Below are 139840 nucleotides of genomic sequence, written 5' to 3'. Positions count from 1 at the left end.
GTTTTATCCTCGGCAGTTGGCTCGGTGGCTGGACAAACGAGAGACGAGCAGTAAATCTCTAGTACTTGGAACCCTCGAGCAGTGGAGCATCGACGCTTGAAATTTCCAAGACCTGCAGGTTCGTCGCGTCGAGAGACTTCTTCCCGAAGGAGCGCAGCGCGAGGAAAACAGAGCGGCGACCCCTTTCGCTCGCGACTCGGTTTAACGAGACAACTTTGCACCGGTTTACATGACCGTAATTAATGCGAGCCTCCTCTCATCCACGTCAAACAATACCCACCCAAACTCGGCCAAAATCACCGGCCGCAATTCATCGCTCCAACTTCCAAAGCCAGCACAGAACCAGCCTCGAAAACGAGACGGCCACGGCCCGCAGTCCTAAATACACTTAATTCCTTCGGTCTAGGCTGGTTTCCCGGCTTCTTTGTTCCCGCGAGAACAGAGCCGTCTGTCGGTATGAACGTCCGATCGATTACCCGAGTCGAGAAAAATTCATTTCAATCAACTCCGCGGTCGGGAATCATTGTACGGATTTAATTTCAAGCGATGGCTTTCTACGGCGCGAAATATTGCAAACTTATTGCCCATATCGCGTGATCGCGAAAGACGATCGAATCGTCTGAAAAATATCCGCCGAGACGTTTCTCCATTTTCCATCATACTTCGTTCCTTCCTCTATTTGAGAGGGAAAACTCGTCTCTGTCACGATAGCTTAATGCTTTCTTCGACCGTTAGAATGTCTCCATCACCTCCTTGTCAAATGTGTAAGCTAAAGATTTTCCCGAATCACGCGACGTAAATGCGCACGGCCGATGATCGAATGCTATCACGTTATGATAAGAAAAACTTGATTCCATTTATGCAAAGAATTCCATCCTGAACTTGAACCAAAATCAAATATACGTTGAATAATTAATTAAATTCTGTCGATTAAATAACTCTGATAAAGGGTAAATCTTGGGTCAGAATTTCAAACGAAGGGATCCGTTTCATTCCGTAATGCACTAAAGTCAGTTTGTAAATAAAATCCTCCTGTATTCAAGATGATTTTACGCATTTTCCTATAACTTCCTTTCGAACTCGTCTATATTTCATTGTTCAGAAATACGCTGCGCAACAATTATGTACCGGTTGCGTTGAAGTCTGAGTTAAGTTTGCGCGGTGGCAGCGAAACCTAATTAACGATAAGAGTACTGGAATCATCAAATGTACACACGGAGTCAAACTTATTCAGAAAACTGTGGTCATAAGACAACTTTCTCGTTGGTTGTCACATATACACGCACACACAAAACGTCGAATATCGAGATGAAATAAGGAGTCATCTCCCCGGGGGTAAAAGTTAGACAGAGGATAAGTGATCTTTTGTCAATAACAAGAGAAGCGTCGCGGCCCGAGACAACAACAATATAAAACATGTACGTATTGTTTGCGGTACAGGATTATTTGCGGCAAAAAAATTTGTAAATGCGGTGGTACAAAATGTTGATAATAATCCAAGCTGGTCAGGAATTTTTCCCAACCATTCTGTTACATCTCCTTTTATCATTTTCCCACTTCCCTAACACAGCGGCACGATTCCAACGATGAAAATTTAACCGTCAAACTAACAGCTATGGATCGCGTAAAACGAACGAAAGCTCATTCAAGTCCCCGGCGAGTAACCGGCTCATTGTGTTTTACAATGGGTTGGCGGATAAGAAGAAGAAAAAAAAGGACACAGGGATCAGTCTTTTACGACAAGCGGAGGCCCATCGTCACGGATTTGAAGGGGAAAAATGGCAAGCAATGCCAACAAGACAATTTTGAAAAAGGATGAGGCGTACGTGCCGAGTTCATCGGTGAGAACGCACGTGGGATGATCAGGTCTTGCCAGGGAACCAGGGCGAGTGTAGTTGGACTGCTAGGGGTGGATATTGATTCCGCCAACTCCGGCGGCCCGCATGAAGAGAGCCGGTCCGGGGTGTAGTGCCCATGCCAAGTCAGCCTGGTATTACACCTATATACAGCCGTACCAATGCTGCCAGAGTTGTGTGTCGGCCGGCAGAAGTATACGGGAGTTCGTATCCACGGGCTCCTTTACGCACTCCAGGTCACGGGGTCAAACCTCAGGGGCGCTCGCCTTTTCTAACCGACAGTCCTCGGCTCTGCGCCCCTGCTTCGCCTCGTCCACCTCTCTCTTATTTCGCGGCGAAAACACCGGCGATGGTAGTCCGAAAATAGGCGTCGGAATGAAAGTTCCACTTCCGGATGTGAGGAGCTTCCAGTGGGAGGCTTCCAAGCCCAGCTTTGCACTCAAAGTTGAGTTGCTTATGCTTGGACACAGACGTCCGGTCAGATTGATTCGACTTAACGCTCTCCGTGCTCTTCTCTGCTGCTCCTCCAGCTGCTGCTGCTGCTGCTGCTGCTGCTGCTGCGCAGTCACCGCACAAAGCAGGCATTGTAACGCGCGTCTACATAATTGAGCGACTCTCATACCAGGGCTACATGACAAAAGTTCAACAGTTCCTGTCCTCGTGCCGTTCTTCCATGCGCTACATGTCGGTCCTCACACTCTCATCGCTCGACGCTGCCTAGCCAGCCACCCTGTTCCTGGTCCTTGCATGGCATCCGGATCGCCGTCTTCTCGGAAGAACATGAGAAGGGTTTCTGATGTGCGCGGTACTTGATTAAAGAAACATCAGAATCAACCACCGACGGCGAAGTAGGAGATTATTAGGAAGACCCGCGAAGTTGCCCACGGTTGGTGATTTCATTGTCTCCGCGTCTCTCCGGTATGACGAAAAGGTCGGGTTCGTTTTGCCAATTCATCGACCGAACCATCGCTCATGTCCTTTCTCATTGTTACTCGTCAGACGCAATGAAAATGAAAATGAAATATTCCACGAAACAATGCCAACTGGTATCGTTACGCACACTGACAATCGCTGCCCGCTGTGGCGTGTGATTTGAATTAGTCCGAAACCAATAAAGGCCTTGCGTCAAGATCACCGCTCTTTCTCTATACAACCAATTAAGTCTTGTTGTCCGTTAATTCGAATCGCTCGGAATTAACTGTCCCTTCTTCTAATTTCACTTGATCTCCACGACGTCTGTATTACCGTACGATTTTTTACTTCGTCTGATGGGTAAACGTATGAAAAGTTATCACCATACCGTGCAAGGCGTGCTCCAGATTTGTCACAGCTGGAACATTTCGTCGATTTATCCGGCTATAAATTCACTTCCTATCCTTGAGAGTCTTGGCGAGCTTTGGCACCGTTGTCTTGGCTCCTTGTTCTCCGGAAATTTTCAAGCCAGTACTTCGGATGTTCATAATTTAAAAAATTTCCTGGCAATCGAATTCTGACTCTTCTTTCATACGATCCTTTATCTCGACAGTAGCACAGCGACTTCGCCATCTCCGGTCATATAGCGAATGCTTTGCGTAAGTTGGAGGGATACGTCACCGGATATTCAAGCACCGCAATGACGACCCATTAGGATGAAGGTTGCTTCAGGCGACACGTGCCAAATTGATATTGTCCCTGAAATACAGGTCTTTCGTGACAGAAACCAGCTCGTGGCTGGTCGATTACACAATATTTAGGATTGCGCTGAAGTTTGTTGGTAATAGGACAATGCGGGCTAAGGGATGTATACAAATTGCGTTACACTGATGGAAATGGGAGGCGAGGGAGATCCTGACAAAGAGACGACATGCGGTAGGGGAAATGGGTCAGAGAGCAAGGGTCGTGCGATTGTTTTTCTGTTTTTTATCATAAAATACTTTCACGCAGTGTTCGAATGAATTTTCCTGTGGCAAAGTTTGGCAAAATAATTTGATCGCTCAGAAACGTCGATCTGTTTTCAACGAAATGAATGATTTTCTAATGAATGAAAACAGCACGGCCATCGACCTGGCCGCAGTTATCCGAATAGAGGGTAAATTGACTAGATCATACGAAACGGGGATGAAATCCAATAATAAGGTAAGCACAAGGCGAATTGTTTATAACGATCTTCCGATTCCTGCAGGTCTGGGAAGGTTTCACTTGAAATTTGGGGTGCGATACGGAGGCATGCTTTCCGTGCATGGTGACTGACCTCACGGGTTCAAAATACGTGTTGCCAGCGATAAAGAGCAAGTTTCAATGATCTGTCGTTAGTCAGGGATTACATTCCGCAGCAACGTACCGGGATAATTATGACCCAACTTAGATCTCATAATGCACTGAAACATCAATCAGGTGCTGTTTGGTTGATCCTCCCGCTCGAATGGAGTTGGGATCTGGGTTTTGTGACAGTTAGATCTTGGAAACTCTTTAGTCCGGCGAATGGATTCTGCACGGTTCCAAACCTATTGGTAATAATGGGGCTGCCGTAGAGTCCAAGGTATTTGGTTTCCATTGGCGAACACAAAGAGGCCGCAAGCGTCCTCGAGGGAGTCTTCGCAGTAAATACAAGCCACCCCCGGCACGAGTATCCGGTAAATTAGTCATTAGTCGCCTGCTCAGAGGCACCCTTATAATTAGTGATCATCTAACAATTTCCGAGTCGGTAGGCAAGCGATATCAGGATCGCGATAGAGGATGACAGGACAGTGAGAGCTTGTCAGCGGAATGGTCGATTCTATTTTGTGTCGCTTTTAAAAGCCCCGAAGAATCAAGTGGAAAAATCACCCGTCAGTCTCCTGCATGATCTCGCCCTAATCATCGTGAACCTCCATGTGTTCAGCACTGGTAGTCGGAATCCGCACTAAGATACTCAGAATCAGTTGCACAACTTGTCAATTGAATATTCTTTTCTTCAAATGAGTCCAAAAGGAGGAAAGAAATATCTCCGTTCCCGACAGAAACTAATCGTTATTTTATAATTTGCTAATTAAAATGTGATAATTGTTGGACTGGCGAGGAATATCACACCGTTTTCAATGCGATGAAGAATTTTCTAGCCATTGAAAACAGCGAGGTCATGGACTTGGACACAGCCATCTCGAATGTAGGTGAATTGACTAAGCAAAATAGGTGAAATTCATTATGAAATGGCAGAACTCGTTCCACCGAATCAAAGAATCAGATGCATGTCCCGATGCTGGATGATTTTTGGATTTCTACCTTCTGCTGTCAGATAACCGTTACAGCCGGGGACTTTGTTTTGCGTGATAAATTGCGGTGTTCAAAGTTGTCAAAAAACATCGATCAGCTGCCGCTTCGTTAATCCTCCCACTCGAATGGAGTTTCGACCTTGGTTTTGTCGTATTCGGATCTTGGAGGTTCAACTTGAGCCGAAGGACAACGGACAGAAGGTTGTTCGGAATGGATTCTAGACGTTTCTCAACCTAACGGGGATGCTGGGACTCCCAGAGAGTCCAAGGCATTTGGTTTCCATTGGCAAATGGAATAGAACACAAAGAGCGTTACGGGCGTCTTCGAGGTAATATTCACAGTAAATATACAGCCCGCCTTGGCAAGAGTATCCAATAATTTAGTAATTAGTCGCGGACTCAGAGGAACGCTTCTAATTAACGATCATTTGACACTTCCGCGCCAGCAGGTACGCGACATCAGAACCACGATGGAGAATGACAGGACAGTGACGGTTGAACCGAAATGAAAATTTTCATTGCTGTCGCTGCACCCCGCAAACTTGGTTCGAAAGCCAAAACTATAAATAAGCTTATACTACGTAATGTGCGAACGTTTTCGTAGTCATAAGCATACTGCAGTTGTGATTACATAAAATTATGCGGGAATTTTGAAAATAAAGATGAAATTTGAAACAACGCTGGCAACGACTTACCCTGCCGATCTCAAAAAATACATAGACTTCTGGAAAAATTACCTGAAACAGAGAAATGAGAAAGAAAAATGAACGACGCGATATTTAATATGCAGATCTACAAAAATACACAAGGTATGTGAATATCTCGTGAGAACACCGAGGCGATTATTCTCATCGGTATTATCAAAAAGCGGATGAGTAATTTCCTCTAGTGTATTAGGTGGTTGGCCGATGAAAGTGAAAATCCGAATGAGAAATGACGTGGGATAAAGCCACGGTAGGTATACAATTAAAGCTGTTAGTTGACATTTGTTTGAGTACGTACACAAGGGTCGCACGCTAGCCAACGATGGAATGAAATCAACGCAATTCTCGGTAATTAAGTAAGTCCCGCAGGCCGAGGGGTCTGCATTTGAGGGCGTTTATCGCGCCGCCAGGTAAGTAAAAGCTCGCTTGTACGAAGCACCTCGCGAATGGCGAACCACGGTTAGCACACGCACGTCGTGCGGATTTCGGAATTCAGCGTAGCAGTTTAAACAGCGTGCGGTCAACCGCGCGTAGTCGTACGGCTGAGCGGCAATGTCGGCTTTGGTGGTATGTATTTCGCCTCTCCTGCGAGGATCGGTATCGCCGTGTTCGTTACATGTAACGCGTGTGGGTTCAACTCGCGTGGTCACGCATCCGAGTGATTTTGGAATTGCCTATTTTTCATTCGCATTCCGCACGACGAGTGCTCGTAATTAATCCAAATAAGTGTGTAATTTGAATACCGGCTGCAGCTCGAGAGGACGTTGACGTCGGAAAATAAGCGGCGCAATGTCAACGATGTCGTAATACAGTTAACCTGTTCGAGTACATCCAATAAGGCCGATCTCGAGGGAGTCCCTCACGAATCGAAGGGCTGGAACGGACGCTGGTTGGTAGTAGGTATATATATTGGCCCGTAGACGGGAGTTTAAAGTCGTAAACTTTCCCCATACAAAACTTGTGATTGATATTGAAATCGTTCGGGCGTAAATTTTTATCCCGCAATATACTTGCCGCGGTGTGTGTCTGTTGCGACCTTCAATATCCACGCGACGGAGAAAAAGGGAAGGAAAAGCGAATACCCCCCGTGAGTAAATTTAGTCATCCCGTACGTTATTACAGCGCGTCACTATTGCGGTGAAAACGTCCGACCGTAAACACACTTACAAGTGGCACTGAGAGGCAGCGAGTAATCCAAAAGGGTCGAATACCTATCAAAACGAAGGACCTCAAAGAGGTTCGATCCTACGAATCAACTGGCTATCCACGTTGACGACTGTATGCGCAGAGAAGGAAATCGTTCTGAAATGACTCGTAGCGTGAACGGTTTGATATTTAAGGAAGCGATCACTCGTCTTCGTGTCTGCGGTTTTCAGGCATCGCCAAACATTCGAGGAAGTTTTAATTTCAAGTTGAGAACTTCAATGAGTCCTTAGATATACCAAGATGTTGAGATCCAATGACAGAATATCAATAGTTCCAAGCTGAACAGTGCCGTACTTGTTTGGTGATTCAATTTTCAGATGATAAATCGGCTCTCACCTCGTGATATTCACGAGTTAAACTCATCTGGAGATTATATTATTTAGAATCTGTACGAAGTTTAAACCGTCAATTTCACATTCTAGAATTTCGACTTTATCGTTCTTCCGCCAAACAAGCACAGCATGTATTCAAGCACGACAGAAACCAGATAGTATTATACATTCGTGGTACAATGGAGTAAAATCTTATTCAGACGGGTCTCGAGGGGAAGGAAATAAGACAGTTGATTCGGTCCCCCCAGGATGAAATTGTCTTAACTCGATGGAACGATCGATGGAGACGGACAGTAGAAAGAGAATGTTCCCGTCAACATCTAAGGACAGGATGTACGTAGATACCGTAAATAAGTGCGATGCCCTTATCTTTCGAGTGGCTCGATTATTCCACATCAAACAACGAAGCAACGCAAGACTTCGGGGTATTTCAATATCCATAGGTGACAAGGTACCGTCTTTCAAAATCATCATTTCAATATCCCGAAGAAGCTTCACGGCATGGATTCGATTGCGTAGGTCCTCGGAAATGAAATTGGCGTCAAGTTTGTCGATTCGTCTGTACCGAAACGAGTTACCGTAACTGCCGCCTCCTCGGGGCAGCTGCAGGTTATCTATAAGCTGCGGAGAGTCAACGCGGTTCAGGACCGGTACTCGTCGTCATCCTCGTCGGTCGTGAATATCCACGGACCGAGGAGGCTCCACCGCCAGAGAATCCGAGTAGGCCTCTGACGTAACTGGAATACATGAATAACAAAACACTAACGCTTTCCACTCGACGAGCTTTTTCCTCCACCGCCGCCACCCGGTCTGCCATCTCCGGCCTTTATCTCTCTCTCTCTCTCTCTCCTTTTCTCTTTCTCTCCCCGCAGCGGCGGACGTCTATCGAACGGCACACTCGCCGCCGACGCGGCGGCACCCTGAGGTCTGTGAGGTGTGCGAGGTGCTTCCGCGGACCAGCATCCCTTGCGCACCTGTAAACCCTCCGCCACTGCGGGGCCGTGCAGGTATTTACCTACGCAGGGATAACGCGGTAGGTAAACATTGAAATCTAGCTCCCGGTGTCGCGTTGCAAGTGAAATTTCAGTGTCACCCACCATGTGGCAGACATTAACAACACTCTGCAAATACTACTGCACCCCCTGATCGTATCGCTGCGCTCTTACACCCGCGAAGGGGTTACTACAGAGCACAAGGGCCGGCTGTTCTCTCCAGTATCATGAATTTTCTCAGCACTGTTTTGCTACCCTGGTTTTCAATGGTCATTTTAATCCTCCCGATTTTCGCTTAGAACACAATTGTTCGCGGAGTCCAATATTCAGGACCCCGGACTTGACTCGGAATTTCATTTCTGTAGCCCGAATTGGTTAAAAAAAAAAAAATGGCCCCAGCTCTGTGTGGAAGTTACTCGAAAACCGATGCGCGTTTCTCACTCAGGGGCGGTGAGAAGCTACCGCGTTTAATCGTCTTCTCGGTATGTTGTACAACCACTTGTAGCAACGCTGAGACCACCGAAGTGATGTATACATATTTGTCGAGAAGGTCAATTCTCGGCAACATTTCACGACACCCTCGTCAAAGGTTGGTTCTAAGGGAACACGTCAGTGAAACTCTAGACTTTTTCGATTTGCTTAAAATTTGAACTCATAATGAAGCTCCGTAAAACAAGTGGTTTTCAGTCAGTTCCAATCAGTTACGTTGTATATGTGTTCAGGTATTATTTAAAATAACGTCAAAAACTGTCGTTTTCGAAAAAAGCTCATTGCGTTACGATTCTCATAGTAAAAATCTAAAAAATTCCGCATCTATTGGAGAAGCGTACGGAACAAAAGTTACCATGGAAATTGCGATCTGACAAATTACCACCTAATTGTCCCAATAATTGGTATTTGACAATTTTCGTGAAAATTCCATCATTCTTTCCTTCCAAATAACACCACTTTTGATGTTATTTTAAATAATTGGATCCGAGTGAGAACCACTTGTGTTTTATGGAGTTTTGTTACGTGTTCAAATTTTATGCAAATCGAAAAAGCTTAGAATTTCACTGACGTGTCGAATTTCACCTCCGCGTACAGGTTTGGAATTATTCTTTCCGGACCCTTAGATGGCGAAATTGATCTGCCGCAAGTGGGTGAGCTTTTTTGCTCGTTTATTTCATACAACCACCACCATTAATCCGGTTTTTGAAAATCATTTCCCTTTCTTTCCCCGCCGAGATCTTCGGCACGATTCTGTGAATTACGACACAATATTGTACATCTTAGCGCGATTCCTTACCGCCTTGGAATGCTACTAACGATAAATTCTTTCGAGAATAACAAAAGATACCTCTCTCAACAATGCGTCTGAACGACAATACGTCCTTGAATGAAAGTCCCCCCCCCCCTCTCCTCTCGCCCTCTCCCTCTCGTACTGGACGACTGCCAAACGGAGGACAAATTCTATTAATCTCGGTAATAACGTCTCGTTTGATATTCAATGACGCCTTAGCTAATCCCCTCGAGTACTCACAGATTAAACCGGTCAACACGAATTTTGAGTCTGGTTTTCAGATGTCAAATTTTGATTTCTTTCACGTGACTAATAAATGAAAAAATAGTTTGATGAAATAAAGTTTGTTTTCATTTCAACGCGATGTTACCTGCTGCTTATACTATCAACCAAAATCTTCAAGACTTATTTATTATCGTAAAAAAGACAGAAGTAAACTTTATAAGTAATAAATGAAAATATTGGTTATCATTCGACGCATAGAATCAAAATTTATTCATTTCAATATATCCCAAAAGAAAAAAAAAATAAACGAATTTTCTTGTTGTCCTGTGTTATCGTAGTATAACTGTATCGGTCAAAAACAAAGTGAGATGGATGCCTACGGATAGAGTTTCTGCCATAAGCACGCCCATAAATTCCTCCAGAAAAATTTGGCCCGGACCGGAACTTGAGTTCGACTAAACTCTGTGCTACTGACGGATACAAATTACCAGGTTTAAAAATAACAGCTTACCAAAACTCTTCGCAGCATATCGTACACCATATTTCCCTCTCCGGTCCCTAATTCCTGCATCGATCAGTAAAGAAATTTTAAAACATAAAGGCGAGTGACCGGAATTTTTAACAAGCGTATTTTTTCGCCTCGTAAACCTAAAAAATTATTTCTCACTGAAAGCTCGCTAAACGTTGTTAGGTATATCTTTTATACAGCGACTGCAGAGCTTGCGGGCATAATTTGTATAATAATAAAAAGAAAAAAAAAAAAACAACTCAGCAGCTTATACACGAACTTTGGTTGAATTTCTACCACCTTTCTTCCTTTTTTTCCTTCTTCTTCTGCTTATTACGCAATAATAAAGTTCTCGCGATTCTTTGAGGTATGATAAGCTTTATTCCAAGCAGATGCGAAGGTAGGCATCGCGGTTATTCTTTGCTCGTTTTGCGATTGTTACAACACCGTGAATTACGAAGGCGAATAAGATTTGGAAATCGATTCCGAGACGAAGACCGCGATTCGGTTCACGTAATTCAATAACATCGTGATTTCACACCTTCAAGCTCTGAATATTCCCATGCTGAAAAGCCCCCAGGGTAAACAATGCCGGGTGTCGATATCGCCGGCTGGAATTTCTGGACGACAATGCCACGGCGCCGATATTCCCAGAGTACGCGACGCATTTACACCTCCGAGTTCCACACCCCGCTTGGTTACTTCACGTATAGTTCAACGAGAGATTTCATATCCGCGTTTGCAGCCGCAGGCATAAACTTTGAAGCTGGTAAACGCGCTGGGGGGACAAAGGTGAAAAAATGATGAAAAAATACGCTGCCTGAAGAATTTACCGAACATTCGGAAAGACGAATTATTGAAGCGCGACGTGTGACGCTGAGTAGGTACGTTGCGTATTTCGAGAGCCGACCTGGGCAGCCATGCGTATTTGATAAGGGTGAAGAGTGACGGGGACAGAGTGAAGAGGGATGAAGAATTTCGGGACAACGAGGCAAGCGAGGCCTTAAAAAGTAATACAAATCGTGAAAAGTTAAGGACCCGCAACAAGGCGGCTTGCGCAGCTGCTCGCTGTTGGTGGAGAAGGGCTTAAGGGACTCGGCATTCCCAATTCACGTGTAATTGCGAACACGTTACACGCTCGCGAAACGTCCAAAGGGGTCCCCGCGATCCCCAAGCGAATACATTTATCACTGCAAAGAAAATCCTGGATGACGATCAAATTAGAAACCCCGAGATCCCCGCGGTCTGCAGAAACACCGAGCTAACCAGAATATCCCGAGAGACAAACTCCCCCTCCATCGGTCGTTTGTATCCATGACTGTCCGTCAATTTGGCTATTTCTCATTTCTGAACCGCCCTTCTCTTTCTTTTCGTCCGAAAACGCCGGTGTAATCACCACTTGTCTTCGTTCCGAGGATTACTCTCGACTCCGTCAGCATCTCGACCTGCGGAGACACCGAACGTCATCAATTTTAAAAATTGACGCTATTTCCGTTATTCGCGAAAGTGAAAACGTAGCACCGCAGGTCGGGAAAGGCGGGAAGTTATAGAAAGAAAATGATATTTACAGAGGCGAAGGTTCGGTGAGTAAAAATTATAATCAACGTGAGAATTCACCGTCTGTAGACGACTGTTATCACATAAGTCAACCGTACGAATTGTGGCGGTAATGTGTACTCGATATTTACGACGCTCATTAATTTCCTAAGGCAAAAGCGGCGCTCCACTTGATCGATCGTTCGTAGTATTCTTCGCTTCGATACGTATGTTATTTTACGAAAGTATGATATTTTTCGTTAAAGAAAAAGGAAGGGAATAAAAAACAAAAAGAATAATAAAGTAAATTAAACATTTATCTCTTTATACAAAACACAACAAATTTCTACACATTCATCGCAAAAGTTTGGCTGACGCGAGGAAAAAGCGAGAGCTTTCGGTTCATCACCGTAAAAATAACGGTATTATAACGCGATAGATTTTCACATAAATCGTTAAACCGTGAATGGATTTAGCTCATCGATATCTGGAGACGAGGAGAAGGGAAAATTCAAGAATCCCGGATGAAACTCCGTTCGCTTGTCTGAATGCGAGTGCCTAGGCATTATACCTATACGTACAAAGTACGTTATACCCATAATAATTCCCGTGCGAAACAGCAAAGTTGGCGACACTTTGGTTCCAGGACAGAGAGCAAAGTGGAGCTTGCGGTCGTCGGCAACGCCCGGGAACTTTCAGCCCCCACTTTTTGTCCCTTCCCTCACCTTCCCTTCTATACTTCTTTGGTTCAATTTCTGCGCCCCGAGTAAAGGCAAAATGTACACCACGTGCCCACAGGATGTACCTAACGTACATCAGAGGGTTTTGGAAACTATGACGCGCGGGGTTTCAGCCTTGCGTTTTCGTCTTCGGAGGAATGAGAAAAAAAATTTTTACTCGTACAGGAAAATGGCGAGAAATTCTATAATACGACAAGTTCTCCGTTTCGTTATCGCGAGGATAAAACAGCGGTAAAGACTGACGAAAATTAACGATCAGCGTCAGCCAACGAGACGGTCCCTTCTTTTCTTTCCTTATCTTTTCTCTTCTACGCGTTCCTGTTTCTCTGCAATCCTTAACTGACTCCTCGTCCTCCAGTTTAGAAAAAAAATCGGCTGTTTCTGCTCCGTGATTCCGGCCCTTTACCTTCTGCATGGCTATCGCGGTTCTGCCAGGCAAGTTCGATTTCTTGTACGCCAGCAAAAAATTTCTGGGGAGATATTCGAAAAAAATTCATCGTCTTTTCTCCCCAAGATGTGTGTATAGCTGAATCGATATATTCTATCTTAGTCCATGCCAAAAGCAGATAATCCATCAACATTTAAAAGTTTTATGCTGTAAAGTGCAGGTTTACTCAGAAACGTTGAAACGCTATCAAGTTTTTATTAATTTTCTGTCATCCGACGGAGACGAATTTATAGTTTTACAAAAACAAACAGTGATTTATTCAAACTTGATAAACAGAAAATTTCATATCATGTCGGCTATTAATTTGAATCTGTTCATTTTTCGAAAAAAGAACTTTTTCAGCAGAAATAGAATCGATCATATCTGTTTGAATAAAAAATCACAGGATCACCGCATGCAAAAATAGTTTTTTACCGCAGCTTGAAATACGTTTTTTTCCATTACAGGACGAATGAGAATCGTTCAATTTTTTTCTACCGTGACTGAAAATATCTAGCTCAACTGTAATGAAAAACCCATATTGAAAACAGTGGGTATTTAAAAATTTAAACAAAATCCCGGTAAGATTTATTTTCCGGATAATTTACTGCGTTCGAAAATACGAAAAAATATACGACGACGATGATGGTTTATTTCGAGTTATTATTAGCTCAAAGTAAAAGTCAAGAAGAAGTATTTCGCGTAGGTATGAGCGAAAGACGCAACATGACGAGTTTTTGGTTTCTAAAAATTGGCGAGTTACGCCACCTAAGTAAAAATAAAATAAAAAAAAAAAAAAACAAAGAAAAACGAAGAACGGTGTGAAAATTTTTGCTTCTTTCGCAGCTAAGGTTAGGTATTGCATATACGTATATACGATCGTCGAAGAAAAGTTCGGTCTGTCGTATTTCCGCCTAACGGCAATCTTCGGGAAACCCAACTGAAGTTGAAGAGTGTAAAACGAGCGAGAATGCGAATTCGCAACCTGGTTTTATTATCCGTTACGCGCATTTCAGTATTACTCTTCAGGGGCAGAATTCCCTCTCGCTCTTCCTCTCCGTACTCATCGCAGCAAGCATCCGCCCATCCCTTTCCATTCTACTCTGCAGGCAAACCCGTTAATCCTCTTAGACGGCTGCTGGGATCTGCGAGTGACTAGAACGCCCGCGTAAACAACCAATAAAACGTTTCTTCGTAGTTTTATTATAAGCCGAGCCAAGTTAAAGACGAGAATTTCACCGAGTTTGCGCGCTCTTTCTCTTCTCCCTTTCACATTTTATTTTTCTTCTAATTTTTTACATTCTTTGTCTCACCAGCTGTTATATTGCAGATTTTCTCGTGCCCGGGCCACGTCGACCGACCGACCACTTTATCGTCTCAATTTCAAGAACAAGATATAAAAAGTCTTCAAAAACGGACTGTGAATGTATAATTAAACGAATTACTTTAACGGCCCTTGATTAATTCCGACAGAAAATGGAGTGGAGAAATACTGTTACTGAAACAAAAGCAATTCGATGACAAGAAAAACGACGACTCGATATTGCAGTGGCATCAATTTATGTACTTTTATTTCCTCTCTGTTACCTTATACCGCGATCGTCTCTTTCTTCTTTTGAGTTTCTGTGTTGCTTTTTATGTTGCTCGTCTAATCATCGGTGGATCCCAATCTGCTTTCCTTTCCATAAAATCTCACATCGCTTCGACCAATCCACTTTCAATTATATTTCGCAAATATAAATTCCCGTTCTGTTTCAGACAACGTAGCAAGAAAACAATTTTGCGCTGTTCTAAATCAGATCGGAAAGTGTGCAATCGAATAACGTATGAATTTGGTTTACACTTCATTAAATATAATACGTACGTTTATCTTTGCCGTGGGGGGAGAAAAAAACAAGAAGATGGCGAAGAAGAAAAGAAATTCGAATTCTTAATTCGTTGTTTTCTCCTCTCTGCGACAATTTCAATGTCTGTTGAAAACGATATAAAAGAGTCGATTACATATTTTATCTCCGATGACCCGCGTCCTACGCGGATAAACAGCATCCGGAAACAAATGACCGATTCTATGTCGCGTTTCCGGTGCTTTTACTGCCGGGGTAGGGAAAACGGCGTTCGCTCGTCACCGCGAGACCCACTAGAGTCTATTAAATCGCGGAGAAGGATCGGGAGGATCTGAGAAATCACCGGTTAAGATGGGAGACGAATGCGAAGAGGTGCTTCTGTTAGAAAATACCGCGAGTTCAGAATTTTTCAGCTCTTTATCCTTATTCCACGTTGTTACAGGTACGCAAAATTGAATGGTAATAAGATTTTCGTCTGTTTTCTCGCGCCTCGCGAAGATCACAATATGGCAGGTGGGATACCTTGAACAGTGAAAGTGAGAGTGGATGTTAATAAAATTTAACAAGAAAAGCGAGCTTTTTTCTCTTTCTCTCTCCTTCTTTCGTTCAAAATTCAGGGGAAACGACGCGACAGGTGAACAACGCAGGCACTGTACATAAAAGAGTCGAAATTTCCCCCCGGCACAGCGAGTTGAACGTTAAGAAACGAGGTTTACTTGTGATTTACGCGAGCAATTCCTGCAGGCGTCGCGACGCCTCTCGCGTCTAGCCGAACTCGTTCTCCGACGAAATTTACCTTCCACAATACGAGAATCATTGCCTCCGTTTCTTTTTTTTTTTTTTTTTCTTTCTTCTGTTGTTTTTCTTTCCTTTTTTCCCTTATTTGCCCTGTTTCATAGGAGGCAAGATCGCGGTTATATTTTAATAAAAACTCCCGCAGTGAAAACACCTGTCGCCCCTCACCCACGACGAGACAACAGCGTGCCGGAGGATAAGTAGGACGTAAGGTATAACTGATTGTAAGTTTTGGGGAGTCGCTGCGAGATTTACGATCGCCGAACAAATTTAGAAAAGATTCATACCCATAAAATATTCGGTCGGAGAGTTGCGCACGGATTGTTTCCCTGCGGTGTATAACTGGGACATTTTATCTATATTACGCGACGATACAACGATCGCGCAAAATACCATTGGCAATTAATCAGCCTGGCCTCCACTTAGAAGCGAATTATAAATGAATGAGGATTTTAACGAGGGAAGAACAATGTCGCACCGCTATATAATTTCGAAAAGGGTTCGCCTCGGTAATTGGCTGGCTGCCTCCTCCCCGAAAACGGTTGAGTGAATCGCCTCTTGCTCTGCGGGGTTCTGGGAAATAAGATTTCCCGCTAATCTCTGCCCTCGAACAACATTCGGGTTCGTAATTATGAAGTTAACGCCGAAAAGGGCACCAAACCGACACGAATTCTAACGGAAGGGACTCGACGCCGTCCTGATAGTTTCAGGCGAGAATTTATCGTCGCAAGAAGCTTATCCTGTGGCAACTACATAAGGGCGTAGAAGTCGGAGAGAAAGATCGAGAGAGAGAGAGAGAGAGAAAGAGAGAGAGAGGATACGCAGCTGGAATAGCTCCGAGATAATTGGGCTGCAGCAATATTGTTTCGGCAGTGATAATCCGTTCACTTTTTATACACCTGAGATTGAAAAAGTTTATCAAATCTTAGCCAGAGATTGCAAGACTGGCAACATCTGCAGGCTTGCTGCGTTTCTTCTCGATACTTTTGGTCCACCTACTTTTTTTTCTGTTTCTTCTCACACGTTCGTTGCAAGCGCTCGGATTTAGTCCGCATTGTAAGGTCTAAAGGAGGTTGGTTGACCTAAAATCAATACTTTTTACTAATTTTATTGCAAAGTTTAGCTGGATAAGGTACCTGTCAAATTATTATACTCGCAAAATCTCTACAAAAGTACAAAAATTGTAAATACTGGAGTTATAAACAAAAACTTGAATATCAATGTTTCGTTTCAAGCCGCTTGAAAACGGTTAAAAATTCTGTGGATTGGTTCGATTTCACTCTCCGGTGCCTCATTTTTTTCGCAACACTGTTTCCTGACAATTCACTGAAACACTCTTTTTCATTCATACGGGCACCGGTGAATATTCAATTTTCGTAGCTCACGAATAAAACAATTTCAAAATACTTAAAAGTACTTAAAAATTGGCATCGATTTTCGGCTAACGAACCTCCTCGAACAATACAAATCACCGAGTGATTAATAGCCAAGATATGAAGTTGCCAGAAATGTTCTTTACGTTGCAATCCGATCCATGAATCAGGATTGAAATCAAGCTTCGTGGTTAGAATTTGAAAAAAAAAAAACTCGAAAGAGGGTCGAACCTGGCATGCAGACCAAGCTGTGCGTGACGAGTTGATGAAGCAAAGCGAGTGCAGGGAGGAGGAAGAAAAGAATAATGGTTAAGTGGAGCAGGGAATAATTGTGTGGAAAAACGAGTGATTCGTAAAAGTCCTGCTTGCAGAATGACGAAGAAAGTGATTTATGGAGGTTTGGCAACGGAGCGAGACGCAGGTGGCCGACGATGCAGAAATCATTTTTCAGAAAGCTACAAGGGTCTCGAAAAACCGAGCTAACTCTTTTCCAAGGTTTGCCTCTCTCTCTCTCTCTCTCTCTTTCGCTATCACTGATTTGTTTTTTCTCCTTCCGAGCTTGCGATAAATCAATATCCGGTACTCGAATCGTGATATAAACCAAAGTGCCGTCGATATGGAGATAGCGAAGCATCGAACCAAGCGCGGAATCCTTTGAGGATGAGCAGTCAGTGAAACGCGAGGTGAACAACGCAATTGGGGGTGCGAAGTGCGGATCACGTCCCAGTGACTGTCGTCAAACCGCCCGCTGTCTGAACCGTTCAATTTATAACCTGAACGCGTTTTGAGACTGAGCGGAAAACCACCCGCGGATCGTAAACTCGCGGGGTAATTGTCGTAAACCAAGTCACGCAAAGTGGTTCGTAATTCATGCGATAACAGCGAGACGATCGAATCGTTGGGGCCTCGTCTTGGATGAAAAATAAAAACCACATCACTCGCCTTTCCTCGCGTTTCAATGAAGAATTTTCGATGACTGAGCTTGCGGTAGTTTATGCTATGAAAAAACACTTTACACTTACGACACACGGATTGATTTGCAAATGTGTAGCTTTTCATCGATCGTGCGAAAATTTCTAAAATCTGTCGATTGTCAGAAAGCGGTTCTATGATCACTCTGTTTATATAATTCGCTGCACTCTTCATGATTAAACACTACTAATCATAAATAATCTCGCACGTTTCCGACTGGAAGGATAATACTGACGAAGGATTAGTCGGCCGGTCACTTTCACTCAAGTTAAAATCCAAAACTGTGCCAAAAGGCAAACAATGAGAAATAGAAATTGAAAATTATGTATCTCCTAATGGCGAAGAAGCTTCACGTTAGCCACGAGAACCCAAACGGAAGTATAAAAATAACCTGTTCAACCTCGTCGTCAGGTTTCATCCAATTAAAATAGGTAGCGTGACGTATTAAGAACATCATTAAAAAAATAAAGGTTTTCTTTCACGTTGTAAAACGTTTATCATCTAGGTTTAGTATTTTTAAATTTTGTTTCTTAATTAGATTGAGCGTAATAATTGGTTTCAGTTGCACTTGACAAACCTAAATTTTGTCACGTTTTTGATTCCAAGAATTTCAAACCTGACTGTACCAGATCGTAGGTTCCTAAAACATCTGGCAAATGATGTAGTCGTTAACGACGCCGATACCTGTGCCAGTTCAATTTCGCAGAAAGCGCTTGGGCAGGTGAGTCGGAAAACTCGTTAAAATTTATTTACGAGAAACTGCAATCATCCGCGCAACTCAAACACCGCCGTGTCTACGAGGTATTAACGTTGACTCTCCTTTCTCTACCTTAATTTGGTTTTCTAATTTTCGCCGGAGCGTTCCAACGATTCTCTTCAACGTTCCAATGCTCTGAGCTTGCGGAAACAAATCCGCCTACCGGTTCTCGTAACATTTTGAAACCAGCGTACACCAGTGAGCAGTATAATCGGATAAATATTGTCAAACCTGAGGAAATCTCCAAGCTCGGTTTTGATCCTTTCAAAGACTAGTAATCCTGAAATCTCTCAGCATGTTGTCGACCAAAATTGAGGTACGATTAACCCCGTGATTCCACTTGTCTGATTGCCGAAATCGCCGAAATGTTCATCGCATTTTCTCTCCCAGTCCGCGGAACTAGTTCGTGAATCTTTTCTTCGATCTTCGAACTTTGAACCGTCGTTCGCCGCTTGTTAAGCCTTCCTGGCGCACACATACAAACGACATAAAGAAACCAGAGCCTGTATTTTCTGGAGTTTCCGGTTCGATGAAGGCGCGCCAGGAAGTCCAGCCACCCCGGCTTCTTTCCTGCACGGGACGTCCGACGCCGAGAAAATCGGAGGGCGCCGCGTCGCGGCGTCTGGAATGTCAACAAAGTGGAAAGGGGCCGAGACGGAGCCGGAAGTTTTACTCTTCGGACGGGCGTCCCTGAATCCGAAATCAGGATTAGGGCTCCCTTTGAGTCCCACGCGTTCCGCAATCCTCCGATCGATCCCATCACCCCCGTAGCCAATTTTTCCACCCCTCACGCGAAGCGCACGCCGTTGAGAGATTCGCGAGCTTTCGGGGACGTAATCTCGTGTTTCCGAGATTATAGCTACGACGCTTTTTCGCCCCTGGTTAAAATCCGGAAAAATCCTTCACGCACCCCGCCCCGCCCCTCCACCGCATCGTGCGAAAGTTCAATCGTGCTGCAGACTAAAAAAACACCAAGAATTCGAAAGGACCGTGGATTACTCGAAAGGGATTTCAACCGAGTTCTGGCACTCGGGACACGAGTGGCCGACCAAGAAGTTCGCGACATCTTGAAACCGGCGTTATACAACCTTGATGAGGGCCAGCCAGGCTAGCCAGGGCGAAAGATTAATCACGTACTCGCGATTAAATAATGCTTGAGCTAAGAACGACGAGACGCTGTTAGGTAATGCTTTGGACGTGAATGTACACCCGGCAAAACCACTAAGCAATCCGTAAGAGCTGTGCCGAAGGGCCGAATTTGATGGGCATGGAAGTCGTTGAAGTGAAAACCACGAAATGACCATCGTTCTACAATGCGAATACTATTTTTTGTTCCTTTTTTGTTTGAAGAATATATTATAACCAAAGTTGTCAGGAATTTATAATCCTGGCAGGAAAAAAGAGAATCACGAATATCGTACAGCCGCAAGGTGTTTCATTGGAAAGAGAATCCTCAAGTGTACCGATCGAAACATTGACGTCATATCTTGAAGGACAATCGTCGCGGATTCGTTAACTCATTGTCAGCTTCAATCGCGCTTCTCCCGCAATCAGCCCGGCTGCCTTTCTCCAAGTTGAAGCACCAGTTTATTTTTATTCATTGATTTTCCACCACCCCCAGTCACTCAATCCACTTGTCGTACCAAGCTGATTCCTCGATTTCAAATTCAGGAAACGTTGACCGTTCAAGGGACCAGAGTAGGTCAACTTTAATAAACTCCAAAAACTATCGATTCGATTGTCTTCTAAGAGTTAACTATAAAAGAAAAAGGTACACAATTTTTCAACCGACCTTGAAAAGTCATTGACATTAACCAACAATCAAGATGAAAAGTTCCAATTTCTCCAAGTATTTCCAAGTGATGACTTGCTAACGATCGACAAACGAAAATAAAACTTCCACATAAAGCCCGACATGAGCTTCGATTAAGATCATCGTTACCGACCGGTTATCCCGAGTTTAAAGTATCAAGACAGCAGAGACAGCGAACCAGTATTTTTTTCCGGTTAGTCAAAGTTAACACAAATGCCAAGTCCCAACCATGGTTGTGGAGCGTTACTCCTTCGCTCCAACTTCAGAGACCTTCTACTTCCAAGAAGACTGAAAACAAACACTGCATCTCTGACGCGGCTGCTTTATAATTAGTACCCACCTAGTCGAATACCAACTACGTATAGCGGTATACCTGTATAATCTATTTCGAAACAGTCCGTCATGCGGCGATGGTGACGATCAGCGTCGCGTTTAACCATCACCAGTGGTGCAGTTTCGTCTACAAATGTACCATGGTGTTGTAACAGGTCTACCACAGCGGCGCGATTACACTCCACCATTAATTTAAGTGAGACGCGAAACGATCCGCCTCCCAGTCCAACACTGCTCGGCCAGCTGAGCATTGTCCGACCAAACACTCTGTTTGACTACTGCTCGAGCACTCGGATCCCGATGGCTCCTGAACCAATATTCAACTCCTGCCGCTTCGACGTCGAGCAACAGTCACGCTTTTTGCACTCCCCGCGTACAAATTAACACCCTGTTTTGCTCCCTTCGATGCTTAATCCTTGCTCGAAATGTATGCAAAGTTTATTCAGGATGTGGGAACTGAACGTTGCGATGATGAACGCAAGTCGTTAAGTGGTGTTGTGAAATTTTCGAATGATACCGAAATATTAAAAACCGTTCTCTCTTTCATCTCTCGCATTTTGGATTTCGACCGTTTGATTTTACGCGAAGTTCTATGCTTCAACCCGAACTTCCCTGCCGTACGACACTGAACATGACGAAGGATCGTCCCTTTCCGCAGTTTTCTAGAACATCGAACCACCCTGTGGAGCAAATTTTACCGAGCACATTGAGGAATTTGACAAATGAAAGAGGGAGGTGGACCCTCCCGCAGCTGTGTCGCGTCGCTGTTATTAGCTGATATTATGGTAAACTGGTGGAGTAGCGTAAGCGGCAGGTCGAAGAAGGGTCTGCGGGGGTCAGCGGGGCGGTTGACGGGGATGTTCCGAACGGAACTGCTCGTGAAGTAGGCCTCTCGAGTGCCGCTCCGCGTGTCATTTAGCGTGGCGCCAAGGGTTGGTCAATATATCAACGCCGATGAGGCTGCGGCACGTCAACTCGTAGCAATATATACACACGCCCGCCGAGGGTCTCGACCGTCAGATAACGCTGCTTAGATTCTATCAAAGCCAATTCTGAAAGGTGGTACAAACACTCCGGAGGTCAGGTTATGCGTGACTCCGCATGCATTCTGCAGGAACAGGTCAAGTCGAATACCGGGTTCCGGGTTAATGATAACCTTTACAACCAGGGGTCGTTTTTTCCCAAATGGAAATCGAGACTACACTGGCTCCGGCCCATTTCTCAAACGCTGGAATTAAGAGTGTGCCGAACCATTGTCACACCCGTTATAACCGCGCGTTGGATCAGCTGGGAACGAAAATCCAAACGACACGGTATAATGACCTGAAGCTCTTCAGGATAGGATTTCCATCAACGACATAGTCGTCAGAGCTTCAACATCGTAGGTACGTGACCTACCTACTGATATCAGAAATCCGGTTGTTCCCGGTATGTAGCGAATGGTTGAAACGATTTGGAAATTGGTAAATGTAGGTAAATGTAGATAGCGTCCTACGGGCTGCTCCCGCATGGAGCATAACGTCACTTCGAATCGGTCTACAAGGTGGGAGTATTTTCATACGGTTCAAGGAGTGTTCGTCGAGAGTTCAAGGTACAGGTGTGAGTAATTTATACCGGTGGTATTCTTCTTCCGTCGTCCCTCAGTGCCATGACGTACTGTTTCTGGGCTCGAGTAAAGACGAGGCGATGAGACGAGGTGGTAAACTGTGATACGGGCGAACGCGTTGTACTATACTTTGTTTGTTTTTCTTCCGGCAAACTCCAAGTGCCCCGTTTAATTAATACCCTTTAACGCCGAGGTAGAAAATAAAGAGCTCGAGTTGACGAGGCCTGCCCCTCGATCCTCCCTCTGCCCGTGGTTCTATTTTTCTCCCCCCTCACCCAGGCCTAGTCAAACTTATAAACGAAGCTCGGGTACCCTGCAGGGTCTTTTGTTCCTAGGCTGTGAATCAACCCTTCCACCTCTCTCTCCCACTGTTCTCCTGAAAATTCCAAGGCACCTGGAACAGCTCGACAGTCGTGCAGACGTGCCGTATCTCGAGGGGTTCATGGACCGTCCTTTTTCACCCATCTTATCGCGGCCTCCCTCCACCCCATCCTCGGCTTCGGTGGGCAATAAGTACCGCTCGCATCGAACCTCGTCTGGTCCGGGTTTTCCATGTATGTAATATTCTTTCGATTCTACCGCACGTATGTACATAAACGCGTCTAGACGCTATGTAGGCAATCCCGAATCGCGGTTTATCCCTCTTTTCAAACACAGACGAACACTCGTGTGGAGGGTCATCGTCGAAGCCATGCCGTGCTCTTCCAGCGTCGGTGCAATGGTCGACATATCGGAGGACACGTACTTGCCGTTACTCAACACGACACGTTCCTGGTCTTCCTGTTGGGTATTTACAGCCGTGCCGATGACTGCGTGATCCAGTTTTCGACGCTGCAGCTCCATTTTCAACGACAAGCTTCGTAGCGAGAATGCAGCGGTTGTTCCGTCGATTTTTAACGACGAAAAATCCTCCAGTATTATCTGTCAGAAATAAGGTCACTCGCGTCAGTCGTGCGGTTGCTTCGACTGTTTTCACGCGTATCGAATGGCGAATTTTTGCACCAGCAACTCTGGCAAAACATGAGTTGAATTAAATTTTCCTTGTACGCCCATCGCCACTTCGAGTACCGTTAATTTGCGAAAAGCACCGCCACGAGTACTTACTGAAATTAGAAAATAAGGCGGAAAGTAAACACCGCCTTTGCCATCCCTTGTCGTCGACTGATGGATGGGTGGATAAGCTTCGATCGTTTCGCATGCTCTTCGCGCATATTATACTTTTGTTACATCCATTCTCGAATGTCAAAAATTGATAATCACGAGACAGAACGACGGCTCGAAGCACTATCGAAAATTGTTGGAAGTGCTTTCCGTTCGGCGCAATTCAAAGAGTAGCACTTTAACCCTCGAAACTCTTATTTTCAAAGTTCAACATCAAGTTGGAATAAATTGCCTCGGAATCGCGATGAAGTTTAACGTTTAAACTTGGAGTCTGCGGGTTCCAAACCTTTGAAGAAAAATCGTCGGACTACTGCAAGCTCAAAAAGCGTGTTGATAAAAAAAAAAAAAAGCGGAGAAAAAGAAATTAATTCTCCTATTGTTGCTTTTTCTCCGAGTCTCTGTTTCGCGACAAAAGCTTTGGTGCGAAGGGATGGATGAAAAAAGACGAACGACTAAACGATAAATCGCGTTATGAGCGGGGAAAAGATGGAAAAAAAAAAACACGGAGTCAAAGTTCAACCCCAGCTTTTTCCTGGCGGGGATTTTTCCGCTTGAACATACAAACGCATCGCTGGGCAGCCAACTTCTCACAGGGCGACTAACCCGGGGCTTGGCGCTGCTACTTCCTACTGTATAACCGCAAAACGGTTTGGCAACTTGAGCGCGATCCCAAAGCCAGCTGGTTCAGCTGGTTTGTAGACCTTGAAAAGTTTAAATACGGTTAAAAATTGGAAAATATCTTCGGGACTCGTATAATTCACGCAAAAAACTATTATTACGTATCATGAAATTGTAGTCATAGTTTTTTTTTCCCCTCTCAAGTTTTATTCGCTATGATACAAACTCTAACGGAGAAAGTATCGCTTCGAATCCGTGATCACTGATCCTCTGCAGCCGGGTTCATTTAATTCCTGATTGTGATAATGAAAATATACGAAATTGGGTTCTGTAAGACAATCCCCACGGGGTGGTTTAGCGGGGCTGTCAAAAAGCTCCTCGAGCTCCCCTCGAATTAGCGAATTTTTATATCTTTTGTTATCTTTTTCATCCCAGCGATCCGACCTTTCAAATTGAAGAAGAAAAAACAAGCCTCGGAGACAGAAAATCCATTTCTCATTAAAGTTTCATCCAGTTCACCCTTCAAGATGGAATTTGGAAGCAGCGAGATGATACGGTGCTCTTCAAATAAAAGGGACGACTCTCCTCTTCTCGCGTTGATATACGAACGAGAAAGCAACGCGTCTCTCGACTTTCCCGTACCTGCGTACACCTTCGTTACATAATCTGCATCTCGTTTTAATAACCTTGAGTGCTGGATAAAAGTCATTCGAAGAAATTGCACACAAGGTGAAAAATTCGAGAAAAATATGTACACACATATATATATATAAAATATGCAACGTATAATGAAATGATAAAATTGACTGCAGGAATTGATCGATACGTCAACCGATTTCCCTCAATTTTTCAATTTCCAAAACATTTGATATTAACTTAGAGACGTACGGATGGTTCTAAACGTGTATAATATGAACAGAGAACGAAGGTGCGTGCTTGATGACAGATGTTTTCAATCATTTAGAACTTCAGACTAGCAGCTTATTAAATTCTCCTGCTTATATAAACACGCGGGCAAATGTATCCCGCTCCTGCAGGAATCGACCCGGTGAGGGGAATAACATATTACCGTGGTATAACAATTTCTAAAGCAACGTCAAATAATTAGGTCGGCTGTGATATACGATATCGGAATATAATGTGCATTAGGGAATCGATTTATGATTGCTCGTAGAACGAGTAGAGCAAGGAGCAGGGATCAATCCATTCATTAAATCAGAAAAGTTTGTTTTTCCATATAAAAATAAACGTCAATACTTTCATAGAATATTGCGACTTTTGGCCCACTTCGCACCACTCAATGTCTCGTATGAAAGAATAATAAATTCAACTTTATATCGAAGAGCTAGGCTGCGTCGACCAATTCTCGCATAACACGTGCTTCGCCTATGTATAATAATATGATACTATAGTAGAGTGAAATGAGAATAGGGAAAATGAAAAATAAAAAAAACAAAAATAGAGATTCTTCTTCATCAAGGTGAATGAAAACGAAAATAGCGATCCGCGCCTCGGCGATCGACGCAATTTTCTTTTTTGCACAATATATTCCGCGGGTTGCGTAATTATTGAAAGGCGGTGTAGTTATAACAGCGGCTCCCAGTAACTCTGTTTACAAATGCGTGGCCAAATCTTAACAAGCTTGTATATATGTATATCAGCAACATTGCCCAGAGACGATCGTATAATAATTTACAGCAAAGGCCTGCCTGCACGTATAGCGACTTCGCGGTCTCGACGCGACGCCGCGACGCCTCCTGTAAATAAGTCTAATCGCAATAAAGGCGTTTACATATCACAAATAATGCAAAAATAATATTTATCTGTGTAAGATTTTCTCCAAAAAAAAATTATCTCGATGGTGAAAATCTGTACTGCAATTAGAATTCTCTCGCATTAAGATTCAGAATTGAATGATTGGATAATTTCACAAAGCAATTGCATAGCGTTTCAATTTCGAAGAGACGCGTCAGAGATTCTCTAAAAATTCTACAGAGTTTGAATCCATCCGAAGGCCGAATAAAAAATAAAGTTTAGAACCTGAACTGAACGCGAAATTCCAATTTGACACTAATGAAGTTCTCGGATACATTTATTCGCGGCTACCACCGCCGTTCGGTGATTGAAAAATATTTATTTTCAAGTCGTTACGTATCGTTCGGTGCCATTCAGCCGTCGTTCATTTCCGAGGCCGGATGAAGAAGGCTGCTAACGAAGATATCAAAATACCCATTCAAATCGCCTGTACAACCCGAAGACAACCGGAAGGTATAAAACGACGTCTGAGTCCACGGCATCCGGTGATGCGATCCCAAGAATCGGTTGGATCTTTGATCGTTATTCTGCCTCGATTTCGAGAATAGCGGCAACATCCGCATCATCTGCGGATAAATTCGCACGACGCCCGTTCATCTCCGATAGCTATTATTAGTAGTGACCGGTTGGAGGTTCTATTTTACAATTTTCCGCCTCGTTTCTCGTAGGAGGTGAAAAGCCGACCTCGTCAATCAACCAGCTCGTTCCTGTCATCGAGGATATTACATACCGACTGTCCGATCCTCCGATTCGCAAATCCAAACGCGAAGAAGAGAAGAAATCGGGAATGAAAATCGGGGGAATAGAAATTAAAAAACACGCTCCCCGATCATGCGGGGACCGCATTCGCAATTCCCTAAAATTCGGTGTTTTACGATTCGCTCGCGCTTATCGAGCCGTCCGTAGAAATAAGTTCAAAGTTCTTCGCGCGAATTTCGCATGGTATAATAATTTTTTCACCCGCATTATTTTCCTGCACCGTAACAATTATTGCATTGTGTGAAATCGGAAAGATGGGTCACGTTCGTCTATTTTTCGCCGTGGGATTAAACAGGTTGAAAGACATCCATCCAGGAACGAAACATCCTCCCTTTTATTACCGCGATTCGATGGGTATTGTTGTGTTTGACAAAACCCCAATTTTTGATGATCGAAATGATTGAAACTCGATAAAGTATTACTTATTTCGATGCATAAAATGATTATTTTACGTGAAAAAAGTTCCAAGTCAAATTTTATCCTTCTTCGCAATATTGGTGCGAGAGAAGAAATAGAACAAAATTAAAAAAAAAAAAAAAAACTGGCTCACCCGTATTGATTTTAGCGTTGAAATACAAGCCTCGAGGTCCTGTGCAGACTTCGTATTTGACTTTATGCATTATTTCGCGACTGAGAGAAGCGAGGCGAAATAAACATACTACAGCCGTCATCTCGACTACGTAACTGCTACGTAATACAATACTTGTGAAATATACCTAAGCTATACGTATAGTTATACGCACGTATGCGTAGAAGATCCCTCCGACAGCAAAACGAGCTACAACGTATAGACAAGGAACGACGGACCGTTTTCACCGAAAAGTTACCCTGTTATTTTTCGCTGAAACCGAAAGGATATAAGACGAAACGTCTTGAGATATAATAATATTTAGCTAACGTCGCAAAATAAATTCTAACCGTATAAACAGTTCACACATATATCTATATATCTATATGTATATATATATATAATATATTATATATGTATTTATCTGACAAGCAATACAAAGTTTTGCTACTCCTTGCCCCGTCATTCTTTAATATTCTATATCATATTTGCGCGTAAGCGGCGGCGCGTTGTTCGAAACATTTTTGCTAACGAACAAATATCGGCGTTGATGCGAATTCGATAGCGAAGCAGGTGCGTGTAAAATGTTTTTTTTTTTTTTTTATTTATTTGTTTTTTTTCATTGTGCAATTTTCACGCGATATCGAAGGTACGCAACACGTTTTTGGCTATAAAAATTATACACCCGAGACCGCGTGCATAGTAATCACGCGGCTTTTAGGTATGCGAAACTCGTTAATCTCCGACATCGACGATTTCAATGAACCGAATTCCAATAATAAAATTACCTGGGGAAATCCTGCGTCGGGTTATGGGAATCCGTGAACAAAGAAAGAAAAAACAAAAAACAAAAAAAAGAAAAAAAACGAAAAGGAAAAAATACACCCTGCGGATATGCAATATCGAGATTCGTCCAATTAGAGGATAATCACTATTTGATCCAGAGCAATATTGAATCGGAAATAGCGGGGCGGGTCCCGCATTTTGACGTGTTTGTATAAAAATTGCAAATTCACATTCATAATTGCGCGTAAAGTTCTTTTTCAAACCGTCAAATTTCAACCGCGCAAAAAAAGATGAGATATTTTGTTATTCGGTTGTGTTCTCGTTCAACTTAACAATATTACGTACTGTATATACCAGGGATGGGAAATCGATTTGAAAATTGAATCCTGAATGGTGAGTATCAAGGCGCTGAAACGCTTTATGAAAATTAATTGACCGTCGGAGAGTCAAGCGTCCGTGACTATCGATCAAAGACAAAGTGACCCAAACAAGGATCTCGAGTGAGGTAAGAATGGGGAACGGATGGTGGATTAAAGGAGGAAAAAAATTAATGGTTGAAGAAAACAGGAGGAGAAGAGCAGCGGAGAAGAGTCGGGAGAGGAGAGGGCTCGATTTGTTTGGAGTTTAGATCGCTGCCTCGCGCGGAGAGAGAGATCCAAGCCTATGGCTCTCAGAGTTTGGGCGACTTTCTTATTGTTAGTCGCTGATTTATGACGCAACTTTTTCCTCGAGACTTTGACGTATCTCCTCCTGAACTAGAAAATTCTCTCTTCCTCTCTCGAGCTCGAGGAGAGAATTTTTTTTATTCTTATTTTTAAACAGATGGAAGGCCCAGAAATGGTTCTTGCAAAGTAACGAGCACGATGCGCGCCTCCTCAAATTTCACCCGGACACATTTTCGAGCTAGCTGTTTATACGTACTCTTTCGCCTTTCGGAGCTCGCGAAGGTTTACGAGTCCCATAAGATTTCGAGGTCTTTGTAGCTCAGAGAACCGCGAAATCCAGCCAGCTTGAAGTCAGTAACGTTAGTAACGTACAACGATGCATGTTTCGAAAAAATCGTTACTTCGCACCTTTGGGATTGTCTGGAATTTCAATCAGCGATAATAAATAAAACATATTGATATTTTGGTTACCAACTTCAGCATCGCGAAGTCCACTATTTTCCAACGCAAGATTGAATCGTGATCCATAAGTTGCGTAACCTGCACTGAATACTAATTTCTGTCATTCTACGAGAGAAAATTATAAGAATGATAAGAAAACTAATCGCGCGGTTTAAAAGTAATTACGTCAAGTCGAAACTCCCGATCTGGATCTGGAAACGCGAACCGTTGGTACATAATTTCGGTAATTCAGGGAGGCTGCTCAGCGACTCAAGGAAAAAGTTTCTTACCCTCATCAGCTTAGGAGAGCGACGGTGTTGCACTGTCAAACGAAATTGCGAATTTCGTATGACGGATGTAAATCGAGCTGCGGTGAAGAGTTTTCGACTATCCAAATTTCGGCCGTTTCACGTTTCGCAATTAAGCGTTTTCAACGATCGTCATCGCCGACTGACTATCCGCACGTTCAATGTCGCTGTTAAAGAATGCACTAATTAACTACTAATTTTGACTCGTCGATGCTCAAAATTGCAGTGGCTTTATATTTCATTGAATAGCCTTGCGGCAAAAAGTCATCGTCAACGAACAGTATTACAAACAGTTCCCGAACCTCGAGTTAAGTACTCGAATTTGTGTTGTTCGCGGGTTGTTGGCCGGAGTAGTCCTGGCTAATTCTATTGTCACAGAACGTGTTGACGCGGGTCAGAGAGAGAGAGAGAGAGAGAGAGAGAGTGAAAAAAAGAGCGAGACGAGCGGGGGAAGCGTGGAAAACAGACGATCCCAGTCTGGCTGGTATTTGGAATTTAACGTCCCCGCGATTCGCGCCTGCACTCGTTGAATAGGCGGTGTTGAATCCCGATTGAAAGCGCTCTCGCCCCATGCCTTGATTACACATTGTACAGAGAGCTCAAGTCGCGAATCGCATCCCTAATTGACACTGGACCGGGGATAGGAGGGAGGGGTTGACGCGTTTTCACTGATTTTCAGTCGGAGAGAGGCGAGTCGATCGAAATATGTAGCAGCGTGTGGTCGGAATAGGAAAAATATGAGAGAGGAACGTGTCAAAAATAACATTGGTGTGAATTCGGCGTTCGTGCGGGGTTTTCTTTGACCGGTTTTAAAAGCGATATAGCGTCCGCTACGTAAATATAACGCAATCGCTGGGAACCGTTCGCCTGGAAAATGAAAGAAGAGACGGAGAAAGAAAAGAAAGAAAATAAAGGAGGAGATGAGAGAGAATAAAGAAGAGGAACGGCGTGTGTTACGAGAAAAGCTCCGCGTCCGGAGACGTTTCTCTAATTTGGACCGCAGAACGGGGGCGGGAAAAGAGAATGCGGAAAATTTAGCCCCATCGTAGATGACGATTAGAATCGAAAGCGAAGACGGGAAATCCGGTCGACCCTCGTCAAGCAGTGTGAGGACCGACTGTAAACCCGTGGAAGACTCGCTGAGAATCTAAAATGATTTTTTTTTTTTTTTTATTCGCGATCAATTGAGAGTGACACGGGCCTGAGAAAAAATCGGTGGACGTGTGCCGATCGGACCGGTAATTGAAAAGCTGAAGAAGTCTGTCAGCGATTCGGCGCAGCCGGGCCAGAGAAAGAGACGAAATAAAGTGCCGCGGAGGATTGAAATTAAAAATTAAGTTTGAAGTTGGGGAGGCACCTCGGAGCCCGCGAAACGTGTTTAAAATGAAAAAAACAATTTCCGGGGGCACGGGTTTTATCCCATTTTCGTTATACACACACACATATGTATATGTATACACGTCGTAGGTATACGTATACGAATAATATACATCGTCACAATATTTTCATTTTTATATTCTTCTCCGGTTTAACCGGCGGCTGTAGTCGTGGCGACTTATTTTTCGTTACTCGACGAGTTTATTTAATTAAAATTCCGTTATTCCGTAACCCCCTCTCACCTTCACCGCTTAAACGATGAACCGAATTCGTATACATATTGCAATGCATGGATGATCCGTATAACTGCGAAAACGAACGAGTAGCGAGTCGTTTAAAAAATTTTTACCACTTGGGAATGTATAATAGACAGTTTGTTATCTACTTTCGTTCCTTAAGTATCGAGTAATATTCTCAGTTTACACAAGCAGATTGAAATTACGACTTAACGTGTACGGTTCGATTGCAGAAAAAATCGAAGATGATGAATTTCGTTCTCAACCTTATCTCTCGCAGTTTGTATATTATAGGTATAATCCAGTGGCGAAATATCGGCATTTATTCTCGTCACGAAACACACGAAAGATTTTGATTCAGTTTCGAATAGCACATGGCCAATGAATATACATACATAATATATATAGTCTAGTTTTAAGTCGGATGTACGGAATTGCCTTATTATTATTAGTAATCTGCAATGTGTGCGGCATCAACTGCGCATCAGCTTCCGAAATTATTCAACGGTTTGTGCAGAGCGAATGTATACTAAATATATCGAAAAATTAAAGGAACCCCCTCGAATTAACCAACCTCAATTAATATCGTCAGGCTTCACGGGATAATAACTTCGGTCGTTACCTCGACGCGGTAGGGTCGATGATTACACATCATCGCGGACTGATTTTGTCAAATTAGAAGAGCGATTAGTTCGAGGCGCGTATTATCTGGTTTGGCCAATGTCAAACCGCGAGTAACCTCATAATCCGTCAGAAAAAAAACGTCGCGTTCTCACAGCTGCCCGATGCTTCAATTCATAACACTTGACAATGATCACTGATCGAGATAATCGCAAAGTTAAGTCTGCCCGCGGATTCGATACATTGCAGATCAGGTTCGATAAATACGTGCTGATAAAAGTTTTAACTAATTAATAAATTAAAACAGTAAGCGATTTGCCTGTGTAATATTATTTTGTTTTGCTGTTGTTTTTTTTTTTCATACAAGAAAATAAACAATGATAATTATAATTTACAGACAGCCTTTTTATAGCAGCTGAAAAAACAGGGAGCCTACGTGTATACGTATACATGGGCGCATATTCATCCAACGAGTGAGTGAAAATAAGGTGCGAGAAGGTGCCTTGTAGTGGGTCAAGTGTACAGACACTAATTACACGGGGGTGGTGCAGCTCTTGTCTGTCGTGAACACAGCCGGTGCCGCAACTCTAAAGTAAATTTAAAACTATCCTGCGTCGAAACAGCAGCGTCGTGCTTAAGAGACTCCGTCTGCATTCCGCGTGCAAAGATCTCTGTGAAGGAAACTGTGTTTTTCCTTAGACCGTTTTTAATCTTAAAAAGCTGCAGCGAAGTGGGAAGTCAATTCTGCGATTAAAAAAATATCGAAAATTTAACTTTTTCATTCAATCGTTTGACAATTACTCGCGTTTTGTTTATTTTTCGCACAGAGACACGGAGGGAATTGTCATTCGGAAATGATTCTGTGCGCTGACTCTGTACCATCTAAGGTGAGAAATAATGCGAGTAGAATACGAAAATCAAATCCTGGGATATAAAAGCGGATATTCGTACGTGCGTTCGCGTATTAGGCTGGTTAAGAAAACAATAATTTGCGATTTTCGAATATCGCACCCACTAAAAAGTTTTTACAGGGTAAAAGAAAAGTTCTGACGAAAGATGAGCGTTCTACGTTACGTGGAAGATCACGTTTAGTTGATTTTTCACTTGTTTAAGTTTTTTTAAATTCATCAAGAATCATAAATTAAAGTTCTTTTATTGCTTACATCGATCGTAATATCAATTTACGACACAAACAAAATCCACACTTGTATTATTAAGTATCCAACTGATTTTTAAGAATTGTATGTAATGATTTTTTCATTGTTAATTCAATCTCATAAAACAGTTATAATTCAACATAAACTTTTAATTTAGGAGAATAAGATTCCCGGATGATACATCGTTGGGTTGTGGATCGTGATCATTGGCTTGAATATAAATGTCAGGAAAGAAACAATGATAGAAGTGCTACAACGTGTTTCTTCACAAATTCAAAAAAAATGTGAAAAAAAAATGACAAACGAAATGAGCGCGATCTTCCACATAGCGTAGAACGTTCGACTTTTCACAGAATTTTTCTTTCAACCTAAACAAACTTTTTAGGGGGTGCCATAATGGAAAATCCTACCCTAGTTATACATATATAAGGCACGAGCTTCCGATCCGGCGATGAGAAAATAACGAGAATCTCCGCGACTGGAGCGAGAAAAACAGATCCCTCAAAGGTTCATCAATCAAACGAGCTTCGCGGCCAGATGGTCGAGATTACTATCTTGTCTTTCCGAACCCGGGTTAAAGAGTCTCTGGATGAAAATAGTGAGAGTTGGAAAAATGAAAAGAGGAAAAAGATTGAATTAAGAGGGAACCGTTGCACTTTCCGATCTCTTCAGGCCGAGCTAGCCGAGCGGTATTTGGAATCTGAACGCATCTGCGCAACTGCCGGCTGCTGCGTCTGCTTCAAGCGAAACCAACAACTGGAACCACTCGGAGAAAACTTCACGCAGCGTTTTATTCCGACCGGTGTTAAACGTACCGGGATTTTAAATCTCATCTAAGATTGAACACAATCTCTTTTCAAACGATTGAAAAGACTCAGGGTAATCCGAATGGAAATCATTGTATCATTTCGCTGTCCGATGATCGAAAACTGCCGCAAATCTTGGGAAAGGAATTTCTATAAATTGATCAATTTAGTTTACGTATGAATAAACTGAACCGTCGTTCAAGTCACTGATTTTTTCAATGATTCTGCATAATTCGGCATATCGAAAAGGGCTGAAACTCTCACACAATTCCCGTACGTTGTACAGTTGTGGCTGTTGTTAATGCCTTTCACATTCAGGCACGAATAAGTAACTTCTTAAGCCATTCTCACTCCGTATCTTCGGAATAATAGACAGTTTAATTGCGTCTGAAAGTGTCGACCCAGTTCTTGAAAATTTCTCACATCTGCAATATCGACTATGTCAGAGCTCCTGCATGTTGTTCGTCGTCCGCAACAGTGACGCGCTGAGAGTTTGAGCGTTGAAACGCGTATGCACATATTATATATATATATAGAACAAGGCGAAGTTTGACGCCTCATAGACCACGAAGACAGGGATGTTTTCCCCTGCCAAAAAGCCTGGGGCGTAATCTGGTACCCGGTGAAAGCTCGAGGCTCGAGGCTCGAGATCTCGATGCCTTGCGCACAATGGCTATCAAGTTCCTCCCTCCCTTCTTAGTCCGCCTCTTTAGCCGGGCTCCTCGACGTCGCCGATCTTATAGGTAGGTAGTTTCGCACTGTTTTTCACGGTGGAAAATAATTGACGAACGTCGCCGCATGTTAAATTCGCGAATCGAGCGGAGACGCCGTTTTTTCCGGTATTAAATTTGCGACGCGGTGAGGAAGAGGAGGATGGAAGTTGGGAAGAGAGGAGGAAGGTGAAGGAGAAGGGAACGGGAACGGATGGACGTGAATCGCGAGCTTAAACTCTGGTACTAATCCTGGCTTTGTCTTTCCGAGCGACTGAATAGCTCCGTCGTATACCTCGGTTGGCTTCAACAAGTGCCGACGCTTACTGTCGTCTTTAATTTTCAAATTTCACCCCACAGCAGACGCCACCGCGACGACTTAGAAAGTCGTGTTTTCTTCCGACGAATAAAGGGTTCCCCTTAATTTCGGCCTGCAGAGAACACAAAGCGAACCGTTGGAAAACCCTTAAATCCGACTCGAGATTCCCTTCTGAAAACGGGTCAGACCGCGTTTCGATCGGCGCCAAGTTGGGCGAATAAAATTGGAGAAATCGAGTTGTATAAGTCAGCGAAAGTACGGCGGCTCTAATTATTCACGCCGGTGCAGAATGAACGCGGATTTTCTTCTTCAACGGCAGTTTGGCAGTTGTTCACAGGAATCGCGCAATTTATAAACAGCTGGTAAAAAGCGGAGATAATCAAGGCGCGGAATTTCCGATTTACAAAATTTGTTAAGCAAATCTACGGTTAATTTCTCGTCCGACGAGATGATTCTTGCAGGCACGTGTCATCGCTTATCCGTCAAGAGCTGCTGGGAAGCCAGGAGGGAAATCACAACGGCGAAATTTTCCCCGACGCGTCACGCGACAATCAAGAAATAGGTTGGCACTCGCTCCGACAAACCACTCGAGGCTTCCTCTCGAGCAGCAAACGGAAACGACATCGGACATTTCACATTCGACTTTCCTCGCCGAACGAATAACCGTGATTTATTGCGATTTAGCTGTAGGAACGAAAGCCGAGGCGATACCACGAAGAAACCGCGGAGATTCTTTGGCTCGTGTCCAGTAGCTGTGATAATAAATTGTTACGCGTTCGGTTCGTGTCCAGTTTCATTTCTGCCCTCGAGACTCTGCTGTTCGGTTATTATTTTAGGCGTACGCTGGGTTAGAAATTTTACGTTAAAATTCTATCGATCCTGCGCAATGAGAAGGAAAATGAAGGGAAAAAAGTGCGTACTTCACTTCACGCTTCTCTCTCGATCATCAATTCGCCATTCGATTATTAGGAAAGAAATTTCGAATCTGTTCTTGATCGAGTGCTTGGCTTTTACTACGCTGAAGCTCCCCGTTCGTTTAATCCAAAGACCATTTTGTCCCCCGTGCGTGATTCCCGTCACCCGGGGGGGAGTAAAAACAGCCCAACGATACAGCTGGCTGCACGCTGGTATTCCCGAATGAAAAGAAGAAAAGTAAGAGGAAAAAAAGTCGAAGGCATTTATTCAAGCACTACCTACCGTAATAGGGAGAATGAAGATAAAGGTAACGAGTGAGAAGAAAAAAAATTCTGGGTTGAACGAAAAAATTGCGGGGCGTCTCTTCTGACACGCGGTTTCGGGATAAAGAAAAGAGAAAAAGGAAAAAAAGAGAAGGATGGGAAACGGGAGAGTTAACGAGAAGCGTACATCATTAATTTATCTTAACGGAAAGAAATTACCTACATAACGCGTTGGAGAGAATTACGAGAGTGCTGAAATAATTTTTGCCAATTCACCCGCCGCGCGATTTTCCTTTCTACATCATCCGTCGGCATCCCGTGTGCATAAATATAAGGTAAGACGCTCTTAGGCTCTTCGATTCCCGTTTACCACGTTCAATTCGATCGATTCGCCAATTCGCGAAAAGGACGGGATGATCGCCGCCTACGTCGCGGCCAATTACCAAGTGCGAAATTACCGTCAAATTCGATCACGTCTTGCCGGCAAATTCGAAAAGCCATTCCGAACCGGGCCGCCTAGCGGTGTTCCTTCGATTTCATCGACGTAGAGGTTACGCCGTAGGTTAGAGGAAAATCTCGTTTCAACCCGAGAAAATGAGTTTCATTCTTCTCACCTCGAAGCTAACCTTCCGACTGCTTACTTACACACAAGGCAACCGCCGTTCAAATAAAGAGTTTTAAACTTAAATTGCCGGCACTTACCAAGGGATCGGCGTTATTTTTTCCCTTAGATAAATCTTATTTTTCATCTGACGACAAATGGTTTCAACATTGTCTTCAACGTTTCATACTAGGACATGACAGCACGACATGATTTTTCAAAACATCAATTCATTTTAATACTATCTGTTTCGAAGCACGAATTTCCTTCACCTGAGCCGAACAACAGACGGAAAAAATTGACGGTTAGATGATTTATCGAAATCAGAACCGAAGACCGAATCGATCATTTCTTGCACGGAGATCGGAGATAAGGTCGATGAAATGATAGATTAGCAGTGAGATTGCGGGCCAGTTCGTTTTCAACTTCCTCCAAAATGTCCCATCTCGATAATCCCTCACTTTTTATCTGATTACCACCGACAATACGCGAAGTTACGAGTATAAAAGGCATGCCCGATTCGCCTCTGCACGCCTTCGTAGTTCCGCCAACGCCATGTACCGTTTCGCAGTTTTGGTCTTGGCCCTTGTCGCCTCCGCTTACGGTACAAAGACAACGAGTGTCCTAAGTGTTCTTCCACCTTCGACCGATCCATCTCGTTTTCTGATAATTTTACCGATTTTTCAGGTGCAAGTATCGCCGACCGTATCGTCGGCGGCACAAACGCCGCAGACGGAGCGTATCCTTACCAAGTTTCGCTGAGGATAAGCAACAGCCACTTCTGTGGTGGTTCCATCATCAACCATCGATGGATCCTGACCGCCGCTCACTGCGTAACTTCGTAAGTACGCGTGACAGGAGGAAAAAGTTGTCACGCAGCATTTGCTCTCGATTATCGAGTTCGATTCAAACCCATCGCCTGGTTCGTCTCGGACACGACACCTCAGCTGTGACATTGGACTCATTCCGGTGGTCCTACAGGTACCAATCGAACCCGTCGAGGATCCAAGTTGTCGTCGGAACCAACAAGCTGAACGAAGGTGGCGACGTCTACCAAGCCAGCAGAGCGATACCCCATCCAAGCTACATCTCCCTCTTGATCCGTAACGACGTAGCGCTGATCGAGGTCACGGAAGACATCGTCTACGGAAGTAAAGTCCAGCCGATTCCGTTGCCCGAGGAAGACTTCACGAAGGCCGATTACCCAGCAACGCTTACCGGCTGGGGAAGCACCAGTGTGAGTGTTCAAACGCGTAGAGAACCGAAGTATTCGATTTGACAAGATGGTGATCGTGAAATTTACCTGTCGAAAATTACCTGTCTCTTTATCATCACGCAGTTCCCAAGCACCGGGGCTCCGAATGACCTTCAAGAAATCTCCCTGAACATCATCAGCCAGGAAGCCTGCTTGGCCAGAAGCATCCTCACCTCCAGCAGTAACATCTGTACCTTCACCGTCGCCGGGGAAGGTGCCTGCCACGTAAGTCGACCACTCCTATCTCTCATTGTCCTAACAATGCGTCAGGCTTTGAACTTTCCTGTGACCTCGACTTGGCACCTAGATAATTCGTGATCAAATTTCAGGGTGACTCCGGAGGCCCTCTGGTCGCCGATGGAATTCAAGTCGGTATCGTATCCTGGGGAACTCCCTGCGCCGTTGGCGATCCCGACGTCTTTGCTCGCGTCTGGAGCTTCATTGACTGGATAAACGGATACGTGAACTAACGAGACTAATATCCCATGGATAAATTTGACGCACATACACACTCTGCACTTGTCTAATAAAGAATACGTGTCTCTGAAGGAACAAGAAAAAAAGGCAATATAATTATTACACCCAATGAACCTGAAGAGGAATTACTTGTCGAATCGAACAACGCTCACGTCATTCGGCAAATTTTACTGTTATTGTGTTTCTTCGAAATAGGTCGTACGATATAAAAGCACGGAATGTCGAGCGTTGGAGCGTCGAATGAAAGTAGCACATTCATTATGTTTCAAGCTCTAGTTTGTCGGTGGTTTACCACTGAAAAATCCGGTCGTCACGAGTGTCAGTCAGCTAGGAGATTCGCATGTACCATCTAGCCCCAAACTCTCAACTACGCATCGTTTAATAAGGTGTATATATAGCAGGAAAGCTGAGAATTTAATCACACGAGGAAAATTGTTGCGCATCCATGACAGAAAAAAAAGGCGAAGAATTACAAAAAAGAAAGAACGAAAAATCTCCAGCAGCTCGATGACTGTAAAAATATTTTTCTCGCGGTAATTCTGGCACGATATTTTCACATTTCACCAATACAAGGTGAAAATTGAAAACGCATAATTTTACGTAATGTATTCTCCTTGAAAGATGACGCCAATAACGCGTATATAAGCTTTATTATTCCAACTCATAACTTCGTGACATGCTAATACTTTACGAGTCTATTCCTGCAGAGGTATAACGGAAACTCGTTATTCCAAAGCACCCCTTAAGAGATCCGAATAATCGGCTTTAAGGTGGAGATAATAAATCAAAAAGTTACAACATCAAATCCAGCGCGAATACACGGGGGAAAAATAACGGTCAGAAAGATTTTAACGCAGGGCTCCCCGACGGGCGGCACTTAATATAACCGCTAATTTAGGAAGAGCTGATCCGCCAAAGTTTCGAGAATCAGCTGGTGCAAACAGTCGGTGTGAGACGGTCGGTTAAGCGACGAGACTTCCTCGATCCTGCGACGATTATAAATTCCGCCAAGCTGAGACGAGGAGAGTGTGTAACGACGACTTGATCGATATCGGAAGCAAAACAGAGCGTAAAATATGTTGTTTTTTCTCTCGGAAATGGCAATTTCGCGTTACTCGTGCATCGGCTGTACGTATTGGGAAGAGAAAAGTGAAAGAGAGAATTTTTCTGGCTGGTATCCAAAAGGTTACATACATTATCGTCGGTGATAAATTGTTGCGTGTGTTTGCTCTGTTCCTTTCCCGTTATTCCCAGGGTGGTTTTCGGTTATTTCCGCCCCATTCTCGGCGTGGCGTATGAAGAATACCGTCATTACAGTCCCGTCGGAAGATTTTCAGTCAGCCTAGCGGAAATTCTCCCTTCGGGGCAAATCCTTCCATCAGAATATATAAAGATCGAAAATTCGTGTCCCGCGTTATGCTTATAAATATTTTTCACGCTGAGAAATAAAGCGGAATGCCAGCGTCACACTCCCTTGTTTTCAATGGAAATTCTAGCCCTCGGTAACACGAAAAAAGACCCAAACTTGGTCTCATCTCACACTCGGTGTATCACTTCCAGCAGAAACGTTTCGCCGACTCTTTTTCCTACCACATTTGACGATGTCAGTCGGTAGTAAAGACGAACGAGAGTCACTCGATCACTTGATTTGATCACTGATCCTCTCCTCTCTTCTCCCCGAGTCGTGTGGGTAACGTGAATTAGATCCACTTCGCGACTACAGACGACTTAAAAAGACGAGAGGCTTAACTGCGCGGCCGAAGAAATAAGGGAAAGGGGTAAATCTCTATCTATTCAACTAGATTCAACGATTAGGCCAAAAGCTCGAGGATCAGAGGAAAGAGAAAAGAAGGTTTGCTCAGATCGAATTCGATATCGAGATCCCCGATATCCTCCTGGATTTCTATTACCTACCACTTATGGCTCCTCGCCACCGTTCGAAAGGGTCCGACGAAAACAGAGCCGCCGCTTATCTTCTCTTTATTTATCTGTGCAGCTTTTTTCGAACGGCGGTAAACGACGGGTATGGGAAACTCATTTCCGGAGAATAAAGTAGTATCCGCCTTCTTCTAAGCTCTGGCCGGTCGGGCGTTTATCGGTAAACTGATCAGCCTGCTATATCCCGAAACTGTGATTCCGTCATCGCGAAAGCTTCAAGCTCAAATTACCGGTCCCGACAACAATTTGACGGGCCGTTGAAGAACGCGTATTTGCAATCGATCGATACCCCACGTGATTCGACATAATTTCTGTTTACCATTTTTGTCTCGTGAAAGCGTTTGCGATTCTAGTAAAAATTACTTTGCACATCGTTATATCTCCGCGTAATGATTGCTAATTATAAATCACCGAGCAGACGATCGAATCCCGATCGACAAGTCTTCAAGAAGATAGATTAAATATGTATAAACGACAGGTGGATGGGATCGCGATCAAAATTCGCGTTCGATACCATCAAAGATTGATAAAAGCCACTTGATTTCAGTCTATCGCAAAAGCGCTCCTATATCTGATCATTTTCGGAAGAATGACACTATAAAAGTTGGATTCGATGACCGTATCTGGTAATTAATTCCTTGCATCATGCACCGCTTCGTTCTTATAATCTTGGCCCTGGCAGCCTCGACGGCTTACGGTAAGAAACGAATGAATCTTCAACGTCCGCTAATTCCAACACCGAAATGCTAGAAAATTTGTTTGATCTCTCGTAAACAGACCGAATAAATTCGCGGCAATAATTATTCGAATTCTGCACAGGCGGCAGTATCGGAGGCCGCATCGTGGGCGGATCAAACGCGGTGGACGGTGCCTATCCCTACCAAGTATCTCTGAGGAATGTTAGAACCGGACAACACTTCTGCGGCGGTTCAATCATCAACCGAAAATGGATCTTGACCGCCGCTCACTGCGTCACGACGTGAGTTTCACTCGAATTTCGAATCGTTACAGGATAAACCCACACTTGCTATCCGCGATCGATGTACGATTTCCGCCAATTTCGCGACTAAAATCCGGCAATCGGCAAGTTTCTAACAGAAGTTTCCAGAACACTTGATATACTTCGTCGATTAAAAGCTAGTCATCGCGTATATCAAAGCACTTCTGCACCACTTGCGGACGTGACCTTCGATCGCGAGTATCGAAGATGGCCACAAGTGGTAGCTAGACCAAGGTGACCAGGATCTTGTGCAGGATTACTGACCAGCAATTAACTTTTTTCGCAATCCAGCTACCAGTACATCCCAGTGCTGATGTCAGCTGTGGTTGGAACGAACACCCTTGACCAGGGCGGCCTCTCGTACCTAGCCAGAAGCGTGATCGTCCACCCGGAATACAATGCGCTCCTGATCCGCAACGACATCGCGCTGGTCGAACTAGGTCTCAGTCTCATCTACACGGCGAAAATTCGTCCGATTTTACTGCCCACGGAGGACTTCACCAAGGCCAACTACCCCGCGGTACTGACCGGATGGGGAACCGACGGAGTAAGTAGTCTTGAGCCGAGCCAGTCTCTCCCTGGTTCGATCCACTTTCTCCCCACCGTCCTTCCAATGCAGAAGCAAATGGTACCTCGTGTGCTTCATTCACCGCGGACTCACATGCTGGACCATTGCCAACCGTGGGAATTGATCGTCGAAACATGCACGAATCATGTGTCGCATTATAATCGCCTTTCAACTGGTGGCGGTTGTACCGTGGAAACGGTACCGAGGCCCCCGAGGTGCTTAACGGAGAAGAAGGAAAAATGATTACCTATCGATTGATCGCGGAAGTTATATGTTACATGTACCTACTCGGCTTTACGGAGCGCGAAACGTGGACTGATGTCTCGATATATGACCCGTATTTTCTTTGTCTTTACCACAGTACCCTGGGACCGTTCCCAACGAACTTCAGCAGATCGTTCTGAACGTTATCGACCAGCGTTGGTGTTTGTCCAGAAGCTTCAGAACCACGGACGCGAATATCTGCACGCTCACCGACGTTGGAGAAGGAGCTTGCCACGTTTGTCTTTTCCACCTTATTTATTCGTTGCAATTTCTTACTACTCGTGCCTTCGACTGTTATTTCTGATTTGCAATTGCTTTCAGGGTGACTCTGGTGGTCCCCTCGTCGCTGATGGTGTACAAATCGGAGTTGTCTCATGGGGAACACCCTGCGCCCTCGGTGAACCTGACGTCTTCACTCGCGTATGGAGTTTCATTGACTGGATCACTGAAAATATCAGCGAATAAGAACTGCCACGCTTGTTCGATGGAAAAGATGTTGTTTTTGTTTTTAAAAAACCAGGCCAAAACAAATCCTCTGGCTTCTAATAAACAATTTCAAAAACATTGTTCCGTTTTGTCTCTTATTGTCCCGAGTTCACAATGAAAAATCTCGATCAATGTCCTGGAGAAAATATCACACCAGTACCACGAACTTAAACCGATTTTCGCAACATCGACAAAAATATTAGTAAACGTGACTTTTCCTCTGAATGTAACCGATCTTCTTAGTTACTCGACTTTGTAGTGTGAAATCGTAAGTAACGAAAAAGGAGCATAAAAGTTTTGATCCTCAGCAGACGTTTGGAGGAATTGAACGTTTATCACGATTTAGCTCATCATGAATTCCGATACGATTTTAACCAGACGAAGAAAACGGAAATTCGAAAGTATGTACGAAATCATTAATGTGTATAATGTAATACGCACAGTATGCTCTTAAGTCATGCTGTACAAGTGGGCATGAATAATAGTTCAAAGAATTAGTTAATGATAGAACAACGCCGTAGATATAAACGCCGTGGCACAGCTGTGTTCACAATGACCTGCAAAATTGTCATTTAGGGATGAAAATATACAGAATAAACGTGATATTGGAGGCACGTTTAAATAATTCATTACTTTTATAATTATATTGAAGCCTCCACCATGCCGGGACGTTCAGAATTACCCTAGTAATGAAGAATTGCAAAGGCTGTTGCTCCCCTTGAGTGAATTTTCATTTACTTAAGGGAACTTTCGAGTTAACTCATTTCGCTCCTCCCCAAATATGGGTTCTAAGAGAGTCGAATGAGATGAGAGACTCGAACTGGTAAACGTGACCGTTACTCGAATATTTATTCCGCAATTAACGAAACAAGATTTGATGTGAAAGGCCAATTTTGATGTTCGAAATTCGATTTAAGGTAAATGGGTTCAAAAGTTTCAACGAGTTTTTTAGTCAGATATCCCTCTTTCAGAATAGGTCGTTACTTTATCAGAAATTTTGTTCTTCGTTCGGATCAATACTATTGAATATCAGGATATATGGATCCAATTGCTCCGACAACATAGACATGAATAAGAACAATGCCAGAAAAGATACTTATCAAAAGTATAAATCGTTTATATACAAGATACAGCTGCAACAAGGTATCTAGATGCAGATACTAAAAACGTATCTATTAGAAACTGTTTAAATACTTGACCTTTTCAAATTTCTTAAGGTCAAACAATTTTGAATGGACACTTACAAAATAGGCGATAATCGACCTAACTTCAGGTATCTACACACGTATTTGATGATACATGGTGCGGAAAATATATGGAAAAACTGAATCTCGGATACTTTTATTTAGATACTTCTCAACGCTGAACAAAAACACGTGTATAAACCTATTACGGCTAAAATTGGTTACATTCGCACTTTCATTTCTGCAGCGATATGCTTAGCAAAAGTCCGAGATGTCTTTCCAAAGTCCAATTAAATCCCAATCGATCCCACTTGAATGACTAAACGAAATTAGATAGGAAGAGATGCGTTATTCGATCCACGTAACAGTACGTGAGAGATAAAGCAGGAACGTGATAAAATACACGATTTTAGTCCCCTTGACTTCATCTACCTCCATCAACGATAAATTGCTATCAGATTGCCCTTTAAAAATTATACTATAAAAGTGGCAGTCCGAATCAAATCCTGTTAATTCGCAACGCCATGTTTCGTTTCGTCGTTTTGGTATTGGCCCTCGCAGCCTCCGCACACGGTAAGAGAATTGATTCAAAACCTTTCAGCGTTAAGTATCACATGCGCAAAAGCTTTTCCTGAACACAAATTCCATTCGCCAATTCTCAGGCGCCGGTCTGACCGATCGTATCATCGCCGGACTTCCAGCGGATGAAGGAGAATATCCTTACACCGTTTCGCTCAGAAGTTACAACAGACACTTCTGCGGAGGTTCGATCGTCAGCAATCGGTGGATAATGACCGCTGCCCACTGCTTATCCGGGTAAGTACCTAAACTGTCTCTGTGAATTGACATTGAACTTGTATCACCGGTATTTCCGTTACATTCCTTCAGGATCCAGCCGTCCCAGATCACCGTGGTCGCTGGTACGAACAGACTTGACTCCGGCGGTGAATTCTACCAGGCCATTAGAACCGTAATCAATCCCAACTGGAACTCTGTACTCACCCGTAACGATATCGCATTAATCGAAGTCAGCCGAGACATAGTTTTCGGAGATAAAGTTCAGCCGATCGCTCTGCCCACCGAAGATTTCAACGAGGTCGGTTACTGGGCCGAGTTGACCGGATGGGGAAGCGTTAGAGTAAGTCAAGTTGTGTCAATCTCGACGGCCGGTCTAACAGAAGAATGACAATTGAGTTGAAAATTCGTGAGATCTTTCTGATGTAAATCGGTAATAATTTTCAGCTGATTCCGCCAGTAGCGAAGAACGAGCTCCAATACGTTTTCCTGCCAATCATGGACCAGGCAGAGTGTTTGAGTAGAAGCATCAAGATAACGAATTCCAACATCTGCACGTCCACACGGACTGGACAAGGCGCTTGCTACGTATGTTAATCTTTAGCGTTATAGATTTGCTTTCAGTTTTTAGTAAGTCTTCTTTTCCTCCGCTGGGTGTCTAAACTAGAGCAAAAATTTACAGGGAGACTCCGGCAACCCTCTCGTCGCCGAAGGCGTTCAAATCGGCATCGTTTCCTGGGGAAGTCCTCTTTGCGCCATTGGTCAACCTGACGTCCATACTCGCGTCTGGAGCTTCGTGGACTGGATCAACGAAACCATAAACTAATAAAACTTGGGGGAATCCGAATACCGAGTGGTGTAAAAGCACCAAGAGCTGCTGGCTAACTGTCACGTTGCACTAAAGAAATCTTCAAAATAATTAACGCAATTGTGAATTCATTTCATCCCGACACCTCAACAATTAACAAGCTCGCTTTCTTCAAGTGAAACTAACAGACCACACACTGGATTCTTCTGACGTATTGCAGGCTTCGTGCACAATACATTTGTTCGGATCGATCAACATAACCCAAATACACTCGGGGACTTGACCTTTCTCACTCATTTATCGTAAAATATTCCATCACTTAGAGTTACTCCACTTTCCATGCCCCAGTGAACAACAGACTCCGGCTTTAACTATTCGTCATTGATTCGATCACCTGGAAATAACCACGATGAAAATTCGAGAAAATGGAGAGGATGGCTAATGAAGATGAGGTATCGATCATTTATCTCCGCAAAAGGGGATGCCTACGTTATTGTTTAGGGCGGAGGATGATTAAGCACTCGCTGAGCAATTCACTTTGCATCATTCACGGATAACAAACGCGGCTTATGTCATCGCCTAGAGTTTGAAGAGTATTTAAAATATTCCTTTCATCTGTTCTTTCACTTGCCTTCTAACTTTGATTCATCAAAATTTTACGTGATAAAATATCATATGTATACAATTCAACCATAAACGATATAGAAACAAAGAGTCCACCAATGAATCCGGCTGTAACCAGAAACATTTCCATGGATCGAAAGATCTCCGGAGATGATCGATAACTATCAGTCGACATATTTCGAAAGATTAATTAATCATGCACGCGATACGAAGAAAGTCAATCATATTTACAGACATTTGTCAGACAGGCATAACTTGAAAAGTAGATAAAGTGTTCAACTTACGCCACGCGGTCCGCATTTGTATTAAATCTGTTACCAATCAAGTTTTATCTGATCAATAAGCGCTAATGAAGCAAAGTTTAAAAGCCGAAATTTGCATCAGTCTTTACTACACTGGACACGATGTACCGTTCCCTAGTCCTACTCTTGGCTGTGGCCGCTTCCGCTTACGGTAGGAAAAGAACCTTTGTATACTTTTAATCAAACGCTTCTCGCAGACGGTGTATAATATTTACTTTAAAATACTTGGCCTCGACGCCTTGGCGATAACATCAACAATCGAATTCCAGGCGGTAGTGTTGGCGAGCGTATCGTCGGCGGAACAGACGCCCCCGACGGAGCTTATCCTTACCAAGTCTCTCTGCAGACTCTCCTCAGTGGACACTTCTGCGGAGGTTCAATAATCAACGCACGATGGATCCTCACCGCCGCCCACTGCGTTATGAGGTAGGTGAATCAAAACACAACGATTGATCGCCGAGCCAAATGCTTCGGGGTCCAAACAGGATCGGCAACTATTCAATTTCGTTATTCTGTTGCCGAAAAGTTACCAGCTATGGCCAGGCATGGTTCGAGTCCGCGTTGGCACCAACGACCGCCGCTCCGGTGGTTCCATCTACATCGCAAGAAGAGTTCTGATCAACCCTGACTATTCCGCATCAGATTTCCGCAGCGACGTTGCCTTGATCCGACTCACCAGTAGCATCACTTTTACCGAAAAAGTCCAGCCAATCGCTTTGCCCACAGAAGATTTCACCAAGGTCAACTATCCCGCAGTGCTGACCGGTTGGGGAAGCATCGCCGTAAGTCTGCAACAGATATCTCGAAGTTGACAGTCTTTGGACCGTAAGATAAGATATTGAATAAGCAGAATCGTCAATCCCAAGTCACGCCGAATATTCCTCTTGCAGTTTCCAAGCGGCAGCAGTCCCAGACGCCTCCAGCACATCACCCTGAACATAATCGACCAGGAAGCGTGTTTGGCCAGAGACTGGAGAACCTCGGAAAGCAACATCTGCACGCTTACGGTAGCCGGAGAGGGCGCCTGTCACGTGAGTATATTTTCACTTTCTCTTCTGCTCTACCTCGGACCGCTTAAAAATCGAGACAACTTCTTCTGACAGGGGGATTCGGGCGGTCCGCTAGTCGCCGACGGAGTCCAGGTTGGAATCGTTTCATGGGGAACACCATGCGCGGTTGGTGAACCGGACGTATTTGCCCGCGTCTGGAGCTTCATCGACTGGATAAACGAAAACGTGAACTGACGCGGTGCCGACCCATAAAAAGTGACGGTGTTCGCTTGGAGTTACACCAAAGTGCAATTTTCTGGTTTAAACAAATAAATCCGTAACGCATACGACTTATCCAACGTTCTGTGTTGTTTTCACTATATTCGACTGCAATTTGATGAGAAATAGCGAAGCCGAAGTGGTCGATAGGTTTATAAAACTATCCTCCGTTTCACCGCGATTCTTCCTACATTCGGCAATCCTCTTTCGGTCCCTCAGACCTCTCCTACAAGCTTCGGTCTCCCGTTACACCTCCAGAGTTTCACTTACAGGACAAACATTTCCCATCGAGTAATATACTGCGGCAGCTCGCGGTAATCGCGTCGATCAAGGGCATGGGCCGGGAAGCAATCAAAAGCTGACCAGGAATTCGACCTTTTTCACTTGGCCATTTGTTTAAATCCGTCGTTATTCACCCGCCGCCTGGTTCGTAACCCAGGCATTTATCTAACCGCAGTTGAATGGAGAAGAGTTATATGTATATATGGGGCACTCCGTACGAAACCGACCAACCCGGGAACCCGGCCATTTTTGATTTTTTTGAAAACTTTTTATTTTTTTTTTTTTGTCCCTACTGAAAGCAGTCTTTCGAAATTTTGCTTGATTTTTGTCTCAACCCATCCAACACTAAAAATATTTCAAAATTTCATAATAGTTCGCACAATTTCTTACTGATTCTCAAAAAAAAATTTCACATTCGAATAGTCGCTGCCTGGGTTTAAGCAGCGAATTGTTCAAAAGAACAGCTCGAGTTTATCGCAACAGCAATTACGGAACTGTGACAACGTTTTATGGTGGTGCACATGGACTTGGAAATCGAATATTGGTAGAATGTGGGAAAGAGTCCAGCACGAATTTGCAAGGAAGTTATTTACCACCATCTTGTCTTTCGTAAGTTATTGGGAAAGAACATCGAGAGAAAACATTGATCGAACGATAGAAATTATCAATTCGAGTTTGTCAAGAGATCTACTCGAGCATTATCAATACATGTGTTCAGCCGGTGACGGTTGTGTAGTTTTTAATAGACTAACACAGGAATTAATTTTCTGTAATCGCGTATCAAACGTAACCTCTCAAGAGGCCAAAATAACTCTGTGGCTATGACAAATTCTTGCTAGATATCGCGCAGATGACAAACTCGAATTATCCACTGCGAAATCGATCATTTCCACGATTACGCGCGTCGATCAGTTAATCCTCAATAACATAATTAAGCACGTCTTGACTTATCTTTGCATTACTGGTAATCTTTGAGCAAGCAAATTAAATACGTTGTATATACATTGTGTCAACCGATCGATGTCGACAGACCAGAAATAGACGCTACGCAAGTTTTCATTTAGTATCGTCGTGTATTAATACCGTTTAATTGAACATCGTAATGAAAAACTTCAATAAAAGTGCTCTGGCTTGTGGTAAACTTTACCCGTCATCCGATGATGTACGATAATTCGAAATATATTTGATTGCAGGTTCGTTAGAACTTTTTTAATCGATCACCAATGCAGAGAAAGGGACTTAATTCCGAACTAAATCACTTTTTCCCCCAATCATTCGAGCGATCAAAAATATACTATATCAAATAAGCGATAGAAAGAGAAAATCGAAAGGAAACCTGTCGGTTTAATAAATTATACCTCTCTTAAGATAGGAGAAAAAAAAAAACGGATAAGTTTTCGCAGAGGAAGAACATGAAGAAAAAAACACAAGTTGTATTCGATTCAACGATCATGTAGTGAAAAATAAAAAATAAAAAAATCATCCATTTAGATAAGAAACATCCGTTAAGAAAATCACTTTTTCCCGGTTCTCCGACGACTCGTTATTTATACGAGAGAGCGACATCTCCATATTCAAGCGATGACTGATAAACTCGAGATGGAAAATATAAGGTCCATAGAAAGAGCGCGTCTATTCGCTCGTGACTGATTGTCTCAAATTTCCTGTCGTATATTCAAGATCCTTTGATAAATCGAACGGCGAAGAGCAAAACCTCTTCGTGCTTTCTAAGAGCTGAAAAATTTATGTAAAAATTCAAAGCGTCAAGGTACGCATACACACACCTTAATTCGTATCGCACATAACGCATTTACACCCTTGCAATACCGAAAACGAACCATTTTGGTGGACTGAAATTCCTTTGGCTAATCAAAGAGAACGGAAACAAACCAGAGATTTATCTTACCTGAAAGAAACATATGAAAATAAAATTTCAAACATTGATTGCTGTCTGTCAGAGAAAGAGCAAAAACAACAGAAATCTCATTATCACCGATCGCTAGGTGAAAAAAAAAAAAAAAAAAAAAAAAAGGAAAAAATCATCTCTAATTATTTCTACTGCGATAAATTAGAGTTGGCAAATAGCCATCGACTCCATTTGATCGGATATAAGCTGCCGGCATACGCAGAACAGTAGGGTAGGTATGCGATCGGAACGACCGTACCATAAAGCTTTTACAGAGTTTGCTGTAACGGCGAGATTACCTTCAAAAGTAGCCCGCAAGTCTATTTCCGTTAACTTTTTATCTCGAAATTACGTTGTTTTTTCATCTTTTTTTTTTTAGCCAGCCATTTTCGCACTATTATTTATTATTCATTTCGGTTTTTCAACGATCCTCGCACTGTACGTAGGTAATAATGCTTTTAGTTTTAGAATACTCTCTTCTCGCACCCCCCCCCCCCCCCTCCCCGCCCCTCGCCCTTCCTCACGTTACATTGTGTATAGCAATTTTTTTTTTCCCCTCTAATGTAAATAAATATATAATCTACTGTCTATTCTTGTGTATTATATATGTATCTACGGGAAATTCGTGACGCATGTAGCTGGGTTCAGGTGATTCGCAGTGCATTATATATCCGTGGACCAGTTACGTCCAAAATGAATTTCCGCATCATTGAATAACACATCGACGCACTGATGTTTACCTAAATACAGATATTTTCGTATCGTCCTACATTGTCGACGGTGACTAAAATCGATAAAAATGTAGCCTCAACTACGAATAACAACGACGAATCGTGTATGTGATCAAGGTTGACCCAACGCGTTGTAAAAGAGTATCATTTAATGAAAAGAAGAATTAGCGGTGAAGAAGCAGGTCGAAGTTTGATTTTTGATGGTAAGAAAAAAAAAAGGATACGATGTATATTCGGAAAAGAGAAAAAAAAAAAAAGTAAAAAGAAAACGGGGCAGAACAGAATAGAAGGGGACGAATCAGAGAAACGCGATTAATAGAGAGTCGAGAAAAGTAAATCGACACGAAGAAATAAAGTTGAAAAAAAAAAAAATGAAAAAATGAAAAAATTGTGAGATTGGATGACAGGCGATGTTGACGGCTGCACCTCGCCGATCAGCGAATTAGCGAACGGCTGACTGGGTTATTCGGTTACAACAGCATCAGGAAACTAATTCGTTCCTCGATAAATCGATTCTCGTTTTGGGCCGCGCGCGTGCAGATCGATCCTGGTGCCGAATGTCAAATAATCACCCGCCCACCGAACGACATCGACCTCGTCGTAGCCGGGGGCTAATTTTAGCCATTTAAGTGGCTCGATTTAATCGAGTGACGATCACTCTCCAAGGAAAATTGTTTCCGACTATAACGGTCTATGAAGACAGTCATAATGTACAAGTGGGTGTACGTGGAGGTACGTCGACTTTATCCTCGAACCACGAAAGAGGTCAAAGTTCACTCGAATATCCTCCGAACGGTCAGTTATTTTCCCCATTGCATTCGAGTAAGCTTCGCGCCCCGCAACCCTCTCTGCTTTTGTGTTATATCCCGGTGAAAGCGCATCGCGAAACGCGATCTTATCACCCGTTTCGCACACCTTGAGAACCCCCTTTAAACTGATAATTCTATTAGTCCCTTTGCTATTAAACCCTCAGAGATCTACGCTCGCAATGATAAGTTTTCACCGCGAAATCTCTGTAGCTGATTTTGGATACATACCTATAGGTATATGTCTACGCTTGTGCCCGTGTTTGTCGTGGTATTTGTAATGAAATAGTCGAGATTGATTTTTGCCAAGTTCGAAAAGATATTTAAATTCGATAGGTTATGACTTTGAAAACGAGATAAAAATCAGGCACGATTAATAGGTCAGGCCGTCTGAATCAAAAGTTAGGAAAAAGGAAAAAAACGTTTGAAAAATCTTCAGCAACGTTGCTCGCCTCAATGATAGTGAACAGGAATAAAACGAAATTCCGACTCTATATACGATAGCAATGAATCCAAATAAATTTGATTAACACAAGCTCAAATATCAACAATTGTATAAAAGGTTTTGTAATTAATTTAGTAATTAATAATTAAGTCCCGGTGTTTTGTTTCCGATTCTAATGTTTTGAGGTAGACAATCATTCCCAACGTTTTAATTAATAAACCTCTCTCAAATTTGCGCAAATTTATTTCTGTCATATGGCAGGGATGCTTTATCATTCACGGTCGCAATCATTGAGTCTCGAGTAACACTGCCGGAAACTATTTGAACGTTTTTTTTTATCCCTACCCAATTTTGAATTCCACGCGTAAGAGTTAAGTTTCGAAAATGGTTGGGCACGACTAGACTTAAAATGCTGATCTCTCTACCTGTCAGCGCAATCGACAATCGACTCGGCATCTCACCTGCTACTGCAGAGCTTTCGCGTTAGACGTCGTCACGTAAGAAACAGCTGGAATGGAAGGATATCCTGTCCGCATTGAGGAAAAATGAGGTCTTGAGAGTTCGCAAGGGAGAAAGAGAGAATGGAAGAATGCAGGGTGAGCCATCGGTTTACTTGTTGATTTAGCGTTAGCTTTTCCCATATTCCGCGGCGAGTTTCACCGATTCTCAAGAACCGCCCGATATCCTCGCGACGTTCCGCGACCCTCGTTCGGCGGTCCAGGAAAAAAAAAGGGGGGGGGGGGGAACTATAGGGTGGAACTAATGCGGGAATCGAGAGACCCGCTGAATAAAGCAAGAAGCTTGCGGTCGGCGGGAATCGGAAATCGAAAACATACGAGGGGGATTATCCGGGTCGGTCTGACTGAAATGGGTAAAAGCTTGCCTTCGAAAAAGCTATCACTGCCAAACGCCGTCGCCTCGAGTCCTCCGCGAGTCGAGCTAACAAGTAATACCTAAGCAAACCGAGGGGCTATATTCACTCTGCAAATCAGCTGTACAGCCTGGTTTGAAATCAGTTGGACGTATCTCGAAATGACAAAGGAATCATATGATAATGTAGAGGGACTAGAAAGCAGAAGGATCGCAACATCGTATATTTTAACCATTTCGCTGTAATGGCATCCCTTTTTTTTTCTTTTGGTTATTTCACTCATCGTAGTAGATGTAAAATTGATAGAAAATAAAATATTGTGGACGTAAACACATGTGAAATTCCTTGCTTACACGAGTTATCACGAGGACATTCTTAAATTCAACGTGAAACCCTTCAATTCACGTGAAATCATTTCTAATCTCATGCAATCATACGAAACGTCGGAAATCACAGGCAGTATTTTGTAATCGGAGTCATCTCTGATGACCTAAAATTATTTGAAATCATTCGAAACCACTTGTACGCTAAAAGTCTGAGCGATCAACCGCTCAAAAACAAAATGATATATATCTATAATATACGTCGCCGTTCAATCGCCGATCGTATCGAGTTCTGTGCCTCGTTTTTACCCCACACAGAGATATATTTTATCCAAAAGTGTCATCCCGCAGACGTTACGACGACTTGTTTCTTCTCTCAATCCTGAATTGTTACCCGGAGACCCGCCGGGTTCAACTAAGGATAGACATGTTTATAAAACACCTTATATTTCCTACCCCATGCGATCTTGTTTCAGAACCAGAACATCGCGTCCCTCCAAATCCCCTACAACGCGTATGAGGGAATAAAAATACGCGGATATACACGCGGGCTTTAGAAGGCTGTACGTTCAGAATTCGCGACACAATTTCACCAAAAATTTCAACGTTTTATCGGGAATGTTGAATATATTTTCTCTCTTATAAAATCCGCATTAAATATAAAGTCGAGACGGAGCACTGAATTGCCTGTGAATTTTTCAACTTTTTCATAAATAAATTATTCTCTGGCTGCGAATCGCATTTCAACAAAGGCAGAACGAACGATACACGGCTGCTGAGTTCTGTAACACCAAATGCCCCGCGAAAGTATGAAAACAAATACTACAGCAGCTGATGTTTCTATACAATGTTTCTTGAGTGAGAGGATTTTCTGCTTACAAGCTTCTCTCTCCACCGACTCCTTGAAAGCGCCTCGAAATTCAAGCACAAACTCAGCTCGTAAGCTCGTCCTGACGGGGGAGTATTTTTGAAAAACAAAAAAAGTCGATCCGTTCCTTCGCGACAAGTGGTTATTTACTCTGACGGCCCAGCTGTCGACTGGCCCGCACCCTCGACGAGGTTGAGACGAATGATAAATGACGGTTCGAAACCGCGGGGCAGAAAGCTCTCTTTGCACCGACGAGAAGAGTCTTCGCGGTAGGTATGTATATGCGAAAGGCAAACACTCGAGCGGGACGAGAAGTAAGAAGAAGAAGTAGAAAAAAACAGATATTCCCTCTGCTTAGTTGCACGCAGCAACCGTCTGAGCCGACGCCGCAAATCCCGTCGCTCGCGTCGAGGCGAAACTCTTGCTTTGGAAAGAAACTTGGTTCGAGAAACTGTTTCACAACTCGAAATCCCGGCAGTTTTCCTCGATCTGACAAGTACCTACAAGCACAACGCCGCATGGTTTATGCTGCCGTTCTTTACCTCTCTTTCTCGGATTATTTATACACGAAGTGTGGAAAATGTTCAGTTCAGTTTTGCCGAACGCTGGAAGCGCAGGTCATGCACAAAAATAAAGGACGGGGTTGAAATTCCGAATTTGAAAAATTCTGAAAGATCCAAATTCCGGATTTTTTGGTGGCGAAACTTATAGTAAAGAAATCTAACTTTGACGAAACGTGAAATTTTCTAATGGTCCGAAACCCGACGCTCGAAGTTCCGAAAGCGCAAAAATCTGAAACATCGCAATTCGGAATAATCGAAGATTTGGAGCTCTGAAAATTTCTGGCTTGTTGAAATTTCGCCACTTTGATCTTTCTTTGTTTTGAATTTTCGAGATTTTTACGTTTGGAATCCTGGTCATTGTGATTTTCGGTTTTTCTCATTTTTAACCCCACTCGTTTAGTAAAACTACGCTCTGTGATTAAATTTCCAATTATACTCTGTCGGAACTTGACTTTTCGAAACTTTGCAGTTTCTTCAAAATTCATTTTCATTACTTCAAGTTTCGCCACCAAATAATCCGGAATTAGGCGCTTTCGGAACTTTTCAAATTCGGAACTTCAGCCCCGTCCCAAAAATACAGTAAGGGGTGGAAAAAATTCACATTCGCGCATCGTTTACTCTGCAGCAAAACAAAGGGACTCGAGAATTGTACAGGAACCCCTAAAACAGCCTGAGAAAAGCAGCTACGCGACTAGACGGAAAGTTCGTGAATCGAGTCCAGCAGCCAACCAACCGTTGGTCTTCGACGTTCGGCTTTGCCGTCTCCGTCTCCGTCGTTTGAGAGAACTCGAATTTCCAAGTTCTTTGAGGTTCAACGACGACGGCACGCAGGAGCGGTATAATTCGGTCGATTGCTCCTGCGAGGGTCCTTGGTTGTGGGCAAGGGGTATTATAAGTACCTTTGTAAAGCGGATCGAGAAGTGCTGACAAACTTTTGAGGAAACGAACCCGAGGTATTAGTCGACGACTGCGGAAGACTCGCTCACCGACTGACTGACTGACTTTTCACGTCACTTTTTCTTCTATTTTTCCTTGCAGAACCCGAACGAACTTCTTTGCAATGCGGATGTCGTCACTGAATAATTCCAGCAACTAATTATCACCGTCCAGATCCTGGCCAATTAGCGCGATGTGAACAAAAATAACGAGAGAGTGTAAGATGAGGAATTGAGTGGTTGTAATATACGAATATTTAACAAAGAAAAGAGTTAAGGAAATTTCATATTTCTTCAAAAAGCATTATACACTTTTTTCACAAACTTCGAATAACGATTTTTCGAACCTGGCTGATAACGAGAGTGAAAAAATGTCGCCGGACATTTCACTCCGATTTTCATCCCCCCCCCCAAAAAAGGCGAATTATGTGAATATTGAGAAGTATAATACTTGATTCGAAGGTGAAAGCTCGACGCAAAACGGCTATTTAGCACGAAAACGGTTAGTAAATGATGATTAATTTACACGCGGAAATTAACCGACCACTCAGTATTGACAAATCGAGGAGAGTCCCGAGTCATTAGTCATTTGTGGCTGAACCAAACGAGCGTGTAACCTCGACCTTGTCAAATTCCGTCACTTTCAGCGAGCAGCAGAGCGTTATAATATAAACAGAATGCGTGGGGCAGAAAAATGCGAAAGATCAAAAAGTCGACGGCACGAAATCCCGAAAGCCAAACTACCGACGGTTGAACACACAGAAAAACCATAAATATGAAAAGATGACTTGCAAAAATGTATAAATAAATTTTTCCGACATTTTTTTTTTTTTGTTTTTTGAGAATGGCAAAGATTGCGACAGCTAATTTTTCCGGTTTTGCGGCTGTTCGAAGTATCAGCCGCTCTCAATGTTTAATTTTGGAATTTTCACTTTTCTGTACCTCCACATTCCATGCTTTGGTCATTCGGAATGCCGACTGTTCTGAAAATACTTTTTCGGATAAGAGAGCGTTCGGTTAAATGAACTTTCACGAAAACAGTTATTCCACTGGCTGATTTATCGAAAATCCCAATTCCGATACGCTGATCGTTCGTTGTTTTAAAATTCGTGTCACAAATATTTCGGGTTTTCGACCGCTCGGCTTTTTCGTCTTTCGGTATTTTGATCCTCACCCCAGAGAATCGAGAACATTTGAAACCGTGTCAATGATATAAGATGTATGTAAGTAAACGGAAGTGAACGTTGTTGGTAAAACCAATAAACGGTACGACAGATTTGCCTTTGCAATTTGCATTTCATCAGACGGATATACGGATTATGAATATGAATTCAAATTTTCGCAAGGCTTTCGGCTGATGATCGTTAAAAATTACGTAGGCACTTGATACTTCGCGTTATAATTTACAATTTCTCAAACCTGCAACAGCCTGCTTCACTCCCATTAAATACCAATTCATCAACGTCGCAGCATCAGATCGTTATACCTATATTAATTTATACAACGAACGCGTATAGGTATATTTTCACCAGCAATGAGACGCAACTTGAAATCCAACCCTCCAAAGTTTTAAGGGTCAAAGTTTACGCACCTGATATGTATAAGTGGTGTCTAAAGATGAAAGGTTACAGAATTGGTATTACTACAAAAAATATTTACCAATTATTATACCGTTGATCTGCTGCGACTCGATCAAATATGTGGGTGTAACAATATTTTCTACCTCGCCAAAATCACGGAGAATAAATCGTTTCTTTTCAGTGATGCGTAAAAAAAAATGATGAGCAAAATTTCGTCTCAATTTTCATATCAAAATCGGGGACAATTTCACGCAAGATTAAATGCGCGGGATAAAATCGCGATTTGTACAACGGATGCGCGGATATAATAATCATTTCTTCAAAACGAGACTGAATTTGAAAAAGAAAAAAAGAGAGAAAGAGTGAAGCTCCGCTTTCAGAAAGATATTTAAAAAAAAAAAAAAAATGTATGTATATGTACGTATATGGATGGGATCGAAGAAAGGCTTCGTTATCAATATCCGACCGAAATGTTCGAATTGATTTTTCAACCTTGAGCTATAATCTTTCTTACTTGTATTGTTTCTCTTGTTATTATTGTTATTATTATACCTACGCAGAGGAAGAAATTAATTCTGGGAGCATTGCAACTGTTCCAAAAAAATAAAATAATGATAAAAAAACACGAGTTAAAATAGGTTTTAACATAAGGATAATAATAAAGATAACAATAACATCCGAAGGTAAGACGACGAGGGAAATTTTGCTCCGGCTGACGGGCGGAGAGAGAATGAAAATTTACCGTGAGACCGAGTGTGTGGTTACGGAGTGTGTTTTTTCTCATCTTATTTCTTTTTCTCTCTCTCTCTCTGTTTCTACACCGCGGAAAGAGGGATGAACACACGCCCTGGTGCGTGCGTGAGTATACGTTTTATACCTGGGAGCTCGTGATTCGTTCGCGATTAGGTAGAGAGAAGAACGAGGATTTAACAAAGTGTGACCCGAGAGCGAGGTGGCGAAGCCTGAGTGATTCGGCAGGCCCGCCTTTGCCTTTTCTTACAAGGATAAAGCCTTCGCCGCCCTGAAAATCCTAAGGAACATCCGAGGGAGGTTTTTTTCTTCGAACGTCGGAGGGTTCAAGGGGTATATTATAGGTATAAGTAGAGCGACGAGGCCGCGACTCGGGGGTATTTGCCAATTAACTTTCCACCTGGATTTAGACATAGCATATAGGTACATACACCTACGTAATATACATATACGTATACATAAGTATAATACCGGAGCTTCCTGCGGTTATAACTCAAGGAGTTCTGCACCCACCCCGAGATCAGAAGCTACAATGGAAGACGCCAGCTTGAGTCACGGTATTTCGAAAGGCTTTGAAGAGGATCGCGGAGTAAATCGAGCTGGTTGAATATGTCCTCGTTAAAAAAGTGTGTACCTTTATAACTACGGGCAGGTATAATCATTCGACGAATCGAAGAGGATCGAGCTCGGTTGCACGCGATAATCCTGCACTACCGAGCTTCAGGATTGCCTGTGTCGACAAGAATTAAAGAGGGAGAGAACTACACCCGCCGTTTTTTCACCCTCGATCTCACACTTTATTTCATTTATACTTTCCCCAGGTGTGTGTGTGTCTGTGTGTGAATGTATAGGTACCGTAATACACTGGCCGCAGCTACTCCATTTCTCACATCTGGGTATAATATAAGGTCGGGGGTGCGTTTCCCTCTGGCCATGATACAAAAAGGTTAAACCTTTGTACCTACGCGTATACGTGTAGCCGTTTTTGCTCGGGTCATGAGGATGGTACAATCTATACAGCCGTGGGAAGTAATTCAACGCGTTTCACTAGATTTGCGTAAAAAGTGGGCACGGTGATATAAAACACGAGATAAGGTGTAGCTCGAAGTTTTATAGAAGGTAAATTGTCTGAAGAAGTCGCGCCGCGATAGCCAAAGAATTTTAAAGCGGAAGAGATTTCGTGAAAAACCGTGCGAGTAAATTGAGAGGCAAAATTTGTTGGCCCTGATTTTTTGTACACCTTTATAAAAATCGTTGGAGTGTCGGAGAGTGCAGCCGTAAGAGATTCGTCGTTCTTCTTCTTCTTCTTCTTCTTCTTCTTCTTCTTCTTCAGAAAAGAAGGCAAGATACGAAATGACGATACGAGAAGAGGAAGGGTGAAAAAAATGTGGTCACATCGTCGGGAATTTTCGACAGTTTGCAATATTCACGGGATGGCGTCCCGATTTTTGCCGGATGAAGAAGGGCGTGATGAAGGAGATCGACTTCTCGCTTCAACCGGAAATTTTGCACGGCTCTTATCTCGCACAGACTCCCGGGGAGAGAAGAGAGGCCAAGGGAACATCATTTTGCACTTACACGTACAAAAAAGTCTGCGTAACTACCTCCTAACGACTCGTGTACCTTATATAACCGACCCTCGTCAGCGTTCCAGTTTTACTTTTACACCGGTGAGTAATGTTTCTGATTTATTTCGTTTCATAATCGTTGAGTAATTTCATTTGACTCGGGTGCTTTGAGGATATATGCGAGGTACGGTCAGGTAAAAAATGGTTTACGACAAAAAGGGAAAAGAAGAAAAACCGTTATCAAGCAGAGGTTTTAAATGTCGAACTACAGTGAAGCTGTTCAAGTTAAATCGGATTTAAAATCTCCCTGTGATCCACTAAATTCCATCCTACAGCACTGAGTTTTAATTGCAAAAAAATCTTTGTGTTTTAACGGCGTCGTAGAAATCACATTGTTCTTATGTTTATTATGTGATTCACGTATGAATTATCTGGATATTATGTCACCTGATTCTGATTTTGTCCAGAGCTCGTCGTTGGGGTGGAAAATTGTTTACGATTTATAAACGATAAAATTACGATACAGTAAGAAATACATTATTGTTATCGAAAATCAAGCATAAACGATCCGTGAATAACTCATTAACGAATGAAACGAGCTTTTGTTCGTTGCAGTATGAATTTTTTGCTGATATTAAAAATGATAGATCAATGTGGTTTGTTCCGATGTTGATGATACAGCTAAACAAGATATTTACGGTCAAAATTCAGTGTTTCAATTTTTTTACCGCACCGCGAGGAAGGTTTTTCACTTAAATGTGACTGCGCTATAGCTTCGGTGACACTTGTTGAACGTTTCCTTCATGGCGTTTTTGTTTCAAAACTTTTCTCGAACCAACCGTAGATCCCATGTAACGAAGGGCTCCTTAACGCGCAGTTTTTTTTCAGGGTAAAAACCATGGGCGAAGACTCCATGTTACTGCGGTTGCTCACGGTGCATGTAAACGATGCCCTGGCGTTAATAGAGGATGAGAATTTATCGGACAGGGTGTAAATTATAGACGACGACGACGACTGGTGGATATAAGTGAAGAGGAAATTAGCGTAGGATTGCACACGTGACGTCGCGACGCCCGGCGCCGGGCGGTTGGAAAGCTTGAAAGGGTTGAAGCGTGCCAGGGAGGGGGGAAATCGTCGGGTAGGGGATTCCCAGCTGTACGTGACTGGGCCGATAAGGTAAAGCAAAGGGTAGCTGCCACCCCGGCCCGAAAGATACAAACCCCCTCCTCCTGTAATCACTTAGGAACGACGCCCCAGAGCGAAATTCGCGGTTAGTTGAAAATTCGGCCGGCGTTTCGCGGATATTATCGCAGTTCGCCAAACACCCGACAACCCGGAAACTTGATTTACACACGATCGGTTTATGCGTTTCTTTCTCGCTTAGCTTTCTCGTCATTTTTAGTCACCTTTCGGGATATTGTCACGTTCGCTCTTTTTCACAAAATAGTAGATACGTAAAGATATGGATTCACGGATAATAATAAATTTCAAACTTATAAGTTGAGCATATTGTGTATAAATATATCGTATTGGGTATTATGTAGACAATTATATGACTCGGGAGTTTTTAGAATAGCGGTGAGAGAGATCGTGTCCGAATTGAAGGATGAAATGATCAGTTGTTATCGTTATATAAAATAATTTCAATTTATTAATTATTTTTAACGATTCCTGAATCGATCTAAGCCACATTCCACGATGCGCATTTTTCTTAAGAGGCAAAAGAATGTTGGAGGGGCAAAATGTGTTTGCCGATTAAACTAAAATCACCTAAGGCGTGATTGGAAAAAATCGTTTATAAAAGCTCGTAAAAGCCTCGATGTCATTTGAGCAATAGATCTTGCTGTTCGCATCGATTCTTATACACGTTCACGTTCTTCGATAATTATTTTACGTTCAAACAATATATAAATTGTGCGTCAAAACGAACAAAAAACACACGTACACACATATCAAATATTGAAACCGTAAGACATTTTATAAGAATGAAATTTTCCTCGATCATCGATCTTACAATTGATAACTTTACGACCCGGCTCCGACACTGCGTGAGCTTCGTTTCTTGACCTCGAACTTGTATAGCATCAATTAATAGCCAACCCAGCAGAACTCCGAGCGCAACGCACTCGTAAAATAAAATTTATTATCAACTCGAAAGTGAGTATAATGTACATAACGATCGCATTCGCATAATCGTGCAAGAGGGAACGACTCGTTTCCCGGTAAGCCGGATGACGATGACCGGACGCAACTTCAGCGAAGCTTTCAGCGCCTGCGGAATTCCCCCGAAGTTTAAAGGCATCAACTGTCACGATTTTCCACATTTTCACCTTCGATTTCAATCCTTTCGTCATGATTCTTTATTCTCTCTCTCTCTCTCTCTCTCTCTCTCTCTCTCTCTCTCTCTCTCTCGCCCTTTCTCTTTTTCGTCTATTCTTCGTTACATATTTGTGAAAATAATCACGTAATTTGGGTGATGAAAATGACCGAAAAATTGAATAGTTTAAATTACCAGAGGTTCCAGTATTGTGATCCAAACTTGTAGGTAAGAACGAAAACTCTCGATCGAAAGAAATTTCATTTTTTTTCGTCGAGGATTGAAAAAAAAGCGAAAACAAAATGTCGATGAGATTTCGAAACTTATCATACCTGCATAGTCGTTTCAAAATGGGCGCGTAATTACAGAATTCTGAATATTTGATCAGGCCGTACTTTCCAGTAGGTAGATCATATTTGATTATTTGCAAAAGCCGAGAGTATTATATACAGGCAACGACGAACGGAAGAAGTACGTATCTTGTAATTGGATTTGCCGGCAGTCGGCATGCGTCTATATTATATAATCACCATCCAGTCTCTCCCCCCTCACTTTCCGGGTGATTCCTGCAGCCGAGGCGCCATATTGTAACTTGCTGAACGTTTGATGAAAATTTCAAAACGGAATAAGGCGGATGGCAGGAGGAACCCGGGAAAGATCAAACGTAAAAGCGTACGGAAGAGAGGTGAAACCGTGAAAACGAGTAGTCGGGCAATGGCGAACGAAATTCAGGCAAGAAATGTTGAAGCAAAGGTATAACAAGTATATACCTGCCAGAGATTCGCAACAGAGATTCGTGAGCCGTAAAAAACGCGGCGTTTATCATGCCACTAGTTATTACAGTCCGTCTTGTAACTTCTTATATACGTAAATACTACGCAATATTAATATTATAATATACCCGCTTCTTGTGTGTGTTTAGCGCTGAAATGTATACGCGGAAACTCCTGCCGAAGGTTCGCGAACGCAATATCTGACTGTAAACATGCCGCTATACAACGTCTCTAAGTCGCAAGATGAGACAGATTAAATTATACCGCAGCTAAACCGAGTTTGCGAAGTACCGTACCAGCGTTTTCTTCCTTCTTCCCTTTCTCTCTAATTAATCAGGGCAGAATGATCGCACCGTTTGATAGAATTATTCGTTTGGCGAAATCACCGCGTTCGAATCTCCCGCCTAGCTCGCCATTGGCCGGAACCCGCGTGACGTCGTTACGCCGCTAACGCGGCGCCATCTGTATCGATTTCAACGAACCTGACAAATGGTATTGAGAGTTGCTTTCACTGTTTTCTTGTACGAAATTGGTGTAAGAGACGAAAAAAAAAATAAAAAATCCAGCATCTTTTTATCGTAACTTCGGTGCGAGTGAGATAATATTATCGCTTGTTTGCAAAGAAATCGCATCGAGTCTCTCAACGTCGGTGACGCGGCTTTGCGGATAGAAACGAGATACAATTATGCATCCATCTTGATGAAAGAGCAGCCAGATGTTCCTTATTCAACTCGAGCGAGAATCGCCCGAGGGAAGAGGCTGTAATTACGGAAGCGGGCGTGTGCTAAGAATTTAAAGTGAGAAAAATTAAGAGCTTGCGGAAAAGAATATTCAATTTTCTATCGTATGTAAATCTAGCCTGCTGAGAATTTCCACAGACACGATTGCAGCAACCTGCTGCCAAAGTTTTGAGAACGGGAGATCCCTTCTTTGGGGGAATTCAAAGAACCTCGCGATCTTTCTCCGGCTCCTGTACCAGGCCACCGGTTAGAATTACATAGAATAAATTGGGAGACTTTTCCCGAGGAGAGAAAGTTAAACTACAGCGGGAAGTAACTGTCTCTTTTCTCTAAAACTAGCCTCGAGATCCACTTTGCACTTGTTGGTGAAGAAATGGCGCGGGTGTGTACAAAGAAAGTTGCGAGAACGGGCGTTCGGGAATGAAGAAAAGAGAAAAGAGGAATCGCGCCTCTGACAAAGTTCGCGCCCCGCGCTGTATTCAAATCGACAAAGGATTTGCGTAAAAATTGCAAATAGTCAACCTCGACCCGGGCGCACATATATATTTATATGTTCATATATAACGCGTAACGCGCGGAGTTCGCGCGTTCCTTCGTCTGTAACTTTTACGTACGCCTCGGAAAATTGACAAATTTTAAATAATTCATGGCAAGACGTAGATTGAGGGCTCCTTTCGTTCGGGGATTCGAAGCGCTGCACAAGGGAATAAAAACGGACGAAAGGGAGGGAAGGAAAATAGCGGAAACCTTCGCGCTGCAGCGTTTTTATTTTATTGAATATATTCTCCAGTGCGTGAATTTACGAGCTATAGAAAGACGCGTAAGGTATAAACTGTGCAGGTATAGTATACACCAAACCTGCGGCTCGTGTCTCTTTTTCCAAACTCACCCGCAAAATCTGGTCTCGACAAGTTTATCTCCCCGTTTCTCGAAGACCTTCCCTTATATACGACACTCACACATGCGACACACTTTCCGAGCTACGTTATTGAAGACGAAAAATATCGCTGCCAGATAGAGAGGAAGTATAAAATGTTCCTGAAAACCGCAATTCTATTCGAAATTGATTCTCGCGTATCTGGTCTGTGAGTTGCGTTGAAAGGAATGGGCGAAAGTTTGGCTTGAATTATTGTACCGAATCAAAGTTCGAAGTTTATTGAAATCAGTGAGAATAATTCAATACCGTCCATCGTGAGAAGGCTTTCTTTAATAATATCGCTAGACGAAAACGATTTTAGAGACCAGTACGGAAAATTTTCAAATGTGATAAAATCAGTAACTTCCACCGGCGTGTATAAAGAGAAAACAGAAGAAATTGGAAATAAAAATCGCTCGCATCTACGAGATATGTATATTTTATCGTCAACACGACTTCGTCTGCAGCAAGGATTTTCGTTCGGTATACGTAATTTCAGTTTTTAAATTAGCATCAGGTTTTGGCGTCAAGCCAGTCGTAGATATTGCAAACTTCATTTATGGATACCGATAAAAACTGCAACTACCAAACGGATGGGATGAAAAAAAAATAATCAGTTTATTTTAGTCCCTGTTTAATATAATCCTTACACAATTATTTTACCTTTTTCTTTCCTCTTTCTCTTCCGCGCTTCGAGGGGTGGAACAAAGGTGGTTTATTAAAATAACGCGAATATCCCGGCTGAAATGTGAAGCTAATTATACCTAATTAAACTTTGCACAAGGGAGGAGAGAAGAAAGAGAAAGAAAGAATATCGACGGATCTGCGAGAGGAGAAAAAGATCTAGAGCGAATAAAAGAAGCACGTGACGGTTCGACGTTCAGCATTATCCGCAGTGTATAACTTACCGAATACAATGGTCTTCCCCGTGAAAAGCTGACGAGGAGGACGAGTATCGATCGGGTATTTTCAACGATCGTTATACACTCCTCGAGCAGAGGCAGGTACTCGTTCCCGATCATACCTTTGAGGATCGAAAAAAGCAAAGGGTGGACGAGGGGTCGGAATGGGGGGGGGGGGGGGGGGGGGGTTCGAGAAGAACAGGGTGGCGAGGTAGCCAAGAACAATAAAACAAAAAAAAAGGTATGTTAAAAATCTGCGGAGATCCCGCGTTACTTTGAACATTCAGGAATAAATATGAGCCGAAAAATAACCGCAGACCCATTTCCATCAATTTCTATCTATATATAGGCGTGTGAATAAACCCTAATCAGTCACACTGGGTGAAATTCACCGTAAAAGTGATATTTTGCTTCAAAAATGAGTTCCCAATACCTAAAAAAAATAAAAAAAATAAAAATAACTAGGTAATGTTTAACGATCGCAGAAAATTTTCCTAACCAAACTTGACTGTTTAAATATTGTAAAACATCGGCGCAAAGTTAAAGAATGTGCCAAAAAATACCTTTATTTCGCATGAAGAATTCCATCAAAAGACCCATTTCCACGACTAAGGGACTCTAAGAGGAGTTTGAAAAATGTTTGGGGTAAAATTCAGCCAGAGTGACCGATTAGGGTTGAGGTTGAAAAAATTGGCACTCTAATTCCCGTAGGTACATTAATTCGGAGACGGTTAGTTTTTTCGCCGAGTCTATTACGTTCGTAACGCAGATTCAGACCGTATCGACCGGCCGCTGAATCCGCGTTACCAACGTGACCAATTTGGCCGAAAAACTAGCCGTCTCCGAATTAATGTCCACGTCTGTACATGCCTGTAAAAGACGTGCATACGGTACAACCGTAATCTATAGCTTTGCAACGACGCACAGCAGAACGAACGAGGTGTAAATAAATAAAATCCTAGGATAAATACGACTTGTCGTCGACGGGTATAACACGCGGCGTCGGTTATGTTCAGCGATGAAATCCAAATCCGCGTTATAGGTATGTTATGCAATGCAATGCGAAGCGACACAAACATACCTGTAATACAGGTATAACCGTTTGTCTGGATTAAAAATACGAGAGTGAAGAGCAATGAAAAAAAAAAAAAATACGTCAGGTAAACAATACGTAGATAAAACGGTGAGTTAGAAGAAAAGCGGGATAAGGAGTGAGGAAAAAAAACAAACGTAATCCCTCGGGCACGTAAATTAGAGCTGTATAGGTACGTATGTACGTTTTATAGAGATCGGGGTAACCGAGCTGATGCAGCCAAGGTACCGGAAATAGAGAAATGCATACACGGACTGCATTGTGTTGCCGGAACAATGCGCGTATCGCGCTTTCTTCAAGCTCAAGTGTGCCTTTGGTATTTACCGCGAATATCACGACTAGGGTCAAGAAGGGATTCGCGATTTAACGACGATGCAGCCTTGGGTTACTCGGCACTACCGCAAACTCGCGATCTACGTACGATACATAGATCCACTCGAGTCTGTAACATTTTACGTTCGTATTTACGGTCGCGGCAAAAAAAAAAAAAAATTGGCACGCCTTCTCTTCATCCTGAAATTCGATACGGTTTTCGATTTTTATTTCATAACCAAGATAATCGAAAAACATGGTTACAAATGCAAAATGAAGATAAATTTTTTTGTCATCGCTGTCAGAAAATGTCAAAGTTAGGTGTTATCGTTATTTTTAGATACATGGTCGACATCGTCACATTTTCATTCGATTCTCGACGTTGACGCGATATAACGAAGCGATTGTGAGGTCTTTTTTCATCGAAAAAATGTAGTAAACGCAATCATAGAGAATCAAGTATCTCATTGACAGAAAATGGCTCTTAAAAATATAAATAATCCCAAGTCAAATTTCGCTTGCGTATCGGTATCCAACTTTTATCGAATTAGATTTCCAATCGCTGATACAAGGCATTTTCAACGTGCCGTCTTTCCCTAATTATTTATCACACCTGCACCAAAACTGCAGGCGTCGACAATTCGATTCTCAACCCTGCAGAGCCGAAGCAAATGGCGTGTAAAATTTTCCCCTGCCTTTAATCGCGACCCGTTTCACATACGGCACGCGTGTCCGAAATCGAAGAGCAACAGCGTCGCCCGAGGGTTGCTAGACGACGGGCGAAGCAGCGCGGGGTGCGAAAACCCGAATGCAACAGGCATCCGAGGGAGCTGAGACTCGATCCATGGGTGGTGGGAAAAGCCTCGTGTCGCGACATGCGGCGAATGAGGTAGAGAGCGTGCATGTATTCGGGCGTATAAAAATAAATAAGAAATACGATAAAGCGGGAGGAAGAGGAGGTGGAATACCTACTCTACACCGGCAGGGGTTGCGGCCAAAGAAAAGGACTCGCATCCACATCGATCCGGGAGAACTTGAGCCACGAATCAGAACGTGAACGAATAGCAAAAATCGTTTTAAGAAAACAACTGCAGTACCTACGGTTGTTACAGCGTCAATGATGCGAGTGAAGACGAATTAATTACGATCACGCCTGCTGTTAAATTCAAGATATTTGAATAACGGAGGCTAAGATATCGAGAACTTGAGAAAGTGTTTTCTTATTAGAACGATCAAAATTATCAAACTGTTTTTTTTTTTTATATTTAATTATCACATTATCACTCGCGCAAATAATATTACTGGATGTTATTGAAACGATTTTTTCTCTTTCCTTCGAGCGTTTCAAACTTTAACGCTGGGTCGCGAATAATCCCTAAAAAAAGGGAGATAATAAAATGGCGCCGCGGGTGAGTTTCGCATTTAAGAGAAAATTTCACGTGAGAGGAGGAAGGGGGAGTGGGGTGGGTGGCTAATGTTGCAGGAGCAGGGATGCGGTTTGCGGACGAGGCGGAGGAAGGGAGCATGCTTTTCATCCCTCTTCAAAGCTCTGCAGGGCCTTGTGCCTTGCGGCGTGTATTCCCGATCCCCGGATTTCTGTCTCCTTAGTGAACCCTCTGACATACCATCTCGCGTATCACGGATTCACTCAATCCGAGACTCGCTGTGATCTCAATTCTTAATGAGAAATACATACCTAATTACTTGCGACCGACCCGAGCCGGGGGTTGATTAAAAACCGTAAAAAATCTGTGCAGATCCTTTTACACGTTTTCCGAAATTAGTCCTGACATCGGGCTCCGTTTTCGAAATCAACGTTTCTTTTCTTTAAGGTGTCGTACGAAAATCGTGAGCAGCAGACGTGATTGAAATTTCTTTTCAAAAGTCAACATCGTGAAAACGTTATTTGTAATACGAAAGTTGAGAGACGTTCAACTATTCAACTAGTATTCTCTGCTAATACGTTATACAATTAATAATTTTAGGTGTGAACAATTGCTCTACAGCAAATATGAGATGATTATTGTTTACGGGGTTCGAAGCTTTTTTCATTAGTCACTGGAACGGTTGAGTCGGTCGATTTGGGGAATGGAAATACCGGGGCTTGAATTTGCGCGGATGGATTATATATATATAGGCGCGGCACTGAAAGAGCCGAGGATCACGCCAGTGATATTTTTATTACGGTTAAAACGCGAACGTTTCAACGACCAAATTTACCGTACGTACCGTTCGATTTTTACAAAATAAACGAAAATGGTACGTGCCGAAACTGAACACAGCGCGAACACTCGAACGTGACAACGAAAACACAGAAATGAAATGTACTGTGAGAATGTCACATTGTGCGAATGATGACATACTTTCCTCGTATAATTCACGTATTTCATGCTCGATGCTTTTCCCGTGTATGTAGACATGTACTAAATCGTTAAACTTCGATTTTACATCGAATGCGGAACAATTAAGGTCTGAAATCGAACACCCTTTTACACTCCGAGAATAGAAACGGAAGGGAAACACTGACAACATTTTTACCGTTTACCTACAACTGAACTCCGATTCGAACAAAAATCATTAGACGCTCGTTACACCGGCTTATAGCTATGGACTAAAATAGCCTCGGCTGATATAATGGTCCTCCTTTATTATTCGTCAGTTTCACCTGAAATTGCCGCAAATTACCATTTTGTTGGAACAACTGTGTTTGCCTGCGACAAATTTCCCGAATCCATCGTACCTTTTCGATCAATCGTACATTTTTAGACCACGAATACGTTGATACCGAACGTCGTGAATGACTACTCGCAAGCTTTCTCTTCGCGGCATTCATAACTCAGCCAACTAGGCATAGCGGAATGAATAAACTATGGAATGAATGAATGAATTCATGAATGATCGCGACGGTTATGTAATAGGTTCTCATATTCGCAGCCTGTTATTTATCTACTGTAATTATTAGCTGTGCAAAGCTTCCTTCGTTTGCCAAAAGAAGAGGAAAAAAAAATAGCGAGTATAAGCGCACCGTGCTCTTACCGATAAATGTGAAATACGTACCCTATAAATTCAACGATATTGGCTGAAACGTGCATGGATTCGCAATTTTCGCAGAAATCATACAGAACCACAGAATTCTACAGAAAGGAGCGACACGTGGTTCCGCCATCAGATTTTCCGTGCTCCGGCAGAAGGTTTAAAAGCTTGAATGGAGGCCGAGCTTTTATGTGCCTGAAGCCTGGATGCGAGTAAGTTGGCGATTCGCGTTTAACCCTCGGGGAATATCGCATGGATGGCGGTAAGTCTCGCAGGGAGGAAGCAGCGGAAGAATTTCTATCCATCAAAGCGAGAGACCCGTTTCGATTTCAAGCTAAGGTCTCGGCTTTTGAAGGTCGAATAATTTTAAAAGATACCGCCAGAGGGAGAGAGAGAGAGAGTGAGAATAAAAAAAGGAATGAGAAAAGAAAAAATACACTAACCAGTGGACGGAATATATTTATGATAAATTTAGAACGTTGGCTCTGCCAGAAGAAAACCGATCGCGGTGATCATCGCAGTAACAGCGGTGTCAAATCGCCCTCGCGATGACCTACGCCATGTTCAAAAGAGTATTCTTTTTCTTCTTTTTTTTTTTTTACCTCCCCCCTCCCTCAAATGTAAACAAACACGACGAAACGTACGGCTCGAGGGGGTAAACCTGTGTAAACTATCGCGGATTAAAAATAGTTGTTACACCTTCCGAACGGCTTGCCCCCCCTCTTCGGTTTCCACTTCAATTCCGTTCAATTATCAGCCGGAGGAGATAGGCAGGAAAGTGTGAAAAAATTCAAAAAATCGAGCCTATCTTCGACGGACAAACCCTTAAATTTATCGGACGATTACGCGGACTCAAAGTGATTTCGCTAATTTTAAGATCAGAGCGTATATTACGTCGACGACCTTTCCGATAATCAGGTATAACCGCCCAACTTCGGATCGTCGTCCGTGTTCGCCGACATCGAGGTAACGTTTTTACTACGTCTGCGGAATCATTTAACGGTTCGCCCAAGTGTTACCCAGTTATCCCCGGGGCGGTATTCACCAAGTGGTGGATCGTTCGGAGGGAGTCCAACGATCAGGGTAACGGCGGTGGCTAGGTGTAAGGGATGGAGAGAGAGAGATAGAGAAAGAGAGAGGGGGAGAGACAGGGAGATGGAGAGAGCTAATCGAGTTGGATAAACTTTACGACGTTGGTAACGGGGCGGCCGATCATCTTAAACGAGGAACTGCAGGGCCACTAGACCTTGTTTGCAGGCGAACGACAAGGACGGGCTCTACTAGAAACCAAATAAAGGTCCTGGACCGGGGCGGGAAATAATCCCGATTAACCCGAAGAACGAGCGAGCGTCGTGCCTGCCCGTATCGTCTGGATCCTAACTATGGATCCTTGTACCTCTGGAGGATGAGACAGAAACGGTCTCGGAATTGTGCGAAACCGAGTGCAGACGAACGGGTCTTTTCTACGATATCGAAGATCTTTCACTACCATTCAACCTCTGCATTGCCACTCGCTAATGAGAAACGAGGATAAACGCCGCCCGGAGGGTGACGTTGATGGGCAAACACCGGCACTTGATTATCTACCCGGTGTCATTCACGTTTTCACCCGTATTACAGACGATGACTCTCATCACCGATGCGGTTGTTCGTATTATTATATACGCGTCGCACACGCACCTTCTTTGTACTGTTACAAAGGGTGAAATCAAACGTTTTTCCACCCTTTTTTCTAATGATCTGGTACTCGTCGAAGATGAAAGATATACAGGAGCTCTCATGTGTTATAAAATGAATAAGTTTGCCGCGTAAACCAACGGTATTGAAAAACCAGTCCTGTTTAAGACTTCAATTGTTAAACGTATTTTTCTCATGTTTTAACGTTGCGATACTGCATCTATGCAACTCTAACTAAAATATCGTTCCAACGGAACGCGTCGAACTATTTTCGATTCTTCGTTAGAAATTGGCACAGAGACTCGAAATTGAACTATCTAACATTACTCGAGCGCGGGATATTTCGACGCGATAATTCGACTCTGAAACTACAATCGAGGGTTGATTCGAGAACGGTGTAACGAAGCTGAGGGTCGCCTTTCACTGGATCTTAATAATGTGCGGTATTTTCCCGAGTGAAAGGCCTCGAAATCGACGTTAATTTAACGCCTATTATTACCATTATCCTCGGTATTCAAATTGCGGTGTAACTTTTTTACTTACGATGAACTTCGTCTTGACGTTACGCTGACTACGCATTCTGTGATTTTCAAGCCCGGGAAAAGACTCGAATCAATCGTTTGCGTTAAATTGAAGCTGTTAACGTTATCGTAACGAAATATCGCAAAGAATTTCACTATTTTCAACCTTCCAATACCTTTAAAAAAAACTTGAATTCCAAAATACGAGTGTGTCTCATTTTGCCTTAGTTTATAACGGTTTGTAACGTGAGCGTTTCGTTTTCACATTAGCCGATTGGATGCACCTGTACGTCAAGCGCATGATTCGTATCCTCAAAAATGGAATCTCATCGAAACGAGAGCGAAGTCTGCAAGGTGCAGAAGTGAGATGGGTGCGGATAGTCGTAAAGGAGGATGTGGAAAGCCTACCTTGCGAAAAGGGCGTGTGCGTGGCGCTCGGCATTGTCGTAATCTTAGGGGGATGGAGTTGGCAGTGGTGTTTTCGATCGCTGTTATAATCGTTGAGATTGCGTTGAGCAGCAGCAGCCGTACCGGTCGCCCCGCGGTCATCTCAGCACCGCCACGCCGATGATCATCCTCTGAACAAACACTCCAATTCGCGAGGAACGCGGCCGATCACGCCATCGCCCCTGCGAACAAAATCGAACCAGATACGTTGGTTAGATCGGATCTATACGATCACTCTACCCAGGTACAACGTGCGTGGATGTATTCGTCTGTCAGACGACCCACGCCCATCTTCCATGCAGGCATGTTGTACGCGAGAGACGGTATTACTTTTTCAGATAATTAACAATGGACCGTCTCTCCGTATCGTCCTGACCCGGGTAGCGGCTCCTGTACATGATTAAACGAGACACAATGGATGACCGAGGGCAAGATAGAAGCGGAACGTCGTATGGGCGACGTTGGTGAGCTGAGGGTATCGCAAGAAGAAAAGGGTTATACGTTGCTATCGAGTTTTCGCACTGGTTCTATTCTGTACGTACAATATTTCATAGGTATACGTACACCTGCGTATTGTTATACGCATCCTATTGACATCGGGAGAATTCATTTTCTTCCTTTGTCCTCATTTTCAAACAAGTTATTCTCTCTATTATACTTTCGACACGCCTAACGTTACCTACAGTTACACTGAGAGAAATTTTTAGTTCCGGTTACCGGTCAGTCCTTAAATATTTTCATTTTTTACCACAATCCAAAAATATAGTTCTAGGTAGAAAATGAAAATTAGTTTTCTAGCTGTTACCGGAAAGTCTGGTATCCGTTGCTGTTCTTTCTCGTTACGATCTCTGTTGATATATTTTCTTGCAACTGTTGCGAAAATTTAATGCTTGTGCAACGATAAATTGACGTCAAAGCCTTGTTTAACTAAAAAATTAGAGTAAAGCGAACAAACTGATTTTGCGTTGCGATTACCAAAAAATTTTTCTCAGTGTACGGAACATTGAGGAGAAATTTCATTTTCTTCAGTTGGTGCAAAAATTTCTCTCATGGTACAGTGGGTATCTCGTTGCTGTAACGGTTAAATTCAAATAGTTTTCAAATTTATACAAACAAATGTGGTACAGTTGTTACGAGCTATTTAAAGTGCGATTACATTTGCCCGTGGCGTAAATTTTCTGGTTTTAGGAACGTTGATCGATACGTTTGTTTAGTTTAATATACAATTTTTCAGATAAACAACGCCTTGACATCAATTTACCGTTGTAACAACGTCAACTTGTCGCAATAGTAACAAGAAAATATATGACGAGGAAAAAAAAAACAATAACACAAACTAGATTCTGCGTTTAAAGTCTAATAGTACAAAATTTATTTTAATTTTTTACTCAAAACTAAAATATTCTTCAATTACGGTATGAAACTGAATTAGTTACGAGACTGTAGAAAAAATATTTCAATGCGCGTTGGAAAAATTTGACAACACGGTTAACGCGGAAAAAGATTAGTCACACCGCCTGAAGCGATAAATTTAAATATATCGAGTCTCGAATGATACCGACATGGAATATACATACCATAGATAAGGGTTTGACTGAATAAGAGCAAACCGTAAGTTCTGCCTTATATACCTTCGACGCTCTTGCATTTCAATGCTATAAAAAGCCTCGGATCGATATTCAAGCGAATCTTACGCTAGGTCGAGTATTTATGGCATCCAGGAGTTTATTTGCGTTTCAAAGGTATACCTTGTAATAAACCCTGCACACAGAAGTCGATATACGATTGCGATACGGCCGATGGCGTGTACGCGCGTATTTACCCCTTTCTCGGTCGCTTCTCGATTATCATCGTCATCGTCGTCATCATCGACATCATTATCATTGCTGCTATTAATAACGGGGTAATCGATTGTTCGATCGGCGTGATCAGTCACGGTCTCGTTACGAGATACCGATTCGTATACAATAGTTTAATATACGAACATCGGAGAACGCTAGAATAGAAATTCGCACGATGTGTGTACATACATAATAATACAGTGCATCCTATCGAACATAACGAGGTTCAAGTTACTCGTCGAAAACGTTCCGCGTATCGTGACTTTGTAAGAATGACCAAAAATAATATTTTTCCCCAATTAATGGAGTGTAATCGATCATTTTACAAACTCGAATAATCCGACCGACTCGCCCATTTTTCCTCACGATCGATTTTTGTTTTTCACTCCCATAAACGACGCAATGCAATATCAATTTATGCGATTAAAGTGTCGATTATTATCATTGTCTTACTTAATAAGATACATATTTGATACAACGAGTAAAAAAATTAATCAATATTTTCACCTGATATTGAAAAGTATCTTCAATCAAACTTGTGAATTATCAAAAAACTTTCCAGCTCTCAAGACTACGTACTGGAATTTACGAAATTTTAGTCCCAAATGCACCATTTAAAAAAAAAAAAAAAAATGAAACAATCGATTAATCGACCAACTTCTACCGATTCACTCGAGCCGTGTTCGGTTATTTTTTTGGAATCGATTGATCGATGCATCCATTATTTATAGCTCAGCGGTCATCGCAAGTCAGTCAAACTTTGGTCGCATTGGGACAGCTTTCCAGTGAGCTGCATAGCACATACGCGTTTCATACTCGGTTACATCTTAATCACATTGAACGCGTTGACCAAAAACTTCGTCGACGCTAAACGCGATCTGTAATAATTCGATAAGGCGACCGAGCTTCACGGTTTCAGAAATTGTTTTGCGGAAGCTGCGGAGCTTCGACGAATGACAAAATGCGTATATACATCCACGGTCTATTTATAGGGGGACCAAGCATCTGGTCTATAGTTCTCCTCACGTTAATGGAATCGCTGCTGCTGCTATTGCTGCTAAACAGCTCAAAACCCGAGACAAATTATACCTCTAACGTTTCGCCGCTAAGCCTGTTTTTGAAAATTATTGTTATTGTTATTGTTATTGTTATTATCATTATTATTATTATTATTCACACACGCGTGGTAAACCATCTCCGAGTAGAGCTTAAAATTAATCATGTTTCGTATATAATACGAAGGATGGGTTTGAAACTCAAAACCAATGAGTGTATAATGAATTTGGCTGAATCTCCCGGGATTACATATTTAAAAAACTCCATTTTGTGCTGCGGTAATTTCTTTTCGTATACAAAAATATTCACGACACGTGTCCGCGGAAGAACAAACACTGAACAATGACTAAATTTTGCAAAGTATCACACTTCACTTCTTTATCGAATATCAGTATCGCGTACATTTACGCGGTTGGAATAAATTTAAAAAAAAAAGAGAGAAAGAAAGAATATTAAAGATCAACGGGAATGCACGGTATCGCAATTTGGTTAATTCTTATAACCTCGCCTTATTCTTAACCAAAAAAATGTGAATTGACCAAAAAGTTTTCGAAATTTTAACAAGGGTATCAATGATTTTCCCTGCAACTTTTCTCTGCAATGATTTTTGTATACGTGCATATTTATCTACTATAATAATCAAAGGCAAAAAGAAAATTTTACCGTACGCGTATATAATCGTTGATTTACCCATGCCTTTACGACGGGGGTGTTTTGTGCATGTCTTTTGTGAGCGTGCGAGGAGCACGGATATAATGTACGTGTAACCGCGGGGAGAATTGTAATTGGAGCATATTCGGAGCCCTGCGGTAAATAAGATGGGAAAGAAGGGAGGAAAATTGAGGGGAAAAGAAAATTTCTTCACGTTTCGGTCAACGGGCATGAGTGCTCGGCGAATATGCCGGGTGCGTGTGTATGCGGTTACATACATTGTACATGTAAGGACTGCAGGTAGGCCGGGTATGTCCTGCATATTTCATCGTCGCCCAAGCGACTCGGCAAAGCGCGTTCCATTTTGGAAAGACGTGAAATTTGTCGCGTAAAATATCTGGGGAGACACGCGATTCGAGCAAAGTTGTGTTCAACGCCGTTTCATTCTCGCGCATCGTTTTTGCATCTCTTCAAAAATCAAAATTCAAAATTCAAAAGAGATTTCGGCATGTGTTTTTGGACCATTGGTTAACGCGGGAGAGTGGCGAAATTTTTTTGCGATTTTTGACTGTGCACAAAGAGAGAAAAGAAATATTAAAAAGATCTGACAAACTGAATTATATCTGTGAAATTTGGTAGCTTTAAATGTACAAGAGTGAGATGAGGAGTTGAATTTCTTTCTCAATTCAAGTTTCATTGAGTGGAAATTCGAATAGCGACGAATCGAGGGCTTAAAAGCGGGAGATTGAAGCTTTAGAAGGTAAAAATGACCTGCTCGAAACACGATCAATTTTCGTTTCGGAGTGAAAATACTTTTTCTGCCACATCTCTTTAACGAACTACTCGACACTCTGAGACATTCTTTTATCACACGGTTACGAGTATAAGAACGAGACAAATAATTTCGTTCCGCAGTCCGCGGTATTTCCTAGCGTATCAGGTTACAGTAAATTCAACGATTGTTCAACCCGAGTAACGAAATAAAACCAATAAAAACCCGAAGCTTTGTGTCGCGTCTGTTTTCGACCAACGCATAAACACTCGAAATTCAAAGTCTCCTGGGAAAATTGTCGCGAGTCTTGAAAGCTTGGCCGATCAAATAAATGACACGCGTAACACGTGTGTTATAACAAGTTGAAATTTACTCGGTAATCGAAAAGCTCAAAAAGTCGGGAGAAGACTTTTCTTAATGAGCTGAAGCCAAACAGACGGAAATGAAGAAATTTAAAAAATCAAAAAAAAATCCCAAATACACACACCGTCAATTCTTGGCACCGAATCGGCGATTCGGAGAGTGCGACCACCTGCGTACGCCTCTGCGGATGAAAGACGCAATCCGTTTCTTCGGCATTCGGTGATTCCGCCCGCTGGCACAAAGCCGCGCGATGCAACCAGCGTTCGTTCCCGCGTATGCATGCGTTCACCGAAACGTGTAGCGGAAACGAGGAATTCGGATGTGCGCCGTGAGTCACCGGGGTATTTTCGACCCTCTGTGTAAGTGAGAATGGGTAGGGAGGTCTAGGCGGCCTGTTCTAGCCTATACGACTCGGAAAAATTCCTCGACCAAGGTGACGGCGAAGCTCTCGAACTCGACTCGCTCGAAAATTGCGAAGGCGATTGGAGACCACTGGAGTCGTTCGATTCCCACGTCGGTCTTTTAACCCGTCGTCGTGGAACACCGGCTTCCGGGATCGTGTAATTGAATTTTAAAAGGCGCCACCTCCGACCGAACTTGGGAATTCGATGATACGGATGCAAGGTGTAAGGTGTAAGGTGTAAGGCGAGACTCGGCTCGCCATGAAGATCGAGCGGTGAACCGTTATCTTATTCGTTAATCCCAAAAGAGAAATTTTTATTACGGTAACGCGGCCGCGGAGCGATAGGGAATATTCAATTAGGAAAAACGAAGGCTAATACGAATCAGAGAGGCGATGTATTGTTATGATAATATAATTGTCGGATGTAAAATGAAGAGATCGACTTACAGAAAGACTGAACGTTGAACGAAAAGTTTATATTTCGCAGCTTGAGAGTCACTTCGAGGAGGTTTGGTTTGCGCAAGTATTTTTATTGTCAAGTGGAGTCCCAAAGTTGGGAAATAACGAGTTTTCCAAAAAATGCATCGTTGCGTTATAACGTTATAAATTTCAAGCCTCGTAAAAAGCGCGTTCGAAATTCAATTCAAACCACGTTACCCAATTTTCTACGATTATTCAAATTTCCGATATTTTCTCCCCTTTCTTCACGTTCCGAATGACAAAAACTGGGGGATAAGCAGTTCCGAATTGTTTCCAGCTTTTGCGCTCCGCACTCGCGTGTCGAGATTCGAGACTCTATCAACGACTCGGAACTATATAAAATAGAGATAATATTAACTATGGGAATAAATTTTAATTATTCAACAATTCGTCGACAAGAATGTTTGTTTCGTTTACCCTAGGAATAATAAGAATTTACCGATCTCGGCGCAATATAGACCTCGGGGTTTATTAATCTGTATCCAGTAACGACTGCACACACTGTGTGTATACATATATACAAGCAACACCTACAAAACGTACCTACCACAACGCACAGTTTCGTCGAAGACTAGTAAATTTTACCCAACAACTAGCAGTAAACCATTCGTATATACTACCATCTTTACACAGAGGCTAAAATAAGCGCACAAATAAATTACAACAGGGAATAAAAATATATTGAAAATATTCTCAAAGTCTTACCTTAAATTCGTCAGACTTTGCAGCGGGGCTGTTTCAGGTCCTTTTACGGGGGTTGCAGCGGGGTTGCATTTTCCAAAATTCTCCCGCTCCTTCTTTTCAACCCGCACTTTTTTTTCCGACGATTAAATATCCACGAAATCACGAGAACGAAATCCGCAGATCGATCGGCAGCCGTCTGCAACCCTTCGCCGACTTTCTCCCCCTCTCGCGGGTAACAACACCAAGAGGAGATAGAGCAGATGCCCTGCTGAGGCGGCCGGCCGAGCCTTGTATACTTGTTGCTCGGTTCGCTAATGTAATCACTTAATTCCAATTTCACTACACGTAGGTACTAAACGCGTGGAACTCTGATCCTTGTGTGACTGGAAAGAGAAAAATTAAGGGGTTCAAATTTTCTTTAATTTCTACCGCGATTCGAATTCGCCCGTTTATCGTTAACAGAAACGAAGAATCTTCGTGGAGAGAGAGATTGAGAGAGAGAAATAAAGGGGGAAGGGAAAGGCGATGGATGAAAGAAGAGGAAGAAAAACCGGAGACGGGAAAAGAAAGAGGCTGGAATTGAAAATTTTTCAAAACTTTCGTTTTACTTTTCACATATTATTAACACTGCAGTAAGTCGGTTATATTCGTTTTATAAATACTTTGTCCGCACTTGTTAAATTTGAGAAACAAAAACATTAACTTGCCAACTTTATCCCGCTTATCGTTGAGAGATTTATATTATACGATTTTTCTTTCGTTATACAGGTTAATTATTTCAATCCCACATCGTTGTTCAATTTTTATCGTATACTTTGTTGTCCGTATTGTATTATAATTATTTTGTTATTACACCCCTCTCGCTAACCGATTCGCTCACGATCACTGGAGATCGCACCTAAAAAGGGTTTCGAAAAACTTGAAGTTGGTCGTGATCATTTTTTCACAGTATATACACGATGCATTTCTAACACATATCGATACACGTTAACGAACGTTGAACAATCTCGAATTAGACCGTGCAAGTAACGGGGCGAAAGTCAATACAATTATACGCAGAATATTTTCATTTAGAAGCTTGTATTTATCATCCACGTTAAGAAACCCTTGTGCACTGATGTATCAATATATACATATACGCGCACCGATTAGTTTATACACCCTAATTATACATTTAATTAAAACATGAAACACTTGTGCGTGCGCTCTTCGACGAGCTACTTATACTTACGAAGGAAAGATTTTTTTTATCAATTGTTTACTTATCAATTTATTTATTTATTTATTTTTTTTTTTTTTATTTTTTATTTTGTCAAATGTCAAAAATAAAACATCATATCACCAGCAGATCGCTGCAGCTGCGGTTACTCGTACCCTCCGTATTATACAAACGAACCAACAACAACAAAATAAAACGTGCAAAATAAACCGAACCCAACGAGTTTAGCACGGTATAAAAACGGCGCGGGTCAACCCTCAGGTCGCGATCCCCCGACCATCCGCCTCGTAATTATCGGCATCGGTGTAAATGCAACAATTAAAATCGCCTTGTTATTTCAAACAATATCAACAGTCCTACCGTACATAACGTGCGTTTCGCACGACGTTCGAATTTCTTATCGTTGCATGCTCAATGAAAAAACTAACTCGTTATATACCGCGGCATGATAATTTATATCCTTGATAGAATTCTCACAGGTTCGAGCGGCGGGATGGACGGGGGTGGAACTGGGGGGGAGGAGGGGGAGTAGCGAAGAGACGACGTGTGTTGCGGCAAATTATTTCCTCCTCTTCTCAATTTACCACAATTATTATTATTGTTGTTATTATTATGATTTTTATTATTATTATTATTATTACTATCATCGACGTACCGCAACGATTATACGGGACTGACAAAAATTTCCGACGCGTAACGTGCGTACAACGTATTGGGTGTATGTATGTATGTATACATATCGTATGTGTAACTCAGCGGTGTAACGTAGGTGTACAAGTGTAATGTAATTGATGTACGGTCAGAAAAGTTCGCCGTTGCTCTCGGTACGAAGTCGCGCGCTCCACTGAGGCACGAGCATGCGTATCCTACGCGGATAGCCCCCCTCCCCCCTCCCCCCTCCCCCCCTCCTCACCTCAGAAACCCCTCGTCGCGGTCCTCCCCCTCGCTCCCCGGCCCCGCCCCCCGTTGCCCTCACCACAGCCTCCCCCGGCCCTCGCGAACATCGCGGCAACGTTACAACCGTCCCAAAACCACCCCAAAACCAACCCTTTCAGCGGTATAACCATCCCCCGACACCGGTGTCGTACGTACCTGGTCCCGTAATACACGCTACACACGCGTGCCGTAATTGCAGGCTTGCAGGATTATTACTCTTACGTTTTTGCTTTCTCTCTCTCTCTCTCTCTCTCTCTTCGTATTTGATGCGCACAAATCTGAGCATATCAGCCCATACCACCGTATGCTTGGATGGCTTGCTTTGGCTGATAGGCGCAAGTACCTGTCGGGAACTTTGCGTTTCGATACTTTGAGTCTCGGGTCACCTAGTTGTATCTCTGACGAGTTGGTGTTCTTGTCGGCAATACGTCACCGATTCACCAGAGGTGACCCAAAGGATCCGTTTACACCGAACAACTGTATACCAAAGATCGTTTCTCGTATCGGCTTGTGTCCTCTGGAACTCGTTGCCTATCTCGATTCGTGAATCATCTTCCGTATATGTCTTTAGGGTAAAACTTAGGGAATATTTGGCCAGCGATACTGTTTATTGCTAACCGATACCACCTTTAGATGCCTAATTTAATTTAATATGTCGATACTTGATTCACAACTCGTGAATATATGTGCTTCGTAGGATTAGCTTTTAGCTGACTAGCTTTAGTAAGGTTCCTCTAGTTGGCGTATTTTCTTTAAATATTTTTATACATTGTTATATGTTTATTTTTTATTTTTATTTCATTTTATTTTATATTTATTTTTTCTTTCACCATTTGTGTTGTCCTTAGGGGGCACATTGCTCCGGGACATTGTTTAATAAAATTTAACTCTCTTCTGTCTCTGAACGTGTCGCCATGTTATAGAAAAAATTGGGTGATATTTCTATTTTTTAATATCAATATTTTCTTTCACTGATCGTTGGGCGAAGGAGGGGGGGGGGGGGGGGGGGGATGTATTATAGTTGATATCGAGAATTTCGATCAGATTTTGCAGTAGCTTCGGCAGCCACCTTGAATTTGTGTCGAAAAATAACGATCGTAAGGGAAAAAATGTTAAGAAAAATTAAATTTCCCAACGTGTTTAGCTATGATAATTTACTGTAAAATTGTGAAAACGTAAGAGTCGTGTGAGGAAAATAAATTCGTCGTGGCTAATGCGGCATCTGGTTGAAATTCTGGACTTACAATTGGACAACCAGTGACTCCCCCGACAATAAGATAAAAATAAAACAGTCGTATCGAAAAATTTCAAATTTACATTCCGACTGGATTAGTTTTTTATGACGAGACTCAGTTTTGCCGTTGGGCGTAAAAAATTCTTGCAAGTCACGGGAAATATAAAAATAATCGATCTAACTGTTCGTCTGGATAAAAAAATTGAATAAGAGAAAAAAAGGGTTTGACAAAAAAAAAACACCGTTATTTCGTGCCTGTGATGTTAATGGTCGCGAATTGGTTGCGTCCAATTGTGATTCACGGTAGTTTATCGTTATGTAATTTCAAATCTCTGGAATTCAAAACGTGTCGTAGTCGTTTGGTATTTGAGATACTTTTCAGTAATGTTTTTTGTTTTTTTTACTTTCCCTATCTTAGAACTTTTCCCTACTTTTTTTCCCTTTAATACCCACAGCGTGATGGAAATGAACTTCCGGAAATTCGAATAACGCAGAAGTTTAAACATTTTGAATATTCTGATCCTGAAAACTTTTCTCAAATTATTGAAATTTTATTGTTATCTAATGTGTTATTTATTCAAAACTTTATACAACGCCGTGAAATTCCTCGTTATTTTTACAAAACGTTACGTAATTTCGCAAAACCGATCAGAGCTGGTTTATTTACATAATATAAAATGCTATGAATACATCTCTTTTGCACCATATCGCGTGAAATAATTACGTAAAATCACTAGAACTCTCCCTAATTGATGAATACTTTTCAATTTACTACTTCGTCGAAGTTTATAACAAGCAATTCCGTCCGGTCAAATAAAGTTTTTACAATGTCTTTAATCAGGAATGGCGCTTAGCTAACGATAAGATCGAAAACGTTTTCACGTTCGCATAAAAACTTGCACTCAAGAGTTTCGCGCATTCTAATTGATTACTTTCTGCAATTCCGACGCTCGCAGAATCTAAATTAAATATTTACAATCCATAACTTTAGGTTTGAAAATAAACAAACAAAAATTTCACGACTCCCTAAAGTCAAAAAACTTGTAATGAAACAAAATTCTAACCGACATAACGTCTGAAGTTTTTCACAAATCGTGAGAAATAATTTCTGATAAATATAATTATTAATTAGACTTTTCAAGGACATAGAAAAATTGAATGGCGGAAAAGATTCGCTTGTGAAAAAGTTCACCGACTCTTGATACGACGTGTCAGTTGCGTCTACGTTACTTTACGTGTAAAAGAAAAACCAAAAAAAAATGTTTAAAAAATGGTAAAGAGTCAGGCAGGTCTGCAGTAAAAGTTTTCTTTGAAATCCCTTGGGCATATCCGCGTATCCTCGCACCTTTGATAAACATTTGCTTTGCCCTCTGCAAACGAGCGGTTCCTACCAAAGTACCGACCAACCCTCTCGTTTATCAATTATATCATTGGGCAGCATTAAATTCCACGAAACGAAGCGAAAGCGCCACACGACTCGGTCTGTTTGTTGATATGTACCGGAGAAATGATTCGGCCTCAACATCGTTGTTGTTATTACGCTGGTTGTTGGAGTTGTGGATTTTGCGTTTTCCGGTGCTCATCTGAGAGAATTTCTAACGTGACACGTGACGACGTATATTATACAGGAATAATCATCGATCCGCAATATATGATGAAAATACAACGCAAATTAAACGGGGGTATAATAAAATTCTACAATATAAAATGCGAGGGTTAAAAATCCGAAAAATGCGACATTGGCAATGATGTGATATACTAGTTTAAACGAGTCTTTAAACTAAGTCTTCCACATACTCCGGAAGTCTGTACGTACGTCCGCACAAAATTTTTACTTTTATTCGAAGAGGGGCGTATAATTATGACATTAGCAAGTGACGTGCGAATATTCACAGTTTAATTTCGCAATCGGTGAAATTTGCAGAATGTCATCGAATACAAATACATCTCAGGGAAAATTTTTTCCTTCTTTCCAAAAATCATGCAATATTGTAGGAAAGAAGAGAGATTTTCGCAGCAATGAATAGCGGCACAACATCTTTCTATATCTCGTTTCGTATTATCGTTATCTGTGGGTGATATTCGGTGTGCCCACAAAATGTGGGTACCGGCATTGTGTTATGCATGATGTATACGTGTAATACACGCGTAGGATGTTTAATTATTCGATCGTAAATTCTTGCTTTTTAAATCAGCTTATTGTAAAACCGGTTTTATTGGCTAAACAATTCCCCGTCAACGTTCTAAAAATAATTTCGAGTACGTAACCGGCTCCTTTTTCCCCTTGCATTCCGCGGGTCTATATCGGCAAAAAAAGTAACCCACAACCGGCGATTTTATTTGCTCACGAGTCACGGTGCGGACGGATATAGATATGGGGGAAGTTCGAGTTCGAGTTCGAGTGTTCCGTCAGCATCGCGACGCCGGATGGCCGGACACTTCGCACTTTCTCAATCGCAGTAAAAGGCAAGTAGCGAGGTAACGAGGGATTGGAAAATTGGAAAAACGCGCAAATAAAATCAAAAAATAATTTGCGAGGTCACGGATTAACCGGTCGAAATAGAAACATTGCCGACGATATGCGGGAGGCGGAAAATCGGTTGGGACAACATTTTTTTCAGCATAAAGTGAGCCAATTTCTGATCGTAAAAAAAATTTGACGCGGATCAGGGAGTCCGTATATCGATACCGCGATCGCTTCGACGCCGTTGAAACCTTTCAATATTGTAGCCTCCGGTTTTCGTCAAAGCGTAACTTTCCACCTCGGAAGTATCGAGTTTCGTTGCTATACTCGTACATTATCGAAGCGGGTGTACAAAACCGCGCCTCGTGTTGCCGGTATTTTTCGATCCTCGGAAATTTTCAACCCAGACAATTCGGCGATCGTATTTTTTTACCGACATTTCCCCGTCGACAATCGTTTTTGCTTTTATCCGCGAGATCAAAGGCGGATATGGGATTATAGCCAGATTATACCTTGCAGTATCGTTTTAGTCCTTGTACGAATGAAAAGTGTAGAGAACACCGCCGCTGACGTTATTACAACAGTTGCAGAAACAAAAACAAATTCAGGAATTACAATCTAATTTGTGTATAAGTATATGCACGGATAACTCATCTCACTTTTCACGGATGTGAAAGTGTTTCGAAAAAATTTTACCGTAAGGTGAAGAAATTCATGGAACAAAATTCTTCAATCGTCGTACCGTAAAACCAAAATTCAAAAGAGTTTCTAAACGCGAGTAATAACAATGTGAGCAAATGTGATAGAGCGGTATGAGCCTCTCAAGATTTTTCTGCATAAGGAACTTGTCGCACTCTCCGGAATTAATGCTTATACAGCTTCACACGACGATTTTACGAATAATATACAACCATTTTATCGAGAGCTTTAAAAAAGTTTAAGCATGCGTTCCGATATTCGTGTCGATTACTTAAAAAAAAAAAAAAACAAAGAAAAAACAAATAAAAAAACAGTACAAAAACCGAGTAACCGAACGGAAAAATTAGCGGGAATCTGTCGTTGCGCAGCGTTTTAAATAACGCAATGATTGTACTCAGCCAGCGTAAAAAGCGTCGTGCAACGCGACGTAAACGTTGACAGTAAAAGAAAAAAATAGGAGAAGAAAAAGAGAGCGAGGCCAGAACGGCAACGTCAGAATTAGCATAAACATTATCCCCAGCCACAATTTCCATCACCGTCTCGCGCATTTCGCCGTGTTCTACGTAAGAGTTTCGCCCGTTCGTCCCAGATCCGTTATGTCCTAAAACTCACCCCGCGTCTGAAAGGCGTCCATTCAAGATAACGTTGTCTACTTTTCTACACTTCTTCACTGTTACCTACAAAATTCTACCCCTAGTCTTGATGTAATCTCGCGTCTTCTCCACATTTATCTCAGCGAGCTAGTCTCGCTGTAAAGTAAAGTATTTGCCAAAATTTGGCTCGATGTCGCGACCCGTTATCAATAGCCCCGATAATTTTTCCGAATCTAACGAATTAATCCAATCTCCCAAAGCGAACTTTGTGAGAGATCGCAGAGAGAATGCAGCTGATAAAAGCGATTTTATGCTCTTGTTTTTGAGGCACATATAATGATTGTATTTTTCACCGAGTCTACAAATTCGTAGGATCGAGGGTGAAACGCGAAGTGGTTTATGCACCGTGCTTCTGTATTCTAAAGTCTCGTTGGAAAATTGGACTGATGTGGAACACATTCTGAACAAAGAAGAGAAACTGAAAATCTTGGGGCGCAAACAATCAACGGGTTGAACTTTGACCTCCTACTTCTTTGTACAGTCTTGAATAAATGAATAAATTCATTTCGCCTCGTAAAAAGCCTCGACGTTTGGGAAAAGAAGAAATTTTTACGAACTTCGTCTGGTTTCTAGGTAAATTCAATTAGTGTAGAATGAACGTGTATTATATTGGTCGGTAAGAAACGAGCGTTTCGAGGTTTCGCCGAATTTAGAAACGTTGGAAGCACTTCGCCGCGTATTTCTCATTTATTTGAAAACCGTGCTCTCCGACTTTTCAAGTTATCCCGCGATTCGGTTCTCGTCGTCAATTATGATTAAATTGCTCAGCCTTGCGAACTTTATAATTACAAAGACCTACGTTTTTGTGTAAACAGACATTTGTGAAGGACGATTCTACGGCGAATTTAATTGACACGCTAAGGCTTAAATTTGCGTCACTCGTCAGAGCCTCGTTAAAGTGACACACGTATAACTACAGATCTCTCAAATCGGAGGGGATTAGATCACGGAATGTAGAAAATTGAGTTGAGCAGGGCCGCGCAACGGAGACCGATTAAGAGTAACGATGATCGTTAATAGACGAGCTCCTAAATATCAATGGAGTGTGGGTATTGAGTTCAAAGCTTCCCTCTTTAAAGGAACAACTCGACTCGGCTTATCTATCGATTTCTCATCACGAGTGCAACGCGCTTCTACCATGTACACATTAGATACATACACACATACATCGATATTTGTACATACGTATAAGATTCACGCTCTCACGGGCTTTATAAATATCCCCATATGGCAGATACGGATAAGCCTAAATTATGCGCACATAATAATATCGCGGTACATTAGCTAGACTAACTTAATCTTGCGCTTGGCTTCTAGTGTTGCGCGTACATCGCACGTACAAGAAAAAAAATATCACTCGTAATAATTAAGTGCGCAAAACGAAAAAAATTAACAAATCAATTGATAGGGAAAGAGAGAAAACTGATTGGAACTAGGGTGTAAATTTAAGGCTGATAGAATGATTACCTAGCGCACTGTAAAATTCGCTGCTCCTGAGATTTATTATAACCGTCGTTCGGCGCTTTTCATTCAAATTTTACACTAGTAGTGGCGACATCTCGCGTAGATATATTCTAATCAATTTTTCTGGAAGTTAAACTATTGACAACCGAGATCAGAACACTGCATTACCGACGCAGAATGTAACAGGTTAACGTCGGCAGTGATGCAACTAACGTGGCGCAGTTTATACAGGCATTCATGAATATTTCCACGGTTTTTGAATTGTAAGTATTGATATTAGATTTCGATCTCGGATGAGGAATTGGAGCGTGGAGCGTGGAGCGGATTGTTACATCTAAATTTATACACCGCGCCGGATACCGAAATTCACGTTCGTATTTCTTTTTATTTAGCATTTATAAAAAAGAAATAGCATAAACAAGTATTTGTGGACATATCTTAATAAAACATATCTTAAAAATTACCTTACGGCTTCAATCCAGTTTTCTCGTTAAATGATTCCGAGAACACAGCCTGTCTTTCTATCGCAGCAATGCGCCTTGACGATTTTCAAAAATTCCGGACGATTAAGCAGACTGTATGCGGTTGTAAGCATTCGAACAGCGATGGTCTGAACATACTCGCTACCGCTTGAAAATAGGTCGTGTCCCAATTCTAGGCACGTTCCGAAATCGCACTCGTCAGCGGCGATGGTAGCCAGTCGTTCTACTTCCTCGAGGTTAATCAAGTGATCAGATCTTTCAGCGTCGTTTTCTGATTCATCGATTTGTTTTAAAATTTTCTTCAGATTTCCTAAAGGTAAAAAATTAATGGTTAGTGACGAATTTTCAGGTTTTTATGAATTTTTCTTTTCTCTGATTTCTAGGGGGAAAAACTATCACAACAGAACAACAAGTTACAATGATGAAAAACACTCGACCATCAGTTGCAGCCAGCTCTCTGTATCCCAATTGTGTTTTCTTATTATATGGCACCACAATTCCTGCACGATGAAACGTTCTGGCTACGACTAGTCTTTCCCTGGCTCTCATGGTTTCCGTGCTCTTTTCCAACCGGATGCACCGAGCATTTGCGAATTTTTTTAGCCGCTGACGCAAGCTGGCCACTTTAGGCTTTGCGAATGGATTAGTCGTCTTAAGTTTCTCCTCCAAATAATCACTTTGAACAAAGAACGCATTTGTACCATGATATTTTAAAATAGTATTGCAGTTTTAAATTAATCCTCCATAGAGAATAAATCCAGTTTTGAGAGGAATTTGTAATCCTGGGCACAGTGAAATGTATGACTTTAATTCTTTGCAAATTCGTTCAATTTTTTTAGTCACTCCCTCAGGATTCACCAAAAATCAGATAATTCTCGCAATGTGGATTAGATACCTTCCTAATTTTAGTAAATCAGCTTACTCTACAGCTCCAAAGACAGTTTCTGCCATAGGTTTAATCTTGCAATCTACTTTCATAGAGTTTTTAGCAACGAAAACAGGATTCTTCTTTGGCTCGTCTCTCCAATAACCAAAATGCAAGCCTTCCTTGTCATTGCCTTTAATAATAGTCTGCAAAAGAAATTGTAGAAAGTAAAAGCAATTAAAATGACCAGATAAATATCCTACATCTAATGTTCTCAACGCTATAAATAACTTAGCGAACCTGGAATTCGGGAGGGTCATAAAAGTATCTCCAGTGCCTGAGATACAGGTCGTTATTCTCAACTTTAGCATCCAATAATTTTCCATTCAAAACATCATATGGTCCAACAAGTAAAAGATCAGCAGCTTTGAATGCGCTGCAAGGGTCATTAGGCGATATCTCTTTACAAAGTTCATAGAAGCTGTAAAAGTCTGACGGCATATGTACCAAAAATTTTTCTTTTATAAATTCTTTTTCGTCCACAAGAGTCGACGATTCTGTTTCATTATCTTCTGTCTCATTCCTCGAATAGCTAACAATATCAGATTTCTGTTCATCTTCGCTTCCTACGTCAGATTCTCTTTGTTTTGAACTGCTTTGACCAGCACTTGCAGTTTGATCAGATGAATCAAGCGACACACAGCATTTCTTCGAAGTTATCTCAGGAACTTCTGAGTCGGAGTCGGATTCTGTAATTGATGGCTCGTCCTTTTCATCATTTCTCCGATCCAGCCTTGTGCGTTTTTTAGGTTTCGATCTAGTGCCGTTTTTTCCCTTCTGGAACAATCACATTAGCTGTTGTGTTAGCGTAACAAGGAGTAGAAGCAACTTCTAGAACTCTTGCAGGAATTGCTAAGAAGGTTTTCCAATATCGGTTATAGCTTGCGAACAGAAGTGTATTACGTACGTAGTATAATATTATAAAATTCAACTGATTGTTCAGAGAAAAATGTAGAAATCGAAACGTTATTGAGGTTAACTCACTCGATCGTCCGGAGGTGGGTGTTTATATTTGTCCCGATGAATTTGATTCTTCTGATAACATTTGACACCATAGTTGCAAGGGGTTCGGGGGTCCTTGACATATGTCTCGTAAAGTTCATCGAAACTGGACATATCGTTTGATTTATCAGAAACTTATTAAACTCTCTCACAGCGTTGAATTTTGAATCTTTTCGAATATCGTTCCAAATATCAAGTGACTAAGTTCGGGACGATCCGGCGGCGGTTGGAAAACTGTGAATTCGCCAACAGCGGCAATTTCAAGTTTCGTTTTTTAACTGAAAAAGTCGAAGAGATAGATTTGGCGAAGAAAGTCGAAAAGCGAGGTAGAAAAAAATGCGATAGAAATGTGAATGAAATGATCAACCTATTTGGATCAAAAGCACAACGCAAAGCGTCAAATTACGTGTTGATACGCGAAGATTTTTATTCCTAAACGCGGTCGTTGTATTGGCAGCCTTGAAGTTGGCAACGAGTAACGAAGTGGACGGGCACAAAATTGCGACGCGTAGTGGACGCGCAGCAAAATGCAGCAAAATTCTAAACGGGGATTGGCGGAGCGCCGACGGAGCGACCGAACTGTCAAATTCTGAACAAAAAAGGGTGAAAGCCTGAGCGAGGAGGGGCGAGTCGCGAATGGGGTTGCTAGCTGCGAAATCTGTCATAAGGGAGCAATAGCGAATAATGAATTGACTGTTTTCGGTCAGTGCTTCTTGAAACGGTACAATCTGCGACAAGTTATACGAGTTGAATAGTTATTTTTATTATTCCGAGCCATGGAGGACGACCTGCCGACCGAATACGACGTTGTCGTCGTGGGTACAGGTATTGATTTTTTTATATCACAAACCTCGATATATTAGAATATATTTCAATTCATTCGTGTTCTGTCAAGCGTACTAAATTATTTATCACTATTTTACTCAGGAATGACCGAATCCATCGTCGCCGCGGCGGCTAGCAGGATCGGAAAAAGGGTTCTACACCTTGATAGGTAGCTGTTATCACTTTTTATTCATAAATTTCTATATAAATTCATATTGTAAAAAAACGCTGAAACGAACCGCCGGTAAAAAAGTCTGCACTTACTAATGTAAACGTAGATTGTAGGCACTCTCTCAACAAAAGCACCATCTGTTTACTTGTATTTTTAATATTTTATCCATTAACACGAAACCTCAATTTTTAGCAATGAATACTACGGTGGTCTTTGGGCTACCTTTAATTTCGATGGTCTACAAAAATGGATAGAAGATCTAAAATCTCCCAAACAGAACGTAGCAGATACCACTTCATTGCTTCAAGCTGATGAGAAGTTTTTAAAAGCCAGCAACCAATATTCCACTGTTGAAAATATCATTGAAAAATGGTTTATCTCCAAGTAAGTCGAGTTGCCAACTTTTATCGAAACAGATAGTTTCAAAATCTCATCGGATCACAGTAATCAATTAATTAATTTTTCTTGAAATATTTTGACAGTGATGCAGACCTGCCAGTACTGTCGACGAAAGACACGCAAACTGATGGCTCTGGAGATACAGCAGCCAACGACGGAGCGGAGAAATCTGATGAAGATAAAAGTGAGAAAAAAGAAACTGTCAAACAATGGAGCATTGATCGGATTAAAAAGGAATACCGAAAATTTAACATCGACTTGGCACCAAAGGTTAGAGGAAACAAAATATACCACTGAAACACATATATCTTGTAAAATTGCTCTAAGATTCAAACTTATCCTGATTCATTTCACAGCTATTGTTTGCTCGCGGTGAACTGGTAGAACTCCTAATCTCTAGCAACATTGCTCGATATGCAGAGTTCAGAGCTGTTTCTCGAGTTGCTACCTACATGGATGGCAAGCTGACCCAAGTTCCGTGTTCAAGAGCAGATGTTTTTGCCAATAAAACTGTGAGTGTTTTTGAAAAGAGGATGTTGATGCAACTGCTGACATCGTGCATGGAACAAGGAGCAGACAGTCCTGAATTTAATGGTAAGTAAATGTAGATCAAACAGCACAGGAAGAAGCGGGGGATTGGCATTGACAACTTTTTTCCTTGTTGTAAAAATATCGCGATCAATGGTGTGTAACAGCCTTGAGACCAATACTCAGTTGGGATAAACACGATACGTTGAGGCTGTTAACCCGCAGGATTTAGGTATTCGTCAATAATAATCAATAAACTTAGCACAACCTGATGCATGAAAGGAGTCACTCAACTGATCAACATTCTGTCCAACACACTGGTGCTAACTGTTCATGAAAAACAATAGGCTTGAATCCGTTTATGGCAACGGTTTGTCATCCACCGTCTGCTTACCATCCTAAACATCCGTTATTTGCAATTGAAATGAATTTCTTTTGAGAAAGAATAATTCGTGAGTCAGCATTTGCTATGGCATCGTATGGCTAATACTGATTTAGAAACCTTGGTTGGTAAAAATTGGAGAAAAATTTACAGAATGTTGAATTTTGTTGCAGGTTTCCAGGACAAAACATTCCTAGAATACCTCGATACGAAAAACCTTACCCCCATGGTAAGACACTATGTGATGCAAGCCATAGCAATGGCCACTGATAAAACTTCCACAAGAGATGGAGTCAATCGTACTAAACATTTCCTAAACAGCCTTGGCCGCTATGGAAATACACCTTTTCTTTGGCCCATGTATGGAAGTGGTGAATTGCCTCAATGTTTTTGTCGGTAAGTGGATGTACCTTGTGGTATTTTTTTTTTTTTTTTTTAGTATCATTACCAAAATATACTGGAAGAAAAAGGACCAAAAGACTATCTCTCTCTTTTTAACAGTCTGTGCGCCGTTTTTGGTGGAGTATATTGCCTGAAGAGACAACTAGACGGCATCGTCGTTGGAGATGGAAAATGCAAGGCTATTATAACTGGAAAGCAAAGACTGGCTTTGGAGCATTTGGTAGTTGGACAAGGACACTTACCACCAGAAATTGTATCATCCAGTGGAGAGCAACAGATATCTCGTGGAATTTTCATCACTGACAGGTAAGTCGATTTTTTGTTCCTTTTCTCTTTTATGATGCTACTTAATAAGCATATCGTACACTGCATTTTCAATTGAACAATGTTGCAGATCTATTATGCAGGGGGAAAAGGAGAACTTAACACTACTCTATTATCCTCCAGAAGAAACTAGCCAAGAAGCCGTAACTTTAATTGAACTCGGCCCATCAACAAATGCGTGCCCTCAAGGACTTTGTAAGCACTATTTATTAATTTTGAATCTGTATATACCTGCGTTTCTTTTCTTTCTTTGTTCAATATCATCTGTTATTGAGAAATCCAATCTTTCAGTTATGATACATGTGACGTGCAAGCGAACCAAGACAGCTGAGGAAGATCTGGCGTACGTGACTAAGAAATTCCTACATGCCGAGGTACTTGATCCTAACGTCACTCGAAATGCCACCGATTCTCACACTCAGACTGTATCTCCCGACAAGAGACATCTCCAGGCACGTAGAAACACTGCGTACTGTCAGGACTCACTAACATATACCTCCCACCTATAGTAGTCACCGACAGTGACGTGTTTCTTTCCTAGTAATACTCCCAGCTCGGACAAATTTACACCACAATTTTGTCTCATTTCTGCCAGTTGGAAGGGTACAGCAATTATTAGAGACATGTGATTTCCAGGAAGGTTCTGGCGAGACGAAAGATGATAGCCTGGAAAGTCCTAAACCACAAGTTCTCTGGTCACTGTACTTGAACTTGCCAGCAAGTGATATTAAACTCAGCGATTCTGCTCCTAGTAACGTGCATCTCTGTTCTGGGCCTGACTTGGATTTAGACTTCGACTTTGCTGTGAATCAGGTAATTTTATAAAATCAGAATATGCCGTCAGAGCCTTTGGTATACATGTCCAATCTATGATCCACAACGTGATCAAGTTAAATTTACTAACAAAATTTGATTTCTTGTTCCCTTTCTTTTATCAAGGCTAAAGCAATATTCGAGGCCATGTATCCTGACGAAGATTTTCTACCTCGTGCCCCAGACCCTGAGGAAATTGTATTAGAGGGTGAGGAGGCTCCGGGGCCACAATTTGAGGGAGACAAGCCAGAAGAAGGAGAAGAGAAACAGGATGTCGAAAAAACAGAAAAAGAAGAATGAAAGGAATTCCATTAATCGTGATACATGATACTAGCACGTATTAAGGTGAGAAATTGAAAGGATTGAAACAGAATAGGATCAAATCTAAATCTAAATATGGATAACTGAACGAACCTGTAATCGGCAAAAGTCTCATGTATGATTTTATACAATATTGTTGAAAAAAAATTCACCTAAGAGTATATCTGAGAAGGGGTACATCATAGAATTTGCTTAAATTTCGGGAGCAAGCAAAGAATAACCAAGGCTCATTGTCTTGACACACAGCTACCATATTACCAAATACATGTTACTTACCCAGAAATTAAACAATTTTGTGGATGTAAACATTTGTGATATTACTATATTAACGTTGAATAACTTTCCGGGTATAGCAATGGGCTGTGATATTTTCACGTGTTATTTGATCGCACGTCAATGAGCAAAATGATACATACAAGATGAATAAGCTTGAGCCAGATTTCTACTGTTGAACACTTCCCTTTTATACTCTCAGGTGACAGTGTGAATTCCATTGCTAAGGCATCGCATGTTTCAATTCATATTTCACAATTTATCAGCAATAATTGTGCAACTGTATTATTTTACAGAAATAAGTCTAGTTTGATTTTCTTTTGTTTGTAAAATTGTATCTTCAACAGCTATATTGAGTTACCATTAAGTAAAAGTGCGAGGGTATAAAGGTTGCTCTTTTCGGGTACTGATAAACATAAGGCTAACAACTAAAGTAGAAAACTGAGACAGAGCTTGAAACTTGCTAAGGCAAAAATAATTTCTATGCATTTAAGTTCTTCGAAAAAAATAAATATTTAATAATGCATTGATAAATTTCATGTTTGCTCGATTCAATATTACAAATGCACTAGTTCCACTTGTTTTAACGTAATGCTTCTAAATATACTCTCAGAGGTCTAAGAATACCAATCGCCGATAGTCATAATTATCAACTTATCCAAAAGAAAAAAAATTCGAAGATACTGAAAATAAAATTTATTTCCTGATTACTTACTAATTGAGGTTTATTTATACTAGAGACAATTAATTAAAAAAGTATCATACATGAAGGATATTTGCGTGTTTTTTCATGTAGTGGCGGATCTATGAAGTTATTGAACGACGCGAACAAACTTTATTTAACTTTTCTTACGACACTGAAGATTTATGTTGCTTCTAAATTGTGGAAAAAAAAAATGCTTCAATGCACAGTCCACAAATCAACATTTCGAGTATTATCGAGTGTCGCAAACCATTCCATTTATAAAATCTTCTGTTTTAATCTGCAGTCTACTTACAATCTGTATTACAACAATATTGCTTCTACGCATATTATTATGCTGCTTAAAACATTATTAATCGTGTTTTTACAACGGTTAATCCTGATACGACGATAATTCTTGATAGGGTTTAAGAGTTCACTTTCACCTTTGCGCTCATACAATTCATACGCCAAACTATTTCACAGATCTAGTATTATCATTTTCGTGCACTGTATGTGTAATAAATAACCAAAAAGCTAAAAATGAGGATGAGATGTCTTCAATTTGACACTTTAACTACATGTATGCATATTATCTACGGTATGCTATTGTCGGAAATGATATAAAATAAATAAAATCTCTTCTCTACCTAAAATCAATAATACATAAGTATTTAAGTATAGGTATGTTGGCATACTTTCAAATGTCTTATGCATTTTTGTTGTTGAAATATTTATTTCTTACATAGAAATAAAGTGTCTCGAAATTTAAAAGATTATTTCAGACTTCTGTGCTCCTTCCTGAGGCTTTATTACATTCACATATTTGGCAATATTTGTGGTGAATTCAAAACATATTTCCCATTACTTATATCACTGTGAATCTCTGTGTACTGGGTTAGTTTCATTTTTCGAAGTAAAATATTACCATTAATACAAGCTTTTGCAGCTAGTTTCACCTCTGTTTGCTTTTTGATTTACGGGATCCTAACTTTGTATTTGGTACCTGGGAATATTTAATTTCTGCTCGAGTAACCAATTTACAAATTTCCATTTTGATTTCTGCTTGTGCTCTCATGGGTAAATTCATCACAGTCTGTGCCATACTTTCAAAGAATAGTTCCACACTGCTAGTGCTACTCCTTTTAGGAAAAACTTGTGGTGGTGGTAAACTTTTTTTAGACTTGAGAGAAGAATCAATTTCTATTTTAATATTTTTACAATCCTCTTTTGGCTCTTGTGACGGAGAAGTGACTCTAACACCAACAGTTTCCATCTTTGGATAATTATTAACTTTCATATTTGTGCTGGTCAAAACGGCAGTATCACAATTTTTATCCGATTGCAACTTGGGGCTTTCAACAATTATTTGATTCATTGGATTAAGACTGGACACACTTACAATAGAAGGTGTGGAAGTTGTGCTAGTTTTTAGAATAGCATTACTGCTCCTCAAATTTCTACCATTACGCTGCGCATTCAACTGGTAAGGTTTGGGGCGAATAGCTCGATACCTTGTTTGCAATTTTGTGTTTTTTTCTACCAGACAAGGTTGAACAGGTGGTTCATTATCAAGGCCACTGCTCCATCCTCCATTATCTTGTTCTGAGCTCTGTTCCGAAACTTGTTCTTCTATACCTGCAATGGTGTCAGCATGCAAATCCAAGTCCATGCATTCCAATGTCTTATCTTTAAACTTTTCATCAGTCTGCGACGACTGCTCTTTGCTTTTTTCGTCGTTTGAATTTACTTGCTTGTTGTTATCATTACAATACAGTTCTCCAGCATCGCTGCATTCCGCATATTCTAATTTCCAGTCATCGCAATCAACCTCTTCAAAAGCTTCCAGTGCTTCTTGGTAAGAACGCTCAAATCTTGTTAAAAAGAAATTATGGCATGCATAAACTAATAAAATTTGTTTAACTTCAAATATATCGAGTCTTTCGGAGAGAATAGGCTTCTCATCCGGAATGAATACATACGAAAATTTTAAGAAATCCATAGCGTCTTCGTACAACCACTTTCTTCTCGCTGAAATTCCTAAAACACCTTCCTGCAGTCGTCGTCTCCTAAGTTTAGAATAAACGTCTTTCAAGCCTTTCCATCGCCTTTTGCAATCCTCAGCTGTAACCAAATTTAACGTCGTAAAAATGAATATCGAAAATAAAAAACAAAAAATTTATTTCGCCCATTCATGGATCACGAATACTTCAAGTATGAAGATATTTATCAATTCACCTGAAATACCGATCTCCGCAGAAATCACTTGCCAAACTCCGTTTACTTCATTTCGATTCTTTCGACGGGTAGGCGACGATTTTGACGGCAAGTACATGACCGGATGGTCCTTGACAAGATTAATCAGCTTCAAGCAAATGTGAGATCCCAGTTCGGTGCTAGGCGTTTCACAGGACATTTCAATCACAAGAATTATCCAAACACCAATTAAACAATTTGAAAAGTTCCGCTTTTATCAAAGACTTTTGTCAATACGATTTCGCAAACTTGAACTCGATTGACGATTCTCGCATGCGCATTATGCTGCGTTATGCCATAATTATAAGCGATTATAACGCGTTGATGCCGCGTAACGCCATTACAATGGGCAGTTTCAAACTGGACAAAGCGAATATATATGTGTGAACCATTGCCCACCACTGGGTTTGATAAGTTGTCTGATTAGCCCAATTTTGTCCCCGAATTCATCAGCATAGCCAACAAAAAAGAGAAAAATATCACTAACCAAAAATAGGTATGTATTATGTGCCAGGTGGTTGTGCAATGTAGTACGCGCGCCCTGACCCGCGCAAATGAGGTTCGAAGAGAGTTTTCCTATGTAATTTTCAAATATTTTGCGCTCGACTAACCTCAAATAATGTGATACACATACAATTTAGTTGAGGAATCGGATTTAGAAAAGATATGTATTACGACGTATATTAAAACTGGAATGTTGTAGAAGTAAAAACACATTATAATCAATTATGTGCCTTGTCTCGTAACAATAAGAACGGACGAGATCAAGATGTCAAAAAAATCAACTCTACGTAGCAGTAAGAGAATCCAACCTACATTGACGAATTTCCTAACGAAATTTCCTCAATCTACCCCAAAAGTTATTCAGTCCAGGTAAATTTCGTCCTATAGTAATCCATATCTTGCCCTATATCATTGTTCTTGATTTCTGTTTATCAAGTTACTATTACATCTGATATACATATGAAATATTCGAATACTGAATTGATTATATTTTTTCTAGTATTCTACCTGACACTGCCAGTAAAAATGTTAACAAAAATTATAAAAAAAAATCTACTTTCGAGTCAAATGATATTTGGGATGACAGTGATACAAGTCTCGAGATTGAATCGGATGCTGAGGAAAAAGATCTGCAGTCAGCGGTATCAAAAATTGATAGGAAAGCTTCCATCATATCATTGGTAAGTATGTCTAGTGCGAAACCATTTGATAGGCTCGACTGTAATATGATTTTAATATATTTTGTCCAACATTACTATGTAATATTATTTGAATTATTTTAGAATGATTCCTATGAGTTCCCAGATCCCAAGTTAAATAATTATACAGTAAAAAGCTGTAAGGAAAATTCAACGATTCAATATGTCGATGATTCTATGGAGGAACAAGCCAAAAAAGACTTGGAGGCCTATAAATTGAGCGAAACAAATTTTACCAGCATGAACCAAAGCAGTGATAGCTTAAAAGAGAATAGCAAAGACAGTTTAATTTCAAAATACTCAAATGGTGTTAGTGAAAACAGTCTCAAGTTCACAGCTGACGAAACAAAAATACCAAGTGCTAATAATACAACAACAAATTCAGTAAAACTAGAGGAAGATCAAATGAATAACATGTCTCTTGATAAAGGAACTAAGTCAACACACTTCTCATTGACGTCAAGTTCTAGCAGTCCTGGTAATGTTAGCAGAACAGTTCCTAGTCTGTCTCTGCCTAAAAATATCAGCATTAAGACTGAACCGAAAGATGAGACTGTTCCAATACCACTTGAACAGCCAGAATTGAAATCCCCTTCCCCAAAAATTATAGCTGATTCGGACAGTGAGAGTCGTGAATCGGCAGATAAAACTTCGCCAGTTAAGAGAAATGAATGGAAAGGTCCAGATATAAAACTAGATTTAAAACCATTGGGATTAGATGAGAAATTGGACCCCTGGATTGAAATGATGAAGAAAAAATCGGCAGTGGCGTCAATGCCTGTGAGTTTGAATAAGTTTAATTGGAATTCATACTGCATTGTTTCTTGATAAAATAAGTTATTCATAATTTAGTCATCATTTGCAAATAGTCTTTATTTTGTATTAGATAACCATAAGTGACCGGTATTGTTTTATTCATTCCAATCACAAACTAATGAAACTATTTTCTACAGCCACAAAAAAATCAAGTGCTGCAGCGCCAACAAATCTTCAAAGAAATAGAACTACAAGTTTTGGATAAAATTTCGATTGCATTTAACCAAATTCCTTTGCTGGTACTGGGAAAATTTCCAGGTTTCAACTTGAAGACTTATCAGGAGTTGAAAGTCTTGCGTCAGCATCTTAAGGCGAAAATACTTCTTATGCAAAAAAATTTGGATCGGCTCAGCCAAGAGGAACAAAATGCATCTCGCTCACGTGCAGATGAATTCCCTTGCAATGACCATTTATCTGATTTTTCATCCCAAGAATTTGATGATTTACCATCACCATTGGCTTGTGGTACAAGTGGTAGCCCTCAAATAAAATTGAACCACAAACCAAGCACCGTTACGTCACCTCTAACAAATTACAACCAAAAACCAAGTACCGTTACATCTTCAAATGAACTTTATGATTGTACCACTGAAAAACTACACTTACTTAAAGATGTTCAATACCAGAAATCGGTAGACACTGAATTGTCTTCTCCACCTGCTACTGTTAAAAAATCTGCCTTTCAATTAAAAAAACCTATCAGAGCAACTATGCCATCAGCAGTCATCAAGCACATTGGAAATACCTGGGAAAAGCTTCAAGGAATTTCCGGACAAGCCAATTCTGCAAGTGTTAATGAAAATGGATTCAAGCCTGCAGCGATTTCCAGCAACTTCTCAAGCAAAATGAGTGACAAGACTAGCAGCAGTACAGAATCCTCATCACAAAAATCAACATCTTCTACAAAGTCAACGTTCATGGATGATTCATGGAATAGGATGAACGATAGTTTTAGTAAGTCTTTGTTCCAACACTAATTTGCTGAAATAAATATTTCAATATTTTAAAGCTCATGTCTTCTACAGATTTTCCAACACAGAGCCATCATATGCCTTTGGATAAATCTCTGACCGATGAGCTACTAGAAATGCCGACTATTGAACTTGATTCTGATGCTAGGAATGCTGCTAGACAATATAATAAACCAGTAAATACAAGATGTATGTAACTATGATTTTATCTTGCATGCTTTGTAACCGAGTCAAAAGGTATTACTCTTCTTGTTTTGTCACGCAGTGTCTAGGCCAACACCCATCGACACAGCCAGTGTAAATCAGCGTACGAAAAGTTCGAACTCTGTGCAGTTAGCTAGCTCAGCATCCCAGAGTGGAATATTTACAGGCGATTACAAAAACGATGGAGTCAGTGGCGAATTCGATGGTCTGCAATATCCACATTCGCGAGAAATGCTAAAGGTTTAACAAATGACAATAACACTCCCGATTAAAATTTGGATCAACCAATGTGGTTAACGAAATCAATATTTTCTCGTTTACCCAATGAATTTAGGTCTTTAGACAAAAATTTGGATTACACAGCTTCAGGTCGAACCAACTACAAGCCATAAATGCATCACTTCAAGGGTTCGACTGTTTCATACTAATGCCAACTGGCGGTGGCAAATCTCTGTGTTATCAATTGCCTGCACTTCTTGCACCTGGTATCACAGTGGTAGTTTCACCATTAAAAAGTCTAATTCTCGATCAAGTTCAGAAGCTCAATTCTCTTGATGTAAGTACATAGGTTTATCATCATTGGCGAAATTGATATGTTTGTTAGACTTGTTACAGTTGCATTGTTACTCTCTGCTATCTATCGTACACCTAAATTCTAATTTACAAATTTTTACAGATACCAGCTGCTCACATATCTGGTAACTTGACAGAGAAGCAAGCGGAAGATGTATATAGAGAGCTGTCGAAGGCAGGGCCTATGCTCAAGCTGTTGTATGTAACACCAGAAAAAATTTCCGCATCTCAGAGATTCTGCTCATGTTTGAGCAAGCTTTATGAACGAGGCTTATTGTCCAGATTTGTAATTGATGAAGCTCATTGCGTCAGTCAATGGGGTCATGATTTTAGACCTGATTATAAGAAGCTAAAGTTACTGAGAGAAAATTATCCCAGAGTACCGACAATGGCTTTGACTGCAACAGCTACACCAAGAGTGCGCACCGACATTTTATACCAATTAAACATGACCCATCCAAAATGGTAAGCGTAGTTTACTTTCTCTTCGATGTTATTTTATCTAACGATTTTTTGAACATCGTTGTACTCTTTCACATTTACATGATTGTACAATGATCACTATTTGCAGGTTCATGTGCAGTTTCAACAGGCCAAATTTAAAGTATAGTATTATCCCCAAAAAAGGTAAAAACTGCACAGAGGAAGTAATTGCTATGATACAAACAAAGTTCAAAAAACTCTCTGGAATTGTATACTGCTTTTCACGTAAAGACTGTGATAATCTTGCCGATGATATCAAGAGAAATGGCATATCAGCTTTGAGCTACCATGCTGGACTCACGGATGCTCAGAGAGCTACAGTACAAGGAAGATGGATTTCCGATGAGGTAAACCACGCCTTTACTGTTCATCCGGATTTTTATACTTGAAAATAATATTTCACTGATGAAGAGCTACTAAAGTAGAGATGACACATGCGTATTACTGATCAAGAACTATTCTCGTGTGCAGGTTGATGTTATTTGTGCAACCATAGCATTTGGAATGGGAATTGACAAACCAGATGTGCGATATGTGATGCATGCTGCCTTACCAAAGTCGATTGAAGGATACTATCAGGAAAGTGGTCGAGCTGGCCGTGACGGTGAACCAGCAGATTGCATTCTGTTTTACAACTATGCCGACATGCACCGTATAAGAAAGATGATCGAAATGGACGGAGCTTCTCAGGAGGTAATAAAAACTCATATGGACAATTTATACAGGATGGTTGCATTTTGTGAGAACACAACAGATTGTCGAAGAGTACAGCAGTTAAACTATTTTGGTGAAATATTTAAAAAGGAGTCCTGCATCGCTAATAAGAAAACGACCTGCGACAACTGTAGAAATAAGGTACTCTAAATTTCTTTATCAATATTTTATCATATGTAAATAATTTTTTACCGAGTCAATTGCAATTAAGTATTTTTATCTGTGTTTCTCATCAGGACAAATATGAATTGGTTGATGTAACTGAAGACGCAAGAGAAATTGTTAAAGCAGTACAAGATTTAGGACAAAGAAAAGGCATAACGCTTTTACAAATAACGGAAATCTATAAGGGTAGTGATCTCAAAAAGATAAGGGATGCAGGTGAATATCATTTAGATCCTTCCATTTCTCTATCAGTACTCTATTACATATAAAAATCTCATACTAAAACAACTTCACTGTTACTTTTCAATATATGTCACACTATTAATCTTATGCCTATTCATGTCAGGCCATAATAAACATCGAATATTTGGTCGTGGTAAAAATTGGAAGAAGAATGATATCGAGCGGCTGCTACACAAATTGGTGATTGATCAATATCTTCAGGAGAACATGTATATCAACAATGAAATCACATGTGCATATCTCAAGATAGGACCCAAAGGACGAGAGCTTTTGACAAAAACAAATCTTAAAGTAAACAACAATTTCTCCTTTGTTCATTGAAAGATTTTCCTGTATTAAGATATTGTGAGTACTGACACTGTGTCGGGGGGGTTATTTTAGATACAGTTCTCGCTGAGGACAAGCACTAGTACCACTACGGTGTCAGTGACTTCATCTGACGTGACCCCATCAAACGAAGCGCTGAAGAACTTACAATCACGATGTTATACCGAGTTAATGTCAATTGTACGCGGAATTGCTGGTGCCTTGGATGTTTCTGCTGCTTCTATTATGAATATGATTGCTGTCAGGTTGGTGAATACAATTCAGTTCTTTCAACATAGACATTGATAAAAATTATCTGACTACTCATTCACGATGCTTTTTTTTTTATCAAAGAGCAATGAGCCAGCAGCTACCAGACAACGAAGAGGCAATGTTAAAAATTCCTCACGTCACAAAAGCGAACTATGATAAATATGGAAAAGCTCTACTGGATGTAACCCAGAAATATGCTGCCCAAAAGTGTGGTGAGTACTTCATTTCTTGAGGTATAATTACTAGTAGACAACAAATGTTTGATAACTCAATATTTCTTACTAACAAACTTGTTTGCTTTCAACAGTTCTGCTGAGCGAAGGCTCAAGCCACGATAACGTTTGCAATGATGAAAATGATGAGGGTACTACATGGTTATCTACAGTATCTAGTCCAGCCTTTACAAGCAGTACTGGTAGCAGAGGTCGAGGAATAAAAAGAAGAGGACGAGGTGGAGTTACTAGCAGAGCAAAGAGATTCAAACGTGGAGCATCAAAGTTAGTGTCAATAAAAAATGTGGTGAATTTGGATTTGAAAATAAATATTTTTCTTCTTTCATATATCTTGCTCTTTCAGCTCTGAATATCAACAATCGACTACTCGAAGCAAACGTGGTTCAGGAACAACACGTGGCTCAGGGACATATCGAGGAACTGGAACGAGCCGTGGTCCAGGATTTCTAGAACCTGGACAAAAGAAGGCCTTTTCCAGAGACAGCAGTAGATTCGTGAATCTCGGATTGTAGTAACCTCAAATTTAATGAAACAAGTTCTGAAAGAAAAAAAGACAACCTAAAACTAGCTTCCAAGTGTTCAGACTATGTAAACAGATTGTGTGATCAAGATGATGAGATGATTATGTTTACGATAAGATTTACTTATTTTTCAATCCTAAGGTCTTAAAATGATGAAAGACGAAGATCTTAGGATGATTGAAAATTGCTATCAGTTATGCAGCCCAACTAGTACTTGTGTATAAAAATAATTTTGAATAATTTATTGTCGAGAAGAAATGTGTTTTGTAATAAAATGGTTTTTAACTTTTACATAATATTTGTTTTTTACACACACCAAAAAAATTCAATCACAAAACTGAGAAATAAATACAATTTTCCTGATATGCCGCGTGAACAAGTTGGATATATAAAAAATACAAAATACTGACTCACTTTTAGCTCTTCCGAAACAAAGAGCAACGATGATGATCAGTAAGTTTTCCATATTGTATCGTTTATAACTGTTTTTCACTTTTGATCCTGCCAGGGAATAAATTCATCTGTAGTGTAATATCGTTTTTGAAATCTCTAATTGCAATGGCTACTCGTTCATAACTAATTACAATTCTGGTTGCATCAATCTGCTGACTCTATCCTTATTTTTAACATGCTCTTTGAGCAAATCCATAACTTCATTGTCAAACTCAGACGGAGTCGGCTTAACTTCTGCAGCCCAGTGAAATATATCCCAGTCATTTGACGGCAGGTTGATCAATCTATCGTACAGCACCATTTGGGATTCATTAAAGTTGTCGAGGTACTTTTTGGCAAAAGTACTAAGAAGGAGACCGTTTTCCAACATACCTCGTTTGCGAGATTGGTAGATGAGCCTGCAAAGTGAATTCTAATTTAAGTTTGTTCAAATAGAGTCGTTTTATACCCACGATACCCACCTAGCTCGTTTTAAGGTTATGTCTTCACCTTGCCGTTCCACATAAGGAGGAATGTGTGGCTCACGTGCCTCGGGATGAACAATATTGAGATCATCGTTATCGTTAACGGAGCTACGAGAAATATTCCTCGTCAAAATGAAAGATCTAGCCTGTAATAAGCAAGATTAAATAAACACCGACTTCTACGTCTTGTTACATAATTGCGAAAATATCCTGAAAGAAAATGTATCGATGACAACTTACATTAAACAGCCTACCGGCCTTCGTTATAGCACTCATCTTCGTACACTTTGAGCAGCGAAAACCCGGATGCGTGTAAAATTGCGTCAAATTATGTATTTGTTTTCCCCACACCCACCGTTTCTTCACCGTTCAAGCGTGTATGTCAAACAACACCTCACGTCAAACTGGATATGGATCAGCGGATAGAAACCAGTCATAAATAGGCAAAGCAGACAACGTAAAATCTTTAACCAATCAGATCTTTTTTTCAGTCACGTGATTTCGGTGATTATTATAATGTGATTATAATACACCAATGAACTACGACTAAGAAACTATCGATAACTGTCGATTTTGGTTGGCAAGCAAGTCGAAAAGAAAAGGGTGACTCATTTGCTGAATCAGTCGAAGGCAGATGGCGACAGTGTTGGTCGATGATCGTTAAAATTAGGTATTTTTCGGAAAAAGAAGTTCTGTTACATTCTCTGCTGCAATTCAGACGGCATATCAGTGTAGTGTACCAACGTAAAAGAAGTTTCCAGGAGTGCGTGAGATAATTAGTAATGTCTGTGTCGAGTGAGTGATTAAATAGCACACGCCTGCAAATGAATAAAGTTTGTAAATAGATAAGACCGAGACTCGCAACTCACGCGGCTAAATCCTGAATAATGGGTGTGATCAGTCTCCGCGTTTTCGATACCTTGTATTAACACTCGCCGTTTTCGATAACTAGGAAAATAAATTCGTCAACCACGGTGGAACGCCCCTCGATAAACTTTGCTAAACCGCGTGCCAAAATGAGCCTGAGTATAACAAGGCTATTTACGAAGAAGAAGAACAGCAACGTCGAGGTAGTTTCGGAGATAGGTCTGCCGACAAACGTCACGCAGAATATCCACGTTACGAAAAATGTCGAAACTGGTCAACTCGAGGGTCTGCCCGACCGGTGGATCCAAGAATTGGACAAGCAGATAACCAAGGTCGAGCAGAGTGAGCACCCAGCAGCAGCCTTGCAGGCGATTAAGTTCTACAATTATTCAATAAAGAAAAAACCGCTCGAGGAAGTTTTCAAACCATTTGTCACAGAGAAATTGATCGCCGAAGAATCGCAAGAGATCGATAAAATCTTATCGAAAAAACAGTATCAATCTGGTGATTCCGACGGCAGCACCTCCATCAGCTCAAATGACAGCCAGCAGAGATTACCAGACCTGCCTCCGAAGCTCAACAAACACCCCAAACCCACCCCACGAACAAAGGTGGAACATTCTGAAAAAACGTTGACAGAGATATTAGAGGATTTAAATACTTACCAAATTAACGAAGAAGATGAAACTCGACTGCCAGATGATATCCGTCACCCGGAAGACGAGAGTCCCATACTACGAAGAAAGACTGAGGGTTCGGTGGGGAAAATGACAGAGGACGAGGTTTTCGAGGAGCTGAGAAAAATCTGCAATCCCGAAGATCCGCATCGCAGGTTTGAGAGAAGCAAGGAAGTAGGAGCTGGTGCGTCGGGCACTGTTTTCATAGCCACCGATACAAAGACTGGTCAAAGAGTGGCCATCAAAGACATTGATTTGACCAAACAGCCTAAGAAGGAGCTAATTCTGACAGAGATTCAAGTCTTGAAAGGATTCCATCATCCAAATCTGGTCAATTTTCTTGACGCTTATCTGGTAGACGAAAATCTATGGGTGATAATGGAACTGCTGGATGGAGGGCCGTTAACGGATGTCGTCACTGAAACTATTATGAAGGAGGCCCAGATAGCGGCAGTCTGCCGCGAGGTTCTCAAAGCCGTTAGCTTTCTACATGCAAAAGGAATCATTCACAGAGACATTAAATCCGACAACATTCTACTTGGAATGAATGGGTTGGTAAAGGTGACAGACTTTGGATTTTGCGCAAACATTGTTGGTGACGAAAAGAGGCAAACAATGGTTGGGACCCCATATTGGATGGCTCCAGAGGTTGTTACACGGAAACAGTACGGTAAAAAAGTAGATATTTGGTCCCTTGGTATAATGGCGATTGAAATGATCGAAGGAGAGCCTCCGTACTTGAAGGAAACTCCGCTCCGAGCTTTGTACTTGATCGCTGCTATAGGGAAACCATCCATCCCGAGGTGGGATACGCTAACTCCTCATTTTCAAAATTTCCTTGAGAGATGCCTGGCTGTCGAGGTCGATGATCGAGCAACAGCTGAGGAGCTGCTCGCTCATCCTTTCTTAGATAACTGTGCGGATTTATCTACGCTAACACCGCTAATTCGTGCAGCCCAAAAAATTTTGCGAAAAGTATTTTAAACAAATTATATTGTCTCAAAAATTAATTATATGAGTAGGAAAATTGAGAAAATATTCTTCCACTCATCATTTCCAGTTGTGTATCGCTATCGTTTCATAGCCAGTACTCGACCCTTCGGTACGTGCCGCAGAATATTTATACATACAGTTTTTCTGTAATAAATTTAGCATAAAATAACTTTTATCAATTTTACAAATATTTACTCGAGATATACTATACATATTTTTGAAGCCTGTATAAGTTTACATTTAACATTAATATGAAACAGTCATGATTAGTATATTTAGTATTTGTAGTTTATCAATGATTGCAGGTATAAATAATTTGATCTAGTGCAATCAAGTGTAGTCAAAGATAATTGATACTATGTTCAAGACTGACACAAAGTATTCAACGTAAAATCAACTTACATCACTTAACAAAAGTATTTTGCATATTCAGTCAGTGTTAAAAAAAATTCATAACTTACTTGGCAATAGACCTTTAAAGATTGAAGACTCACTTGTTTTTTTTTTTTTTTTTTTTTTTTTTTTTCCCAAACATACCAAATATTTTGAGAACTACTTATTAGAGTAAACAAATGCCAATATATAATCCGTCAACTTTCGGGCAGGGTTGGCATTAATTGACATGTTTTACATTTTCTCAAGTGCCTAGCTTTCAGCTCAAAAGTATTTTTGCCTTTGAGCAGTATTAAAACGTAACAAGTAATTTTGATAGATTTTATACCATTGTGATAAGTAATTTTCAGATAATCATTCAAAATTTTATACATATGTATACAGTTTTTGCTAACCCTGGATTATATAATTGTAATTTAGCAATAACCATTCTGACGTAAAAATCGATCATTTTTTAAACGGACCAAACAAATGCTACATTCTACAATATAGGTTATTTCATGTAACAGTTTATTTAGATGAGCATTCAGCATTTTTTCTATTTGTACTTTACACAATTTTTTAGATTAAGATGATGCAATAATAATTATGCTTGTAAAGCGTGATTTGTCTGCTCGTTGTCAAACAACCAAGCATTTTATACCCTAAGATTGTAAAATCATATTTGTATTCATAAAAATGTTACTTTTTATCAAAATTCCCATGAATTTGACAATAAAATTCTGAGCAAATAATATAATCAAACTTTCCCAACGACATATAGTGTGACATCGAATTCCAGCATGCATATTAAGAAAATAATAACTGTAAAAAAGTTTAGATATAACGCCACAACTTCCTTATCTTAATTAGACTTTTAAGCAAAAGCTGTAGTATTAAATTGCTTTAAAATACTGGTAACGTAGCAGAAGAAAGGAAGGAGAAAATTAACCTTCATGAGAAATCAATTGAGATGTGATACATAGATTGAATGATATTGTTGATAATTTAGTGGTTTGTGGACAACTTCTGTACAACAAGTTATCGATATTAAAAATGCAGATTTCAAAGTATCCAACTGGAAATCACACCAACAAGTTATTTATAATACCAACACTAACCACACAAAAGAGCGTTTGTGAAAAATTTAAATAAATAATTGTTTACAAAAAAAAAATGTCCATCTTTTAATATTAATGCCAGATTTTTATGTATGAATTGCTTGTATGAGAATTCTAATCAAACTGTGTCTGAATTGTCAATCAGATCTATTGCGATTTCGTCAATTCTAACAAATATAAGATTTTTCATAAAATTATTACACAGTCACAGCTGTAAATCGCAGCCCTTATCTGCTGGGCTATAAATATTGTATGAGTTATATATATGTAATTAAAACACGTATGTAACAATCATATAAAAGAAATTATACATTTTTTTTCCCCCTGGTCGGAGATTGAGTCTAATGCCTTGAAAACTAGTGAAAAATTATATTGGGTCAAAAAACTCGACAGAACCCACGACCTTGAGATTCAAATGGAATCGAACGATGTAAACAGTGAGCTAAAGATACTCCTGTGGTATGTAACATTATACAGCATATCAGAAGAGAGTATGTGTTGCTATGTCGCTTAGTATGAAAATTATCGCGCCGCTTGATAAGCTGAGATAAAAGTAATAAATGATACTTCTACAGAATTCGATTCCTAAATCGAGATAACGAATTACATTACCTTTTATCTGTAGTTGAACTATAAATCTACTAAAGAAAATGTTGGAATACACAATTACACGTGAAAATACGGTACTTTTGTCTTATTATTATATGGTTCAAATCATAGAAATGCTGGTTTTATATGCAAAGAAGTGTATAGGGATTCAATCAAATGAGAAAGTATCATGAGGAACAAACTCCTGCTTCCCATATGTGTACATGAAGTAAAGTATTTTTAAATAATTAGATCGGATTATTTCAGTTCCGTTACAAATGATAATTGCAAAAGTTATATGCAATTGAACTTCTAGGTTTTTCATATACACATATCAGACATACTTTAGCATAGGTGAGGACATGCAATACCTTTATTTGACTAATTGAATTTCCTTCCACTTTGCTTTAAATAATAAAAAAAAAAAAATGGACACAAACGATAAAATAAATTCCGGAAAAATTCCTATTGAAATAAACAGTGTTTCTTTATTATAGATTTCTTGATTGAGAGTTTTTATTTGCACTGATCCCGAATTGTAAGAATAATGTACGTAATAAATAAATAAATAAATTATGAACCGAAGTAATGTTGATCTAACGATTGTCAGGCTAAAAATAAATTTCTTTAAATACTTAGAGATCGAAATAACATGTATGTACATACGTCATATGCAGACCGAACAAAGTGTATTATTGGCAAATCACTAAAAATATACAGAATATTATATTGAAACTACATGGCTACACAGCAACTTGTAGTTGATAGTAACTAGAAAAGAACATCAATAAATATTTTCATGAAAATTTCGTATACTGAATTCTACTGTACACCCTGAGTTCTAAAGAGCTTTACAAACTTCTGTAATCGTTCGTTATATTCATTGCCGTGGGCTTATACACTGGTAACATAATGGTTGTAGTTCAACTACAAAATACACAAATAAATCTGTACTGAATCGTAACATTATTTTGTTAAGAAAATTGCTGATTTCATTTAAACTGTAAATGAGCTATGACTGATTACTAAGTGAAGTTACTCTTCAAGTATCACAATCTGTCTGAAGCCTGTTCTTACAACTTACTAGAAACAAACATTGTCTTTGAAAATCAAGCTCTTAATACACCTTGGTTCTATGCATACATATAGGTGCAGATTCATCTTTAAATAAATATTCTGTACAATTTTTCTAACTTACGAAAATTTGGGAATTCTCAGAGTTCCTTCCATGAGTACGGAACCTGAAAGAAATTAGTAAGAATATTCGATCTTTATCGATAGAAGATGATTCATTTGGAACATAGGCAAAAGATAAGATATCTGAAATTAAAAGCGTTGAATTGCGTGCAAAAATTAATTCCTTTGTGATATGTTAAAAGTGGGTTACAAATATTTCTCAGTAATTACAGTTGGCTGAACAGTATAAAACCTGAAACCTAATGCACTTTTCCATGATCGAAAAAAATGTGTCCACATATATACTTTGTTTAACTACTTAATTTTTGAATCACTTACAGGTAGAATCATACACGTTTATGCCTATATGCTTGAGCCCGTCCGACAGCCAAGAAAGTTGGATCTTCAAGCATGGCTCTTAAAACAGCTAGAAAGTCAGCTGCCTGATCATCGTCGATTGCTCGCCTATCATATGATAGTGTTGTTGTCATTCGTGTGACGGTATTAAAATTAGAATCTGTGGGAGAAACTTATGATACAGAATTTGCTGAAAAATTGGGTTTATCCTAAAGGCTTGTACAAACAACTGATTATAATAAAAAATTAACGCAAGTCCTACAATCAAGAGTGAAATCATCGATTCATAGTTAGACAGAAAACTCACCTAATTCCTGTCTTCCAGTTCCCACAGCTAAAATAGCTGTTTGTGGGGGATTTATAATGGCGGAAAATTCTTTAATGCCAAACATACCAAGGTTGGATATTCTAATGGAAATGATAATGATATAAAATGTGAGTAAAACTTGGAACATTTTAAAGAAGACAGTCGTATCACATAATTTAAACACCCAATGAAACTGGATATCTTACAATTAGATATAGCTTCAATTAAAACTTACGTAAACGTTCCACCTTGAAATTCATGTGGCTGAAGTTTTCCGTCACGAGCTCGACCAGCAAGCTCTTTAATACTGGCAGAAATATCTATCAAACCTTTTGATGGAACGTCAAATATAATTGGCGTTATAAGGCCAGTTGGAATAGAAACTGCGAACGAAATATCCACCTTTTGCATTTGAACAATCTGAAAGTTAATGAAAAAATAAAAGTTAAAATACGACAATAGATTTATATTTCACCATTTTTTTTGCCTAAATTAAAAGAGGTATACGACAATGTGTCCAAAGTTATCACACTTACCTGTCCATTCTGATATAACGTATTAACAGCTGGACATTCCAGGAGTGCGTGAGCAACAGCTTTAGTGATGAAATCGTTCACGGATACCTTGACGTTTTCCGCCTTCAACTTTTCCCGAATTTCGTTCAGTTTGTCTACTTTAATATCCATGAATTCGTAAGAATGTGGGATGTTTCTCTGAAACAAAAATATTTTGGTTAGAAAAGAAAAAAATTGCGTAATAGTAGAATAAAGCAAATACGAAGTGAGGCTTGCGTTACTGACTTTAGATTCTGCAAGTCTTTTTGCAATGACTGCCCTAATATTGCTGACAGGAACATCCTTGTAAGTGGATGGGATATTTTGCCCCAATCCAGATGGTCTTTCACTGGTATTTCCGATTGCACTTGGATTGCTTGATTTGGATACTGCAGGAGATTCCGGTCCAGCTGCTATAAAACCAATTAAGTAATAGTAAATTAATTTGCAAAACTGCTCAGAAGTCAACTCCAATCAAATTTCTTGGATACATTTGTACTGAGCAATACGTGAAACAGCGATTGTAAAATATTTTGGTGATGTAATTCAACATGGCATGCGTACTAAAATGATCAGAATCTATACCGATTTTTGGGGCTACTTTTTGCAGACCATGGGCTTGAATGTGAGCAAGAACATCACTTTTCAAAAGGCGATTAGGTCGTCCAGTTCCTTTTATTGAACCAGAACTTAAATCATACTCTTCCAGTAACCTTTTGACAGCCAAGCCATAGACCCTGGATCAAAATAGTATTTGTACATCTAATTACATCTGTCACACCTTCGCTGACGGTATTATAAATTCACTATTCTTAATTTACTTCGGAAATATTTGAAACTTGATGCTGCAGTCATGCAATGAAACCAACTTCCAAAGTAATGCAAACATACATACTGGCCGCTTGGTGGTGGAAGTGTACTACGCGAAGTTGGCGCTGGTTTGAGTGGTTGAGATGGTGTAGAAGGAGCAGGTTTTGCAGCATTGGCGACCGGAGTAGTGGCAGGAATAACGGCCTTTGTCCAATCAGAACCCTTATCCATGGTCAAAGCAATAAGTTGGCCGACTTCAACTTGAGATCCTTCAGGTACCTGCGATGAAGACGAATTAAAAAGTTAGCACGACGATTTTCCTAAACAACAATCTGTCTCCCCAACAGACACAACGTCATATGGTAATACTTACAATTATTTTAGCCAATACTAACTCATCTTCGAGTTCAAAAGTCATGACAGCTTTGTCAGTCTGTATATCCGCGATAGCATCGCCTGGCTCAATATTGTCACCTTCTTTTTTTAGCCACTTTACCAATACTCCTGTTGTCATTGTTGGAGATAAAGCTGGCATCGTCAAGTCATGTCTGGAAGTGTAAAAGTTACAATATATTAACTTGCATTTACATTTAGCGAGCTTTCGGAAGTAAAGATAATTGAAAGTATTCTACTAAATGACTGGCCACAATAGTTTCATTTCCAAGTCATACTTCTGTTTAATTCAAGACGAATTTCTCCAGCTCTGAAAATATTCACAATTTGTACATTAACTCACTGTCCATCTGGTATTGGCTGTGATGCAGATGCAGCTGGTGCAGATGGAGCAGGAGGATCTGAATTCGTAGAGAAAACCGACGGTGTTCCAGCAGTAGATCCTCCTGGCACTTCCACTGCCTTCCAATCCTCACCCTTATCTACCGTCAAAGCGATCAATGTGCCAACTTTGACATCTTTGGTTCCTTCTGCGACCTAAAGTTTAATAAGATATCCTAAGATGTATTTATAAAGGAAAAGATGTTATGGCTTGTGGAAGGAGCTGTGAGAAATACTACAATATTGAGGAAGAAACAAACTATATTACGATTATTTTTGCTAGAATGGCTTCGTCGTCCATTTCCATCGTCATCACTGCCTTATCGGTTTGAATATCGGCGACAGCATCGCCAGGATCGATGTCATCTCCCTCCTTTTTCAACCATTTGATCAATGTACCTTGTTCCATGGTTGGTGACAAGGACGGCATTAGGAGTTCTCGTCCTTTTACTATTAAAAAAATTACATTTCTCACAACCTGCATAAATGGATATTACCTGTCTCGCCTTAATAGAAGTTTTCAGTTTTCAATAATTACGTACTTGTATTTTTCAATATAAATTATTTACAGAAAATCCATAGTTATTTTTTGGACAATTGGATCTGATGTTCTAGGGATCGAAAAAAAAGTTGCATAACAAAATTAAAAAAAGGCTCTCCGCAAATACACGCAGAGTGACTTCATTGATTTGAATGAAATGCGCCATCCCTATCTCAGAAAAATTGGGTCAAGATCTAATTGTTAGCTACGAAACTTAATGCAACTGTTGATTTACGTGGTTAATTAATATTGGCGACATGGCAAACATAACCTCTGGTAATCGCATATGTTCGCTCAAGTATTGATGAATGAAAAATTACGTACCATCGAAAACCCAGCTGGTGTGAAAACATGATCGATGATATTTTATGGGGAGTTCAACTTTCGGTATGATTGTTTGAAAATACTTTGTCGTAAACACACCGACCCTACCCCTAAGAACTTGCGCCATTTTTCCCCGCCGACAGAATGGGCCAAGGCGTAATTGGACTTGATATTCGCGTGACCTTTTTCCTCCGAATGTGTCCTCTGCGTCAAGGTCGTCTCTGATAGATCTCAGACAATTTATTCAGACAGATTCATTCTGTATGCAATCTACATCATTTGTCAAAAATTCTCCCGTTACGTCAATACTGACGTACTGTACGCATATAATTTATGATTTTGCTGTGAATCTCCGTATTGAGGCCAGTTTAATGTGAGACACCCGACTCTGCGAAACCGTGCGAATTAAATAGCTTCACGAGGGCAAATTGACGTATCATTATAACATCATCAGAATGAATCGCGTGGCAAATACATTCACAGTTTGCGGTAAATGTCTAACATTCTAAAAACCTCTTATCAATGGTACAAGAAAGCGCCTATCGCCGCGTTTATTCGAAAATCACGCGATGAATTGAGATAAAAAGCAGACGACTTCTAGGTATGTTTTCTTTTTTCGTTTTTCTAAAGTCTGTTACAAAAAGTGACGTATCGGATGATTTGAAACATGTTACGGAAATGTAAAGAATTGTTCGATTTCTGAGGTTTGATAGAATTATTTGCTGAGCGTAGACCACATTCAATCAAAATTTCGATTGAAATTAATTGTCTCTCCGGGACTCAAAGATTAAAGGTAGGGTTAAGGGACACGTGTTTCCGGTATGGAATTTTTAACAGAGGTTTTCGACGCTGTCCGATGCGTAGTCTGGTGTTCTACCATGGAACTATATGGAACTATCTCCAGTTTTTGACAGCCGTGTGACAGCTAACAGCTGATCGGTAAAATGCTACAAGAAACGACGCCTAACATTTAAACGCTTGATATTCTTTGTTGGTGCTAAAATCGGTAAGAGGTGATTGAATAATCAATAAAATTATAATGCTAAATTATATTTCAAGTATGAGGAACTTCCATTTACCGTTATTTTAAAAACAATACAGTCAATCATCTTTCGAATATAAGGGCCTTAGCAACGCCTACTTGCTGATAATTTTACTCATGCATATGAATTCCCCGTTATAGAAAACAATATGTGTCCAGCTTTGCTGGAAGATGATGAGCGTTGTCTAGGTGGAACGACTTTCTTTGCTAGAAGTCATCCAGTCGAGTTGTGTGGCAGCAACGGACTGCCGCTGACTCCAAATTCTATAACAATCTATGGCAGGTCTCAATTCTTAAAGACGATAGAGCATTCAAACCTGTCGACTTATCTGGATATAATTAGGAGTAAACATGGCAAGTCTTTGTCGCCATTCAGGAATATAATTCTGTGAGGAATACAGAGTCTGCTTATCTTTTCACTTGCATTTTCGTTATCAGAAAGGATTGTCGTTGTGGCTGAGTATAGCGGAGAGCCTTTAAGCAACAGGAATAATTTATCTCTGGAAACTGTGAAGAAGATTTTGTACCAATGCCTCCTCGGTCTATGCCACATAAATAAATTGGGCTTGGTACATAGGCACCTGAGCCCAGACAATATTTTAATTACCAAAGATGAAAATGTCAAGCTGTATAATTATGGACTTTATTACATGACGGATAGTGGCAGAAACGTTTCTTTCCCAATTGGGTAATATATTATATTTTTGATTTCTTGATTACTATAAATTTCACACATTAGATGTTCCGTAATGACGATGTAATTTTCAGGTACCCAAAATATCTAGCACCAGAGGTATTTTTAGGAAATAATCCAAATGGTGTGAAGGTCGATAGTTGGTCTCTGGGGATGATAATTGCTGAATGTTTGTTAAAACAGAATATCTGGTCTGGTGTCAAGTTAGCCCAATGTTTGCGCAAAGTTTTAAGCCTTATAAATTCAGAGACAACGATTTTTGAAAGAATTGCGAGGGAAAATAACTGCTTAAAAACCTACGAGGTATAAAAAATTTTTAATTTGATATAAAAGTTTTGCTCTCGAAGAGAAAAACTTAACCCATTGATTTGAACCTGACAGGCGTTACCAGAGGTTGTTAAAGACTTCATTGATTCCTGCCTTCAAATTTACCCCAGTAAAAGAAAAACTCCAGAAGAATTGTTACAACATACTTTATTCGAAGAATTTTTAAAAAAAGATTTGGTATCGAAAGAACAAAAGATCTATAATAGTGTTACTGCGAGAAAAATGGATGAACTCTATTATTTATGGCAACTTGCGGGTGGCGATATTACAATGGAATTAAAGAAACAAGGATTAATAAGATCTCGACCTCCCATTTTGTCTGTACCAAAGTATGTTTAAGCGTATCGATATATACCTATATATATTATATTATATTATATTATTCATTAGAGCAAAAATTAAACCTGAGTTTGAAATATGTAAACAAAAAATGAATTACACATATTTCAGCTTAGTGGTACTGCTGGGCCAAATATTTGGTCGCAGAGACATGGCTGGACTGCTTGACTTGAGAGTGGTTAAAGTACCTTTGGATACATTACGGCAGCGATTATGTCACATTCCATTTACAGCCAATTACCCTCGATTGATGAACGGGTAATTAACATACATTTCGCTCCTGACTAAACTCTACTGTGACAATCTAAAATAATCCATTGCCTGTTGCAGTATGCTTCAAATTTTTTATTTTACAGGACACACATCCAAGCACAGGACAATTTGACGCGTGCTGCGTCACAATTACCATTAATAATTAGAGAAAGAGACACAGAATATCAATTTTATAGAATTGTACTCTATGAAAGATTACTGCAGGTGATACTTTCAATCAAAGTCATACGTGCATATTTGTTGTAGAATAAATTAAATACGTTTCGAATTATAATATCCGACCATTAAACTTAGGGTTATCCAATCACTAGAGATGCCATCATTAGAGAGGCTCACAAGGACATTCCACCACTGGTGCGAGGCCGAGTTTGGGCAGCACTGCTGAATGTAAGTGGGGACATAGAACGCCGATACCAAATGATTGACAAAGAAACGCCAACGCATACAGATCGACAGGTACAAAGCATTTGAAATCAGATTTAAGCGAAAGTGTACTAGAAGGAACGACAAATTTATTAAATTTTAATTCGTCTTCACAAGATTGAAGTTGACATTCCACGATGTCATCAATACAGTGAATTATTATCCTCGGGAGCAGGCCATCAGAGACTGCAGAGATTACTAAAGGCCTGGGTTAGAGATAATCCTAACTACGTATACTGGCAGGGCCTAGATTCACTAACAGCACCATTCTTGTTCCTCAACTTTGATAATGAAGGTGATCCTTTGAAGCAATATTCTTGTATCTAGTCACCAATGAATATTGCATCACAAAAAATATTAAATTTCCTTTCAGCTCGAGCATTTGCTTGCATATCAGCGTTCATCCCTAAGTATCTTCACAAATTCTTTCTAAAGGACAACTCTGCAGTGATCCAAGAGTATTTGGGCAAATTTTCTCAAACCATAGCCTTTCATGATCCACAGTTAGCCAATCATTTGAAATCCATCAATTTTGTCCCAGAGTTGTTTGCAATACCGTGGTTCCTGACAATGTTTTCACGTGAGTATCTATGACAAATATTCACTGATAAAGTTGCTAATTATTAATTTCTGCACAGATGTATTTCCTCTACACAAAATCCTGCACTTATGGGACAAACTTCTACTGGGAGATTCTTCGTTTCCCTTATTGGTTGGTCTAGCAATACTTAGGCAACTGCGAGATTCGTTACTCACATCAGGATTTAATGAATGTATTTTACTATTCTCTGATCTTCCTGAAATCGATATCGAGCTATGTGTCAAGGACTCAATGGCCATGTATTACAAAACGCCAGCCAGCATTACTTACAGGAGTCATCAACTCGATCAATCAAAGGTGAAACTGAAATTACCATTAATTCAAAATTTTGTGCAGTCGACTAATTTTGCATTAGAATTCTAAGCAGTAACAGCTGATATTTATACTTTTATAGGCAACAAACTGGATTGACCCTGAACCAGGGACTGAAAAAATGCCAAGAATTAGCATTAAGGACTTTATGAATCTCTTGCAAAACAGTAAACAAAATGTGATTGTCGTTGATCTACGGAATAACATACAGTGAGTAATTACTTCCAGGATTTACTAGTACAATAAAATAACGTAAAAAAGAATCGATAATACATTATACTTGAGTTCTCTAATAATCATCAATTTTTCTAATTTTTATAGATTTGAAAGGGGCGCAGTTTTGGGTAGCATCAATATTCCATTTACAAGTGTTCAACTTTCTCACACAGACATAATGTCGCTTGGTCCACATGCCGAACCGCTAGCAAATAACAGAGACAGCATTGTCGTAATTATTGGTCAACACGATCAAAACAATGCATTGGTAACGTTTACATTTATATTCCCATCCGTCTATTATGTTGAATGTTTAAAACAGAATATTTGAACAGTTTACAGAATTTCTGATAAGCTGTCGTGTTCTAAGAGTGTGTTCCCTAGAAGGAGGCATTTACGCTCTACGTTCCACTGCTCCGCATATTCTGGTTCCGCCACGATAGAAAAGAACAAATTTATACCATTATACCATTTTTTTAATAACACATAAATATGTCTTGTATGATCTGTAATTTATAACATACGTTAGTTTATCGTATACATTGTATAATGTTCCCTTAAAAAATAAAGATTTGTATTTCTTCATGATACTTGTTTGTCCTGTGTTACCATGACAACTGTACCAAATATAGTAATATGGTGAATGGTATCAAAATGTGTGGGTATCTCCTACTGAAATAGTCAGTGGTATCTCTAATGTTGATTTCAACTTTGATTTTAACTATCATTGTTTTTTAATCTCTGAATGACCGTGCTCTGAATAAAAGCGTGCATCACACACTTTGACAATGGAAAATATGCCACTGCCCCTTCGGAAGTGGATAAACGAATGTGTGAAAGAAAAATTCGAAACCACTATCGAGGAGGGGCTGAAGAAGAATGAAAATGCGCACGAAATTGCTCAAGATATGATTCAATCTAAGGAAATGACAGAACTGATTGCCAGAGTAAAGTCAGTCATTGATGAGCGCTGCTTGTCCTCCAGAGCTAATTCTGTAGCTATAAATGAGGCGCGACCCGAGACGTCTATGTCTATTTCCAGCGATTTGTCTGGCGAGGATTGGGGGCCCATGCGAGCAATTGGAAGTGACAATTTTACCTATATTGTGAATAAAATTAGCTATGAAAAACCAATCCATGTCAGACTAGCAGGATACGAAGCTTTGACACGAAGCGAAATAACTAATATTGGGAGTAGTCAATCGTGGGAATTACTGTTGAAAGCTTTGAAAGATGGAATCGTTGATGAGAGTCAGCCTATATTTGAGGCAAGCTTACAGGCTCATGCTCAATTATTAAATGGGTCTCAGGCACAGCAAGATGTCTTAACAAATTTGCTAAACGCATTCAGTGCACTGTATCATTCGAAACGGCTACATCATATGTTGCCTACATTTGTGTCTGGTATTAATTTCAAGATAAACCTTCATGAGAAATTACTTCGTATAATGCACTTGATCATTCAACACCAGGAAGAAACTTTGAAAAGCAACAGAAACACAGAAAAATTGTTAGAGGAAATGATGGAACAATTTCTAGCTTTTCTAAGTTCTCATACTTTTGGTATTAGCAATCAGCTGCATATCCTGACCACGCTCAATATCTTGTCAGTTTTGGAGCCTAAGTCAGACTGGTCCAGAAAATGGGCTCACAGCTTAACAACGCTGAAAATATTAACAACTGCTCTAGGAAAATCCCCTGCATTGTTACAAAGCATCATCTATATTGTAAGGGTTGGTATGGTAGAATCGCCAGCGGCTCTTACGGCACATATTAACGATGAGCCATTTGAAGTAAATATCTCTGGAGACACCGTCAAGACTGTGACGTATCTCCATTCTCTGTGCTTTTTAGCTCAGCTTTGCAGCAAGGCTGCTGGTCGACTGTTACTGTCTGAAATTCAACTGAATGACCCGTTCAACGTCCCTGACTTTATGCTGTCTCTGTTGAATTCGTTGAATATTTTAGCACTTTCAGAAGTCCCAGCAAGCATTTATGATATTTCTCGCTCAGCTTTGCAGAGGCTGCTCGATTCTCCATCAGTTTTATATGATGCTAGGTTTTATCAACTAGCTCTTGATCCGTTATTGAGAGTACCACCCCAAACTGAACGTAAAATACATCCTCACATGATAGATGTGATGATGCGAGCCTTGAATACGGAAGAAGGTTCGCGCTTTATAATCCATAACTCTAGTGCATTCTCATTGAATTGTAAAGAAAAATCGACTGCTACTTGTCCAGCAAATGCAGTTTTGGTATACGCTGCAGATTTGTTGCGGCAACCACTTTCTATTATGAATACAGAGTATGTGATTGATTTGCTTAAATTCATAGGAAGATTATTTGAGTGTTATGATGTATGTCACGTGGTAAAATATATTTTACAAGATGAATTTTATTCAGCAATCGCCCATCTGTACAACAAAATGGATAAGTACTCGATGGAAAATGAAATGAAAAAGCAATCTCTCGATAGGTAGGAAAATATCATTTGCTCTTAATTTTAGATAATGTTTCCTTCATTTCATTTTTCTTTTACAGAGCAATTAAGACTATGCTGCTTAAAGTGGTTTCTCTACCTCTCGCTTTACAGTTATTGACTCGTGAGGAGTCAGTTTTTGAAGAACTGTTGCGAGGCTCAATAGAGCCACTCAAGTCGTCTTGGAGCTGTAATAACGTTGTTGCTGTTTTGTCCACTGCGGCTTTGGAGCCAGTGGGTTTTACGATCTTGAGAGACCTAGCCCCTCACTTCTTATCAAAAGTATTAACTGATATTTGCACAAAGTTAGAAGATCCTCACAATTTTCATGATCCTTGGGAAGATTGTGTTGTAAAAGAGTTTTTACACATCCTAAGACTATTGTCGTTGAACAGCTTGTGTACGTTTAATCAGCTCTTACGTTATATTAATATTCAAATTATGCAGAAACCTATTTTTCAATAATTTTTTACAGGCTTCATCGCTCTATTGGATGATACAAGTCAAGAAATTTCATCTAGCGAAGACAGTCACCCCAGTAATTTATGGGAATTATTACAACATTCTGTAAACTCTAATTCACCATATCACTGCCTTGCGCTTATGGCGCTGAACGTTTTCCTCGATAGCTTGGATGCAAATATTTTTTTGAAGCACGTACTGAATTATCAGGTACGAATTATAAAAGAATTCAAAGTATCTACAGCTTGATTTATGCAACAAATCAATGTGAACTTTTGTTGTTTGTAAAGGAACTACTCCTCAATCTTCAAGAAACGTGTATCATCGAGATAGAAAGCGATGGCGAACTTAAAATAATATATGCAATTGATGAGGCAGGTTTCCTTCGCCACAAAGTACTTTTGAAATCCTATTGCATTATAAGTAAATTCATTGGTGATACAGCAGTGCTAGAGCAGACAGAATTGTTTTCTAAATTACCGCCTCCTGTGAAATTTGATGTGGAAAAACTTTGCCCCACCATACCCTTACATTCAGAATTAGGAAGATTTCTCCAAGAAAATAAGCCTGGACTCAGAGATAATGGATGGGTGTCACAAGCGAGGAAAGCTCATAAGATTTCTAGTAAAGAACCAATACAAGTAAGCATCAAATTTCAGCAGATAAGAGTTTCTCTTTTTCAGATCTGATGTTAAATTTTTTCAAATATGTTTAGCATTCCGTCGTGATTAATCTACTTGATCAAATGCAAAAGGCAGTTCCTGAATTAGAATTGACAAACCATTTCGAGTGGCCAGTGCATAATGATCACGACACACTGATGCCCCAAGAAGTTTACGGCATTGAATTAACTTTGCTGTACGCAGAACAAAATCGGCTTATGAAAGTTACGTCACTTGCGAAAACAAACTTGAAAATTTTCTTGAAAGAGGTTCACGGATTCATTAAGTATTACGGGTGGAAAAAAAATTTTGAAGGATTCGACTGGTTCATTGCAAGTGTTTTTATTATTTGTAATGGAGATATGGACAGGTGAGCATACGCAATTTTTAATTTTGTTGCCTCAGGTGGCCGCGAATCACGCTTTTCAGAAGTAAAGTTCTGTAACTAATTGCCGCAATTTGTTAAAGACCTTGTACTTTCCATAAAAAGTGACTCTAGCAAACCATATTTCATCATAGGCAGGTCTCAGATTGAAAACTTCACCGTCATTGCAGTAGCTTGAAAGTTACGTGGCTCAGTTTTAATGGATCATCACTGACCTGCCAAAGTTAATGTAAAAATCAAAACCAATTTTACATCACTTTCCTAATGAGTTGTATACTTTTCAAGGTGTAAAACTTTCATCACGCAAATAGTTCAATTCCCATCGATTATGTACATTTGGCCTATGCTAGGGAAAGCTGTGAGTCGTGAACAGAATTTACCTGTAAACTTTCAAACCACATTCTCACATCTCCTGGAAAATATCGTTGCAAATGAATTGCCTAGCATCAAATACGCTTTAAAGGTTTTTGTCTTAACATAGTGGATTTTTCAAAACTCAGACCCGGAATTTTTCTTAAAAATAATATGTGTCTGTCAAATTTCACAGAACAACTGCGGTACAGACTGGTGGATTATTTGTGATGAAATCATATCTCAATGTTTCTGGAGGATACTACCATGGTGCGAAATCATACATTTGCTAACCATTTGTATTTTGTATCCAGCTGACTATCCGTTGTATTACTGTACATCGTTGTTACACTACAGTCAAAACCAACTTTTAGAAGATGTAACGGCTGGAAAAATGTGGCCAGAACATATGGTGCGTAAAATTATTCTCGTAGCTTAAAGCAGCGAGAGTTTTCAAAAATCACAGTAATTTTATCGTACATATGATTTCAATGTTACAGGATTTAACTGACTATCGATCTGGAAATCATTTACAATTGATGGATCTTTTATCGAAACGGTATCGCAATATGACTTTGCCCCTGCTTACATACCAAGAGGCAGCGTTAGTTACATGATTTCCTATCTAATTACCAAGACCGAACTTCTTCCAGAAGTAATAACAAGTACTGCAATAAGCACAATACTTTAATATGACAATCATTTAATTAAGCACAGTGTACGCAGGAAATTACAATAAAATGTATGTTGATTACTGTTACTACTGCATAGTTTTTGCAGGTGATGAGAGTCACTAAACAATTAAAACCAGAATATTTACTTAACGGTGAATAAAAACTATCATCCGTATTCACCATCAATGATGTCCTTTATTTTCTAACAATGTGCATAATTTAGCGTTCGATATTTATATATTTATTGTAATATAAATGCACATAGACTTTGTACGATTGCGAGAAAATGTGACAATTACCCGGGTTTCGGATAAAACACTAACTTCCTGATTCTAAGAGAAATGATATCTACAATATTTTATGTTTCCTAAAGTTTATCTGTCAAATCATTAGAGATCGTACCTTAGTACAGGGTGTAAAATACATACAAGAACTAGATAGCAAGTAACACGAATATTTACAAACAGTGATTCGATGGTAAATGCAACTTCAGTGCCATCAGTCTTCGTGAATGCTAAACAGTTTAGCTACCTCGTTCAGATCGTCGTACCTTGTTCCACTAGCCAAAACCTGGAGAGTTAATTATTCGTTTTATCAGATCCCAAATATATCATGCCCACTGGAAAATGAGCATAGAAATCCATGAAAGTAGTAGCCTACCTGTCGAGCAATGGACATGCGATTGAATATGTTCCACAAGACAATGCCGACTACGACGTCATCGCGTATATAGAATATAACTCCCTTTCCAAAGTCGTCACGGGGCTTCTCTACTTTATTTCCTCCCTCGTCTTCACATGATTTACTGTCTTTTTTGTCACTTTTGACATTCTTTATAGACTCTGCTGACTTCAACCCTTCTACAGGTGCGTGCTTCTGGGATACCGGTGTTGCTTGTATAATTGCTGCCGATTTGTTACCCTGTGAATTGTGCTGCGGGAAGAATATACAATTAAACTAAGAACAGTAAAAATTGCTTACAATCATAATGCAACATGATGTATGATATTTCGAGATAAACCAAAGATAAACCAAACTGCATATTTTCACCTCTTCACTAACTGATCTCAAACCCTCGTTGGATGCAGTGACAGCAGCAAGTGGGGTGTCTTGATCCGTTGCCTTAGCAAAGACCCCTACTGTTGGTAAGGATGCGTCAACGATCCCTATTGCTTCGTAACCAATTTCAGGTCCAAGATCTGACCAGAACATGGACTGATGCAAGTAGGGTTTACCTGAAACAGGACGCAAGTTTATAGATTCATGCTCTACAAGTTAATCGATGAGTACTGCTATTTGATTGGTATAAGTTGCAGTAAACGCTATTTCTGCTGTTATTAAGCATCAAATCTATGGACAAAGAAAACTTAAACTACCAGCGCCAGTCATATTTTCGCCTGCTAATCTTCCAGATATAACAGCGTGATCGTGATGCTCAACTCGCCTTCTGCCCAATCTCACGTCATAGAAACAAGCTGCATCCCCTGCGACCCATAAATCGCTCCTTGCTTCTAATTCAGCATTAACAAGATAACCACCAACTTTTGTGTCAATTTCAAGATTAGAAGATTGAGCTAATTGAGTATTCGCTTGCGCACCAACTGCTACGATTACTTGATCTGCGTCAATCTGTTAATTACAAACACAGAAATTCCCAGTTACAAAAATATAAATCTTTAGTCATTATGCCCTTCATTTTGTAAATTAAGGATTTACTCACTTTGGAACCATCTGTTAAAATTAGTTTCAAGTGCCCACCCTTCATTTCGACATCTGCAACCTCAGTTTCAGGCATACATCTCACTCCTTCGAGCATTGCTTTGGTCGTAGTCCATTCACTCAAGTATTCAGGCAGCACTTGAGCCATTATGTATTTTTCTTTAAAGATCTGATGAACCGTTTTTTGGTCTGGATTTACTGCAAAATTCAAAACTCAGTCACCAGAGCATTTTCACGATACCTGCCAGGATTATTCACACACATTTGAGTCCATTTGAATTTTTTTCCTTTCATTAGATAATCTGTAGCACCAATCAACTAAAAAATGGTTGATAACCGAGTTGTGCAACGAAGGTGCAGAGTAACACTTACAGTTTCTGACCAAAGAACACGCAACTTCGGAACCAAGGAATCCTCCACCAACAATAACTATATTCTGTACTGCTGAATCACGAATGCTCTCCTCTAGCTTGAGGAAGTCTTCTATTGTTCTGAATGGTACGATCTTACTTTTAACTGCATCATCCGCAGTTTCAAATATTGGAAGGTTCTTGGGCGAGGCACCTATAGAATTCATTTTTCATTGAATTAAATATCACGATAGAATACTTAGTATATAGCATTATTTGTTTCGAAAGGTAAACACACCAGTGGCTAATAAACATTTTTCATATTTTATTTTGTGACCATCTTCAAGTACTGCCGTCCTATTAACGACGTCAATTTGACTAACTTTCCATCCTAAAGCTACGCCGATACCTCCTTTATGTGATTGTGCTAATTCTGGAACAGGAGTGTAAAATTCTGGAGGCTCATAGAACAAGCTGGGGAGAAAACGAGTGAGTTATTCAATTGCATGGTAAAAACTGCATTAAAGCTCAGATTATCCACCGGATCATAATATTGTGACTACCTTCGGTCTGACCCGTTCCATTGTTTGAATTTTAATTTCTCTGTAGTCTCTCTGTCTTTGTTATACCAAAGCTCTTTGGACAACGGGGGCCTCATGTAGGGGAGGTCCCCTTCTTCCGTTACAACCAGAACCTAAAGTAATGAATAGTGTGAAATAATCCAATTCTTATGAGAATCTGTAGAATCAACTACCTTTGCTGTGGGATCTCTTGATTTTATAGACCTGAATGCTGAGAAAGCAGCTGTTCCTCCCCCGATCAAGAGGTAAGGAATTTCTGTTACTATTTCTGAAGAGACAGCTGGAATCTTAACTTTCTTTCTCTCTGCTTTTTTCTTCTTCTCTGGGAGAAAGAAATATAAATTGTAGTAACTACTCCGTAGACCAATAATAAAATTTGAGTGGCAGATAAGTACTACACTTTTATCTCTACCTTCTAGTTCAGTAAACTTATTCATTTCATTAAGGCCTAATCATATTTTACTGAGTGATAATAAACTGGCTCATTTTGATATATTATGTGCAATATTAGTTATCACAACTCTAGTCTTACTTTGTTTCGGTATTTGAAGCGTTTCAGATGTTTGCAACCAGCCCATTCGATTCACCTGCAAAAGCATTAAGAATTGTAATTTCTTCAAATAAATATTGCAACTTTACTTCCCTAAAGTGAAAAGTTTCTTTCTCAATATAGTTACCATGTACATGGTGGCTCCAGTGATGAAGAGAGCAGCCAGCAATTGCATCCATACCCGTTGCTGCTTCTTGCGGTTGCCATCCTCCTCGAATGGTTCTGGCCTTTTACCACAATCCCGGTTGGGACTCAAAGGGCATTCAACATTCGGATCGATTGGACAAACAGGATCTGAGGAAAATGATCCCTTCGATTTCGACTGATTTGAAGGAATGCATTCTTCCGCTTTCAATGTAGTGCCAGGTGGTCTGTTAGGATTACCCGGCTTCTTATCACCGGCATCGCTGTAGTTTCGACTGGCATTTATAATACCTGAAATTTTTTATGTGCAAAAAAAAATTAGAAACTAAAATGATGTCTTACTCACGAAATCTACTGAAAATTATATTTGAATTGTAGGTTAACTGAAGTCAAATAATCGCCGCAGGGTGGTTCAAGGTGTAGGGAAATCAGTGAAAAATCTGACACGATACTTAGTTTTCTGAACGAAAGGAGGACAGTTAAAAATATTCGTATTTTCTTTCTGATTATTTGTACAACTTTAGGACTCGCTTATCATCGACTACTAAATGTACGTGTTAAAATCTTCGAATAGTCTAGAAAAACATCACGGTGCCGCATGAGGTTTTCGGAAGTTATTCGATAGACTTTAACTTGACAATCAAATAATTTTTTCGTTTTATACTCACCGATATATTTTAAAGGAATCTGCTCGTAGCTCAGGCATGGTTTTCTTGTAATTTTTGATAAATTCTTGATCGCGTACCCGTATCTTAACATTTTCACAAATTACTTTTGGTGCTACGGGCGCGCGGCCCTAGACTCTAAGGGCAATATGGCGATAATCCCGGTTATAGTTAAATTTTCGATTTGTGCCTCTGATGCCGCCACCTGTGACCAACACGCTAGGAACTAAACATATATTTTTTCGCTCCGCATTTAGACAGCGCTCTGTCTTACCGAGCGGACCTGGACAGAGAATCCTAGAATTTAAAAAACTTGGGGGACATGACGTTAACATTGTTTATAGATTAGATATCGCATTTTATCCCTGCAAGATGTAAAGAATACGATTGAAAACAAATAACGTAATGAACATCGACTAATTCAAGAGATTTATTTATTGGAGTGCTACAGAAACAATTCTTGTTCCAATCGTTTCTCAATACTTTGTCAGTAAAATAGCGGAACATTGTATCCTCGAACGTATCCGAATTTGTGCATCTGTGAAAATAGAAATTAGAGTGACACTTTTATGATTAAAAGGCATAATTTAGGTTGAGATTTCAGGGATGCATTGACATTCGTACAGCTATTATAGTGAATATGAAAAATCCTCCTCCGATCATTAAAGCTCTATTAGACTGCCTCATCTTCGTATCAAACTTCTGTTGCCACGATCCACAGGGAACTGGCAATTCGTCCATTAAACAAGTATTTTCGCACGGCTCAGGACATTGAATTGGTGCATAACAATCTTTCGAGAGCAATACTCTAACTGCCCTCAACTTCCGTGGAAATTGTCCTAAGATATGAAAAATGTGACTTTGTTGACAAAAATATAATTACATATAAAAGAATAGTGATCGATTCTGAGATTTACCCAGTATCATTTTTCTGGAATGAAGAATTCCAATTTTGCAGCATGTAAAAGTTGCGCCACGCCACATCACACGTAAAATGTACGCAGCAACTTTACGTTTACTGTTTACTGAGGCCCACGTGTTAATGTCTTGACCACGTTTAACTCGAGGATCTATATTAGAGGATCTCGTATTATATAGGAACAGACTTTATGGAGATTGAGGGTCGACTTCCCAAGGAAGAGGAAAAATAAATTCAAGGAAAACTACAACGGTCCAAGCTGCCAGACGTTCTCGTACCCATTTTGGGAGAATATAAAAATGAAAATCAACGAGTTGCCACGAGTGAAAGACAAAGGAGTTGCGCAGGTGGGTGTCGTCTGCTTGTCGGCTGCTGCAGGCTGGTGCTGTCAATAAATATTGGCCAACTTCACTTTTCTCCATCAGACTCCAGTCGCCTTCGCTGCACTTCACAGCAGTCACACGAGCCCGCAGCACTCGTAGCAAGCTTCAAAGTTGTAAACAGTATCACAGCTGTTCCGGACGTAATTAACCATTTTTAACTTGTAATTGGTGTTTGTTTCTGAATTCCAGTAAATTAAAAGTGTTTTATACCCATATAGACTGCACCACTATTTCAAATATTTTTCGAACAATCTGCAGTAAAGGTACAATGCCGATGTTACTATAATTTTTACTTTTTTTTCGTTGAATCCTTTCAAGGTGAATGAATCATTTGAACGATGTGTCATTCACCTGCCGATACGCAGTTAGTAGTGATATAGGTACTGCATTAAATTGTGATGGAATTTTCTAGAATAATTTCAATGACGCATCATTATTTCGGTACTTATCTAAAATTTACACTTTTTTTCGTGCTTTTTGATCCCAGTTAAAACTACATCTTATCATGAATGTTATTAAAAATGTAACCTCAAGATTTACTTTTCGTGTTTACAAACAGATCAATACATCCTCATACTTGTTATATACATGGGTTTACAAAGTGTTATCTTTGCCTGCTAAACTTCTGTTGTCCGTGTTACAAAGAAAAAAGAAAAAAGTCGTCAATTCTACATTGATTATTGATTAAGTGATTGCATGTTAATATTCATTGTATTGAAAAATAAATAACAATTTCCATATCTTATTTAAGGAAAATCTTTTCTCTCCCTATTCGTTTAATTCAGAGTAAATCATCATTGTGTTACCATTATTTATACACACTTAAGTTAGTGAATAAATTAAATAAATTTATGCAAACAGTTTTAATGTCTGACCGACAAATTGGAAATAGGAATTAGCGATCACAAGGAACAAAATAAACACTCTGGAAAGTGGCTGTGTGTTTCCATACTGTCTTGCACCAAATGAAGTTCTTTTTATAGATAGCGTCTGACCTCTTTGGCTACAGCTGTTAGAGCATTCAGCTAGTGGTCGAATTTTACTTCAAACCGCGTTGCTTCTAATTTCCAAGTGTTTTGTCTTTCAATTTGAATTTTAAAGTTTGATAGAACAATGTTAGACAGGTGTGTCAATAAGTGAAAAATTTATCCTCAGACCCCAGATTTATTAAGTCTATCGCAATTGAAAATTCTTTACTAGTCCTAACATTAGAGTAAAGATTGTCCGTTTTAATGGAATATTTAACATAGATTTGACTGTGACTCATTTGAATTTGATTAATTCTAGATTGCCTTTCGGTAAGATTGTAATTTATTGCCCTATTTGTACTGCAGGTATAAAGTTTTACGCAGTGCTGGTGTGGTATGGGGAATTACGATCTGTTGTCTCTTGTTCAATCGCAAATTGCCAGGCTCGAGGATATTCTTTAGTTTAATCCCTGCTTTTCTTTGGCGGTCAGTACTTAAAGCAATTACTGCGATATATCTTCGACACTTAATTGGTGCAAATTTTAATAGAAATCAAAAAATTCATGCAATTAATATATATTAAAAACCCTTGAACTGTTGTGTGTCTAAACTTAATTCTGAACTTTAATAAATCTCAGACTTTCTGTTACAGAGGTGATAAAATGAAAAATGAAGAGGAGCAAAAATGTAATAATAACCAGGCTAGCGCGCCAGTAGAAACTCGTGTGGACAATCAAAGATCAGCTGAAAACAAGAACACGCAACAGTGAGTTTATCAATTTAAAATTCTAGTGCCTAGTGCACAAGTTTTTAAACAAATCATTTGAAAAGAAAACTCAAAAATTTTTTCTTCAAAATAGATCGCAGGTACAAAACTTTATGCTTGGAGGCCTAACCGGGGCATCTCCTCCGAAATTTGTGTCCTTTGAAGAAATAATGAAGGCAGCAAATGGTATGACCAATATGGCCCTAGCGCACGAAATCGCTCTTGATAAAAATTTCAAATTGGAAACGCTGGATCCACCAAGTGACAGCTTTCAAAAAAAAGTTAAAGAAACAATGCATAATATATTCTGGCAGCTGTTAGCCCAAGAGTTGGCCGAGGATCCACCAAATTTTAATCAAGCATTAACTCTTCTTGGTGAAATAAAAACGGTAATTCAAATTTCCCAGTTATCAGCTTTCAAATAGGTCTGAATAGAATTTGCATAAGTGTGTTAATATTAAAAGGCCCTGATTTACCTCCTCAGGCTTTAGAAGAACTCCTATTGCCTCGGCATACGAAGATACGAGAAAACATTAACGAGGTCCTGGACATTGATTTAATTAAACAGCAGGCAGAGCAGGGAATTTTAGATTTCCATCATTACGCTAACTTTATTATCTCCATTATGGCAAAATTGTGCGCACCAGTCAGGGATGAAAAGATTGCAGAGCTAGCAACATCGACCGATGTTATTGAGACATTTAGGGGAATTTTGGAAACTTTGCAGTTGATGAAGCTTGACATGGCAAACTTCACGATAACTTTGATAAGACCTGAGATTGTTGCATCTAGTGTTGAATATGAAAAAAAGAAATTTGCTGAGTTTTTGAAGGTCAATGAAGATGGTCTCCAGTTAACGAGAAAATGGCTGCTCCGAAATTTGGATATGGAAAAATTGACCACATCTTCCACGGATATCAATGCAGTTCGTCAAATTACACACAGCTTACTAACTGAGGCGTACTTAGACCTCTTAGAATGGAAATTCAATCCAGATGCAGAGGTACTTAAGCTTATTGTTCATTATATAACTGTGCAAGATGAATTTAGTAACATTCTACATGTACTATACTGTTTCTTATTCCTATCATAGACGCTGATGATGGACCAAGGGCGATTGGTAGAATTACGCGATCGAACCTGTAGATTATGCATAGCAGGATCAGTGTTGCTGGTAACTAACAACACTATTGGTGCCCCCCTTCAAGGGGTTACGAGTTTTAAGAATAGCATGAAACAGCATCTCGCCGTGCTTTTGGAATCCGTTCATTCCAACGAGTAGGTTCAAACACTATTTGCGATTAATCCCTTATGATTTTAGAATTGCTAGAAAATTTTACAAGCTTTCATGATAATCAAATTTTGAAGCGTTAACTTTGTCTGATTTAGTTTCTCAACATTTTTTTATTTCAGGGAGCTGGCAACTGTGATGGTCAACATTGTACTGCAAGTTACAGCCGATGTCAAGGAAACACTGAAGGAAATTGGTGCTTCAGAATTGTCTCCAGAGCTGGAGTCTCTTCTCAGTGCTCAGATATTAGAAATTGCCAAGCCTGATCACAAGATTCGAAATCTTGTCAGTAAGTATCTTCAATTTATCGTAGATTCAATATTGCGACATGCTCGAATAATAATATTCTATTATCTTTGAGTATTTTCGATTTAATCAAATGAAATTCTCTTTTCAGACATAAGAATCCGACAATTTCTACAAAAAATCATACAATCACAAACGGCAGGTCCGCAGCAGATACCTCCAGGGCTATCGTCTCTTCAGGAAGAACTAGCTGGTATTGCAGCGCAGTTTTTGATCATTGTATCCCATAATCGCAGTGTATTTGGCGAATATTATCTTGATATCGTGACCACGGCAATTACTGGCGAAAATGCTGCGACTCCCATGAATACTGAGTAGATTCAGAGAAGCATGTGTAGCTTTAACTTAGGAATTCGTTCACACATATGTTGAGACGTATGTTACTAGAATTTGAACAGAAGGCGGCTGATTTCGAAAATATTTGGCTGTAGAATGCTGGGAACACTACATCCGAATTAACGTTCGTGTAACATTTTCACTGACAGTAGTACCCCAAAAAACACGTAGATATATTTTCGATGAAAACTGTAAACGCGTGAACTGTAATCCAAGAAAATACTAGAAAGAGGAATGGAAAACAGCAAAAGCAAATTTGACGTGCCTTATCATTTGAAATGGATATTTACACTAATAATCAATTTTATGCAAGCGAAACTCTTGGAATATTGAGTTCATTTTAAATAGTACTTGTTAGTCGTAAAAATTTTGGATAAATTTCGAATTTTGCAACATATAGGGGTGGAAAGAACGAAAGAGCACGGTGATTGTAAATTTTAATGAATTCATTTACTAACTGTTAATAATACGCACGCATTAATATATATATGTATATATATATATATAATTATATATACACTTTACTGGAATTATATCTTTAAATATATATCTGAACCATTTGCGGTACTGATTTAAAAAATTTACAAGATACAGAAATACGTTTACGTGAAAAGTATTAGAAAATATACAGAATTTCAAATTAATTAATGTAAGCTGTAGTTCCTAAAATAGAACAGATGGATACTAGCCTACACATTGTATGCAGGCATTTTTTTAGTCTGCCCATCGTCTAAATTGTGAATTGCATAACAAGTGCTAGCCGACAATTGATAGATTCTTACACAATATTTGTGTGTACGTTCATAACTGAAAGCGTAAAATTAGAATATATGATTATATTGTATTACGGACAGGAACAGTTGTGGAACAAACACTCGAAAGTAGCACTTTGAATAATCATGAATTATGAAGTAATTCACAATTTTTGTACCTATGAATGAATAAAAATAATAAATATTCATAAAGAACAATTGATGATTCATTAATTAATGATAGCCGGATTTGTAAAAATAAATGGTGAATTTATTGAGTTAGTTTGCATGATTGCACGTAACACTTAATACATAAATTACATAGCAATTACTTACAAATCACATATAAATAGATATTCATTAGGAATCACGGATTAATTTGGTTTATAATTCTAACCTCTCCAGAAGCCTAATATGACTATCGAAGTCACTATTATGTTGTTTCTTTAAAAAACTCCTGAAACCTGAAATAAAAATAAAATTAATTGTTTCGCAATTCTATGATTGAGAAAGAAATATCGACTGAGTACAAATGACTAAAGTAAATAATGTTTACCCTTAAATAAGTGCCGTAGATTATTCGTCTTTGGGAAAAGAAATTCCAATGTTTTCAAGAGCTGGTCGTAATCAGCATTTTTTGTATAATTTTGAATCATTACTGAAAATATCTTATAGTTCTCTTTCGTCAGGGATCGTTTGACCTACAAACAAATGTTAGATTTGATATTGTACCACAAAATAGAAAAAGGAATAAAATAGTACCCATTGGACTACAGGTACTTGCAAGCAATTTGCTGCCGCAAATCTTGAATTGATAACATCAACTTTAAGAATGTAAGTATTAATAATTCGTTTAATTATTTTTACGCACTTCTTTCAAGTATACCGTGCCAATTTCTTTTTTTTCACTGGATGCTGCTTTTTTTAATGCAGTACCATTTTTTGTATGCGTCTGCACCTCAATGTTTGCTGAAGGCGACTCAACAGACGTTGACGGCTGGGGTAATGCATCAAGTTTTACTCCTACAACATGAATTTTTCTCTTTTTTGCAATTGGCTGTTCAACATCCTTTGTCAGCTCACATCTAGTCCAATCCGTTTTTAATTTGCAATTGCTGAAATCTATTACAGGCTTTGATTTTGTTTCTAGCAGTTTAAAAATGTCTTTTTCGTTTCCTTCAGTGATCGGCCACTTCGTTGGTTTAGTTTCCGTGTATTTATCGATACTAAAATCGTCAATAACCACAGATGGAACACTTCTTTCTTGTTTTATACCAGGATTTGCAATTCGAGAGTGAGTTTCACCAAACGCACCATCACTAGTTCGTGGAAAAAAATCCAGGCTACTCATAGTAGCTGCTTCCTTCATATTTGGCTGTGGTAGCTGTAAGCAGTGTAAATGAAATAAGTACGTATGCAAATAAATAATAGGGATTTTAAATGATACAATGTTGTCCATTTTATAATCTACAGATAAATACATCACGCTCTGCTGCTCTGAAGAATTCTCTCAAGTCTTTCGTGATCATTCCAAAGTTGGTGAACTTTTTGATGTGAGGCTGCAACCAAGCTGACAACTGTTTTCTGAATCCAGGGTTTTCAAACCGACAGTCACAGAGGATTATCGCACCATAATCATTTTTATGCCGTATGACTCGGCCAATAGCTTGATTTACTGCTCGAGATGCTTCGAGCTGGTACCATTGTTGTCCTGTTAGTGACTAGAAATTAAGACATTATAATGACTTGAGCTAAGTTTTATTTAAGTGCAATACTATTTCAGAGTCATTCTACCTCTTTATCTCTGCTTCTACTTTCTTCCAAGTATTTTTGCTTCAGAATAACTCGTGGATCTTTCAATGGTGGAAACGGGAGGCCTGTTACTAAAACAGCTCGACCATTCATATCTGCAAAGTCTAAGCCTTCACTGACTTTACCCCTGCAAACAGCCATAAAAATGGCACCTTTGCATGATGGGTCTTGAATTTTTTCATAATACTCGTTCATAGTATTTATAAAAACATGTTTCAATTGACCTTCAACATAAATTGGCTGAAAGAACAATAAATATTTGTTGTGCTATAGTTACGTACACATTACGTGTAATGTTATATATTTATATTTATTTCACTTTATGATTGCTATGAGTTATATTTCAGAAATTTCATCTCACCTTTCGTTCACATATCTTTGTCCATAAGCCAGAATTTTGCCATTCCTCTTGGCACTTCTTTAAAATCGGGTACGATGGAAAGAAGACCAGCATACCGTGCGGTATTAAGCAGCTGAAGTTGTAGATGGTACGTCCAAGAGATGCAATGTATTTTGGATCATTGCTGAAAATTTAATCCAATGGTGATTCTTAGATCGATTTTGTTATGGCTTCATTATTTCTACAAGCAGAAAAAAATGGAAACAAGTACCGTGTATTGAATGATGAATTCAAAGGGTGTCCATCAGGGCCGTTACTCAACACGCCGACACATACTTGACGACCAGTGACTATATGGGGATTTTCAAGCTGCACGCCAATGGGTATGGCCAGTTCGGAGATGAGCGGTTTTAATGGGGACAGGGTGCCACTTGTTAAAACAATAGAACGTATTCCTTGTTCTACTATTTGTTGCATCCTGTATTTGGTAAGATAATAAGTATAACAGCTTGAATGTTTAACGGTGATAATCGATTTATATTGAATATATTTAGTTTTGTTTACCCAAAACCAGGACTGAAACACCAGTAGCTAATGATTTTCCCCTCAGTTTTTGAGGTTGTTTTTAAGGCATCCCAACCATCGTTTTTTCGACCTTTCTTTACTTCCTCTGGCATAACATGCACCTTGTAACATCGTTTAACTCGATCTCTGTAGAGCGGCGATGCCTGGCCACCACTAAAAACTACTCGCAGCAAGTCATTGAATTTTTGTAAGCCATTTCCTTTTCTTGAAAATGGAGAGGTGCTGGTTGTTGATAAATAAAGTACAATTTTATCCAGTTTATCAATTACCAAAGTCTCTTTGCCCTGGGTCAACTGTAATGAAATGAAAATAAATCCAGAATGTGGAAAAATTGTAAGAGTAAAAAGTGAGACAGTGAAGCGGAAATCTTTTTCTTGAATTGATTATGATCCTTCTATATACACACCTCAGCTTTTTCAAGGAGCTCAAAAATGTATCCCCCAGGAAAAGTCTCACCCTCGTCTTTCTTTTTAATTTCTATACTATCGATTGCCTTTTCGAACTCCAAAAACATTGCCTTTAAAATACACAGATCTTCTGGAGTAAAGTCTTTCTGAGATCCACTAGCAGTATCGAAAGCAGGTTCACTTGAAGATGCCTCATCCGCCACATCTTTCATCACTGTGGTGATCTCATCTATACAAATAGCTATATCTGTACTGCTTATCTATATGTAAAATATTTCACTGGTTAAAATCAAAATAGAACAAAAAGTCAGGTTCGATGTCAGCGGTGAAATTTTTTTGCAGACATATTGATATGTATCTGAAAATGATTAGGTATTTCAATCCTTTACTTGCAGGGAAGCAGATTCTTCGCAAGTCTTTTCAACATTGTGAGCTTCATCCAAGAGAAGAATATTGTTCTGTAACTCAAGGCCTTGCGCTTTCCTTGTTTTTGGATCCAGAATGTAATTGTAGGGCATGAAAGTGATATCTGCCGACTGCTTTAGTTCTTTGGATAAAAAATATGGGCAACATCTCAACTTCTGTCCAGTTTTTACCAAATCTTCGATATCAAGAATTTCTTGGCCAAAAATAGGATCCAATTTCCTGGATAGTGAGACACAGAAAAAATAAAGCTAGTATATTAGAAGTAATATTAAAATGTATAAATATTTCCTGGTCTGATGTATCCGCATAAAAACTATCGACTAGTTTCATGGACATTTACCTAGCATCGACATTATTGTAATAGTGACAAGTTCGAGACTTGACTTTTGACTGACACATGTGAATTTTCGTTGCACTGTTAGTTTCTTTGGAAACTTCGGGATGAATGCAAAGCTGATCCCTTGAGCCTATTACAGCAACTTTAACGTGTTTGTAAGAAGTTTTTTTGAGTTCTTGCATAGCCTGCGATAACTGCGAATGCGTTCTTGAGGCATAAATTATTTTTGGCATTCCCCAGCTGAAGTTTGTCGACTGATCTAACTTCCCAGCTGCTTTCTCTAGGGTTTTTGTCAGCCCTTCAAAAAATTCACCTCCGAAAGCTGGCTTCTCAATTGGTCCCATTAGAGCCTCAGATTGAAGCTGCGCCTTTTTGACTAAGAGCCAACTTAGTGAAGAGCATAAGAGGCACAAAGTTTTTCCAGTTCCTGAAAACATTCTCAGTATTTTATTAAAAGATAGTTTATGATAATAACTATAAAAAAGCTGACCAAATCCATCATACCTGTTGGAGACTCCAGCACTCCATGTTTCGCATTCTGTAAACATTCGATTACTTTCTCCATGTATCTTTTTTGCACGTCATACGGTTCAAAAGGGAAAGTAACGATGATACCATTCAAATTAATGTCCGGCATTTTTTTCTGTTTCGTACAAGTAAGTGTATCCTATGACCAATTTCGAGGGCCTAATTTTGTGCAACAAGTCACATGGCACAGTTACATGCATATCTTTGACGTTTCCGCGCGAAAAACACCTAAGAATACGCTTTTAAAACTTGATGACAGATGTCGCTGCCATAAGTTTTTTTAGCAAAAAAAAACACTAACTTTCGATACATTCAATGGTTCGATTCGACGATCTCGATTTCATTAGGACGATGTTCACTACGATATTTTGGCGGGCTCTGTGACGTCACGATAAACATTTGACAACCGATCGAGTAGCCATCTTGATGATGAGTTGCCAAAGACCAAGAAACCAAAGACTGAATTTTCGTGCGACAGAAATAATTGCATTATGTGTTTACTGCTTTTGAAATAAAAAAATGTGCAATATGGATATGGATAAATAAATTCCTATTCGAAATAAGGTGGTTGCCAGAGACAGTCGTAATATTTCAATTTGCCAAGGATCCCGGTTACGTATATAGTTCTGGCAACGATCCCGCTGCATTCGAAGGTCGCAATGCGGTACGTGTGAGTCGAATTTTGATATTCGTTTCCATTTTTTTCCCCGCATGTTGCATGCCGTGGTGTTGCTGTTTCGATTTCGTACCACTCGTCGCCAATACTTCAACCATAATTCCAACGGATTTGAGTAAATACGCAATTGAAAGAAGAACCGCGTTGCGCACCGCTCGCGTAGTGATTCTAACCGGTCGAGCCTTGCTTTTGGGCGCTGCGTAGCATCAATCGCTTCCAGTCGCTTCAGAGCAGCCGGAGAGAAATTACGTACATACGCACGATCAGTTCAGAACTCTGATCGCGTTGTACAGGTTGTGTCTCGTTATTCGATCAGTCTTCCCATCTAACTCAGCTGTGAATAATACACGAACGGCAGCGTGTTGTAGCCCAGAGAAAAAACGACCGAAGGTGAGTTTCGTGTCTCGAGTTTTCATCGATTTGTGAAACCTTAGCTTATAGTAATTTCGATTCTCGTCTCGTCATCAGGTGTCGGTTTATTCTTATTCTTTGTTGGCTGATTTTCGGTAAATGCGCAGTTACATTGTCAGCAAATTTTTTCAATCAGTCGGTTTTCGCAGGCAGCAATAGCACAAAAAGTGAGAGTGCCGAGAATGAAATTCAGTGTTATTAAGGTGCCGATTCGCTGATAATACATGTGACTTTCTAAGGCTTTCTAGATTCATTATTGACAGATTGAAATTGCTCTTGGGCAATTTTTGAAAACAGTGACAAGTATTTTGTGACAAGACAATATTCTGATAATTTTCCGTTGAAGAGGACCTTATGTTCTGGTAAAATATACCCTGCGAAACATGGTCTTGGTTCGAATTCGCGTCTGGGATTTCGAATCACGGCTCGCGTCTCTCTCTCTCTCTCTCTCTCTCTCTCTCTCTCTCTCTCTCTCTCGCTCTCGCTCGTGGATATACAAGGTGACTCAATACTATTGCCTCATAGGCTACGCAGAAGCTACCAATGTCTTCCTCGAGATAATTTGTAACTAAAACAATTTTTACTTTTGATTGCAAAATTGTCGCTTGCGAATTACTGCCTTACTACTGCCTACTGGCTTAGAACAGCTGCCGAGCGCATGAAGGTCAAATGACGATCCACTGGCTCTTTTTTATAAGAAATCAAAATCGGGTCAATCGCTGATTTTTACGAGGAATACATTGATATCCTGTGGGGTGATATCCCAGGGTCACCTTGTATACACATTTGTGAAATACAATTGTAGGCAATTGATCACGGTGTGCATCATTTTCGCGTCGTTCCTAATGTATATAAAGAAACTTATCGGACTTGGACGAACAATGGAAGAGTCTGGGTCGTGTTATGAGTGGGTTGTTTACATCTAACTGCGTTGCTATAGTATATACGGATCACGGCGAATTGTGCAGCGTAACGTTCGAAAACAACAACGAATCTCGGTTTGTTTGCGGTACACTGTGAATATTTATAGAATTGCGTATCAACGATTTCATCTTCATCCGAATTTCATTTTAGGGCTTGATATGGTAATCCTTTATGTCGTAACGAATTGTAACAAAAGTTGATACATTACAGCGTTATTTATTTCAAAAATTCGAATGCCATGACCTTCTCGGTAGCTTAATTAGGTCTTGTTTCAAAATTACACTGAATTCAAACAAAATTACACAATTTACTAATTACGAAGCGATCGTGAATTAGAAACACGATCAATGCAAATCGTTAATTGATTTTTATTTCTCATATTATGTTTTTGAATAACTATGCAGGAAATTTCGAATGCTGCTCACATCGATTTTAAAATCACATTACTAACCTCACCTGTGTTATCTTACCTGATTACAGAAAAAAATTGGCATAGTGGTTATCTGGACTGAAAAACCCTGTCAATAAACTTCGGAAAACTTTGTGTAGTATCTGAACAGACGAATTTATTGCAGAAAAGCAACAGGTAATATAACCCAGATCATGGTTTACTTTGTGATGCAATTGATAATACTTTCCGCGCTCGGCA

At 40.4% G+C, this 139840-nt stretch overlaps 15 protein-coding genes across 21 annotated transcripts; 8 read left to right on the top strand and 7 right to left on the bottom strand.

The window, feature by feature from the left end:
• Positions 1-37114: 37114 nt before the first annotated feature.
• LOC107221132 (serine protease 53) lies at positions 37115-42723 on the top strand. Its single transcript, XM_015660028.2, has 10 exons — positions 37115-37261; positions 37345-37498; positions 37639-37894; positions 37997-38137; positions 38242-38379; positions 40958-41024; positions 41147-41306; positions 41619-41874; positions 42257-42394; positions 42481-42723. The coding sequence occupies exons 1-10, from the start codon at positions 37213-37215 to the stop codon at positions 42622-42624; spliced, it is 1503 nt and encodes a 500-aa protein (XP_015515514.2). The 5' UTR covers positions 37115-37212; the 3' UTR covers positions 42625-42723.
• Positions 42724-44316: 1593 nt separating this feature from the next.
• On the top strand, positions 44317-47706 carry LOC107221090 (transmembrane protease serine 9). The gene is made up of 10 exons (XM_015659969.2): positions 44317-44402; positions 44492-44645; positions 44718-44967; positions 45072-45212; positions 45307-45444; positions 46425-46509; positions 46628-46784; positions 46885-47140; positions 47249-47389; positions 47462-47706. The coding sequence occupies exons 1-10, from the start codon at positions 44354-44356 to the stop codon at positions 47600-47602; spliced, it is 1512 nt and encodes a 503-aa protein (XP_015515455.1). The 5' UTR covers positions 44317-44353; the 3' UTR covers positions 47603-47706.
• Positions 47707-87269: 39563 nt separating this feature from the next.
• Positions 87270-89787, bottom strand: LOC107221121 (histone PARylation factor 1). Its single transcript, XM_015660013.2, has 6 exons — positions 89681-89787; positions 89296-89591; positions 88552-89088; positions 88309-88457; positions 87824-88062; positions 87270-87696 (listed from the first exon to the last, which is right to left on the bottom strand). Exons 2-6 carry the CDS (start codon positions 89425-89427, stop codon positions 87395-87397), a joined length of 1359 nt encoding a protein of 452 aa, XP_015515499.2. The 5' UTR covers positions 89428-89591; positions 89681-89787; the 3' UTR covers positions 87270-87394.
• Positions 89788-89857: 70 nt separating this feature from the next.
• Positions 89858-95573, top strand: LOC107221111 (rab proteins geranylgeranyltransferase component A 1). Of its 2 annotated transcripts, none has more exons than XM_015660003.2 (11): positions 89858-90138; positions 90241-90307; positions 90503-90694; positions 90793-90979; positions 91066-91303; positions 91793-92015; positions 92121-92327; positions 92416-92540; positions 92637-92719; positions 92982-93158; positions 93285-95573. In XM_015660003.2, the coding sequence occupies exons 1-11, from the start codon at positions 90090-90092 to the stop codon at positions 93456-93458; spliced, it is 1722 nt and encodes a 573-aa protein (XP_015515489.2). In that variant the 5' UTR covers positions 89858-90089; the 3' UTR covers positions 93459-95573. The 2 variants fall into 2 exon arrangements, with proteins under 2 accessions (XP_015515489.2, XP_015515488.2); XM_015660002.2 differs by having other exon boundaries at positions 92637-92797.
• On the bottom strand, positions 94552-96850 carry LOC107221091. The gene is made up of 3 exons (XM_015659970.2): positions 96673-96850; positions 96417-96558; positions 94552-96308 (listed from the first exon to the last, which is right to left on the bottom strand). Exons 1-3 carry the CDS (start codon positions 96848-96850, stop codon positions 95390-95392), a joined length of 1239 nt encoding a protein of 412 aa, XP_015515456.2. The 3' UTR covers positions 94552-95389.
• A 590-nt stretch (positions 96851-97440) lies between these two features.
• Positions 97441-103417, top strand: LOC107221112 (Bloom syndrome protein homolog). The gene is made up of 16 exons (XM_015660004.2): positions 97441-97563; positions 97694-97874; positions 97977-98672; positions 98846-99662; positions 99734-99868; positions 99945-100123; positions 100218-100439; positions 100560-100921; positions 101028-101286; positions 101411-101794; positions 101890-102034; positions 102165-102352; positions 102443-102633; positions 102722-102852; positions 102948-103137; positions 103217-103417. Exons 1-16 carry the CDS (start codon positions 97460-97462, stop codon positions 103383-103385), a joined length of 4353 nt encoding a protein of 1450 aa, XP_015515490.2. The 5' UTR covers positions 97441-97459; the 3' UTR covers positions 103386-103417.
• A 252-nt stretch (positions 103418-103669) lies between these two features.
• On the bottom strand, positions 103670-104891 carry LOC107221118 (succinate dehydrogenase assembly factor 2, mitochondrial). 2 transcript variants are annotated; one of them, XM_015660009.2, is made up of 4 exons: positions 104552-104891; positions 104309-104457; positions 103979-104245; positions 103670-103895 (listed from the first exon to the last, which is right to left on the bottom strand). In XM_015660009.2, exons 1-4 carry the CDS (start codon positions 104585-104587, stop codon positions 103871-103873), a joined length of 477 nt encoding a protein of 158 aa, XP_015515495.1. In that variant the 5' UTR covers positions 104588-104891; the 3' UTR covers positions 103670-103870. The 2 variants fall into 2 exon arrangements, with proteins under 2 accessions (XP_015515495.1, XP_046599412.1); XM_046743456.1 differs by having other exon boundaries at positions 103670-104245; positions 104552-104887.
• A 52-nt stretch (positions 104892-104943) lies between these two features.
• On the top strand, positions 104944-108711 carry LOC107221115 (serine/threonine-protein kinase PAK 3). The gene has a single exon (XM_015660007.2). The coding sequence runs from the start codon at positions 105328-105330 to the stop codon at positions 106837-106839; it is 1512 nt and encodes a 503-aa protein (XP_015515493.1). The 5' UTR covers positions 104944-105327; the 3' UTR covers positions 106840-108711.
• On the bottom strand, positions 107642-114042 carry LOC107221114 (dihydrolipoyllysine-residue acetyltransferase component of pyruvate dehydrogenase complex). Its single transcript, XM_046743457.1, is given in 13 exon segments — positions 107642-110170; positions 110445-110622; positions 110770-110870; positions 111005-111189; positions 111306-111482; positions 111570-111644; positions 111647-111699; positions 111909-112060; positions 112219-112412; positions 112507-112681; positions 112870-113063; positions 113176-113357; positions 113773-114042. Coding segments are annotated over 12 exon segments (1785 nt in total). The 5' UTR covers positions 113900-114042; the 3' UTR covers positions 107642-110170; positions 110445-110452.
• A 571-nt stretch (positions 114043-114613) lies between these two features.
• On the top strand, positions 114614-118587 carry LOC107221113 (TBC domain-containing protein kinase-like protein). 3 transcript variants are annotated; one of them, XM_015660005.2, is made up of 14 exons: positions 114614-114778; positions 114956-115168; positions 115253-115502; positions 115583-115811; positions 115890-116164; positions 116286-116432; positions 116531-116651; positions 116742-116903; positions 116988-117165; positions 117244-117450; positions 117509-117768; positions 117866-117993; positions 118105-118267; positions 118335-118587. In XM_015660005.2, exons 2-14 carry the CDS (start codon positions 114964-114966, stop codon positions 118440-118442), a joined length of 2433 nt encoding a protein of 810 aa, XP_015515491.2. In that variant the 5' UTR covers positions 114614-114778; positions 114956-114963; the 3' UTR covers positions 118443-118587. The 3 variants fall into 3 exon arrangements, with proteins under 3 accessions (XP_015515491.2, XP_046599407.1, XP_046599409.1); XM_046743451.1 differs by having other exon boundaries at positions 114614-114785; XM_046743453.1 differs by lacking the exons at positions 115583-115811; positions 115890-116164.
• A 1792-nt stretch (positions 118588-120379) lies between these two features.
• LOC107221135 (apoptosis-inducing factor 1, mitochondrial) lies at positions 120380-127191 on the bottom strand. Its single transcript, XM_015660031.2, has 12 exons — positions 127028-127191; positions 126343-126650; positions 126198-126252; positions 125839-125987; positions 125648-125778; positions 125383-125558; positions 125107-125298; positions 124736-124932; positions 124392-124644; positions 124066-124250; positions 123676-123948; positions 120380-123585 (listed from the first exon to the last, which is right to left on the bottom strand). The coding sequence occupies exons 1-12, from the start codon at positions 127116-127118 to the stop codon at positions 123514-123516; spliced, it is 2082 nt and encodes a 693-aa protein (XP_015515517.2). The 5' UTR covers positions 127119-127191; the 3' UTR covers positions 120380-123513.
• LOC107221134 (protein broad-minded-like) lies at positions 120557-123101 on the top strand. The gene is made up of 7 exons (XM_015660030.2): positions 120557-120881; positions 120957-121153; positions 121234-121584; positions 121659-121975; positions 122276-122453; positions 122538-122753; positions 122842-123101. The coding sequence occupies exons 1-7, from the start codon at positions 120557-120559 to the stop codon at positions 122956-122958; spliced, it is 1701 nt and encodes a 566-aa protein (XP_015515516.2). The 3' UTR covers positions 122959-123101.
• Positions 127192-127295: 104 nt separating the features above from the next.
• On the bottom strand, positions 127296-128334 carry LOC107221093. Its single transcript, XM_015659971.2, has 4 exons — positions 128222-128334; positions 127942-128094; positions 127649-127863; positions 127296-127562 (listed from the first exon to the last, which is right to left on the bottom strand). The coding sequence occupies exons 1-4, from the start codon at positions 128223-128225 to the stop codon at positions 127512-127514; spliced, it is 423 nt and encodes a 140-aa protein (XP_015515457.2). The 5' UTR covers positions 128226-128334; the 3' UTR covers positions 127296-127511.
• LOC107221140 (T-complex protein 11-like protein 1) lies at positions 128328-134073 on the top strand. Of its 2 annotated transcripts, XM_015660036.2 has the most exons (10): positions 129322-129450; positions 129661-129780; positions 129947-130060; positions 130155-130449; positions 130545-131063; positions 131154-131338; positions 131474-131640; positions 131749-133010; positions 133522-133579; positions 134024-134073. In XM_015660036.2, exons 1-8 carry the CDS (start codon positions 129440-129442, stop codon positions 131973-131975), a joined length of 1638 nt encoding a protein of 545 aa, XP_015515522.2. In that variant the 5' UTR covers positions 129322-129439; the 3' UTR covers positions 131976-133010; positions 133522-133579; positions 134024-134073. The 2 variants fall into 2 exon arrangements, with proteins under 2 accessions (XP_046599411.1, XP_015515522.2); XM_046743455.1 differs by lacking the exons at positions 129322-129450; positions 129661-129780 and adding an exon at positions 128328-128466.
• LOC107221150 (regulator of telomere elongation helicase 1 homolog) lies at positions 132718-137421 on the bottom strand. Of its 2 annotated transcripts, XM_015660048.2 has the most exons (12): positions 137157-137419; positions 136656-137079; positions 136279-136534; positions 135889-136149; positions 135462-135775; positions 135169-135375; positions 134919-135081; positions 134540-134797; positions 134227-134466; positions 133617-134129; positions 133302-133446; positions 132718-133209 (listed from the first exon to the last, which is right to left on the bottom strand). In XM_015660048.2, the coding sequence occupies exons 1-12, from the start codon at positions 137287-137289 to the stop codon at positions 133130-133132; spliced, it is 2994 nt and encodes a 997-aa protein (XP_015515534.2). In that variant the 5' UTR covers positions 137290-137419; the 3' UTR covers positions 132718-133129. The 2 variants fall into 2 exon arrangements, with proteins under 2 accessions (XP_015515534.2, XP_046599406.1); XM_046743450.1 differs by lacking the exon at positions 133302-133446 and having other exon boundaries at positions 137157-137421.
• Positions 137422-139840: the final 2419 nt, after the last annotated feature.

Source organism: Neodiprion lecontei, chromosome 6 (genome assembly GCF_021901455.1).
Source record: "Neodiprion lecontei isolate iyNeoLeco1 chromosome 6, iyNeoLeco1.1, whole genome shotgun sequence".
In the NCBI taxonomy this organism is placed as follows: Eukaryota; Metazoa; Arthropoda; class Insecta; order Hymenoptera; family Diprionidae; genus Neodiprion; species Neodiprion lecontei.
This window is presented reverse-complemented; position numbering and strand designations above follow the sequence as displayed.

Excerpts from the sequence above, each read along its gene's own strand:
- LOC107221132 (XM_015660028.2), top strand. The coding sequence starts at position 37,213 with ATGTACCGTTTCGCAGTTTTGGTCTTGGCCCTTGTCGCCTCCGCTTAC. Across the intron at positions 38,380-40,957 it reads GGATAAACGGATACGTGAAC|TTAATTCCTTGCATCATGCA; the intron begins TAACGAGACTAA and ends CGTATCTGGTAA. Across the intron at positions 41,875-42,256 it reads CCGGATGGGGAACCGACGGA|TACCCTGGGACCGTTCCCAA; the intron begins GTAAGTAGTCTT and ends TCTTTACCACAG.
- LOC107221090 (XM_015659969.2), top strand. The coding sequence starts at position 44,354 with ATGTTTCGTTTCGTCGTTTTGGTATTGGCCCTCGCAGCCTCCGCACAC. Across the intron at positions 44,646-44,717 it reads GCTGCCCACTGCTTATCCGG|GATCCAGCCGTCCCAGATCA; the intron begins GTAAGTACCTAA and ends ACATTCCTTCAG. Across the intron at positions 45,213-45,306 it reads CTGGACAAGGCGCTTGCTAC|GGAGACTCCGGCAACCCTCT; the intron begins GTATGTTAATCT and ends AAAAATTTACAG.
- LOC107221121 (XM_015660013.2), bottom strand. The coding sequence starts at position 89,427 with ATGTCCAGTTTCGATGAACTTTACGAGACATATGTCAAGGACCCCCGA. Across the intron at positions 89,089-89,295 it reads ACCCACCTCCGGACGATCGA|AAGGGAAAAAACGGCACTAG; the intron begins GTGAGTTAACCT and ends TGATTGTTCCAG. Across the intron at positions 87,697-87,823 it reads AGAGCTGGCTGCAACTGATG|GAAATCTGAAGAAAATTTTA; the intron begins GTCGAGTGTTTT and ends TTTTACCTTTAG.
- LOC107221111 (XM_015660002.2), top strand. The coding sequence starts at position 90,090 with ATGGAGGACGACCTGCCGACCGAATACGACGTTGTCGTCGTGGGTACA. Across the intron at positions 90,308-90,502 it reads AGGGTTCTACACCTTGATAG|CAATGAATACTACGGTGGTC; the intron begins GTAGCTGTTATC and ends CTCAATTTTTAG. Across the intron at positions 92,016-92,120 it reads TTGCCTCAATGTTTTTGTCG|TCTGTGCGCCGTTTTTGGTG; the intron begins GTAAGTGGATGT and ends TCTTTTTAACAG.
- LOC107221091 (XM_015659970.2), bottom strand. The coding sequence starts at position 96,850 with ATGTCCTGTGAAACGCCTAGCACCGAACTGGGATCTCACATTTGCTTG. Across the intron at positions 96,559-96,672 it reads TGCGGAGATCGGTATTTCAG|CTGAGGATTGCAAAAGGCGA; the intron begins GTGAATTGATAA and ends ATTTGGTTACAG. Across the intron at positions 96,309-96,416 it reads ATGGATTTCTTAAAATTTTC|ATTTGAGCGTTCTTACCAAG; the intron begins GTATGTATTCAT and ends CTTTTTAACAAG.
- LOC107221112 (XM_015660004.2), top strand. The coding sequence starts at position 97,460 with ATGTCAAAAAAATCAACTCTACGTAGCAGTAAGAGAATCCAACCTACA. Across the intron at positions 97,564-97,693 it reads CCAAAAGTTATTCAGTCCAG|TATTCTACCTGACACTGCCA; the intron begins GTAAATTTCGTC and ends TATTTTTTCTAG. Across the intron at positions 100,922-101,027 it reads AACATGACCCATCCAAAATG|GTTCATGTGCAGTTTCAACA; the intron begins GTAAGCGTAGTT and ends CACTATTTGCAG.
- LOC107221118 (XM_015660009.2), bottom strand. The coding sequence starts at position 104,587 with ATGAGTGCTATAACGAAGGCCGGTAGGCTGTTTAAT. Across the intron at positions 104,458-104,551 it reads AGGCCGGTAGGCTGTTTAAT|GCTAGATCTTTCATTTTGAC; the intron begins GTAAGTTGTCAT and ends TGCTTATTACAG. Across the intron at positions 104,246-104,308 it reads ATAACCTTAAAACGAGCTAG|GCTCATCTACCAATCTCGCA; the intron begins GTGGGTATCGTG and ends TTCACTTTGCAG.
- LOC107221115 (XM_015660007.2), top strand. The coding sequence starts at position 105,328 with ATGAGCCTGAGTATAACAAGGCTATTTACGAAGAAGAAGAACAGCAAC.
- LOC107221113 (XM_015660005.2), top strand. The coding sequence starts at position 114,964 with ATGTGTCCAGCTTTGCTGGAAGATGATGAGCGTTGTCTAGGTGGAACG. Across the intron at positions 116,904-116,987 it reads CAACGCATACAGATCGACAG|ATTGAAGTTGACATTCCACG; the intron begins GTACAAAGCATT and ends CGTCTTCACAAG. Across the intron at positions 117,769-117,865 it reads ATCAACTCGATCAATCAAAG|GCAACAAACTGGATTGACCC; the intron begins GTGAAACTGAAA and ends ATACTTTTATAG.
- LOC107221134 (XM_015660030.2), top strand. The coding sequence starts at position 120,557 with ATGCTGCTTAAAGTGGTTTCTCTACCTCTCGCTTTACAGTTATTGACT. Across the intron at positions 121,154-121,233 it reads AGCACGTACTGAATTATCAG|GAACTACTCCTCAATCTTCA; the intron begins GTACGAATTATA and ends TTGTTTGTAAAG. Across the intron at positions 121,976-122,275 it reads TGTAATGGAGATATGGACAG|GTGTAAAACTTTCATCACGC; the intron begins GTGAGCATACGC and ends ATACTTTTCAAG.
- LOC107221135 (XM_015660031.2), bottom strand. The coding sequence starts at position 127,118 with ATGTTAAGATACGGGTACGCGATCAAGAATTTATCAAAAATTACAAGA. Across the intron at positions 125,299-125,382 it reads AAAATGTTTATTAGCCACTG|GTGCCTCGCCCAAGAACCTT; the intron begins GTGTGTTTACCT and ends TGAATTCTATAG. Across the intron at positions 124,933-125,106 it reads GTGTTCTTTGGTCAGAAACT|TAAATCCAGACCAAAAAACG; the intron begins GTAAGTGTTACT and ends TGAATTTTGCAG.
- LOC107221093 (XM_015659971.2), bottom strand. Across the intron at positions 127,864-127,941 it reads TTCCAGAAAAATGATACTGG|GACAATTTCCACGGAAGTTG; the intron begins GTAAATCTCAGA and ends TTCATATCTTAG. Across the intron at positions 127,563-127,648 it reads TCATATTCACTATAATAGCT|ATGCACAAATTCGGATACGT; the intron begins GTACGAATGTCA and ends CTATTTTCACAG.
- LOC107221140 (XM_015660036.2), top strand. Across the intron at positions 130,450-130,544 it reads TTCTTGGTGAAATAAAAACG|GCTTTAGAAGAACTCCTATT; the intron begins GTAATTCAAATT and ends TTACCTCCTCAG. Across the intron at positions 131,064-131,153 it reads AATTCAATCCAGATGCAGAG|ACGCTGATGATGGACCAAGG; the intron begins GTACTTAAGCTT and ends TTCCTATCATAG.
- LOC107221150 (XM_015660048.2), bottom strand. The coding sequence starts at position 137,289 with ATGCCGGACATTAATTTGAATGGTATCATCGTTACTTTCCCTTTTGAA. Across the intron at positions 137,080-137,156 it reads AGTGCTGGAGTCTCCAACAG|GAACTGGAAAAACTTTGTGC; the intron begins GTATGATGGATT and ends GAATGTTTTCAG. Across the intron at positions 134,467-134,539 it reads GTAGAAGCAGAGATAAAGAG|TCACTAACAGGACAACAATG; the intron begins GTAGAATGACTC and ends CTTAATTTCTAG.